This window comes from Stegastes partitus, unplaced genomic scaffold (assembly GCF_000690725.1).
Source record: "Stegastes partitus isolate 25-593 unplaced genomic scaffold, Stegastes_partitus-1.0.2 Scaffold24, whole genome shotgun sequence".
NCBI classification, from domain to species: domain Eukaryota; kingdom Metazoa; phylum Chordata; class Actinopteri; family Pomacentridae; genus Stegastes; species Stegastes partitus.
In genome coordinates, this window is record NW_007577755.1 from 488,355 (window position 1) to 632,533 (window position 144,179).

Genomic DNA, 144,179 nt, shown 5'->3' on the forward strand with positions numbered 1-144,179 from the left:
TTCCAAGGGATCATAGTCATTATTGTGTAAACTATGTTTACATAGGGCCATTCCCTGTAAAAACATTTGCATGCTCAAATGACCATCGCCTAGGTTCAAGACATTTGCAAGCCCAGGAGCACTGGGCTATTTCAGGTTTAACCTTATTTTCTACATAATGAACTTTGGATGTGGCAGAGTACGTGCACAGAGGGCAGGAGTAGAGGCTCTACAACATTTTTTCTTTTTAACTTTGTGACCACAGGAACAGGTTAATCTGGTTCCAAATGACAAAAAGCTATTTTTTGGGGGGGAATGAATAAAACAGACAAACAAAAAAGTGCTGACAATTATTCAGACACTGATTAAGTCTTACTCTAAAAACAAAGTCACCTCTTAATCTCACAGGTAGATTCTAAAAAACAATTTAATGCCAGCAAACAGTGACTATTAATATGTTTATAAGGATATTGTAGAAGACTCCTGTGTGTCCTGTGCGTTACAGTTTGCATAGTGACAAAATGCTCCTGCAGTGTACAGTGAATGCAACTATTTTTCACTAGAGGTCGCCATTTCTGCAGACAATGTTTGAGCATTATCAAACCAAGCCTTTTTATGCAAAGCAAGCCATGTGCTTCCCATGACTCCCATCAGTGTGGGCTGAACTCACTAACACACAGGCTCCATGTCATTCCCTCAGCGGGTCAATGGACGGGCTTGTTCCTGTGCTTGGTAAGCCGCCAGATTCAGCTGCACTTGGTTCCATCCCTCAAGTTGCCCATCTTCCCTTCAGCACACCGAACAGCCAGACGGGAAGATTTGGCTTCTTGCAGAAAGGCAAGGTTCTCATTTTAACAGAGCACATCTCGAAGGAATAAGAGTGGCTTTGTTCTCCACCTTGCAATAGTTGACTAGGCTGCCTGGGGGGGGAGGGGCTGCAGCTCCATTGTACAGTCCCTGCGTAGAGGAATGCTACTCCACAGATCAGATTGTTTGGTTTCCTGAGTGAATCTGGGAATCAAGTAATACACAAGCAAGACCTAATAAACACAGGACGTTTCTGATGACCCCGAGGCACATTTGAAAGTGGCTAAGTTGTAGATTTGAAAGGTTGCAAGGCTTTTTATAAACCACTGAAACTTGTTCATCAGCTCTGTATTTTTGAGTGTGATGAGATGACACCTTTATTGTTGATGCAGGCTTGCAAACCTGTTAGACTGGTTGCACCACACCAACAGCTAAACACAAGGGTTATCAAATACTCAGCATGACTTTCTGATCTGGTTCTCCCATCTCTTGCCAGCAGTTTCCGTCTACTGTGACAGGGCAGAAATGCTTAACGCTACACAACAGGTTTGCAAAAGAAAGAAAAACTAAAACTTCACGCTGACTGAAGGGAATCACAGTTTCTGGTGTTTAGTTTGAATTGCATTCCTGCAGGTCAATGGCAGTGAGGGGTAAAGATATTTCTGCTGCAACACATGACCAGCAGTCATGGGTTTGCTATGACCCAGTGTCTCATCACATGCACAAAATTAATCAATACAATATGACTCGGTGCGATATACAGGCCGTACTCTAATTAGTTTACAGAAGATCATATGATTGAAAGATTCATTTTCTTTTTTGGCCAAGTCTCTCGAAACTATGATGAGCAGGATCACAAGCTCATACCTCAGCTATTTCAAACCTGAGTCTGAGAAATGAGACTGGAGAGCAGAGACATAAATTAAAACTGAATCGAATAAACTGTTTACGAGGGATTTCCAGTCACTAATTATTTGTCACAACGATGTTTTTTGCCTCAGTCTTTGTTTTTTTCTTTTTCCAAAGTTATTCTATTACAAACACAGGACGGTGTGCACAGGATTTAAGTTCATCGATTGTGAGGAGATTCCACTGGTGAAGAGATTCAGCGTGATTTAATCTCTTGTTTGAGCTTCTCCCTGACAAAATGACTTTGGATAAAATTGTTGGTACCCCTCGGTTAATGAAAGAAAAACCCACAATGGTCACAGAAATAACTTGAATCTGTAATAATAATAATAAATAAAAATTCTATGAAAATTAACCAGTGTTAATCAGACATTGCTTTTGACCAGTGGTTTAACAGAATTATTTCAAAAAAATAAACTCATGAAACAGGCCTGGACAAAAATGATGGTACCCTTAACTTAATATTTTGTTGCACAACCTTTGAGAAAATCACTGCAATCAAACGATTTCTGTAACTGTCAGTGAGACTTCTGCACCTCTCAGCAGGTATTCTGGTCCACTCCTCATGAGCAGACTGCTCCAGTTGTGTCAGGTTTGAAGGGTGCCTTCTCCAGATGGCATGTTTCAGCTCCTTCCACAGATGTTCAGTAGGATTTAGATCAGGGCTCATAGAAGGCCACTTCAGAATAGTCCAATGTTTTCCTCTTAGCCATTCTTGGGTGTTTGTAGCTGTGTGTTTTGGGTCATTGTTCTGTTGCAAGACCCATGACCTGCGACTGAGACCAAGCTTTCTGACACTGGGCAGCACATTTCTCTCTAGAACACCTTGATAGTCTTGAGATTTCATTGTACCCTGCACAGATTGAAGACACCCTGTGCCAGATGCAGCAAAGCAGCCCCAGAACATAACAGAGCCTCCTCCATGTTTGACAGTAGGGACAGTGTTCTTTTCTTGATATGCTTCATTTTTGCATCTGTGAACATAGAGCTGATGTGCCTTGCCATAAAGTTCCAGTTTTGTCTCGTCTGTACATAGGACATTCTTCCAGAAGCTTTGTGGCTTGTCAACATGCAGTTTGGCAAATTCCAGTCTGACTTTTTTATGATTAGTTTTCAACAATGGTGTCCTCCTTGGTCGTCTCCCATGAAGTCCACTTTGGCTCAGACAATGACGGATGGTACGATCTGACACTGATGTACCTTGACCTTGGAGTTCACCTTTAATGTCTGTAGAGGTTGTTCTGGGCTCTTTTGTTACCATTCGTATTAACCGTCTCTTCCATTTGTCATCAATTTTCCTCCTGAGGCCACGTTCAGGGAGGTTGGCTACAGTCCTATGGATCTTACATTTCTGGATAATATGTTCAACTGTAGTCACAGGAACATCAAGCTGCTTGGAGATGGTCTTACAGCCTTTACCTTTAACATGCTTGTCTATCGTTTTCTTTCTAATCTCCTGAGAAAACTCTCTCCTTCGCTTCCTCTGGTCCATGTTCAGTGTGGTACACACCATGTCACCAAACAGCACAGTGACGACTTGTAATCCTATAAATAGGCCGACTGACTGATTACAAGTTTGTAGACACCTGTGATGCTAATTAGAGGACACACCTTGATTGAGCGTGTCCTTATGGTCACATTATTTTCAGTCTTTTCCAGGGGTACCATCATTTTTGTCCAGGCCTGTTTCATGAGTTTATTTTTTGCTTGGGTCAGTTCAAAAGCAATGTATGATTTTCATTGCTTAATTTTCAGATTTTTAAAAATTTATTATTGCTTTTGTCAGATTCAAGTTATTTCTGTGACCGTTGTGAGTTTTTTTTTTTTTTTTCATTAACCGAGGAGTGCCAGCAATTTTGTCCATGTGTGTATACCGGTGAAGAAATGGCAGTTTCACACAAGACATGGTACATGATATACATGTATGGATTGTTATTGCACAGATTCAAAGGAAACAAAAATTTAAAAATGTATATCATTGTATAATTGCCATGCCTCTGAATTCAGGGCATACATGCTGTTGTAGGGAAATCTGCCACTTTTTTTTTTTATTTGCGAAGGCAAATATTGTTTCCAATCATATTCAACCTGGTGAATTGTGTGCTTGGATATGCAGAATTCAATATAAGTGGAATAAATTTCATTATTTCACAAAACCTACAAATCACACACATCAAACAACAAAAAGCAAAAATGCCTGATTCCTTTTCTTGTCAACTCACAATTCATTTTTAATGATAGAACCAATTTATTATAAAGCAAAAAAAGAAAACCTAATATGTTTAAAGCTATGTTTAATTGTGACTAAACACTGAATAAAAATGCAAATGTTCCTTTTTTAGATTAACTTCTGTCTGGATGGAGTTGCATGATAGTATTGCACAACCTACCTTGACAGCCTTTGACAGCTAATTATGCAGCTCTTCTGTTGGCCCCGCCTCTAAATAATCGAACCAATCATAAAAGAGGATAGGCGGACCAGCCAATCAGAGCGCCCCTCTTTGAGTGGAGCGTTACGACCTGCAGACACAATTTCTGTGGCCGATTTTATTACACTGTATCATGTTGGCTAAAGGAGTTGCACCGCGAATAATTGCTGCTAAACACACCCGGTAAATTGTATAATTGCGATTTTTTTTCTCCCTCCTGTTTTTGATTTTTATTTTCGCTGCTGCGCGGTGAAACAGTCGGAGATTTGAGGAGGCTCCGTGTTTTTAAAGCCCGAAATAGTCGCTGTCAGGAGGACTAGTGTTTTGTTGATGTCATCCGCGGCAGAGCGGTAGCGACCTTCAATTTGTAGGCAAGACCGGGATAAACAAAGACTCGCTTTTTGTGTGTGTGTGTCTTTTGTTTTTGTGTTGTCAGTCAGTGACACCAGCGGCGAGGATGGGACTTTTGCTGCGCGGTATCCTGCTGTTATCGGCTTGCACTTTCACAGCCGGCTCGGATTTTCAGCTGGGATCCAAACCCTCCGGACAGTCGGTGTTCGTCAGGCAGTCAAACAGTGAGGAGAGAGCGGCGAAAATCGCGAAGAGGTCCCTCCTGCCTGCGTGGCTGGCTCCATCACCGAACCACAAGATAAAACGGAGAAGCGCCGAGCAGGGCGACTCGTGCCAGGTTCTGCAAGGATATAACACCAAGTTAGCAGACAACACCCACGGTGTAAGTTACCGACTGAGCTCCTGTTACACTTAGCACGTCTGACAATCACACGAACCCGGAGAAGATGATGCGCAGGTGCTAACCAGGTGACCGAATAGGCCCGATGAGCTATTCAGTGTTACCAGAAACCTCCTGATGGGCTGATTCCATTCACCTGTAAGCCCTCAAGTCCAGGTTAGCTGCTAGATGGAGGATATCACATAAAATACCTTCATGCATTGTCACAGAAATACATTTTTTTTTGCCATGATTTCTTTTGGTGCAAGTACATTTTGGTGCAGTGAAGTACAATGCAGCCATTTACTTCTCCATAGGTTGCACTAATGGCTATGACCTATATTTCATTCCTCTCAAGCATGCAGCTGTGTTCTGCATTTAACTCTCATACTTCTCTCTGCCTCGCCCGGAGTGGATCTGCCTGGATGTTGATAGGAAAATTGGCCCAGGGGAATCCATGTGACTGGCTGTGTGGTAGCTATTTTGTAATTAAAAGTTGTGTTTGTGTGGCAGTGAAGCCAAGTTAGCGAGCAGGAAGTCAGAGAGGAAACAAGCGCCACAGTAGTTTGTTGTTTCACTCAAGGAAGCACCTGAATTAACGCAGATCATAAAATGTCTGCGTAACTGCATAATGCTCTCCACAGAACAAGCAGAAAACTGACTTCAACAGAGTCCTGCACTGCTTATTTGCGTACCTCCTCGCTGCCATGTGATCAACTTTGCATTGCAGTCTTTGTATACTTGGCCTCAGTAATCTGAGGTCGACAAAATTCCTAGAGGCTCAGCCCGCTTGTTCCTCTGAGGTTACTGGTGCAGGTCCCACTGGTGCTGTAGCTGCTTACAGGATGAGCTGCTAAAAGTGATCTGCCTTCAACAGTTTGTGTGAACAATCATGGGGCACTGAATGTTCCTTGACGTGACGCAGTCAGAGTCTCTGACAGTGAAAGTAAAAGTGTTTCTGTTGAAGCCACTCTGCTAAATTGACTTGTTCTGCACAAAATTACATTCTGAAAATCAAATTAGTCAACTTGGGATGTTCAGTAGTTGCATTCAGATGTCTCCTGGGTTGAGGCCCGGTGTTTGCTGAACTGCTTGTCTGTTGTGATAAGTAGTGCCTCACTTCGCACACTTTGTTAGCTATGCTTGAGCACACGATAAAGGGCGACACGCTGCCAGCCAAAGCAAAAAAATACGCCGTCTGGAGGCAAAATTCACAGATAGGATTTGATTACAGTTAAGAATTGTGTCATTAGTTTGTCCCTTTTTGTCAGATAGGCTTAACTCATTCACACAGTTGTGCAGACACACTCCTTCTCAGAGGTTTTAATGTGTTTATTGAATGTTTTACATAAATTAACAGGATTTTTTTTTTATTCCTCAGTTTACATTCAATGACCTGAGCGGCTCGGTGTCGCTGGCCTGGGTTGGAGATGGCACAGGGGTGAGTGTTATACTTGCGGTCTTGTTCCTCCTCTCTCGAACAAACTTGGCTGGAATATTCAGTGAACTGATTGTAAATGACAGCGTAGTCTGTCTTCATAGATTACATATCAAAATCCTTCGTATCAGGCGCTCATTCACATTATTAAGAGATACATCCTCAAGCCGAACCTTTACTCTTTGCAGGTCATCCTGGCTTTGACGACTTTTCAGGTGCCCTTCTTCATGATAAGACTCGGACAGTCCAAACTGTACCGAAGGTAAGCCTCAGGATCTCGCCTGTTAGAAAAAAGTTCATAGTTGGAATTTGATTTCCTGTTAATTTGACTAAAACTACTTCCCTGCCAGTGAGAACTACGGGAAGTCATTTCAAGATGTGACCAACCTCATCAACAACACCTTCATCAGATCGGAGTATGGTATTGCAATCGGCCCCGAGAACTCAGGGAGGGTAAGACATGTTCCTGATCAAGTTCTCGCCACATTTACTTCAAGCAGTCACCTAGATTTCTGCAGCACTTCTATGATGTTTGCTGGTTGTAAAGAACCTTTGCGGACTTTGGCTTGCAGGTGATTCTGACAGGTGAAGTGTCCGGAGGTCACGATTCTCGGATATTTGTCTCTGATGACTTCGGAAAGAGTTTCACCAGCCGGGACTTGCCTTTCGTCCCCTTGATGCAGATGGTGTACAACCCTGAGAGTTCCAATGTGCTGGTAGTCCTCAGCGCCAGCGTAAGTAGTGAATGTTAAAGATTGAAGATTGTGTTGAAAAGATGTTTTGAATTGTGCATACACATATCACATCAGTATATCAGGTAATTACTTTAAGTGGGCGAGCAACCCGAGTAGTGTTTAGTGTTTGTGAGCAGGTTTAGTATGTCACACCCAGTGTGACCCATGTAAACAGTGGGGTCATTGCAGGTGAACTGTGAGTTAATATTTAATATTTTTCCCACTCTCAGAATGAACTGTGGCTGTCTGAGGACTTTGGCACCAACTGGAAAAAGATCCACACCATGGTGTGTCTGGTGAAATGGTAAGAGACAACACAAACTCAGAGGCTCAGATATTCTTATTCATAAGATATTCATTCAGATATCTCTTATTCAGTATTCCCACGTCTTCAACAAGATTAGGGAGTTATGAATAACCTCATTCCCCTAATGGTCTGGCATGTAGCAAAGAAATGATAGTCGAGAGGTGATACACGATCTGTCCTTTTTTCAAACGTATGACTTGATAAAAATTTGGCTAACTTGTTCTCCTCTGTTGATACTTAAGTTCAGCAAAGAAGAGCAAAGTAGGGTGCAGGATTTTAGCTTACAAGACAAAATTGTTTCAAGTTTTTCTCCAAGACTTGTTGTTGCTGCCCCTTTGCCAAACAGGCAGTAAATGTGGATTGCAGTCAATGACTGTTTAACTCGCTGTGTTGTGGCTAAGCCCTCTCGACACTCCTGTTTTTTTTTTTTTTTTGCATGCACTTCCTTGTATGTGTCACGTTTCAACCGTTGCACCTGTAAATAGCTTTTACTTTGTGTTTTAAGGCCATGTTGTCAAGGTCACAGTGTCTAAGAGAAACCTATGTACAAAAACAGTAGTCCTTAATCATTACCTTTTATTACCATCCCAAAAGACGCTGATTCGAACAGGCTGCAGGAAAATGGGTCATATTAAACTAGGGCAGGAGTTTTCTGAAGACAAAACACAACACTCAAAAGAAAGTACATATTTAGGAAGGGCTGGGTGTATTTGATAAGCCATGTCATGTGACTTTCACAGGGAAGCAAAGCCCACAGTATTACAGGAATAGATTATAAATGTATAAAAAACTCCTGGATGAGACCTGATTTCCTCCTTGATGTAGGAATGCTCCTCAGCATTTCCCCACCCTGCTTTTGTTGTTTGCTCAGACATAAGCACACTATCACATCCTTATCAACAAAGCCGTCTACATCTGTTTTCCTCACATATGCTCGATTCTGTGCAATTTCTCCATACTGTCCTCTCTGCTTCTAGGGGAAGGAAAAATACCATCTTCTTTACTGCCAGCATCAACGGATCGTGCAGTAAGTGATCCTTTTTCTGTGCAAAACTGAAATGAAGCCACGCACCAAATCAACACAGATGCACTTTTACCTCTTTGAGGAGTAGTATATGAAGCATAATATATATTTTAATTCTGTTAGCGCATTTTACAAGATTGCAATTTAAACGCATAGAAAAAAAGATTAAAATGAAAATTGGCCTCAATATAAAAGACAATCCTCACCAGATGAAGCAAAGTATTAATATTGTGTACTTTATTTTTGTGATTTAGTCTTTGCGCCTCTTAAATACTCATGCAACTATTAGTTATGCACAATTTGGGATTTTCTTCCAGGTGATCGGGGAATGTTGGAACTGAGGAGGACGACTGACTATGGTAACACTATCAAGACTGTCGCCAGTAAGATCTACTCCTTTGGCCTCGGTGGACGCTTCCTCTTTGCCTCTGTAATGACGGGCAAGGTCAGTACGTAGGAGATTCAAATCGAGCGGATCTAGAGACAAGAATAGGCAAATTATTGATTGTTTAGACCTTCGTGTTTGTAAGAAATGTCAGTTTGTAGTGTTAGTATATTTACAATGGATATTCTGTGTAACACTGTGAGCGGTGTGAAAGAGAACATTAGAATGGCACATCATGAAAAGCATGTTCCTTTTTCCTCCTCTGTACGGGCCTTATTTACTGAATTCGCCAGCCTTCATATTTGAATAGCTTGGTAAATGGTAAACCCCTGGCTAGCTTCTGTAGACATGATTATACTGACAACAGTGGTGGCTGGTGAAAATGTTTGCTGGGAGGGCGCAGTCTGCAAATGACCTTTTATTTTTAATTAGACTATGAGTAACAATAGGCACAACTGTTTACAGGAATGCAAATGGTTTACCTTTGGAGGATGTTCTAATCATAATCTAATTTAACTTTATCAAGACTTACCAGAACTAAATTTCAAAACCATTCATCAAACTTTCGTCAATGTTTACAGGATCTGTACAAATTCAAAACACACAACATATTTAATGAAAATAACATTATTCAGGGCTCCAGACGAACTTTTTCACTGGTAGCACCGGTATGACCCACTTTCTCTTTGTGTCGGACCTCCCACCTTGTCAAAGGCAAAACATATGATTGGCTGAACATTTTCTTAGATGCTACAATTTACTGATGCTCCCTGAACGTCCCACATAGCAGGCTGTAGATGCTGCTGTGGTGTGCTCAGACAGATGTGCGACCAAAAATGACTTTAAAAATAATAAACTAGGGCGTTCTAATGTCAGATTTGTCTGAGATGAAACTGAGTTATATATATATATATATATATGTACAATCAAGGTAATTTGCACAAGGTGATACGACTCCAAACTGGGCCAACCTGTTCTCATTTCTGTTTTTCTGTCTTTTTCTTCCCTCCCTGCCCTTCTCTCTGCAGGGCACCCTGAGGATGATCCATGTGTCAGTGGATCAGGGAGAGAGTTGGAACATGGCCCAGCTGCCTCCCGTCGGTCACGAGCAGTTCTACTCGATCCTTGCGGCGAATGACGAAATGGTCTTCATGCATGTCGATGAACCAGGAGGTCAGTCCACGCAGCAACTCCATCCCTTTATTTACCGTTATTGTATAAAGAAATAAAATAAAATTTAACAGGTGCAGACAGACACTGTCGTGGACTATTGAATACAAAGGCGGTTAATTACTGGTGTTGTCAGGTTATGTAAATGAAACTTTGGGACTTGCAGTACAGGCTGTACGTATGTAAAACTTGAAAAACCTGAACCAAACATATGCCGAGCCAAAGATGTAAACGTAGTCAGGGATATTTTGTTAAACTTAATTCTTTTAAAATAGAAAATAAGTATTTGTTGTTCAAACACACAACTCTACAAAACAATGGATGTCATGCAACAGCCACGTTTGTACTGTATTGGAAGTAATAATGGGCAGATGGAGAGTGGGGTCATAGGCCAGAAATCACACGTCAGTAATGAGTCACACATCTGCGACTTACAGTTAATGAGGTTGTCAATGCTGGCTTGACAAACTTGGTGGAAATTTTAGGGGACAGGACACGTCCACTCAGAGCTGTCTGAAACAATTTCTTTGACAACAAATGGTGGAGTTGTGGACATTCAAGTGCCTGACTGTGGCGCTAACTAACATGCCAGCATCCAGCCAGTTCTCTTCTTTCTTTTGTCATCTGTGGCATTGTGTTGTTTGAACGACGCTGCATTTTAAGGTGTCGTTTTATAGCCACTGCTCAAAGACGCGTCTGTGTGCTGATCACACCATCTGATCATAGTCTTTTAAAGGCACACCTGACTAAGGTGTGGATTAACCTGAGCGGTGGTTGAGAATTTGTCACCAGTTGTGCAGCACCTTCGAACACTTATTTAACTCGAACCAGAACAACAGAAGTGAGCTTTATAACTTTTTCTCTATGTCCGAAAAGGAGAACATTTGCGTGCTGCATTTATACTTCTGTTCAGTGTAAATTAGATTAGATTCACAAGCTTTTCATGTGTTCATTTTGCAACTTTTTACACATCAAAAAGAGGAACTGTACTTGCCATCGATGTAGAAAGGAAGGACTATGGAGCTCACAACTGTATATGCAATTAGAGGACGATTACCAAACATTTGTGGCTGACCTCAATAATGCTCTTTTGCCTGAGGGGGAGTTTCGTCTCAAATATTTGTGTGTCCACATACTTTTGGCAAAATTGTGAAATCAGTCACAAGCGCTGAATTTTATTTACAATATGTCTCATCCTATTCTCCCCCCGCCCCCACAGATACAGGATTTGGTACAATTTATGCATCAGATGACCGAGGCACCGTGTACTCAAAGTCACTGGAGCGCCACCTTTATACCACCACGGGGGGTGACACAGACTTCACCAACGTCACATCCCTGCGAGGAGTGTTCATCACCAGCGTCCTGGCTGAAGGTAGCTCTATTCATGTGTCTGCGCTCAGACAAAAGAGTAACAACACATGACTGTACTCAAATTCCCACAGAAACGCACACACGTACATATTACTTCTCCATTACATACCAGAGGGAGGGTGTTAGGTAAATATTTAATTAGCTGTTCAGTGTTAGATGTGATGTCTGTCTGAAGGGACTGACTGAATCATAAATGTCTCATATCACTAGCTAAACCTTGCACACAGTATAGATGGTTTCGAAGGTTTCCAGACACACGCTTAGACTAAATTCCAGCTGCCTGTAAATGTCGTGTTCTTGTCTTGTTGTTGTTGCAGATAGCTCTGTGCAGACTGTGGTGTCCTTTGATCAGGGAGGGGAATGGGTTCCTTTGCGTAAACCCGACAACAGCAAGTGCGATGCTACATCCAGGGACCCAGATAAGGTAAAAAAAAAACAAAAAAACAGAGGAACTGGTGTGTCTGGAGAGAAAACGAAGGTAATCTGTCTTAATGAAAACTGTGCGCATCTGCAAGTCACTGTCATGTTGAGTTTGATCTGCAGTCAGTGACAACCAGATGCTAAATCCTGCTTGTGTCTGCGCCTACAGTGCAGTCTCCACATCCACGCCGCCTACAGCACCGCTATGAGGCTCAACGTCCCCATGCTTCCTCTGAGTGAGCCAAACGCTGTCGGTCTCATCTTAGCTCACGGTAATTCCTAAATTAGAGCTTACATACCAATAATATTTTCTAACAATGTTTTTTTGGGGGTAAACGAGAAGTTGCTCATTCTGGATAAACAACAGGTTGTTTTGTGCTCTCTGAACGTTTCTTTCATCAGGAAGTGTCGGCGATGCCATCTCAGTGATGAAGCCTGATGTGTATGTGTCTGATGATGGGGGCTATACCTGGATAAAGGCCCTTGATGGACCCCACCACTATGCTATTCTGGACTCTGGGGGGCTGCTGGTGGCTGTAGAGCATAGCCCAACCCAACCTATCAACCAGCTCAAGTGAGTTGCAGTTAGAGGTACCAAGGAGTTGGGTTTGATGAGTATTTACTTCTTCTGCGGCAGAGAGCTCAGGTTTATCATTTTGTCTACTCGAATATGCGTGTGCATTCCCTGGTGGAAATGCACACGCATATTCTAGTTTCATACCGGACAACCCTGCAGCACGTTTTTTTCACTTTCAGGCTGAAACACTCAGTTTTCGCAGCCTTTATAAGGCCCCTATCTTGCAAAGCTCTGCTCTGATGCTACCCATCTTAACCTCAGATCTTCAAGTATAAGCACAGAGACTAACAGAAGTAGCAGCTGCAAGGAAGCTGCTCCTTCTTTGTTTTAGGGTGTGTCAAACTAGCTGCCGTGCAAGTGTTACGCAAATGTTTGTCGTGGTGATGTAAATAATTAACATAAGAAAATCCTGGGCTTAAAACGAGGCTTTTCAGTAAGGTAAGGAGCAGGGATTTCTGTGGACTTTGTCACTTTGCACACTTTTTCACATGCACAAAACCGCTAAACAACAGGAAAGAAAACAACCCAAAAATGGGCTCTTTAAATGAAAGTCCACTTTGTTCAGCTAGATGTTTTGAGTTATCATAGTAGCAAAAACACAGGTGGTACTAATAACATGAATGATAGTTCAGTTCTGTCCCAGTAAATCATGATAATGTAGCAGTGAGTCAGCCTGAACAATACCAGAGCCTTAAGCCAAAGAAGCTAAATGAAACTTGTCCTTTGTCACTTTATCGCACTGAAAAAAAAAAAAAGAGCAAGTTGTCACTTCAGGAGACGACAGTTAAGTCTGCTGGATTTTTCTTAAGCACTTTTTTAAAGAATTATACACTCCATGAAAACCTTTCCGTTCCTTTTTTTAATAACAGCGTGGCTCCCCTGTTTGTCTTTGTGTCCTGACAGATTTTCTACTGATGAAGGACAGTGCTGGCGTGTGTACAACTTCTCCCAAGAACCCATCTACTTCACCGGGCTGGCATCAGAGCCGGGAGCTCGCTCCATGAATGTCAGTATCTGGGGCTACAGAGAGTCCCTCCTCAGCCAGTACTGGATCTCCGTCACCATCGACTTCAGGGATCTTCTTACCAGAGATTGTGAGTAAATACGATAAAAACCCAACTTCAGAGTGAATTTCCAGATGTTTTGTTTATAGCTTGCACTTTGTTTGACACTATATGCAAACTTCCATCACTTTCAGGTCAAGACGAAGACTATGTGCCGTGGCTGGCCCACTCTGATGACATCAGTGACCCACAGGATGGTTGCATGCTGGGCTACAAAGAGAAGTTCTTGCGCCTCAAAAAGGATTCTGTCTGCTGGAATGGACGCGATTACGAAGTCGACACCGTGCCAACCCCATGTCCGTGCACCCTGGATGACTTCCTGTGGTAAGACTTTTACAATCTAATGACTCCGTGTCATTAAATTGCATGTTGTTAAATAATGTTAAACTTGTTTTTGGTGACGAAGAACAACTCCTTAGGCTTCAGTTGTGGGTGGAGACCAAAGTTTCTGACTGCAATTAGCAAAATTACTACATTTTGATCAAAATCCGTTACAGCAGCTCATGCAAAAATATTAACTATGTATTGGATGCACTCTAAAAAGGAAAATATGGAAATTTGAGGATTGAACATGCCAAACTGCAGTGTAAGAAAATCCTGGAGTGGATTTTTCTTTTATGTAAAAATAAATCGGGGCTTCAAACTCAACTCAAATGTGCTAAAAACTGACCCAAACAACCTGTCATTTACAAGTACAACAAGGAATGCAGATGATTTCTTCCGCACTTTCTTACCATACTTACCACCGTCTGACTCTTTGCAGCGACTTCGGATACTATCGTCAAGAGAACAGCTCAGTGTGTGTGGAGCAGCCGGATCTGCAAGGCACAGTGTTGGAGTTCTGTCTGCACGGCAAAGAGGAGCAACTGCAGACCAGTGGGTAAGGCTCCAACTTCAGCCTCTAAATCCAAGAGATTCCTGCTGGTTATTAAAGTTGGTAAATTATTCAGGTAACATTTACTGGGCTGCTCCTCTCCTTGGATCACCCATGCCACATAACTTGTCTTAACCTGTTTGTAATTATGTATCTGTCTAATAATTATCTTTATTGTGTAGTGTCTTAAGCGGTTTAAGGTTAATTCTTATGCAAAGACTGAGTCATTTTCATTTTCCTGTAGTCCAATTAATTGTTTGCAATATTTAAACGGATATCACTGAATATAGGAATAGGAACGAGACACATTTTGTACAAGGCCGTCACCACTGCTTGATTTATGGTAGAGAGATTAACAGAGGCTCGCCCTCAGTGTTTGTCAGAGAGACTGAGGAAGTCTTTGTCACGCTGAGAGCAGTTAGAGGAAGCAGAAGACGTGAGAGTGAGTCTCATGTTGTGGATGAGTAAGAGTGAATGTTGGCTGAAAGTAAAACCAAAATTTTGTTCTTCTCTTACTGCAGACGCACTAAATGGACAGAAAACTAATAATTGTTACACTAGTTTAGCTATTATTAAGAAAGAAGGTTTGTTGTGACGATGTGTAACTCAAAACAACTATAACATTACAATAAGTATAAAATACCTACTGTGATTTTAGCATTTATCAGAGCCAAAGTAAGCAATCCAAAATGCAAACATTTTATATAGGATATTTTGGCCCCCAAAAAAGTCCATTATTTCCCTGTTTGATCTGAATCTGTATATCAGTCAAGCCAATGCACAAACCTCCAGCTGACAGTCTCTTGTTTCTAGGATCTTAAACTCATCTGTGTGTGCGTTTGATCCACAGCTACAGGAAAATCCCTGGAGACAAATGTGAGGGAGGAACGATGCCTGAGCGTAAAGAGATTGACCTCAGTCAGAGGTGTGTGAGCGACCTGTTGGGCCCAATAATGGTGAGCATCTCTTAACACTCCCTGACGATGTTATAAATGTAAATGTATTCGTGCAAGCATACCTGTTCTTATACTGCCATTTGCTTACTTTTTTGTCTGCTCTTATTTTTACAGATAGACAAGCGCCCCTCCAAGTCTGTGCCCATCGTGATCACAGTCATCATTGTCATGCTGCTGAGTATTGCAGCTGGAGTCGTCTTCGTCAAGAAATACGTCTGTGGTGGCAGGTCAGAGCACACATAATAACTCATCAGTTCACAACCTCATCCAGGAAACACTGTCCAGAGAACACACTTTATTATGTGTGAGGCCCCGTTTACACGTAGCAAAAACTGTGATATTTCAATGCGTCTGGGCCTTTGGTTTACACATAAACGAAGCTACAAGTCACCAGAAACGATCGTATCTGAAAACTCCAGCCACAGTGGAGATTTGGAAGAACTCCGTCTTTACGTTTGCATGTAGACAGGATGAGACGGAGTTTGACGTCACTGTATGCGACAAAAGCGTCATATGTGTGCGACCCACGTTAACAGTTTGGCTACTGTGATAGAAAGTCAATATTTTCAAGTATTTGTACTCTAACACCACATTTAGGAGTAGCTCCACATCTCTGTCCGAACAAACGAACCCTGTGCAATTGTCGTTGAAGTTTTTTTTTTTTTTCCAGGATTTTGATTGGCTAGCATGGCTTTATGCTTCTCGTTACACTGCCCCCTATAGGTGTGGCATGCTCATAGCAGCGCTTAACGACACGTTCATGCGGGTTTGCGTAAACAAAGATTTTTTTGAAAACAATCTGGTGTGAACAATGTTGTTTTTGAAAACGTAGATCCGTTTTTGTAAATACCCGGCTATGTGTAAACGTGGCCTAAGATTAAATCATCATCTCTTAAAGGTGTTGTGTTTGTGTTGGACACTTTTGAAAAGATTTTGAGTGATCTGACATTGTTCTGAATGCGTCCTGCAGGTTCTTGGTTCACAGGTACTCTGTGCTGCAGCAGCATGTGGAGGACAATGCAGCCGATGGGATGGACGAGCCGCTGGAGACCAACCACTCTCACAACGGCAAAATCGAGTTTCATGACGACTCAGATGAGGTACAGTGGATATGTTTTGTTCCCCCATGCAGAAACACGAGCATCAGGTTTTCTTTAAAGACTGACCCCACGTAGCTAAAGCCAAACAACTTAGAATTCTTTCACAAAAGAAAATCATCATTACTCTTAATTCAACAGCGTTTATCTGAGAATAGATGAAAAGTTTGGAATTAAGAGGAAAATGTGGTTTGGCTCCAGCTTCTGAACATAAAAGTTAGTGTAAGGCCATATTAAACAATAGGAGTCCTACATAAAATCCTAAAACAAAGACTAATTAAAGCCTTGACCTTGCTGACCGTAGAAGACCTGCAGTGAGCCTACTTCCCATTTTCAATTAAGTTGTTATATATATTTTTCTACTTGCTCCCAAAACTGTTCCACACTGCCATGGTTGCAGTTTAAAGAACGAGGCTAAAATAGTCTTACACGTCATAAGAACACATCTCATCAACACATTGATTTAAACTGTGGTTGTTAGTGAAGCCAGATGACAATAAGATATCCTGGGTATTTTGAACTTACTTTGGAGTACAAGTCCCTGGTTGAAGTAAAGAAAACAGTGTCTGTTTTTGTTAACACAAAGCAGACTTCACCCAGCATCCCTCTAGCATTGTAATCTAACACCAACCCTACAAAAGTGACCTGGGAAAGCCAACATAGGTCTTAATCGTGTTCACATGGAAAAGGCATTTAATAATTTAGCCTTCTTATTGTGAACAGAATCTAGGTCAGTGGACTAACCTAGTTAGGTGTATGTATGTAAACATACCATCATGGTTTCTTGTTTGCTCACCTGTGTTCGTTTTAACCTCACTGGTATGCTCCGTTGTTATCTTTGTGCAGGATCTGCTTGAATAGCTGGCACAACCTGTCATGCAACCAAGCTACTGGTTTCCTGTCCACCCCGTGGCCGGCCGCTGCTCCTGTCACTCTTTGTCTCCAGTTACTTCTTCCTTTCACCTTCTAGTATAAACTTTGGCCTCAGCTACAGACCAAGAGTCTGTGTCACTCTGCTATCATCAGTGAAGTATAATGAATGTAAGGCGGGGCTTCCTGGGACTGACGCCTCAGTCGAGGGAGACTATGAAGGAGGTCTTGTAGTGTTGTGCTTCAGTTGTCGATTCTGTTGAGTGAGTTCGAATCTCAAGGTTATTTATTTTAAGGAATGAAGAACTGAGGCAGTAATTGAAACTGCTGACAGAGTCAGAATAATGGGGTTTGAAGAAAAGCTAGTTGTATAAATCCACCACCACTGCATTATGGGTCCTGCTTCTCCCATCACCTGGGAGTGCTCCTGGAATTACTCCTCATTTCTGTTGAAGATTTTTGTCCTTTTCCTCATGCACTTGTACATAGATCTGTTTTTCTTTGCCATTTTTGATGTGATATCAGTCTGGTAGGTTTTAAAAAAGGTTGCAGGTGGTTGCTGGCTAATACCTCCCCCAGAACGATTGAGTCTTAATCCCAACTTTTAATCAAGTATTTTTGGCCCCAGATGTTCAAGAGAGTATAAGTTTAAGGTTTTTAACCTAACTGATTTGTGAAAAGTTATGTTGTAATCTGTGCTTGGAATACAAGCGTGCAGACTTTTGGTACGCCGTGGCATTGCGATCCATTGTTGAAGTAATAAAACAGAAGTGGAAATGGCAGTTTCCATTCGGTTTGATAGCAATAACATGTTTGGTTTTAGTATATTGTCCATGCACGTTAAACAATTCAATTGGCACAATATCTCCTATCGTCTTCAGTTTGATGAATGGAAATGTCATTGCGCAAAACACAGTATGCGTTAATGTCCAGGCTGGTAAAGTGTGTCTGTTTCAAGACAGGATTTGTTTAAAACCTCGTCTGCAGTAACTAACTGCCTAAAGCACAAGGTCCTTTGTATGCTAAGAGTTTGTAGTTCAACAGTTTTCCTAAACGTGACCGATTGTGATAAGACTAATAATCACTGTAGTCCTATATAGGTCGTGTTTGTAATAATTTGAGCAGTTTTTTACTAACCAGCTTTTAAAATCATGTAAAAACTGACAAATTGTGGTTGAACGATGTCCAGAAATGTCAGAAATAATTCTAGTTTGATAGCAAAAATCTACAGCCGTTTTTTTACGAGACACTCAGATAACCAAATGCGTCAGTAGAATTTGGTGTCGAAACAATAGGAGCAATGCGATAAAATATTCAGCTATGTAAATGTTGTATAGCATAATTACCACTGTAGCCTATTTGAAGACTTAGCAGACACAATTGACTCAGCTTTAGCACCACGCAAGACTGTTTGTTTTTTTTGTTTTTGTTTTTTTTTGGTGTTTAAATTTGAGATGAAGCTAATTCTAAAAGATAACAGGGTTATTGAAAGTTTCTCATTGGTGTCTTTTATAGTGAACTGCTGTTTGTTTCTAATCAATCTCAACAAATCTGTCTTATCATGTGAAGTCTTTTAATTTTTCTTTTAAACATTTGTTGCACAATTATTTGTCCGTCTTGTGTTTTAATATGTCGTTTTCATACCGGTTTAATTTATTTGTGACAAGCTGGTTCAGAGGGCAGTAAACTGGATGCGGTTATACAAGTGCCTGGTGTGAGGATCTGATGTGTGGCCAGCATCTATTTACTGATTATTCTTTATGTCAACCAACGTGTAACCAGTTTAATCCAGTATCTCGGTGACACCCTTGAGTTTGCACTTGTTGCCGAGGATGATTTGTTGAGCAGTAAATGTCTGTTTCATCTGAGCTCCCACTGAACTGCATGTTAACTCTCAGTGGTTCGTAAATTCACACAGAGCTTTGTAAAGAAAATGGCTGACGACAACCTGGTTCCTCTCCCTTCTGGCTGTGATACTTTGACAAGAGAGTCAACTCGAATAAAAAAACACAGAAAAGATACAGGGTCATGATGAAGTTTTACATTGGGAGAGACCTGGTGAGTTCTAATTTAATGACAGTTTATTGCATTACGTGCGGGTACCACATTTTTCTTACGGTTTGAATCTGCTGTATAAATTAAGTCATTGTGATGGTTCTGTAAATATACAAGGTTACACCTTTATATCTGCTACGTTTCTCTTTTTCTGTATATTTGAGGCAATTTTCTTTGGGTTTGCAAATAAATTCTTATGTTCCTCTATTTTTTGTTGCCCGATTCTTTTGTACCATCAACGCTGATGTAGAAATATGAGATTAAATAATGAGCCTTGAGAAAAGCAAAATAGGAAACTGGGTATACAAATCACTTTCACACAGTGGTTTTCGTTGCGGCTTGTCTCAAGGGATCAGTTACCAAAATACATTCTGGTTGTGGGAAAGCTGCAGCAATTATTCCTCAGGCATGAAACTCAGCACTAATTTCATCCGTCATCTGCTTTAACTCACAAAAACTGGTTTTACTGACATATTTCCACATTAAGTTGTAGGAACTGGGTTTATTCTGTACTTGTTTTTCCTCTAAAGACCCAGCTCTTCACTGAACACCTTTGCACTTGACAGCCCGAAAACAAACGGAAAAAAAAACAACAAAAAAACCCTCTCACCTCCCACACAGCCTCCTACTGGCATTAATGTCCTATAACACTTGAACTTGTTCTATGGCACTTATCAAGATTGTTTTCTCCTGACTAGATCCTTGTTTGTGTTGTATCTGCTCTCAGGTGTACGTCACTTTGGATAAAAGCATCTGCTAAATGAAAATGTAGAATTGTAAAAGTATATTTTTCTGTACATACATTTCAATATTCCTGATTCCTATAAATATGGAAATAAGTGAGTGATTAAGACATCAAGAAATAAATACAGATGGGTGGTAAATGTGAAATAAATGATTCATAAATAAAGTTTATTAAACAGCTATTGCACAAGAATAGAAAGTATTTTTACTTGTTTATAGCCTACATTGCAATAATCTGTTCAGTAGGTCACTGAGCTCATTATTAAATGCAGCCTGAACATCGCGTACATTCAGTTAGCAGCTGGACACAAACTCCTCAGACTCGATACATAAAGTTGCCCTCTGCGTCAAAGAAATCTTTCCCTACTTGCATTAGAGGAGAGGGCTTTTCCATGTCCATAAACTCTTCAAGCTCCTCCTCTGTCAGCACCTGTCCATCCCAGCCCTCTTCATCATCTTCATCATCTTCATCCTCCTCATCCTCGTCTGTCAGAGTGGTGTTAGTAGCTCTGGTGTCTTCTGCTAATCTTGTCGCTGCGACAGCTTGACTAATACCAGCAGCAAGCTGGGTGGGCACAACAGTAGCAGGGACGGGACTCTTTGCTGAAGATCCTGAGCCTTCACCTCGAATCATCCGAGTCTGCTCAGCCACTGGGACCAAAGCCCCTTCTGTACTTCCAGATGGCAGAATGGCTGGTGTGCGGCTCCCAGGCAGCTTCAGCTTGTCCTGCTGTGTCCCAGCACCTGAAGGCAGCACCTGCTGACTGAGTTCAGCCATTACGATATTATTCTGCTTGGCTTTCCTCTCAGGAGAGGGGACGAACTTGCTCCTGAGGACTCTCAGGATGACATCAGGGGTGACAGAGAAACCTTCAGCTAGACGTTGCACTGTCCACTCCTCTGGTTGCTCTTGCTTTAGATATCTGAAAACAGGGCAGTATTAGATATGTTGAGTTTCATACGCTGGAAATTAAACTTTTAATGTTTTTTTTTGTGGTTGGTAGAGGTGTAGACTTAAAGCTGTGAAGACATAAAATGCTTCTGTCATCTCACAACTAAATGACTTAGCTTTATAAGCCAGTCAGAATTTTACGGAGCTGCAACAATTCAGCTGAGGAACCAACAGTATTCTGACTCCTTCACTGCTACCCTGCAGTCTGCCTGGTTTATCTACTTATGTTTCAGTTATGAGCAAAAAACATAAATCTTCTGCTGTTGGCACTGCATTTTATTACAGCTAACTTGCCAGTAAAATGGTTCTCAAATGTCTATTTTTGTCAGACAGCAGAACAAAACAGTAAAATGCAGCCCATTAAGGCTACATGTTACCAAGCAGTCAATTCAGAGCCATTTGAAATGTGCCGCTCTGCACTGCTAAACTACAAACTCACCACACAAGTTAAAAACAACAACTGTACTTTGAATTCTACAGAGCCCTGGAAGGAGGCTACATTTACAGCTACATGTGAGGTGTGCCAGGATTGGTGTCACTAAAGATATATTTCAAACCCAAACTACAAACTTCCAGTTTTCCCCTTGAGACGATCAACCAGCACGTCTACAAAGAGATTCTGCGCCGTTTGCTTCGTTCAGTACGCGAGAAGAGGTGAGAGTTGTGGCAGGACAAGTCGTGGCTGCTTCACCATGACAACACGCCTGCTCACAATGTCCTGAGCATCCGACAGTTCCTGGCTGAGAAGAACATCGCTGTGCTGGAGGAACCTCCCTACTCACCCCACCTGGCTCCGTGGGATTTTTTCTCTTCCCCAAGCTCAAGGGGGTCATCAAGGGGACCCATTTTGAAGACGTGGACAACATCAAGATGGCTGTGACGACAGAGCTGCAGAGGATCCCAGAAGAATCCTTCCAGGAGTGCATGGCGGCGTGGCAGAGACTCCAGGGGGATTACGTCGAAGGGGAAAACTTGGAGTTTGGATTTGAAATATATCTTTTGTCACACCAGTCCTGGAACTGTTCTGACACACCTTGTACACTAAAAACAAGTAAAATGAACTTTTTTTGCAGAATTTTTAGCTAAAAATTGAAAGATGCTTTCTGAGGACATATGAGACTTTTCATCAATATGCTGAAAATGTGCACAATATGGGACATTTAATGATTATTTAAGTGAATAGCACTTTGTTTACAGTCATAATCAGTTTTATTGCAAAGTAGGTTTGACCATACAAAGAATATGACTCAGTGTGTAGCAGTAAATACTAACATGTAGAATATTTTAATAGAAATGGTTAAAAAAAGAAAGTGTAGAAAGACAGTAGACAGTAAATGATACACAGCAAGTGTAGCAAACCAAAGGAATGACAACAAACGTAATAAAAAGTACCAGAAAAATTTCCAGTGTGAAGGATTGTGCAACTTAATTGTCTGAGAATGTGCACGATGACACAGGATGTAATGTTATGTGATGTTATTCCCTCACCTGATCTGCTCAATAGCATCCCAGGTTAACATCCTCTGTGGAGCTCCTGGTGGAGTCATCTGTCTCCTCAGTATGTGAAACTTGACAGTCTTTTGCCTTTTCCTGCCTTGACTGAAACACATGAGGGGATGCTCTAGTTCATACACTTTTACATCAGATTATTTTTCTTTTTACACTGGAATAGTGTGAGTTCTGTTGAATCTTACTCGACCAGGGCCTGGAACTTGTCCTCCACATCCTCCAGGTCCAGTTCTCCATCAGCCACCTCCTTGCTGTGTCTGTTTCTGTCTCGGTTCACATGGCTCTGTCCCGGCCATGCTTTGTTCGCACCTCTGCTTGCAAATCGACAGCTGTTGACGGGAACCGAGGGGGTCGCTGACAGAGCCCCGAGCCTGGACAGGAGGGAGAGCAGAGACCGAGCCATGCTTGTTCTCCTCTTTGAATCGTCAGCTCGTAAAGCCGAGGAGGAGGAGGAGGAGGCTCGGTCTACTGTACCCGAACAAACAGAACTCGCTGTAATGCTAACTAATTTCGTTGTACTTAGCTGATAACAGAAGTGAGACCTTGACCAAATCAAAATGCTACCTCTACATCCATGCTGCAAACCTGTGAAACACTTCCGCAAACAGCAGCGAGGCTGCGCGGTGCTGCCAACTAGCGGCGCGGAGGAGAACTAACAGGTTCGCTTATGAGTAAATGACACACGTATTGGGACTTTGAGCGCCTACTAGCGCCACTTTAATTCCTGGAAATATAATAAACAGACCAACCAAGATAGACTAAATGGCGACACCTGCCGGGGCTCTAGGACTCCGCACCCTAGCCTGTCGCCGTGTCACGCAGCTGCGCACCTCCTCCCAGGCCCCGTTGTTTCATTTGCGCCATTTTGTCCGCTCACTTTGTTGATTGGGCTTTAGCGAGCTGTACTGGAGCCAATCAGAGGGAAACCGGACAGCGAAGCTACGGTAAGGGAGCCCCGATTGAAGGCATTGGTAGTTGTCAGCACGGATTGGTTTGTCATGGACCAACCAAATTACTAACCCTGCTAAATGCAAAAAACTCAAATTGCAGTTACATGTCGACCGCTGTGTCCCAGACTTGTAGGACTGCGAGTAGCTTGTTGTTTTCAATGTTGGCTGCCGTGAGGAAACATGATCTCCGCCGAGCGACAAGCCTCAGCTAACGTTAGCTAGTTAGCTGAAAAAATTCAATCTCAAACAAAGGGACCGTGGATAATACCGCCCTCCGTCCACCAGCAAACGTTGCCCAGCAAATGATCATCACCTGTAATACACAACAACGCACCCAAAGACCGACGTTCGCAGTTTTACCACATTACAATCATCCGTATGTTTTCTAGCATTTGCCACGCTTTTTAGCTAGCTCACTGGCGCTAGCTTGTTAGCTCACAGACGAGTCTGTCCCGTTGACTAAATGCCATGTTTAAGCAGTCCAGCCGCTGACCTAGCTTTATTCTCTAATGTGAGTCAACATATCACCTCTAAGGGTTAGAAATAACATTTGAAACTGGATAAGTTAGCGCTAAAATGTGAAATCGAAAGAACCACTCAAAGGCCTTATTTAAATAACGATAACAGTGAACACAGAACATGCAGGCAGTGGTTAAAATGACAAACACAATTTATTATGAATCGTAGACATGGCTGTGGACTGCATCTAAAAAGCATTTTTAATGGAAACACATCTAATGTAAGATGATACTGTATGTGTCTTTGTGATAGTAACGAGCCATGGAGCAGTACACTACTGCCACCACTACCACTGGGGAGCAGATTGTTGTGCAGACTGCCAATGGACAGATCCAACAGCAGGTGAGCTCACTCTGATTAATTATATTTTGACAAGGAAAAGTTTTCCCTCCTATCACCAATTAAACATTATGCAATAAGATCACAGGTTGCAGGCACCCACAATCAAAAAGCTCAGGGGATTCCAGCTCCACCACACTGAGACTTCCTTTTATTCTGAGACTGTGTTGTCCTGCCTTGCCTGCAGACGCAGGGCACAGTGACGGCTGTGCAGCTGCAAACAGAGGCGCCAGTGGTGACGGCCTCAGGCCAGCAGGTGCAGACACTCCAGGTAGTGGTGTCACCGCCGCCCTGTGTCAGTGCCATGACAATTTTACAGCCTACCAGTTTGCATGCCATATCCAGGGCTGTTTTTCATGACCCATCTGTGCTGTTTGGTTCATCATTTCCCCCCCAGCATGTCTCGCAACTGCCTGAACTGCATGTTCGTGAGCACAGTGTGTCAGCCTCTGGTTTTTGCTTGTGCTCTCATGGCTGTCAAAAGACTGCTGTTTTGTCTAAGTTCTGTTTGTCTTGTGTTTTTTTTTTTTTTGGTTTGTTTTATTTTTTACAAGTTTGGAAAGTCAAATATTTTTTCTTCAGAATGATACTTGTTGGAAATGTGACTTTTGTGGCTGTATTTTCAGTTAGCAGAAGAATCTGTGAGGTTCAGCTTTGACCAGCATGGACCGGCAACCATTGCTGGTTGTCTCTGCTCATCATTTAGCTGTTTCCTATTATCTTGCAATAAAATGGCAGGAGGTTTCTTCCCTGGCATTTTTCTCTACAGCTACTTCCACGGGCTTTCAGTTGTCCACTGTGGTCACTTTGTGGATTCAAGTTAAATCATCAAGTTGCATATGTGAATGCAAATTGATTTGATGGTAGCAGCTTTTCTAATTTTGTGCTTTAAGCAAATGTACCCTCTTGGTGCATCTGTGGCTTTCCTGTAAATACAAAACCTGAATTCTGAATACAAAGGTTTTGTATTTTGCGACTGTAGCTGAACTTCATGGGAAAAAAACCAACAAACAGTTGAAAATGTACTGTACATACTGGCTTCATGTTGGGTTCACTATGTCACCAGATGGTCACATAGCTGCACATTCTGAAACAGAAAGGACGACAACAAAGCATCAAATACTTAACCACAATGTGTCATCCTCAGTGTTTCTGATTTGATGCCACTTGCCTGGAGCCCAACAAGCCACCTGTAAGAGACAGTGAGATAAAACATGTCAGTGCTTTTGTAACCACTGTCTGTGTTTCTCATTAGGTCCAGGGACAACCACTGATGGTTCAGGTGAGCGGTGGACAGCTCATCACATCATCAGGGCAACCCATTATGGTGCAGGCCATGTCAGGGGGTCAGGGTCAGACCATAATGCAGGTCCCTGTATCTGGAGCTCAAGGACTACAGCAGGTAAGGGGGGAGGCTTGGTTCCTAGATTAAGATCTATATTTAGACTTTACCACATTACTATGTACAGCACCACCATTTTCTCTAGAATAATATTATCAATATAGTTTATTTGCTGTATTACTAATGTAGAATTATATTTGAAGGATATATTACTACTATAGAACTAGATCTAAAGGAAGGGTGTGCAATATGATAGTCTGGTAAGCCCTTTACACCTGAGCTTTAGTAACTCCTGCACATGTTGCTGTTGAAAAATGCTTTGAAATTGTTTACTAATGTGATCATATGTTGATGACTGTATTGTAAGGTGTACATATTTTTTTATTTTTTCTGATTTAAAGGTTCATATAAGTATGTTTTTGTTACTGTTCATTTTTTTTGGAACATTGTGAAATAATCTACTGTCCATACATAAAAACCTACTGTTGGTGTTTTTGCCTGTAGATCCAGCTGGTGCAGCCCGGTCAGATCCAGTTGCAAGGCGGTCAGACTCTCCAGCTCCAGGGCCAGCAGGGCCAGCCCCAACAGATCATCATCCAGCAGCCCCAGACAGCAATCACCGCTGGACAGAACCAGGTGTCAGATTTTGACAAGCCGAGTAGCAAATCTATTTCTTCAAATTCGTCAACATTCAGTATGATTATACAACTTATTTGTGGTATAGTAGAAGGAGGAAATGTTTGGTGATCTCGTAATTTAGTTCCGATTTTGGTGTCCTGATTTGATACAGAAATTATTTGAAGTTTATTTTTATTTAAATGTTAATGCTGGAGATCAGTTTCTCTGCAGTAGCATTAGCACTGGAGGAAGCCATGTTGTTCAAAATGCTGTATTGGCTCAGATGTTCTGAAACTAAACGGACTATGTAGAATAAGTTTGATTCACCAGAACCTATCATTTCCGCAGTGCGTTTAAAGCAGCCTTCTTCTCCCCTTCCACTATCTCCGTTTTTCCAAAATCCCCTTTTGCTATGGAAAAAAAAACCCAACAACCTCAGAGCTTGCAATGTCTGTGCTGAAAATGGCAAGCTTTGATGATTTGGATGGTGCAATATGGCAAGCCTGCTTGGTTCTTTCTTAATTCCTACCATTTTTGTGACATTGCTTTCCTCAGTGCAAATGTTTGACCAAAACCAATTCCCCACGCTGCTATTTTGCAGTGGCACCATTGTTACATCCTGGGTTTACCCAAGATGAATATTATTGATTTAAAGAAACACAAAGAAGATGGTATTTGTTTTTTTTTTTTCCCCCCTTATAGCAAAATCATAAAGGGTGCAGCCAGACCGGTCTCCAGCACTGGCACAGCACTGTGTCTGGTCATACAAGGCTAATATTAATTGATGAGTTCTTTTCCTCACTCTACCACAGTTGGTTTAAGTTTAGTCCTGCAATGCAAAATATTAAGGCGTTAATTTCAAAATGCACCCAAACATTTTCCTTGTTTGAAGATGAACTAGGCTGTAGTTGGAGGAAACATTTCAGCATGTGTGTGCTCTTCTGTCAATGTAGTACAACTATTACAGAAATAGACTTTTGGCTTTTATGAATTCACTCAGAATCGTAGCTGATAAGAAACAGCATTTTTATGTAAATATTTTTCCTTTTCTTTTTTTTACCCATCTATACCAAAGGGGCAGCAGATCAGTGTGCAGGGCCAACAGGTAGCACAAACAGCTGACGGGCAGACCATCGTCTACCAGCCTGTTAATGCAGATGGTACCGTGCTGCAGCAGGGTAAAATCAGTTTTCTTCTACCTTTTTGTGTTTGCCTTCGTCTTTGTAAACTTCATAAACGGGGGCATTGTTAAGTTGTCATTTTGAATAAGCTCTGTGATGATTATCTGTTTGCAGGAATGATCACAATTCCAGCTGCCAGCTTGGCAGGTGCCCAGATTGTACAAGCAGGGGGTGCCAACACCAACACCACCAACAGCGGCCAAGGCACTGTGACCGTCACCCTGCCCGTCTCCGGCAACATGGTCAATGCAGGTGGAATGGTCATGGTAAGACCCTGTGCAGAGGTACCCAGCATCTTATTACCTTTTTTTTTTAAATGTAGACTCACACAAGGGTGTGCGTTGTGGTGAAGATCACAGAACCTTTGACATCACCAAATATGGTTATTCATTCTTTTTCTAACATTTTCAGTCACTCATTGATGTGCACAGTTATCCTGTTCGAAAGTCTGACTTTAATGAGAGCTGAGTTTATTCAACCCATACAATGAATACAAGTGTGTTTATTTAACCGTGTTCAGGACTTTTGGGGTCTGTGGGACCCCAGGCCATTTGGTTTAGGTGACAGGTATTGTTTTCTAATGTTTGAAGATTATTTTTATATATATAAAAAGAGGGACATTTGTCGTGCATTTGGAACCAAAAATACATCAACTTCTCAGAAAATGTATGTAACATAGTATAAAAGTCTATAATGAATACCAACAAAGATTTTACTCATATTCTTTCTTGGGGTCCAGTGGATCCTGAAAGACCTTCTACGTATGGCAACATGAATAGGGTTACAGTCCTTGCATACCAGTGGTCCATTAGTACAGGTGTTGTCTTATTTTGTTGGATAAGACCTTTTCCCAGGTATCATATGTGTCACATGGAAGTATTTTATCAATGTGTATTTACTATTTGTAAACTTTATGCGAATAGCATAAATGCTAAAAACACATTAAATTGGATGCCTTACGTCAGCCAAAGACCACTCATGTAAATAGACCTAAACTTAATGAGTCCAGTGTTGTTTGTCAATACACAATAATATATTATTCATAGGACCAATTCTGTAATCATACAACTGTGTTGATGACATGAATTGGCAAAAGTTGTTAACATTCAAATCTATGGCAAGATCTGTTAACATTTAATAGCTTAGCTTGGCTGGCTACAATTACAATTGGATATAGTCAATGTAATATTGAGCTGTGAGTATGACATATCTGTATTTCATTTTTGACTGGTCAAAAAAAATTGTTGGAGGCTGGGATAGGCTCCAGCCCCCCTCAACCCCAGTGAGGATTAAACAGTGTATAGATAATGGATGGATGGGGAAAAAAAATGTTGCAGATATTGCATGCGATATTAGCACTAGTTTGAACTGTTGTGCATGATGCTGCTCATGCAAGGCTTCCCATTAGATATTGGTGTTGTAAAAGTAAGTGAAAGGGTTGTTGGTGGGTATGATTGTTAGAAAATCCCATGAAGTGCTAATCAGCAGGGAATTTGAAGAAGTTTGTTCAGTAGACTTGTGGTTGAAATTTATCAGAATTAATTGTTCCGACATGGCAGTTAAATGATTTGTCACACATGGTTACAGTTGCAGTGCCGCAGTATGTTTGAAAATCAAGCCGCCTCTGCATCCCGCTTGGCGTAGGGTGTGACGTAAATACAGATATGTGCAACGTCATTCTGCCTAGTGAAAACTGACTCGGCAGGGTTCCAGTTCAAAATATCTACACGTCAGTTTGACTAGTTGTAACTCAATTCTTAACTGATGATATCTTAAAAGGTGAATGTAGGTGTCTTGAACTGAGGGGGATTAAAAATCACTTGAATTAGAATTATGACTGGCCTGATTTAAATGATAGTAATCCAAAATAAATTACAGCAAATCATAATTCAGCTGCAGATATGTGAATGTGAATTGCAGAATGTGAATTGCATTGTGCATGAATGATAAATGTGATGACAAGAATGATTTGGTCACTGTCGGAAATGTGTTTACTAAGAACAATTGAATTTCGGATGTTTGCAATACATATCCAGTCTAGCTATTAAATGTTAAAACAGGTGGCCATACCAATCTGTCTGATCTCTGAACAATGTGTATACAGAAGGTTTTACTAGTCCATGAAATCTGGTGATGCCATGCAATTTCCAGGTAGCCGCCACCTTGTATCTGCGTGTAGTGAAGTCTAAGTAGCTAGAATGACTGAGAACATCTGCGTAGGGGTACGAGGCCTCTAACATGGTTTTTCTTATTAATACTGACTTAACCATTTGCATTCTAACTGTTTTTGTGTGCCAGTAATTTCTGTTACATGCTTTCCGTGCCACAGATTCTAAGCAGTTTGTGCCTGTTTGTGTTTCCTCTGTGTATCAGATGGTCCCTGGAGGTGGTGGAGTTCCCACAATGCAGCGTATCCCCCTGCCAGGGGCTGAAATGCTTGAGGAGGAGCCTCTGTACGTAAATGCCAAACAGTACCATCGCATCCTGAAGCGAAGACAGGCCCGGGCCAAGCTGGAGGCTGAGGGGAAGATCCCCAAAGAAAGGAGGGTATGGCATATTTGATATAATCGTAGACCACACAGGCGTATAATTTACCTGCACATGTAAACAAATACTATGAGTACTGCCATTGTGGTTGATAGCCAGGGAAACCCCTAGCCCACCAATTTAGTGATTGAAATAATTAAGTTTGGATTTTAGATGGCACAAACAGACTTTTAGTCTTTTAACATTATTTGAGGGGGGAAAAAAAAAAGCACATTTAGTAGACAGAAGAACTTTCTTTAACTTTATACACCCTGGAGTATCCAAGTTCCAATGCACCTTCTGGCACTCCCTCCTGTAAATAATGTCTTTTTGACTTCCAAATGTATTTTCTTTACCAACTACTTGTTGTTTTTTCTTCCATTTCGTTGTTGTCGTCATCTGTATATCACTATGTGTAGAAGGTGCTGGCTGGTTTGGTGAAAGCCAAACTGATGAATTGAAAACTGCATAGAGCCACAGACTGAGGTGTTAAGTGTCAATGATGCACATGCACAATCCTTTTACATTACAAGAAGTTATTTCATTTAAGGCTCATGTTAAGATACTAGTGATACTACGAAAGGAAGTGACAATGTAATAAAATTGCAAAAAAGAAATATAGTGGGTGAGGAGAGTTTTACAGCACGAAACAGCAGAGACTATGCATGATGGTGGACTAATTCCTTCGCTTTTCGTCTAGCAGAAATATTTGCACGAGTCTCGTCATCGTCATGCTATGCAGCGCAAGCGAGGAGATGGAGGACGTTTCTTTTCTCCTAAGGATAAGGAGGAAATGGCGCTGGCCTTGGCACAGGTAAGAAACTGTCTGTAGAATAAAAAATCTTAAACACTTAAAAGAAGAAAACTTTGTAGTATTTTTAAAAATTTGTATGTTGTTGGAATAGGTGAGATCTTATGCGAGCATGAAACTCCTTCTAATTTATTGTTATGGCTTCACTGATCCCTTTTCCCCTCATTCTTCAGCAGCAGCAGGACGCAGCCCAGGCGGCAGCAGATGAGACAGTGGCTCAGATGATCCGAGTCTCGTAGCGCTGTCGCCGGCATCATCACTTCTGTCTGAACTCTACCCCACCTGAGACTCTTCATCCCAGCTAACCAGCCCACAGCTTTCTCCTTTCAATTGTTCTTCCTCCGGTCCCACCATTACACACCAAACTGCACCGCTGCCACTGGACTTTTTCTGTTATCTCTTTACTCCTACACTGGTCTTCCAGGGAGCTGGCCCTGTGGACTGTTCATATCTTCTTCATCCAAGTGGAGGACATTGTCATGCTCAGCTCTTCTGGTTGAGCACTTAGGACCAGCTTTTTATTTTCATGAGGAACTGTTTGGACAATGAAACCTGAATTTCAGAGTAACCAGGGCCAGTCACACAGAGGAATTGACAGGGATGAAGCCATACTCTGTCAGACCTTGGTCTGTTAAAAATATGAATTTTTTTCACCAGTGGGGACTTTTTGCTTTTAATATTTTTTTGTAAATGGTACCTTTTTTTTTCCAGAGACACTCGTTGAGCTTTCATGCTACACTGCTGTTGTGTATCTTTTATGTGGTGCTGTTGCTTTGAAATTTAGTTTTTTTTTTTTCAACCTAAGTGACACGGGAGTGAACTCAGCATCTTAAGTTCAACCTGCATCCACTGAGCAAAAACCGAAATGTGATGATAATGTGAAGATATTGTACAGAAAGTCTTTTCTTCCCCAGTGCGTTTGGATATACTTGCTGATTTTCCCAGTTCTGTGGACATATTTTATACAGTTTGTAGTACGGACTTAGTGTTTGTAGAAAAACATTAGTTCAGTGTTGCATCACATTACACACACTATCTGTGTAATCAGTCCATCTAAGTGTTTGGTTTTTTCATTGTAGATAACTGATTTTTTTTTGTACCCATCAGATGTAGTCCTGCAATGTTTATTATTTTTTTTTTTTTTATAATGAAAAAGGTTGGACGTTGCATTCATGAAACCTATGTCAATTAAATTTTATTAAGTGACTCAACGTTATTTGTGGTCACTTTATTTTTTTTAAAATTTACTCCAGGTTTTGTTCAGTGTTCTTCAAAAAGTTCTCAGCCTCATCAGAAAACACCACGGGAGAAAGATTGCGGTATTTTTCAAATCTCCTTTAACTTTAGTGCACTTGGTCCACCAATGTTCAAGCTTCACTATCCCTTGAAGGAGGTTACATCTTGTGCCTCCACTTCTTCTTGGTGAGGCAGAGAGCTTTTTGAATTATGGTTTGAATCAAAGTTTAAGGTGGCTCTTGCAAATGGTCTTATTGTTTTAGGGCTGAAATTTGTCATTGTGACTTATCATGTTCAGATTTTTCTCCCAGTAGTACCAAAAAAAAAACTCCATCATGCAAAAGCCCAGCATTCCAAATTTAATATGGATTTTTAGTAGTAACAAGCATTGTGTAAAATAGCACTTCAACTGCACCGTATTTTATAAATTGATCACTTTGCATATTCTGCTAAGCAACGATAGCTGCCAATTTAATGAGAAGTAAAAAGTACAATTAATACCTTTCCCTGAACAGGACCTCTTGGGTTACACAGCGTGATTAGTACGCTCAGCCAATGAGAGGCTGTAGATTTTGTACAGTAAGCCGCGATCAGCCAATCAGAGCGCAGGAGGCGGGACTAGCGCTCTACCTCAGAGGACGGTTAATCCAAGACGATGGAAACTGAACATCTACGCTGCGCCAGCTGACAGTAACGCAAGTAAATACCGCACGTACTCTCCGCAGGGGTAACGAGTAACGACCCTGAGCCCGTTACTTCTCGGTTTCCCTCTCCTACCGGCGCGGACTGGTGATCACCGCCTACACACAGCCCACTGCTTACGGTGACAGGCTCAACAAACCGCCCCCCTCACCGTCCCCTCTCGGAGATGTTGCTGTCTGTGGCTGACAGCAGACCTGCGGGACCGAAACAACTGTTTGTGTTGCTCTTTTAAGAAAGTAAAGAAGCAGGGAAAGCAGGTATTTTTCTGTCGATGCGAGCTACTTTATACACTCTTCGTGCTCCGGCGTCCTCATTTTGTTTTTTGTTGTTGTAAGCTAGCCGAGAGAGCGCGAGACGGCCGAACGTTAGCTCGGAACTCAATTACCGGCGTTTTCCTTTTTTTCCTCCTCTCCTCTCCGGTGACAGCACCGCTTCGGACGCAATGACAGACTCGGTGGTGGACAGCAAGACGGAGGTGAAACAAGCCACGAAATATGTGAAGGAGACGGAAAACGTCGCGGAGAAATACTCTGCGTTGACCGTCAGCAAGAACAGCAGCGATGTGAACATGAACGTGGGGGAGATGCCGTCCGCAGCGTTCACCGCAGTGCCCACACTGAAATCCGTCAAGAAGGTAAGAAACGTGATGCTCGCCATCAGTCACTGCCATTGGGTGAAAGAGGCTGTGTTGCGCTGCAGGCAGGCACATGTGAGCAGGACACATTCACGTTGCAAATGCACTGCAGTCAAGTACTAGTGTACAGCAAAGGCTCTGCAATGTGATGATGATGTGTACATTCAATCAGGCAATATCATCATTTCTAAGCACTCCTAAATGAGGGATCCCTCCTTCCCAAGCTGGAATCATTTCACCTAGCTTTGCTCCACTGTCTCACATCAGATAGTGTCTAATCATAGCTTTTACTATGTTATTACTGAGGGAACAGCATATAATTTTCACTTTCATCAAGGCTGGATTATTGTTGAGATCTACCTGACTGTAGCCTTCCTGTTTGTTTAACTCACAATCTCTACATCATGCCAACATCCTGTAGGCAGGAAACACCTAAAAGCCACGTTGAGCTCTTAAATCTCTGATGTAAGGCCTCAGCAAAGTAGAGAAATACACGGGCTAATATACCTGAGCTTAGACAGGGGGTCTGTATGGTAAGTATGAGGTAGTTACCGAAATGCAGGCTTCATGTTGTAAAAAATTTCACTCCACCCTACCAGAATTAATATTTTAAGGTGTAGTAGCATAAAAATTAAACTGCATTTTCTGTGGCTACAATCTAATCACGCTGATATTTAGTCAGTACATCCTCTGCTGGCTTGAAGCTGTTCAGCTGTGCATGTGTGGGCATCGTCTCTGTTAGTAATGCATGATAAATATGTATTGGCAGCACAAGATGCACCTGTGAGAAAAGGCCTTGGATTTCTTGGCTGTTATTCAACAGCACAAAGCAAAAGAACATATTACGAATCCATCACTGTGTGTAACACCTGGCTACAGGCACAAGAGTCATCCTTTTCAGATGTTGAAAAGAAAACTTTGTGGACTTTTTTGTGGTATCATGGTACACACTGTCCCACAGGTGTGATGATTACACCCTCTTTTGTAAGGACGTAGCATTGTTAGCTTTGGCATCCTGACTGAGACATTTTCTATCTCTCAAGGTGACCTTTGACACCTGTGCTTCTTACTAGTGCGCTTTCATATTGTGGTGATTTTTAGAGCAAGAGCTGGATCCATACAGCAGTTAACACCAATATTAGCTTTCCATCAATTAATATTATTAAGCATATGTATTTCAGAAGATATCCAAGTTAAGATAGATATCACTACAGATGTTTAACAAGCTATGATTACTGTATCTTTGATCCTTAGTTCATTCATCTTAATGTATTGTAGCCAGGAATTCATATATATTCAGAATAGTTTCATTTACAATAAGTTTGCTGCAGGATCACCTTGACATCGCATGACACATTAAGTAATTATGCAGTGTTGGTGTTAGACGCAACTGATACCCGGCACTGACTGGTGTCACGTTTAAAATTTAAATGCAAAAGCTGGCCTCACATCTTGACCTTCTGCTTTTGATGTATTGGGTTGATCATGATTTTGTTGGGGTTGCTCGGTGGTTAGGATCGTTGCCTCCCAGCTAGAAGGTTGCCGATTCACATCTTGGTTAGGACACCCAGAATCTTTCTGCATGGAGTTTGCATGTTCTCCCCGTGCTGGGTTCTCTCCGGGTTCTCCGGCTTCCTCCCACAACGTCCAAAAGCATGTTGAGGTTAATTGGTGATTCTAAATTGTCCGTAGGTGTGAATGTGAGTGTGCTTGGTTGTCTGTCTCTAAGTGTAGCTCTGTGATAGACTGGTGACCTGTCCAGGGTGTCCCCTGCCTTCGCTTTAAGTCAGCTGGGATAGACTCCAGCCCCCCCACCACCCTAGTGAGGAATAAGCAGTGTATAGATAATGGATGGATGATTTTGTTGTCTTGTGCATTTTGGGATTTTTGTGCTTCTGTAATTTGGTTGTTGTTGTCACTCATTAGAGTGATAATAAGACTTCCATGTGGCACACCACCAACTAGTGTTCAGATTAAAATGAAATGTTTTCCTAATTGACTGTGACTTAATAATTGTTCCCTAAACTGACTCATCAATCAGCCACAAGAAATGCAGAATTATGTAATGTGGCAAGTGGAGAAGCTGCAAAAATCCCAGTGAAGGAAAACACTGACAGAGAAGAGCAGCAAGCAAAATATCACAAGTGGCAACTGAAAGACCACTTCGCTAAATAACTGCTAAACAATAATCTAAACTGCAGGCTAAAAAATTGTGATAGATTTGAATTAATGCCTGTGACAGTCTAAGCAAAAACTAAGATTGCAAGAATTGTAATATAGTGTTAAGTTATGTAAGGTGTGCTAATAATTCTTATTAGTCATTATCTTTTTTGTGTAGCTGAATTTCTGTTTTGGCTCCTCCAAAGTCTATTTTACACAAGTATGTTCACAGGAGGTGGACAAAACAATTTGAAAAGTAAAAATATATATTTTCCCAGCAGCGGGGCTCATAGACTTGGTAATATTAGCTCCGACCCCCTGTCTGACAAGGCAATAATGTGTGGACTGTGTGAGCCGCCTCAGGGAGTCTGATTGAAAACATATTGGATGGTAGGAATGTGAACTGCCCTTACGAAAACAAAGCTGTGTGTTATGAATAAATGTGAGAGCCCGGTGTCAAACTGAGCTGACTGCTTGCATGAAAAAAAAAAAAAGAATGAGTAAAATAACTACTGCAAATGATTGGAAAATAAAAATAGAACGAATATGAATTTCAGATAATGTCACGCATGAAAAAAATAGAGTTGGATGTTTGTTGAGCTTTGCTGAGCCTCGTCACGTAATCATCGAGAAGGTGCAGCGAGTAAACACAATCAAGGCTGCAAATTGAAATTAAATGTGTGGAGTGTGAGGGTGGGCGAGTCAGAGAACACCACCACTCTGCCTCCTCCTTCTTTAAATCCATCCAGCAGTTATGCAATACGCCCCCTGGGGACGGGACTCACTCACTGTGCGTTCGTTCCTGCATCATCATTTTTATCTGATCCCTATGGGCTGTTTTACATAGAGCCTGAATTGTGTTCATACCTTATTTTCACGATCTCATCTTGTTTGTCTGCCAACATTATGGCAGAGATTCATCAAGGTCAAATGCATTTTTTTTCCCCCCTCCTCTGGAGAGTTTAAATGAAGACGCGGAAGGAGACAGTACAGAAAACAGAACAGTAAACTCTTAGACAGTCAGTCAAACTTAAAGCCCCTCCAGCTTATGTACTATTTAAAAATCACTAGGATTGTCCTCGTGAGTAGAATGTGACCTGGAGACACTGAAAAAAATTCTATAAAGACACTGACAAGAGAATCATTTGAAAAATGTTGCAGTGAAAAAATATGACACATTTTTTCACTGTGAAACTTTAGGTCCAAACAGCTATATTTAGCAGCAGCACTGACAACAGTTTCTTTATAGTGTTTATTCAAAGTCGAAGTTTGCCGTAGTCCACACAACTAACATACTGTTTGGGGGGAAAAGTCACCATAAGCTGAGAAATATAGCACATCCATACTGACTGGTTTCATCATTTTCTAACTGTGTTCTCAGTCTCGCCCATGGGATCTCTCAGTATTTGTTATCAGTATTCTGGATTTACCTTCTTTTTTTTACAATTTTAAGAACAATGTGATAGTGGCAGACAACATGATTGGATTCCATTGTGTTTGTTGATGAAATATAGTTTAGTATTACCCTCGTAGTAAGTAGAAGGTATAGTTTCTGCTAAAGGTCACATAGTTGTGGAGGAAGGATTAGTATGTTTTTTCACAACACTGTGTAATCTGTCGTGCATGTGTTGACCTAAACAGGCGCCTTTACAAGACCAAAGGGGTGATTTTAAAGCCACACTTGAACTTCTTAGACTTGCTTTACCATCTATGTACCGTTAAATCTATAATAAACACTTCAGGTCACATGCGTTTGACTTGTTGATTGCGACCGTAGTGAGTAGTTGTGGGTTGCTTACATGGTGCCTTAGAGCAGTAGTGCTGTGTGTTGGCTAACTAGTTAGTGTCGTCTTATGTCAGGCCCACGCTGAGCCCTTACACCACTGACAGCCACACTACAGCTTAAGTCTGTGACCTGGCCTGCTATCTAGGAGAGAAAGGGTATTTTTAGCTGGAGCATGGAGTTGGATGGGGCGCTTATTGATGCACCAGAAGGCTAATGGATACAGGGTTTAATTCCTCCTGCCAATCCCCTTTTATTTAGTAGTCCAAATCAGGAGCGCCGGCTGAAAGTGAAAGCTGCACCAAATGTGTTTTTTGTGTGAGCGTGCATGTCTTTTTATATATTTCTCATTCGTGCATCCATACGTGTCTGCATCCGTCTGTCTTTGCAACATGCTCCTGCGTTGTGCTGTGCACTTCAAAAAAATTACCGTAAAACACAACCTACTGACTTTAGCAGCTGGTTGTCAAGGGCAGAACCAGAGAGAGTGGACACGAGAGGAAGAGAGAGAGAAAGAGAGAGGCTCCGTTAGAATTGACCTCCCCTTTCGGTCTAGGCCTCTCTCACACTCTCTTTCTCTCTCTCCAGGTTAGCCATTAGAAATCACGATAATAGGTGGGAACCTCCCCCCTAGCTCTGCCTGGGAGTGTTCTGGGATAATAGCATCAGGGACACCTAGTACCATCACACAGAGGACACACAGGCACAGGGAGGGAGGCTGGAAAACTGGAGAGACCAGGCAGTGATTGGCAGCCATGGCACACAAACATGGGCACGGGAGAGAAAGGGTGAGTTGCTACTAATGCATTACAGGCAACCTGTGGAGGACACTTGCATGTCATGCTGCTGGATATCCTGCACACAAATGAACTTGAGTAACTTTCAGCGTATTGCAAGTTCTATCTTCTTTTTACAGTCGATGGAAATTTTTGGACTTGCAACCAAAAATTCAATTGAAATGCAGTTTGAATTTGAATTTCTCCTCAGTAGGCCTAAGATATGAACAAAACTCACCATTTGAGAGAGGGTTCCCGTGGAAGAGTACAAGAAACATAATGCTGTCTTCTGTAACACTGAGTAATTCATCATTAATTAGATTAACCTCTAGTTTCCTTAATGCTGTAACCACCAGAGAAGGATTCTCTGATTCCAACGTCTGTGAACTGAGGAAGAACAGACTGTGTAAATTGTCTGCTTCATCCTCAAGAGTCCAAACTGATGCAAAGTCAACATAAAAGTGCTATTTTGCAAGCACACTCGCAGTTGTGAAAAGAGACATGCAGAGATCTCCTCAGTTTGCTCTGCCTCACAGGCTTCTTGAGTTTCTTTACACTGACACAGTAGGCTGCTGAAGCCCCAGTGTCACTGCCCATAGAAAGAGGGACAGTAAAAGATAAATATTTAGCGAAAAAGTTACTGCTGTTTAGGTATTTCTGCCATAGTTTGTCATTTTGAATAAATGGAGATCATATCTGTTATTTATGATTAATATGAATAAGTACAAGTATGGTTATGTTAAGGTGTTATCAGTACTTATCATAAGTTATGTAGCTGCCGGCTCTATGAATCCCATTCAGTGTTTGTGTGCTGACTACTAGGTTGCTAAGCCGTGTGTACCCGTTGCACCCACCGTAAACTGACAAAATATTTTTAGTGCATTTTGTACGGATTTAATGTCGTGTCGTTGCTCGTCAATGACATAATCATTAATACTAAGCTGAAGCTGTGAGACTTGACTGTAGACTAACAACTCACTGTTGTCAGTCTGGCATATATGTGTTTCCGGATTCATCCTCTGTGTGTTGTGTCAACTCTGCCGGTCTGCTTGTTAGTTTGTAGTCCAAACACATGATATGGAAATTTAACGTGGCAACAGACAACTTTTCAACTTTTTTCCCTCCTAGAGTTTCCGAATGGTATCACTGCTGGCGCCACCGCTGCCATTCCATTTTCCTCAGAACCTAGCAATTACCAAGAACACAGGACACGAAACACCACTCAGGAAATAAGAGAAAAGAAAGAAGCATGTTCACTGAAGAGGTCAAGTGAAATAGTCACCCTGATATCAGAGTGGTGATAAAGGCAGAGCAGTTGAATTAATAAGTTGGCAGGTTTTGCTGCTTACTGATTTAGCAGAAATAATGCCAACTGAATGTCGGTATTGAACTTTCTCAAGACCCAGAGTCCTCTCTGTGGAATGAAAGCCTGTCAGGGGTTCTTCTTTGCCTTCTTCTCTTTCTTTGCCTCCTCTGACAACGGGGCTCTTCTTCTTTTGCTGGGTAGAGTTTCCATAGTTACTCTGGTTGTTCTGCCATTTTAACTACCCGGGGAAAGCTACCAATACCCACCGGGGAAAACAAAAGCGCTGTTCTCTTCCTATTTTGCTTGCGCAATTGCAGATATACTTCCTTTTTGCTGTAAATCAAGCTTTCATTTTTGCCAGACGTCGTACTCAGTGACAAACAGAATTGCATCGTGTTCAGTTATCTAATCGCTGACTGTCTCGTTTTTCTATATCCGTTACATTATGCAAATCAACATTTACTTCATGACAAGTTAAAGCAAAAAACGATTCTAGTGATACTCAAAAAAGGAGAAAAGGGGAATCCCTCAGCATGGTCAATGAATTAAGATATTTGAAGAAATTGATGACTAATGGAAATGCTTAAGAAAGAGAGTGAAGCTGTGTTGATCCTCACTGACTGACTCTAGCATTCTAACATTACCATTAAAGAGAAGTCAAATGGTTGGGATTCAAAAAGTCAAAGCAACAAGAAGGTGTTTGAATTGGTTTAGTGAGCTTTGAGCGTGCTCAACCCATAAAAGCACCTGTAAAAGTTGAGGAAAACATTAAGACGTTCAGGACAGGACACAGGGAAAGGTGATTCAGGAAGAAAGTTGCAAACCTCCTGCATTTACAACAAGTATCCTAAAAGTCCACCACACGCATGACATTATTCGGTGTTGTGACATTATACAATGTTGTGAGAAAGACAAGTGGCACATCATCAAAGTGCAATCCTGTATTTTGACTCTAAGCCAGCATGATGCTGGTAGGAACTCTTGAGAGATAGCAGGTCTCTGTGCAACACCTCATCAGGGTTTTAGCAATGTTTCCGTATCATTGGTTTCAGTGTTTTTAATACTTCACCATCTTGCTAAACCTGCAGTAGTCGCTCTTTTGCCAACATCAGTCAGAACATAAAACACAATCGGGTCTAAGATTAAAGGTCGTCGTGAGGTACCTGATACGCACCTGCAGACTCTCTGTATCAGTACAATGCTGAGCAGCTCAGTTACCTGATATTCTGTTCAGAAAGCATGCATTTCTAAGAGTCCTGTTTATTTCCAGTGCCAGGTGTATAACGCGAGTTTCAAAAATCTTGTGTGATTTGGTTTTGTAACATTTTATTAAATATTAAGCTAGCAAACAGCCAGGCTAGCTGTTTGCTGATCTAATTTATGTGTGTCCTGGTCTTTGATGCCGGGTTCTTTGAAGGATTGGATTGACACAATGAATCACAGCCACCAACAATTGAATCCTGTGTATTTGAACAAAGCATAAATCACAGAGCAGGAGGGAGCATCTAAAAATAGGCACCAGCTCTCTTCTTCCTGATCCACCTGTGATTTACTGTAACAAGCTGATTTCCTTTTTGAAAGGACAATTTTAGTGGCTGAAACAGCACAGTGAGTCCAAATATAAGCTGAGTGTGAACGCATTATGTAAAGCTTATAATAGACTGTCATCACTGTGGATGTGTGGTGACGATGGTGGCTTTTGTCCCGTCTTCCCCTGATTTCATTGTTGACACTTAATCAGTCAACACAAATTGAAAAATCCAGACAGTAAATCAGTAAATGTCTGGATTTTTTATTTTTTTTAATGTTTTCACTATGAATCATTTTATGTCTCCAGATCCAGTTTGCGAACGCAGAGGACAAACAGGAATTCACTAAGTACCCGACCAAGGCAGGCCGCCGCTCCCTCTCAAGGTCCATCTCTCAGTCCTCTACAGACAGCTACAGCTCAGGTACTGCGCAGTTTTCTTCCACCTCCATGAGGTGTTAAAAATACATTGTCTGTTTTGTCAAATTAAAAAAAAAAAATTACTGATTAATTTTACGTGTACACTGCGCATCTTTTTGAAAGAATGTATATAAGTGCACCCATGTACATGAGTGTAAACGCACAAATACAAGAAAAGCACAAGCAAGCTCCAACTGTCACACAGTGCTTTTGAAGTATATATTTCATAACTGCCTCTTTTGTATGCTTTGCCACAAAAGTGACCTTTTGTGTTCTCCGTTTCCCAGCTGCATCCTACACCGACAGCTCCGATGATGAAACCTCCCCTCGGGACAAAGCCCAGGTCAACACACACGGCAGCAGCGACTTCTGTGTGAAGAACATCAAGCAGGCCGAATTTGGCCGCCGAGAAATTGAAATCGCAGAACAAGGTATATCAGACCTCACTGGCACATTGTGGGTGTTTAGAACATCACCATGGTTTTTTTTATATCTCTAAAGATGAAATAGTATATAACATGATGATAGCTGCTTTTTGATGAGGTGTGTTGGAGTTGCTTTTCTAATGCAAGGAGGCACTCAGGTAGATTTTTTATGAATTTTAAAAGTTGCTTTCACAGTTTCTCTGTGATTTCATTGTGATACAGTCAGATAATAGCCTTGCTATCGTTGCCATTTATACAAAGAGGGCTTTGAGCTACCTGTTGTGACTTTGTTCCCAGATATGTATCACATGGCATCTGTTCTGCTGCTTAGACACTATTTGATAAAGGTCTTCTCCTCCTGATTTCACAACAGTCTATGACCCAAGGCTGGGGCAGTGTCAGTGTTATTGTGGAAACATGATCAGAGTTCTCCCTCCGTTCTATTCATCATTTGTTACATATGTTCTTTTCTTCTCAACTCTCATCACAAGCATGTGGGTGTTTTGTGGACTCCCTCTTCTCTCTTCTGCCTCTCTGGCTGTTTACTGTTTCTTTGTGAGCGATAAGTAGGCGTGAGTGCTTGACAAGTGTTCTTCAGGCTTCAAGCCTGGGCGGCAGCAGCTGTTGCTGACATTTGTTGTTCAGTCAGTTTCCATTTTCCAGCCATTTACTGCATATTTACCTTTCAGAAAGGGTTTGTTTTTGTATTCAAAAGGGGTCGTCCTTCTTCTTTCTCCCAAAACAAAACTTGACCTTTAAGTTCTCTCAGTTACCTTTAACTGGTCTCGATCTGTTTCCCCCTGCAGACATGTCTGCCCTGATCTCCTTGAGGAAGAGAGCCCAGGGGGAGAAGCCGCTGGCTGGGGCGAAGATAGTCGGCTGTACACATATAACAGCTCAGACAGCAGTACGTCTTCACTGCAGCTCTCTCTGATTTTGCATTTTCTTCTTCCTGCTGCTGCCACCTTCTTATTTATCTGCACATATTATTTCTTCTCTTAGGTCCTGATTGAAACCCTGGTAGCTCTCGGGGCCCAGTGTCGCTGGACTGCCTGTAACATCTACTCCACTCAGAATGAGGTGGCCGCTGCTCTTGCTGAGACAGGTAAGAGCCTCTCCTCTCTAAGGCGAGTGTTACAAACAAACCTTTTTTTGTGTAACTTTAGTGTTTGAAACTAAATCTCATTAAAATGTCAGCATGCTTTTAATATGGACCTAAGAAGGGCACTGTTACCAACTATTAGTAATGGTTGGTCTGGTTTGTGGGTTAATGTTGGCTATAAAACGTTTATTTCTTCGATTAAGAAGCTCTATATTAATTTAGCTGTCTTTAGTACAATAGAACATGGACTTGGTTTCGTTTTTAAATACTTTGTTTCATAGTAAATTCACACGAACCCTAAAGTCAACATCTACCTATTTGCACCTATCCTTTCACTGTGTAAAGTACACTAATGGACCCATTGCTCATGCTGTCTTCACCCTTAAGTGTGTGTGTTCTGTTTCCTGCAGGGGTACCTGTGTTTGCATGGAAGGGTGAGTCAGAGGATGACTTCTGGTGGTGCATCGATCGCTGTGTCAACACTGAGGGCTGGCAGGCCAATATGGTATCAGCAGTCCTGTGATAAATTTAATGCTGACCTTAGTCTGGCCTTATTTTAGAGCTTTTCTTTCATGCTGTTCATTCTGACTTGCTCCTCTTAGATCTTGGATGATGGTGGTGACTTAACCCACTGGGTGTACAAGAAGTATCCCAGCGTCTTCAAAAAAGTCCGAGGCATTGTAGAGGAGAGCGTCACCGGGGTTCACAGGTGGGATGAAGCTTAGAGCTGATAAGTTTGGGAGGTCCCACTTGGTGAAAATCGATTTTTATTGTGATTTGTGGTTGTTATATGAAGACACTTTACTTCTGCCACTTCTCAAGTCCCACTCAAACGGACGCAGACAGCATGTTCTGTCTGAAGGGGGTGGAAACAGCCTCAGCTCATTGGTTTTGAGAGGAAAATAGCTCCTTTAGAACAGCCCTAAAACCAGGGATATACACTCACAGTGAAAGTAACCATCTTTCCAGTAATGTGAGCTGAAAAACTGAAAGACACACTGTGGGAACATGTAGACTTTGATGATTTGCTGAAAAGGACACAATGTAAGACCTTTAAAGTGTGAATTCAAGAACAAGTGTACAGCCTGTGTCTGTTTACTTTCAAGTACCATGCTCACTGCTTTGTGCATAAACTGTAGGACAAAGGGACCCATTCTGATATCAGTCAATAAAATGTGGATCCACAATTGTGACTGCTGGAAATAATTGCAAAAACTATAAAAAAAAATAAGTGTCAGGTTGTGCCCTCTTTTAACCACCAAAGCATCACATACCTGTAACACAGCTTATGGTAGCCGTAATGCCTCATAAATATTACATTATGCCAATATTTTTAAATTATTAATACTCATTACACGGTTGTAGTTATATAAGGTCCACATACAAGGTTACAAAAGATGTGCTGTGGGATACTAAATTCTTTAATTCCTACTGCTGCCAACAGGCCAACGGTCCCTTTAACGCTAAAATAAGCCAAAGCCAAAATAATGTAAACACCTTATGAATAAGGATTAAGTAGGATTTACCACTGTAAACACATTTTAATCATGTCAGTAAAAGAATTCTAAAAAAGGGTGAAGTGATGTATGCATTGTTGAAAAAAGCCAAAAAAAAAAAGGGAAAACCTTTTAAACATCATCAAAATGTATTCTAAACACAATCTGCATTGCCAGCAGCAGTACAGTGTAACAGCAGTCACAAGGTCATAGCTGGAATATGCCGAACATAATACGCTGTTAAACGGCAGGTATTTTGACCTTGACATTGCTGTTGCTCTTCTAACAATATAGTTTATCTGTGTTATATACTTTGATGATTTTTACTGTTTTCCACCGACCATATAAAATAATGTAGCAGCTATTTTGACAGATGTGTTTGGATGCAAAGTATTTGACCTACTTTCTGTTTTATTACCTACTTACAGAGATAATACAGCCAAAAAATAAATAAAAAAATCTAGGAAAGCCCACTACTGTAGCAGTTTTTAACCCAGATTAAGCTGCTTTTAACAATGCTTTCCATGAAATGTGTACATTATTTTGACCTCTAGATGGAGCTGAGCTAGAAGTAACCCAAGCTCCCAACAGAGGCGTTTTTGATGAATGACATACTGTGTCAGCAGAAACGGTATCAAATGCAGTTATATAGGTCATATAAGTATTAATACACAGCCACACTTTAGATTTAAAAGGTCAGCGGCCTGATTTGACTGGAACCCATTTGAAGGTATCGCACATCAGCTGTACATGTGCAACTCAAAGGACTTACTTAGCCGGATGCTCTGAAAAGTGTAGGGTCACACAGGATTACATCTCAGTTTGTGTAGATATGTGCTTGTGTATCTGACTGAAAATGTTTCTCATGTATCCTTTCAGATTGTACCAGTTGTCTAAGGCTGGTAAGCTGTGTGTCCCTGCCATGAATGTGAATGACTCAGTCACCAAGCAGAAATTTGACAACCTCTACTGCTGTCGTGAATCTATCCTGGATGGGTGAGGACAATCAGTAGAAGATAAATACTGTTTGCAGTCATGCTACTGTTTTTATATGTAAAATACTGGCTGTATTTGGAGCATGAAGATGCTTCAAGATGGTCACGATGTGTCATTTTATTGTTTCTGCCAGCTTGAAGAGGACCACGGATATAATGTTTGGAGGCAAACAAGTTGTTGTGTGTGGCTATGGAGAGGTGAACTATTCTTTGATTCGAAATTTATCTCACTTTTGATAGAATGGCTGGATTGTTGCGTGCAGCAGAGCTTTTTATCACACTGTTTTGTGGTCTATAGGTGGGAAAAGGCTGCTGCACTGCTCTTAAAGCTCTTGGAGCCATTGTGTGCATCACAGAGATTGACCCCATCTGTGCCCTGCAGGCATGGTGAGTCACTAACCATTAGCATTCAGCACCGCTCTACCACTAAATGTGCTCCCCTACTTTCTGTCTCTGTGTTGTTTCTTAGCTTCAGACAAAATGTTGTCATCATTTTTCATGAGCAGTTTTCTATCTGTCTTGGTTATCCTAACAAAGATCTGTACTGTTTCCATGCAGCATGGATGGTTTCCGAGTGGTCAAGCTGAGCGAAGTGATTCGGCAGATGGACGTGGTGATAACTTGCACTGGTACTGTGCCCCATGCAGTGATAATCTATTACTTCTGCTTTGATAATCACCATGTTTCCAGCATACAAATGCATGTAAATGTTCCAGTCGAGGGAGAAGATGAGGCTTTTTATCAAAATGTTTAAATGCTTTTGGGGTCTCTGTGTGTTAGATAGCAGCGATTCCAATACCAATTTACATGTAGCCGTAAATTAGCTGTTATTGCAAAAACTGTTTTTTTTAGATTCAACACTCTGCAATGACTCTCACTTCAGTGACAACACATAGCTGTTGTTTTTCTCTAAATAAAGGCAACAAGAATGTTGTTACCAGAGAACAGCTTGACCGAATGAAGAACGGCTGCATCGTCTGCAATATGGGACATTCCAACACTGAGATTGATGTGGTAAATATTCAGCATTTTACCAATTATTGTTATACTTTTAAAAACAGATTCCCAATACAATAGATTTAAATTGTTCTATCTTGACTCTGATGCAGCCGCCTCTCGATCTGTAGTCATCACTCTGTGGTCTCCCACAATGTCCCACCCACAGGACTTTCTGGTTTGTTAAATGTCAGGAGGAACAACCTGTAAACACTGAAGGATAATGTTTGACTTTTTAACGTTTAATTAAACACATGTGCAACATATATATGCAAATGTATTCCAACAAAGTTTTGTGTTGTAATTATTAAATATTTACTTCAGATTTAAACCTCAGATGTATATTGGTCCAAATGTTTGTCGATCTCATTGACAGCTATCAGTATTTGCCCTGAAAACCCCATATTGGCTGACCCCTAAAAGATGTTCATTTGCTCAATATGTGTACAAATACAGGCACTCAATGGAATTTAAAACACTGAAAAGTACTGTTGCACAAAATAATCCTGTTCTTTGTGGTGTCTAAGATCATAAATACTCCTGTAGACTTTACAAAAATGGCTTTAAGTTCCATATTTAGAAATCCAGGAGGTCTGCCTCTAATGGAGCGACTTCTCTTATCTCCCCCGCCCCCTCTCTTTAGCAAAACATTTCTACTCAATTGGAATCTATTTAAGGGAAGAGAACACATGATTCATTTCCATGAAATGTGCTGCAGCTGGACAGGCCTGTTTTATTCGCACCTTAAAGTGCATTTATGTGCCGCTGGTCTTTGTTTGAACACTCTTGATGTTCATATGTTCACATGGAACACCCACGTGGACATATTAGCACATCAATGACACTCTTGTTGTATACAATTATTCCTCTCATCTTTTACCTGTATTTCCCTCCTATGCCCGCAGGCGAGTCTGCGCAGCCCAGAGCTGACCTGGGAGAGGGTTCGCTCTCAGGTTGACCACATCATCTGGCCCGATGGAAAGAGGGTTGTCCTGCTGGCAGAGGTAATGTCCCTTCACAGTACTATATCCACACAAAACTTTAAAGTCTCCAAAGTATCACACGATTGGCTTGTGACGCCACGCTTAAACCAGCACAAAACATGACGTGTATGTGTGTGGAATCAGTTTCTACAGTGTGTTTCATACATGCATTCTGTTATTTCTTAGGGTCGCCTCTTGAATCTGAGCTGCTCCACTGTGCCTACGTTTGTGTTGTCTATCACTGCTACTACTCAGGTTGGTGGTTTTTCTTTCTACTGATCCCTTCAGGGAAAGATCAGAACAGATGCTTTTACTTTTGGGGCAGCTGGAGGACAGTTTTGCTTCTCACTGTTCTTTAAAGCTGTCTGTAGGAACATGTGATTCCAGGGGCACCGCTTATGAGACTGGTTTGTGGTTTGTGTTGTGTGTAGGCTCTGGCCCTGATTGAGCTGTTCAATGCTCCAGAAGGACGTTACAAACAGGATGTGTATCTCCTGCCCAAGAAAATGGGTAAGAGTCGACTTTGTACACCTTAATCAGTTTGTACTAGTTCATGTAAAGCTGCTCATTGTTGCCACCTCATGGCTTCAGCTAAAAATTGCATCATCAGGGGACCCAAGAATGACATGCACTTTATCCAGACTGTGTGCATTTCAATCTGTCTCTTTCTTCTAGATGAATATGTGGCCAGTCTGCACCTACCAAACTTCGATGCCCACCTCACGGAGCTGTCTGACGAGCAGGCCAAGTACATGGGCCTCAACAAGAACGGCCCCTTCAAACCTAATTATTACAGGTAGGTGTTCACCAGCTTCCAGTCCCTTGATTTTCAACAAAGTGTCTTGATGTAATTAACTGTTCAGATTTACATCTTTACAATAACGCTGTGTTTTCTTCCAGATATTAACGCCTGATCTCGACGCACGGAGACCCTGGGATAAACAGAGATATCTATTTTATTTTCTAAATTGCTACAAAAAGGAGGAATTATTTTACTTATGCTGAATGTAATTTATTAATAGCACTTCAGAGGTAGGGTTAACCATTAAAAATGAGAGTAAGATGTAGGAAAACATAATGTATAACCAAGTTAACATTTTACACGTCTTGTCATGTGTTTAAAGAAAAGCCTACTTGCATGCTTTGATGTGTATGTACGTATTTAGTTAGCCGCTGCTTATGTTACTAGATCACATAGTCGTTGATTTGTTTGTTTACCCGAATTACGCACAGTGCCAAATGATGGCCGCAAGAATGAAACACAGAAGATACCATTTATGTTTTGTCTGTCAGTGACATCAAGATTTTACGAGTACATTCCACGAGCCGGAGTTTAGGCTGAGCCAAAACAAACTCTGTATTACAGTGTACATTCTTTTAGGAAGGTTTTCTATGCTTTAAATGATCTCGCTGAATGGTATCTGCATACATGCCCTAAAAGGCAACATCCAGTCATCTTTTTTTATTACATCAGAGTCCAGTGAAATATAGCGCTTGTTAAGTAAACGGCTTGATCGAGTATTGTTTATTTTAGGAATTTTTAATAGCCTGTGAATGTTTTAGCACATTTTAAATTCCTGCCCTGTGGAGTTTCGGTCAACACTCAGAGCTTTTCCTAAATAAAGCAAAGCAGAGCTATGTTATTGTGCTAACAGCAGATTAAGATGTTCTATTAAGGCTCAGTATACAGTATGATAAAGATAACAGGCAGGATGTTTTAAAAGCTAGTTGGAGAGGTTAAGGAAAAGCATTTCTTTGCTTACTTAGATTCCAGCTGAGGTGCGTCTCCCTCAAGAGTTGTTTGACGGGATGTTGCCTTTAAGGCCATGATATGAATGTGCCTTTTAAATCATTTACAACAAGTAAATATCAGCTCTGACTGCAATTAAATCAATCATTTCTTTTTGTAAAACCACATTAATTAGTGGTACATTTACTGTCTTCCTTCCACTGCTTCTGGTTGTAATTGTAACTAATGTATGAGCTATATGTTGAGAAAATATACCACCAAAAGTAATATCTCATGTGATCAAGATGACATAAGTGTATACTATGTATGTAAATGAATGCATTAAATTAGCAATAAAGCAAGTCTTTTTAACAGAGGAAAGCAACTTTAAACAAAGTGTGTTTATACAAAGAAAAATAACACCAAGGAACAATCTAGAGAGATCTTCATACGTCACTGGTTTGGTAGTTCTATTTGTTCCATTATTTCGGTGACATTCAGAGCTGCTACATACCTGCCTGAATGTGTCTTACTGCTACATTCTCCACATTCAGTTCCTTTACAGTCAGCCCTGCTGGCTGAGCCTCAGACTTCTGTCCCGCTCTGGAATATTCACCGACCGTCTTGCACCAAGCCAGCTGCATGAGTTTCTTTCTAATATTAACAACTCAGTCACTGAGCTTGGAGGAGGAGGAGGGGCGAGGAGCTTTCTGGAACCCTGGTTGCATGTATATAAGCAACAGGCCTGACAGAGTCCAGGCATGAGTTTCAAAGGAAACACACAAAGGCAACAGCCGACACGAAGGAAACTACTCCGGGACATCCTTCTACACTTCAGAGCAACAGAGAGTTTATCACTGAATGTAAGTAATAACAATTATTTGATTTTAGATGGTTAAAAGTTTAGAACGGAAGCATCAGTACAGACTCCTTAATGCTGTAACTGGGAAGATGTGTCCTGAGGCTCTGTTTTAATGGTTTGTTCTCTAAAAGATGACATTAAAACTTAACAGCACTGATGCATTAATTCTGCTTTTTATTATCTTTATTAATGAATGAAGGTAGAAAATGTCTTTAAAATCATTTAAGCTTGTGGTTTTAGTCATTTCCATCACAGAAATGTTTTAATTAAGGGATACATAAATTAGAGGCAGTGAAGTGAAGTGAGGCTATTATATTCACTGGAGCCCTCACCAGCATGTAGCTAGCTTCATACAGCCAATATTTCCTTAATTTTAACTGTACCTGTAAGATACAGCTCTGACAATTAGATGGATCAAGCATGCAGACGGTTCATCAGCATTATTTCTATCAATAATTTTGATTTCAGCAGCAGTTGTTTCAAAATGCAATATTTCCTCAATCTGTTTAGAAACTTCAAAGCAACAAACAAGATGTCCTCAGCTAAGGGAGTATCCATTGGCATCGATCTGGGCACCACCTATTCCTGCGTTGGGGTTTTCCAGCATGGCAAAGTGGAGATAATCGCCAACGACCAGGGCAACAGGACCACTCCCAGCTATGTGGCCTTCACAGACACAGAGCGGCTCATTGGAGACGCCGCCAAGAACCAAGTCGCCATGAACCCAACCAACACAGTCTTTGACGCCAAACGGCTCATCGGAAGAAACTTCAACGACCCGGTTGTCCAGTCCGACATGAAACTCTGGCCTTTCAAGGTGATCAGTGACAATGGAAAGCCCAAAGTCCAGGTGGACTATAAGGGGGAGACCAAGGCGTTCTATCCTGAGGAGGTTTCCTCCATGGTCCTGGTTAAGATGAAAGAGATAGCTGAGGCCTACCTGGGACAGAGGGTGTCGAACGCAGTCATCACAGTGCCGGCTTACTTCAATGATTCACAAAGACAAGCCACCAAGGATGCCGGGGTGATCTCTGGACTAAATGTTCTGAGGATCATCAATGAGCCCACAGCAGCAGCCATTGCCTATGGCCTGGATAAAGGTAAAAGAGGAGAGCGCAACGTGCTCATCTTTGATCTCGGTGGCGGCACCTTTGACGTGTCCATCCTGACCATCGAGGACGGCATCTTTGAGGTGAAAGCCACCGCAGGAGACACACACCTTGGTGGGGAGGACTTTGACAACCGCATGGTCAACCACTTCGTAGAGGAATTTAAAAGAAAACACAAGAAGGACATCAGCCATAATAAGAGAGCGGTGAGGAGACTGCGCACAGCTTGTGAGAGAGCAAAGAGGACCTTGTCATCCAGCACACAGGCCAACATCGAGATCGACTCTCTGTTTGAGGGAATTGACTTTTACACTTCAATCACAAGGGCACGGTTTGAGGAGCTCAATTCGGAGCTCTTCAGGGGAACACTGGAGCCAGTTGAGAAGGCCCTGCAAGATGCCAAACTGGACAAGTCCAAGGTCCATGAAATTGTCCTGGTCGGTGGCTCCACCAGAATTCCCAAAATCCAGAAACTCTTACAGGACTTTTTCAATGGCAGAGACCTGAACAAGAGCATCAACCCAGATGAAGCCGTGGCTTACGGAGCAGCAGTCCAGGCTGCTATCCTCATGGGCGACACTTCAGAGAACGTCCAGGATCTGCTGCTGCTGGACGTGGCTCCTCTGTCTCTGGGCATCGAAACTGCAGGTGGAGTTATGACGCCTTTAATCAAGCGAAACACCACAATCCCCTCCAAGCAGACCCAGATTTTCTCCACCTACTCAGACAACCAGCCAGGTGTGCTGATCCAGGTGTACGAAGGTGAGAGAGCCATGACCAAAGACAACAACCTACTGGGCAAGTTTGAGCTCACAGGTATCCCTCCTGCTCCCAGAGGTGTGCCACAGGTGGAGGTAACGTTCGACATCGACGCCAATGGCATTCTGAACGTGTCCGCCGTCGACAAAAGCACCGGCAAAGAAAACAAGATCACCATCACCAATGACAAGGGCCGTCTGAGCAAGGAGGAGATTGAGCGAATGGTACAGGATGCTGAAAAGTACAAAGCTGAGGATGACGTGCAGAGAGACAAGATCGCAGCAAAGAACTCGCTGGAGTCGTACGCCTACCACATGAAGAGCAGCGTTGAGGACGACAACATGAAAGGAAAGATTAGCGAGGAGGACAAAAAGATGGTCATCGACAAGTGCAACCAGATGATTTCATGGCTGGAGAACAACCAGCTGGCAGAGAAGGACGAGTACGAGCATCAGCAGAAGGAACTAGAGAAAGTGTGCAAGCCGATTGTGACAAAGTTGTACCAGGGAACGGCACCGTCGGGAAGCTGCGGCAGTGAAGCAGGAGGCAACTCCCAGGGTCCCACCATCGAGGAAGTGGACTAAAACCATGGACTTCAACAGAACAAGACTTATCACAGTTGTTTAAAAATGATGTGACTTTACAGATTTTTTGACTTTCTATAATAAACAGACTCTAAAACACAATACAGCTCTCTTTCATTTGTCATCATAATGCACAACATACAATTTATTTAAAAAACTAAATAAATTGACAACATTTTCACAGCATATGTTGGCCCACTGAGGCAAAGGTTTACAATAGAAACGTGAGCAGAAGTGACTTTTTTCTTTTTCTCTGTCTAAAAAGTCAGCATCCCTGACTGTTATTTACTGATACGATCATCTAGAGAATCTGGGCAGGGAATTGCTGAAGGGAATCAATTAATATGTTTACTAAAGATGCTCGACTGGCATCTTCACCACCTGTATGGTATATAATTTTCAGGTAATTGCACTTGTATGATAATTTTTACTTACACATCCCTGCATTTCAAGTTGTCATAACACAGATAAGACTGTTATCAAGGTAAGGTGCTCATCTCAAAATGTAGCTGCAGCTGAACAAGACCAACATAGCGGTAAGTTGTATTTCAGTCAAGATTTTGAACACATCCACAGAGTTTTAAATAGTGAGACGATAACCTGTAAACATACTTTTATATGTGATGTCAGTGTAGATCCCTTCATGTAATATTTTATTGAATTTTGTACATTCTATTAAACATAGGGGAATAAGTATTTGGTGTCTTAACACATGGCATCTCTATAACAGAACCGATGTCATGAAACAACCAAGTATGCACTATGTTTAAAATGATGATGGCCAGATGTAGAGTGGAGTCAAAGACAGACACTCATCTAGGACATCACAAGTGACAACATTTCTTAGATGACAAATGTTGGCATTGTGGACACTATAGCATCTGTCTTTGACTCTAACTGATGTACCAGCATCCAGCTTTAGTCATCTATTGCCATTTGAACAAAGTTGCATTTTGACCCTATTCAGGACTTTTGGACCCCAGGCCATTTGGTTTAGGTGACAGTTCTTGTTTTAGTTTTTTTTTTTTTTTTTTGAAGATTGTATTTTTTTAATATAAAAAGAGGGACATTTGTCATGCATTTGGAACCAAAAATACATCAACTTATCAGAAAATATATTCAACATAGTATAAACATCTATAATGAATACGAACAAAGATTTTGCTATTCTTTCTTGGGGTCCAATGGACCCCGAAAGACCTTCTACATATGGCAACATGAAAGTCCTGAATAGGGTTAAGATGGTATTTTATAAACACGGGTCACCTTATTTGATCATTGACCCTTAAAGAAACACCTGACCAGACTGTGGATCAACATAATGCTAAAGAATCCATCACCCGTTGAATGGCTCAAGAACTTTTGTGCACAACTGGCTAAACTGAAACCTTTTCTAAACATAACATTTTTAACCTTGTCTCTGAGTCAGAGAGGGCGACTATTTGTATGCTGCGTTTACATTTGTAAAATTGTCCAATGCTCCACCACTACTTGTAAATATCCTCATGTGCTATTTCTCAACCACTGACCAGCTCATATATTTGTGCTCATGTAAACATGTTGTTCACTGAAGTATCCACTGGGTGGCAACCTCGGGTTATCAGTTGTGTAAACACACCTAAGGCCTAACAGCTACCTGTTGGACCAGACTGTTCAGTGTCTTAGTAATATTAGTCATATATACTGCTTGATGCTCTTGGCTAAACGCACATCTAACCTCTGTTGGAACTGAACATTAATCCTTGAATACAGTCTGAGTAAATGCCCTCATTTAAGTAGTTTGTTGGCAGTTTCTGAACAACAGTGAATATTATACTAACATATCCAACCTAAAATAGCCCAGTGCAGGAATACAAAGTAAACTATTGTTTACAGAAATGCTTAAATGATGCTGAGAGCTGTTTGCACCTGTTACCACTGGTCTCCAACCTGACTTCTTACATTTGAAGCTGTGAGTCGTTGATGCCACTGTGCAGGTCGGTGTGTTCCTGAGATGCATCAGACCTGAATATGAACAATCAACCCAACACAAAGTGAACACGCCTAATTAAACAGAGTTATTGCTCTCATACCCTCTGCCTTCTCTCGCACACCTCATCAACCCATCCTCTCTCTCTAATTAGAGGGAGTGGTTCAATCATGCGCCAGCCTTCAGCACCCAAAGAGTTAAACTGCCGAGCCTGTTGTTGAACGCACCATCCAACCGGGCTGTGTCGCTAGGGGAAGATGCAGGCTACTTGTGGAGAAGCAACAGATCCCCCCGCTGGAAAACAACCCCACATCTGGCACGCGAACTGAGCGTTTTCAACAGGAAGACATTAGTGAAATCTGTCACTGCTTGACTGAATGCGCTGCACCGCTGGACCGTTCTCTGGTTTCCTCTTCATGAGTGGAGAAGGGAAAAGTTGTGAGGAATAGTTGTGGATTTTGGCGCTGCAGAATTTGGATAAGATTTGTGGAAAAGGGGAGCGAGGAGTGTCACATTACTTCTCTGATCGACGCGTAAAACTGTGCGTAAAAAGACAATATTCTGCATTTTAGTGGCAACAACCTCGTCTTCATGGACTGGAATTAAGTGCAACATCTGCACGCATCTGTTTAAGTCACCTTGTGTAATCTATTCGACGAAAACACCTCCATCCAGTCTGACCTCCTGCGTTTTGTCGCGACACCGGACTGAGTTGTTACAGGTGGTTTTCACTGAGCGCTTCACTTTGGCGCCGTCTGGACCTTTATTGTTCGGATAAATGAGCCACACAGGTCATTCTATACGGACTTGGGTCTGAAATGAGGGCGCACTTTGCGTTCATTTTTTGATTTTTTTGTACAACAGTTTGCAAGAAAGGGGCGTAAAGCCACAAGGTCTGCTTAAATGATAAGCTCGGTGTGTGTTTCGTCTTACCGAGGGCGAAAGTCAGGCAACAAACCTCCGTCCAAATCATGTCTGAAGGAGGAGATGTCCAGAGGGGAAGAGTCGGACAAAATTATCATCAACGTGGGCGGCACTCGACATGAAACCTACAAGAGCACCCTGAGGACCCTGCCGGGGACGCGCCTGGCGTGGCTGGCGGACCCGGACCCGCAGGTCAGCTCCGACTCGGACGCTGCGCCCCCGAGCGCCACAGAGTTCTTCTTCGACAGACACCCGGGCATCTTCGCCTACGTGCTCAACTATTACCGGACCGGCAAGCTGCACTGCCCGGCCGATGTCTGCGGGCCGCTCTTCGAGGAGGAGCTGGCGTTTTGGGGGATAGACGAGACCGACGTGGAGCCGTGCTGCTGGATGACCTACCGGCAGCACCGGGACGCGGAGGAGGCCTTGGAGATATTTGAGCCGCCGGAGCCGGAGGACACCGACGACGACAGAGAGATGCCGAGACGGTTCGGCATCGAGGACTGTCCTGACAGGTCAAGGGGCTGCTGCGAAGTTTGGCAACCGAAGGTGTGGGCCCTGTTCGACGACCCCTACTCGTCTAAAGCGGCCAGGGTGAGTTCAGCAGCTGTTTTTTGCTCCGGGCCCTTTAATGGCCACATGTCAGAGTGATGCCATAAAAATCTGCAGGAGATTTTCCCTGTAGGAAAAAAAAAGGCGCACGTTGTCCAAATCAACAGGTGTCTCCAACACATTCAGCCAATCAGGCTGCAAATGCGCACAAATCAAGGAACTGTGAGTTTGTATTTGCAGCTTTTAAGTCAGTCTTTTTATCATTTATCCTCCACAATAAGGATTCCTCAGTGCCAGATGAGTGAATATCCGATTTCATTGCCACTTACTTTATTAATCTCAGTATCAGAGTCTTTCCGGCTTAATCTTATCACTGTTGGACTCAATAAAACAATTACAACAGTCTGTCAGTCATGTAGGTTTCAGTTTACTCCTAGCTGCACTGATTCTGTGTCCATTAAAGCAGTATTCCCCTGCAGTTAGTGTAGAAACCTTATTTAAATCAGAGTTATTTTAAATGTCACATGTCTATCTGCATGCTGCATGGCTCTGACTTTAAATTTCAAGTGAGCACGGCGTCTCTTTAGAGTGTGAAACAGGTTTTACAAAGTCTTTTGAGAAGCTTCCCTGAGGATTGATGTGGTTCTTTGAATGGAAAGAGTGTATTTTTAATGACACTTCTGGCCACAGTTCATATCTTCACATCTGTCTCCGGGAGTCAGAGCGGCATTAAACATTTAAACATTTTTGAACATCAGGTCAAAAGGAACGTTTTTACAAGTCTGACAGCTTCATGATTACTGGCCATCATTTATTTTCTGGTGTTTATCTCAGTCGAAGCAGACAGTTAGCGGCTTGTCGTGTGTGACTGTTACACAGAGCCAATAAAAACTAATGACTGCTGAGTAATGTGGGACAACTGGTGAAACATTAAGATGAATTGAATTGGAAATCACAGCACCAAACCAGGCAGACAACCATCAAATGTGATATATATGGACATACAGTGAAATTAATGGGATTTCTTTGTGGAAGAGCACAGTTTGAACATATTACAATTAAAAGACACGACTAAAAGTATGTGGACAACCCTGAGCTTCAACTTCATCCAACCAGCTATTTGCCTTCCAGCACCAGTGTCTGACCTTTCTAAAGATCTTGTCCGCAAAATCCCTGCAGCCACTGTTTTCCATGTTGTACTTCAAATTTCCACCACGCTACACACAGCAAAATATGGTTGTTGTACATTTATTGGACAGCTTTAGTTACTTTTTTAGAAACATTCAGAATGTAAAAAGTTCACGTCATTCACATGTGGCTTTGCACTCGTCATACAAAGTTTTGTCTTTCTGATTTAAACGATTAAGCAAATTGGTCATGTTGCTTCATGTGGTGACAACAACTGCAGAAAAACTCCTTCTTTCTGCAGCAAACATAATGTTGCATGTTCTTTCTGCAACCAAATCTTCCTGCCAGTGTTTCTCTCCTGGTTTTCGCTCATTTTGCTGTGCACATGTGCAGCAGTCGACAAGCTCTGTATCTAAGAACCTTCAACTATGTTACATCAGACCTCTTTTTTGTAGATTAATTGTGGCAAATGAGAATCATGCGAGGTTTTCTTGTTGCATGAAGCAGCAAAAAAAGTTGCAGTTGTAGTTAACCTGCCTCACCTCACATACGCACTTCTCAGTGTTGATGCTGAAACGATATATTGTCCAACCATATTTTAACCCTGTTCAGGAGTTTTGGGGTCTTTTGGACCCCAGGTCATTTGGTTTAGGTGACAGTTTTTTTTTATTTTTAATATAAAAAGAGGGACATTTGTCATGCATTTGGACCCAAAAATATGTCAACTTATCAGAAAATGTATTTAACATTGTATAAAAGTCTATAATGAATACCAGCAAATATTTTGCACATATCCACATATGGATATTTCAGAGTCTATCCAATAGACCCCGAAAGACCTTCTACGTATGGCAACAGGAAAGTCCTGAGTAGGGTTAAACATTTGTTTTTGAGTCGTGACTGAAATGAAACACAGAAACTAGCCGCCTGGAAACGTCATTTTGCAAAATTGTCCAGATTGATCCCTGAAGCAGACCAGGACTTTGCTAAAACTTTGGTAGTTTTATGTGAGAATGCCGGATATGATGATGATAACTGGGTGCGTACATTGGCTTTGTATGCTAAAAACTAATCCCCAGACAGAAATGCTATCAGATACTAAAGTTTGGGATCAATCAGACCCCAGAGCGGTCCAACTACCTGTGAAGAAATTCCAACCAGAGGAATTCAAATAGTTGGGATTTAGGAAGGATAAAGAGGCGTAAAACTCCAATCACAGATTCAGAACATATGAAAATCTATTGAGTTCTCAATCACATTTATGAATATTTATCCAAAACAATAAGCTCTGTGATGTGCTACGCTCATAAATTTATGTTAAGCGCTGAGACTTTTTGTGTTTGAGGTCTCCAGAATGCATCTTACTCCGCTCATCTGTTTTGTTGTTAATAACTATAGAACACAGCACATTTATTCCTTTATCTCCGCAGGTAATTCCATTGTTTCCCCCTATAATGCGTTTTAAGGCTGTCTTTCTCTCTGCACAACCGAATTCCAATCAATCTGAATAACCCTTTTGTTTTTTTCACCCCAGCTTTCACTTAACTATATGTTATGAAATTGTAGCAAAATGCTGAAAATAGAGAAAATGCCGTTTTATGGCAGTCATACTGAGCTGGTGAAGTGTTCCCACACAGCCTGTTCAAGGTTTGCACTCAGAGGCCCTCAAAAGATGAGTGTTTGAAAGGCTGCAGCGGCGTACATCCGTGTAGAGTAAATCACACTGTATATTATTCAGCAGAATGGACTTTAACTGCACATGTAGGCAAGAGAAGAGAAAGAATCCACAACATTAGGAAACTCTGATTGCATTCGGGCCACTTTATGCAACGATCTACATCACGCCACGGCTTATGTTCCTGATATTGTTCTACTAACTCGATGCAAAACAATCAGATCTCAGATGGACAAGAGACGCCTTTTGTTTGGAGATAAAACAAATGTTGCTGTGTTGTAAATTAAAATTTAATTTGCTCTCATTGCTTTTCACGAGGGATATCATCCCACTGTGAGCATTTGAAAGTACGCGATGCCTAATGGCTCGGCAACAAAAGCAGCAGAGTGCTCATTGAAGCGAGTATCGAGTGTCACTAGCAGGAGTTGTCAGGCAAAGCGCCAGCAGCTTTCACCGGTTAAAAAGAAAAATACGTTCAGTTCAGAGACAGCGAGAGAGGCTCGTGCTCGCTCTAATTCCTGTTTGTTTGTGGAGCTGAATGGTCTATTCAGACACTCATCAGTGTTGCAGAAGTATAATGTTCTTGCCGCACGCCAGCCGCACTACAAATAGTGTTTATTTTAGCTTCTCGTCCAGGTGGCATTTGGAGGCTGTCGAACAGCCGACGTCTCTGAGTCACAGCTGCCACTGCGTCGGTGTCGTCTGAAGATGACCCTCGCTGTGGCTGCCAGTTAATCACGTCTGTCTCTCACCACCCAATATTTGTAAATGAATCAGTTAGGATTTGCGAAGTTCTGCGAAAACACCAGCGCGGACGTGAATCTTATTCGGAACGAGCGAAGGCAGAAACAATATTGACGCGCCTGTAATGTTCCTTTTGTCCATTTCCTTGCCAACCGGTTTGTGTACGTATGTTTACTCTGTGTGCGTCCTGAGAGCACGCTTTCTGAAAGGATGCACGAGTGCATTTTGAGGGACTCGCATTACCTTTATGGCCTTTTTATTTCAGAGAGCCGCTGAGCTCCTCTCAGGTAATGTGATTCCTGAGAGCCGGAGGGGAAGTTAATCTGTCCATTATTTGAGCCACATCCTCTCCAGGATCAACCGAGACGGGAGGCGCAGCTCTGTTAAAGTCAGCATATGAAGCCTCTGTTCTGACGCTGACGTGACCGAAGACATGACAGGAGCATGTGGAGCTGAGAGAGAGTGCAGCAGCAGAACGTACAATAACAGAAGGAATCAGATCAAAAAGGATTCTTTACCCCAACACGTTAGATTTAAAATAAAATGATGTGGAGGTGTTTCCATTCATGTTAGATGAACATTGTATTAACTAGGGCTGAATGATTTAGGGGGAAATAACCAATTCTGATTTACGATATCATTTTCTAAAGTCAGGCTTCAGTTTTTACTCACCGTGGGCTCATTTAAAGTCCTTCACCTCTATTCAAACAGCACAACCCTGGATGGAAATAGTGAGAACTCATACATGTCCTCTGTGCAGTGTGACAAAGTTATGATTACATAATTTAGAAAAAGACATAATCTTTAAGTTTATTTCTTTGAATATTCATTTTATAAAAACTTTCAAAACTGGAATCAATATTTCTCTCCGGGTTCATCCCACAGTTCACAAACATGCTGAGGTTAATTGGTGATTCTAAATTGTCCGTAGGTGTGAATGTGAGTGTGCTTGGTTGTCTGTCTCTAAGTGTAGCCCTGTGATAGACTGGTGACCCTCGTGAGGATTAAGTGGTGTGTAGATAATTGTTAGACCCGGTTCTTTTGTTGGAACAGCTCCAAGAAATGGTCGAAGAAAAGTTCAGATCTCAGATTAAACAGGTTATTCAGGTCACATGGAAAGTTTTGCGGCGCTGGATTCAGAGAGATGGAGAGGAATCTCATGTCCAGCTGAACTGAGTTTTTCCAGTTTCAGGTTACAGATATCTTCTTGGTCTGGGACTGCCCCGATCATAGGTAAGACTTGTACGATGCTGAGTTTAATTGGCCAGTTACCAATGACGTGGACAGGCGTACCTGTGTGGATGTTGTTGGTACGGCGTATAGCTAAAGTAACAATCCTATCTGATAGGAAAGAGGAGTTTCTGCTGTCTCCAGGTGTGTGAACCAGTTCTCATCGGCCATATTGTCTTCAGGGACGTATACTGTGCTCAGTAGAAAAATACAAAACAGAACCATAGGCTCAGGGGAAAAATACAAATTCAGAATACATAGTAGCTTGAAACATACTTAATTATAACACAATGGATAGAAACATGTCCAACATTTATCCAACAGGTTTTACTAATGCTGGAAGAAATGGTGTCTTAACTCCAAGTAGTTTCTGGGTGTTTTTTTGCTCCAGTCACATGTTTCATCACTCTGGATTCAGTTTTCACTGCAATATGAAGTCCTGCACCTCTATGGAAACAACCATATAGTGAGAAGTCAGAAATGTCTCCTGTGCAGTGTGATGCTGTCATGGCAGGTCTGGGAACCCATGTGCAGACACAGGTGCAGGCAGGTGAGGTGTTCAAAGGAATTTATTCAGTTATAGACTTAAACAGAAACCAATACGACATGGGGAAACTAAACAGAATAGAGAAAACCAGACTTAGTTCAGAAAAGGGGCAAAACTACACAAACCTAAGAAAACCTCTTAATCAACACCAAGGGGGGAAATGTAAGGAAAGTAATGTGAACAAACTAAAGCTAGACCAACAAAACGGGGATACTCACGGGGCTGGGGACCAAACTAGAGGGGAAGGCTAGCTCAGGGAATGCAGGCTGGAAACAGGTTGGGGTCCAGTGGCAGGAGAAGGCTGGCTGGGGAAGGATCCAGGTGGAGAGAGGAAAGCTGATGCAGGGGGGTTCAGGTCGCAGTGGCTCGAAGACGGCAGGCAGGAGACAGAACAGGGGACTGGCAAAAACACAGGATGAAGGTCTATGGTCTGGCAGGGTGTGGTGGGATGAACAGGGCTCTATGGAGTGAGATGATTGTGAGCAGGTGTGCCGATCCCCACAGCCTCCAGGAGAGAGAGGAAACCAGGCAGGGGCAGGGATCCTGACAGATACAGTTAGAATGCCATCAATGATGTATATCTATGAAAGAAAATTAAATTACTTTGATTGTTTATTGTACAAAAATGAAAACACCTGCATTCAACATGTACAACATTTGATCAAGACTGGAATAAAACATTTGCTGTAGGTACCATAGGAATTTTAGTGCTTATACATTTTTGATTGCTGCTCTGTGTTAAGCACAGCCTGCAGTTCAGCCTTAAAGTCCCTGAATCTGTCACCAGACTGTTGGTCTCAGCTGGATCATTAATGGCTTGACAGTTGTGCAGACAAGTGCAGATTTTTTAGGTTTCTACAGAATGTGGGTGTTGGTAAGGGTTAATTTTTGGTGAATTCTTAAATGCGACATACTGTAATTTTGGTGAAATATGATTTTAACATTAGATTTGGTTGATTTTCACAGTGGAACAGCAGGTCACTGATGAGTAGTTCAAGGACTGTCCGAATGTTGAAAATGCAAAGATTCTTTTTTTTTCTCTCTCTTTACAGTTTCTGGCTGTGACATTGCAATTTTGTCCATTTTATGTAATGTGCATTTCAATCCCACTCTCATTTGCTGTGTAATAGATTGAAAACATGCTATGGATTTTACCAAATGAGATGCGATGCAAAAAAAACCAAACAAACGTGTGACTAATAAATAATGAGACTGAGCTCATGTCAGTCGAACCACAGTTTGCACGTCTGAACCAGGTAGTAAACATCGATCAGCGGAACAGCACAAACAAGCCCTGCAATTTTCATTCTGCTTTAATTAAATACAACTTAATGACAGTATTAGTCTCATTTTTAATAGCTACACCTCAGATGTAATACATTTCAGTGTTTGTGATCTGCTAATTGCACGGTTTCAAATTGTGTTATTGCTTTGGAATTGATTAATCGTTCGGCTCTAGAATGAATTACAGGGCGGACGGCTGTGTGGGTTTGCTGGTTGGTTCCTCGTATAGATCCAGATCTAGATTGTACACAGTGGTTTACTTCAGGGGAGAATAAAAATAACTTTTATTGTGTATTAAGGCGTCATAATTCATATTTAGGATCCAGGATCTTCTGCATGTATTGTCATAAATTTGGGAGGCACAGAGTCTTTCCTTTAACCAAATATAGACAGAAACACAAGTCCAACATTAACCTCATGGGGATGTTCTGTACTCTCATACTATGGAAATATGTGACACATATAAAATATATATACATATATATAAAACAATCCACCAAAACCATCTCACCAACATGTACTCAGTGAGTGCACTAACTATTCATTGCACTGTAATTACTGTTTACTACTATTACAGATTATGCAACGGTCTGTTTAATGTCCACGGCACTGTTTTATTGTCAACCGCACATATGCATTTGTAAATATACACCATGCCACATATTCACGTAAATACCATAGTTTATATATACAGTCGTCCTCAAATGTATTCATACCCTCTCATTAAACAAGGAAGAAACAGCTGTCACTGAAAAAAGCTGAAATTAATAAAAATAATAATAAATAAAAATGTAATGAAAATCATGACATTGCTTTTGAATTGTGGCTCAACAGAAATATTACAAAAAAACAAACAAAAACAAGTATGATGGGACCCGTTAACTAATATTTTGTTGAACAACCCTTTGAGCCAATCACTGCATCAAGTGTTTTCTGTAACTCTCAGTCAGACTTCTGCACCTGTTGGCAGGTATTTTGATTTCATTGCTCGTCAGCAAAGTGCTCTCATTTGTCTGGGACAGTTTATTTATTTATTTATTTATTTTTTAAAAATTATTCTTTTCAACCACAATTCAAAAGCATTGTCTTATTTCACTAAATTATAATTTAGCAAATTTTTATTTATTAGAACTTTTTTCCAGTTTCTAGTTATTTGAGTAAATATTGTGAATTTTGCCGATTCTTTAATGCAAGGATATGAATACATTTGAGGACAACTACATATATATGCATATATATATTTTAACAATGTATTTCTGCACTTTATACTCTGCACTATTGCTCTTCTGGTTAGATGCTATCTGCATTTTGATGCTTTGTACTTGTACGTATGAAATGACAATACAGTTAAATCTAATCTAATCTATAAAAAACACAGTGTTAATTAAAATGAATATCTGTCAGTATTCCAGTTTAAACACCTGCAGAGCTTCGTGGCAGTGATACAGCTCTGAGCTTTGTAACTTCACTTCTTTTTTTCTTTTTTTTTTTACATGTGACAATTAAGCTGGACGTTAGCATTGAGCTCAGACCAGATAACTCTGCACTTTCCTCCCTAATGCAATATTTCATTAGTGCCTTAATCCTGCTGCCTGTAATTAATCACCCCTGTGGTAATTGGCTTCAACTTTTTTCTTTTTTCTTTTATCAGTGATGAGCAATTAAGACAGTCTTTCCCACAGAAAGGAGCAACACATTTTCTCTCACACAGAGGAAGAAATCAATTTATCTTTGTTATGAGACCAGGGGATCAGCTGATGTGGGATTCTTGAGGTCTGATTAAATCTCTAAGAAGCAGTCTATTTGGCAGCATTAAATTCTTTTTCTTTTCGTTTGCTTCCAGTCTTGCGGATACATAGTTCGCTCACTGACATTAAGTTTCATACACGATTTAGTAACAGGATTACACAATTCAGCACAACGTTTTAACTCATCAGCTTTTGTTTTTGGTCAGATTAGGTATGATGGTCATAGGGTGCTTAGCAGAGAGAATTCAGATATGTCTTTTGTGCAGTATGTTACAGTCATAGTGCCATAAATTATAAAAAGACAAAACAAAACAAAAAGATTTGATTGATTTTTTTTCCCAAAAATTTTTATAAAACTGGAATCCATGTGTACAGCAACTTCAACAGGTGTTACTAACACAGGAAGGTGTCTCTACATACGACTTCATTAATTGCATGTATAATTTGTTCCCATACTCTGTTCTGTGTGAACGCAGCTTGCTGTTCAGCCCAGTTAAGCCAGAAAGTCCTTAAGTTTGTCACATGACTGTGGGTTGCACAAGAATCACTAGTGGCCTCATAATTTATTCTTTCTTTCTTTCTTTCTTTCTTTCCGCGCTGGTGAACTGATTTCAACAAAGGCAAATTTTTAAATGTGACATGAAGAATAAAGTGATTTTGATTAAATCCTACAATTATAAGGTCAGATTTGGTTGCGTTTCCAGACAGAACAAAAAGTGAAAAATCTGGCTACTATTTCTGTTTTTACAGTTTCTAGCTCTGCTAAATGATGTACACCCTATTCAGGACTTTATTTATTTGATTGTTTGTCTGATGTGGACATCACAATCACATTGGACAAACCAGATGAATTGTTTGAGTGTTTTCAGCACGTGTCCTAATTCGCAGCACTTGTCCACAGGAGGCTTTTGAAATGATAAAAATAGTAAAAGTAATAGCAGAGGAAAAAAGAGAGAGAAGAGAAGAAGAAAAAAAGAAATACGGTGCACAATAACGTTACAACAGTAAAAGAGAGGCAGTTTATCAGATTACATATATATGTGAGCGACAAAGCAAAGGCAACACGGTCAGGCAATCAACCAGTTAACACTATTCATGTGAGCACTGTTGTTTTGATTTTAGCCGTTGTTTAAATCATTTGAGCATTACTGTTGGTCTCTAATTTTAGATTAGTGGGTAGAGACTTCCATAGTTTTGCCCCCTTTACAGAAAGAGCAGACAGACAGAGTGACTTTTGGGGTCTTTTGGACCCCAGGCCATTTGGTTTAGGTGACAGGTATTGTTTTTTTTTGTTTTTTTTGAAGATTCTTTTAAATATAAAAAGAGGGACATTTGTTGTGCAACCAAAAATACATCAACTTATCAGAAAATGTATTTAACATAGTATAAAAGTCTATAATGAATACCAACAAATGTTTTGCACATATTCTTTTGTGGGGTCCAATGGACCCGGAAAGACCTTCTACGTATGGCAACATGAAAGTCCTGAATAGGGTTGAAGATTTTTTTTTTTTAATATAAAAAGTGGGACATTTGTCATGCATTTGGAACCAAAAATATGTCAATTTATCAGGAAATGTATTAATAAAAGTCTATAATGAATACCAACAAATATTTTGGACCTGAAAGACCTTCTATGGCAACATGGAAGTCCTGAATAGGGTTAAGAAAGCATGCCTTTCAAGAATGGTTCAGTTACACAGACTTAATTTAGATCTTATGAGTTAGATTTTTAGTGATATTGATATTTTGTACAGTATTAGTATTGGGTGACATGTCTCACCCTAATAAGAACTAAATATTGACATCTCACCTTTAATCATCACATGTTTATGGGAATAAATTCACTTCTGAAGTGCTGATAGCAGCCCCACATTTTTATGAAAACATCGTTTTGTGATGGCCCAGCTGAAACAATCTTCAACGAACAATTTAAAAATGGAAGCACTGGCCACTATTAATGACTTGCTTTCTCCCTTACTTCTTATGAAACGCAGAGTGCCACCCAGGTGATAAAGCAACAACGTGGTGTTTTGAGCGCGTTCGTCTTTCACAGCGCCGACACCTCTGTGCGCTGCTCTGTGAATGGAACACAGGATCGGAGTTTTCACACATCATCAAAGCAGCTCAGCCTTGTTAAGGAGACTTTTCTAACACTGACTTCCCAGTGAAGGAGGCTTGTAATCCTACGTGATTATGTTGCTTGTTTATTCTGCTCCCTTCTAAGCTGTTTGCTGAAAATAGTTCAGCATCCTAAAGTCTGCACACAGTTGCAGACTTTGTTTTGCAGACAAAAAAAAAAAAGAATAAAAATCAATAAAATATCATCTTTCTTTCACGTAAACCAAAAAGCAGTTGTCAGTGACATGGACTGCTGGTATTGTTTAATGTGATTTTCTCTTTTGAAAGGCCATATGAATTAAAAAAAGAAAATGCTCAGATGCTTCCTTGGTAGAAGAAATCATTTGAAACAGAAGCATTCAAGTGAAATAACAACTAAAACAAAGTGGTGTATTTATCAGGGTAAGAGTGGCCCAGCAGATAAAGGACTGAAACAAGTATTTAGACAACAAAGAGCTCTGTGTTCCCTTCTTTTAACTTAACAACAGCTGCACATTGTATTTTTTTACTGGCTGCTATTCGAGAACTTCTGAAAGGGTTTGATCAATGACTAGCACAGAATATTCAACTATTATTTTTCTACATAGTGAGATTTTCCTGTAGTTTTCTTTGAGATTCTTGTAAGACAATCCTGCACCACCAGACATGTATGCTGTTTTAACATTGCCTTCTAGCCTTTTTTCAGAGCTTTTGAGGCACATCTAACACTCTGTTTTAGGATGGAGATGTTGGAAAGATGGAACTTAGGACATGTGATAGCTGAAGGTTGTGTCTTGTTGTGACAAGCTGTTCATAAAATGATGTTTGGCACCAGATGTGAATGGACGGGCTTCTACTGACTCCTTATCGTTGACCTTTGACTTCTTCTCGGTTTATACTTTGACTGGTTTTGGTCTGGTTTTTGCTAGTCTGACTCACCAGATGTAGACTGTGGGTATAAGCCTGCATTAAGCCATGAATTTTACGTGACTGTCTCCTTCCATTCTGCTATCTATCTGCTGTATGCGTACTGCTTTCAAAACCCCCTTTACTGAAACAACAACCTGCAACATCCTAACAAACTACAAATCTTAGGTCTTGATTAGGATTGTGACTGTGCACCATCTTTTTTGGGGGGTAAATCTACTATTGTAGTGGCAGTTGTTGCCATCCTGCATGCACATGTTCCACTTACACTGTTTCTCCATCAGTATTTTGACGGGACATCATTGCTGCATCCTTGACTTACCTCCACCCAAGACAATTGGTTTAAATAATACAAGCATTTTTGTCCTCTACAGCAAAAAGACAGGGAGGTGCAGTCAGAGTATGTCAGACTGGATTTAGCTGTCGCAGGTGTTTACTGGTCAGGTTCATTCAACACTCCAGTTTTCCTCTTGGGGGTCTTTTTTTTCAGAGCACCAACAGAGATCTAAAGGTGCTGCATGGTTTGTAGTAGATGCAGACCTCTTTTGACTTAAAAAAAGAGTCCCACTGGGATGTTTTTGGTTGTACAAGATGATGTAGGAATTTTAGCCTTAAGTCTCTTATCATACACTTGTTATTCGTGTCCGTCCACCTCCTCATGAATGCCAAGCTTTGCTCTGTGGTGGAGGCTCCTCTCACCTGATTTTGTTCAGTCCTGACCCTGTTACTATACACTGACTAGAGAGGAAGTTTGATTTAAACCTGAAAATGACATAATGCCCCAAAATAGCAGAGAATATTTATATAGAACTGTTTCTTAGACCGAGTTGCAGGGTGGTTTGGTGGTTAGCACCATTGCCTGGCAGCTAGAAGATCCCCAGTTCACGTCCTGGTGAGGACACCTGGGATCTTTCTGTGTGGAGTTTGCATGTTCTCCCCGTGCAGTGTGAGTTCTCTCCAGGTTCCAAAAACATGTTGAGGTTAATTGGTGATTCTAAATTGTCCAAATGTGTGAATGTGAGTGTGCTTGGTTGTCTGTCTCTAAGTGTAGCCCTGTGATAGACTGGTGACCTGTCCAGGGTGTCCCCTGCCTTCACCCTGAGTCAGCTGGGATAGACTCCAGCCCCCCATGACCCTAGTGAGGATTAAGTGGTGTACAGATAATGGATGGATGTTTCTTAGACCTTCTCCAGTGTTGTTTATATAACATAAAAAACCTCTAAAATGCATTTTTTCTGATATTTGTGGTTTTATGAATGACTGTGACTTCAGTCACATACCCAGGAGAAACACAGCTGACAGGCTGGATAGTGGAGATTAATCCTCTGTCCTCAGGTGGAACGTCTCACACGTGAATCAGTGTGACATGAATTCTAAGAAAACATCATCAGGTGCTTCTTTCATTGGCTTTGCAGCTGCTGACTGTTCAGAAGGCTCGTTGTCGTGGTTCTCTCATGTCCGTTTTAATAACAGAGCGTGATGCTCAACAGCTGGAGGATATGACGGTGATGGGACTCCCCAGCTGCTGCACACTGATACACAGCCTACTGCTTGCTGTACGTCCTGCTTCGCTCCCTCCTGCTCTGGTTCTTCCAGCTGGGACCAGACTGCTGTCGCCTCCAGGGACCTCTGCTCTGTTTGCACACTGACACCTGATGACCTTGGGTTGATGTCTGTTTGGCACCAGCTAGTATTACATACAGTATAAACAGAAGTGAGGGCACCCTGTGAAGCATCATTTAAATGTAGCTTTGAATGATTCAAAAAGTCATTATTTTTAAGTTGAACACTAGGGTATTTGCTTTCATGTAAAACTAAAAAATCAATCATTCTTCAGAGTCCAATTTTCCCTGCTGCTCTTTGCTGAAGCGGTTGTGTTGCTCTGCCTTTCTCCTTAAAATACCTCAAAGGTGTTTTATTGGACTCAAGTGAGGCGACATACTTTGCCAGGTCATAGTTTTCATTTTTCTCTTCTTTACGAATTCTTTTTGTGGATTTTTGGCAGAGTGCTTTGGATCGTTATCATGCTGGAATATTCCTCTTCTGCAAAGCTTCTGCAGAATAGAAGTCATCTTGTCAGCCAATATTTTAGTTTATCCACAGGTATTTGTGGTGCATCTATCAGTGTCATCTCCCCAACACATTTTGCACACATGCAGCCGCATATCATCACACTCCCACCTGCGTGCTTCACTGTCAGGACTATGCGTTAACTGGTAGTCCTGACGAGGTTCATGCCAAACATACTGGTTCCATGTGAGCTGAACAAATTGATCTTGAGCTCACTGATCAGACAGTGCACTCCCAATATTTATCAGACTTCTTTTCATTTTCTTTACCAACGTTTCATTTTGCAGTTTTGTGATTAATAGGAAGAAACAATGTGAAGCATTTGCATCAGTTTTAAACCCTTTAAACTTCAGAGGGAGCTGAATTTGATCGCAAAATCTGCAAGATTCAAGTAATCTGATAGGTTTAAAGATTAAAAACCAAAACTGTCAGCAGTCCTGTTGCATTATGAACAATATAGATGCCGGGTTTGACAAGGGAGAAGAATTCATGCAATAAAAAAGACATGTCTGTGGTTTTGCTGCTCTGATTCTGATACCTATCTTAAAGTGATGTCCATTATGAGTCAGAAGATGTCATAAGAGCACAATGCTAAACCTGTGGACTCCTTTAAACCAGAAGTAGCAAGTCCTTTAAAAAAATACACATAGGAGTGCTCTTCTATTTCTGCTGATAAATAAATGTGAAGGTAGAAGTTCGACTTGCAGTTGGTAGAAGTCGAGCTTTTTATCATGAGTGTCTTCTCCCAGGGCTTTCAGTTAGATCTCATGATCTTCATGAGTAGATGAAAATGGCTCAGCTGTCATTATGACAGTCGCTGCCTCATACATCTCTGATTTGTGCAGCAATTTAAAGAGAATTTTTAAAGTGAAACCTTGTGGCAGCTCAGTCTGATCATCGGGTTAATTACGAACCGTAGCTGTCAAACCAAAATCATTAGAAAACAGAATAAAATAGACACATAAGTAAAGTACAAGAACCTCAAAATTGCACTCAAGTGATAAAAACAGACCCGAAGAAAATCTTAATTTAAGAAACTGACCATAGAGGTTGCTAAGAATAGGACAAAGATATCTAGAAAACATAATAATAAAATAATATAAAGGTTTAAATGTTGCTATATGTACGGTGTTTGTTTCAGCTTTGCTCCTTACCAAGAGTGTAGCAGCTACATTTACATACCAGAAAATGAAAAATAAAAAGCTCTGTGTTGCCATTTACTTGACTTCATAATGATTCTGGCTTGTGTAACATCAGCAGGCTCGGCAGACCGATATGGAAACACTCCTGGCAAAGAGACAGTCAGTGTGGCAATCATTCCAACACTGTGGCTGTGTTTAGAGTTTCCACCACCGAGCTGTGAATGTGATATTGTACTTTCCCGTTTTGTCAGTCCTTAAATAAGCCATACAGACACATTTAAATGCTGCAAGATGATTTGACCGGGACAAAGGGTCACGGAAGCACACCGATAATGAAAATACAAAACAGCCGCTGCACCACACAGGAGAGGTGGAAGTCATGCAGGTAGCTGCAGATGCTCAGGTGTGAGATCAGGCTGTGATGTGTTAGTGTTGGACGTTCAGGTTGAGTCTTTTATGAGTCGAGCAAATCGTCCTTGTGTGTCGCGGCACCTTCCCTGCAGAGGTACCCCCGTGCAGATACCCGGCTCTGTTTAGTTCTGGGATAAACCGTTTGGCGTTTCCGTAAACTGAACGCTGTGAGGGCCAGTGAGGCTCATCACGAGCTTCTGAACAGTATCAGTTTGTGTTTAATGGCTGCAGGTTTGTTGTTTTAGCAGAACTCTGCATAGAAGGAAGCTCTTGGTGGTGTGGTTTTGTCGAAAAGGTGTGATAATTTGCTCAGCTGCAAGAAGATGTTTATTTATACTGAGCAGAATGTTTAATATAACTTGGAATGAACAGACTATAGGTAGGTGCCTGAGCCAATACAGAAAACAGAAGCCCTCTTTCCGGCCTGCACTTCTTTGCTTTTACATTCCCGTTTCACTGTCAACCTGGCACAAGCCTGGACTGCCCCCAGTCATTGGGTGATCAAGTGATGGGGCTTTCAGTTTTCAGCATTTTGGCACCAACATTGTTCCAAAACATCACAGAGACACAGCTTTTGTGCCAAAACTGCTTTCTCATTCACTTTGCTTTGTAATTTCAAATCTATTAAGCTACAAACTGAAATGAAATCCATAATAATGAAATTATGCTGCAATAAAAAAGAGGCACTAACAGCTTAGATGAATAGTATTCACCAATAATGAATGTAATCTGGGTTTTATTTCCCACAAGATGCTAACAGGAGCTGAAGTTCCGTTTGTTGCCTCCAGCTGCTTGCAGGACCTTTTCCTCGAAGTTTGTTAAATACCTGCAGCAACGGACCGCAGCAGCTGTAGGATCTCCAAATGTAAGAGAGTTGTGCAAATGATCCCCAATGGATTTGATGAAGCCAGCATTGTTGTGCAGCCCATGTTTGAAAGAGGCTATAATTATATTCATTTTAAACCTCTGCAAAATGTCAAGAAAAAGATGTGAAAGGATTGAACTGCAGGTTGTGCTTATACAAAGCAGAGAGGAGACAAGCATGGAAACAAATGAAAATGTAAGTGGTTACATATCCATAGTATGTAGGGCAACCATTTTCCCTCCCAGTTCTGGTAACACCTGTGGGCACTTGCAAAAATGTTGGACATGTCGAGTCCAGGTTTTTTTGTTGTTGTAGTTTTTTGGTCAAACAAATAATCAAAGAAATCCAGCTTTTCTTATCTCATTTGTATGCATTTTGGCTTTATAACTGTGTCATACTCCACCCAACAACATTAATTTTATAGTTCCCTCCACTTCTAGCCATGGTTGAGATGTTTCCATAGAGGTGAAGGACTTGCAATAGGAGGAAAAAAACACAGGGCATATATACAGTAGGTAATGGTGAGGGAATTATGAAGTAATGAGGAACTACTTAGTAACTACTCAGTAGATAGATTAGATTAGATAGAACTTTATTGATTGTATTTTACAGTTACATCCCGTCCAGAGGAAGAAGCTGTCGGGTCAGTCAGAGTGAGCAGCGCCCCAGTATGATGTATCCCTACTTGTTAAGTAACAAATGCTGAAGTAATCAATAATGAATAAATAGTTCACTGTTGTTTCCACTCAAAGTTTGCACCAGAGTCTCATCAAGAGATTTTTAGATCAGATTTTGTTTTATATTGTGGATTTTTTTAGTTCAGACAAACACATACATTTTAAGAGGTTATTGAACTCGTATGGAACCATTGGACACTACATGTTATTCAAAGTAGAGTATTTACTTGTATCTTCCAACACATCTGGAAGTAATCTTTAACTTCTCCACTGTTCTTCTCTATTGTAATATGATCCTGGTCATACCCCCCCCTTTATTCAGTGCTAAAATCCCCTTTGGTTTTAGAGGTTGGCGTCAGAGTTTAGTTTAATTGAACTTTTGCGGCACGGAAGAGTGGAAAATCTAGTCCATTATGGCTCACCCAGCTGCTGGAGAGAGTGCAGCTTCTCTCCCCATTAGAAATAATGACCTTCTGCGCTTTACCAGATTACACTCACAATGTGTGATTAAAGGTTTCCTGAAATGAGGAAGTATTGGATGTTGAGGATGGATGAATGGGTGAGAGGAAAAAAGGGGGATGAACGTGGGAGGAGAAGGCTCAGGTGTTGTTTCACCTGAGCCGATTATAGGCCCCAGACAGGACGTGGAAAAGGAGAGATGGACCAGGTTGGACAAGAAGGGATGGAAACAAGGACAAGGGGATGAATTGATGTGAATAGGAAGGGAAGAGCTCAGAGGTAAATGGATGAAAGGGAGAAAACAAATGACTGAATGGGTTTATCAGGAGACTTGACAGCGGATTATGTGTTTGAAAGTGCGTTTACTTATTCTTTGATTGGATATATGCAATCTTGCTAACTTTTTGCTGAGTTCTCATGCATCCGTTTGTGTTAAAACATTAAAACTACTGTCAGGTGAAGTAAATAGCGTTGATGATCTTGTTACAGTGCTGCTGATTCAGCATTCTGAAACCTTGGATCCTGCAGACCAAGCACATACTTTGCAAAATAAAAAATGCTCAGGAACAGCTCGAGGAACGCGACAAAGAACCCAATGTGTTGACTTGGACTCCAGCCTTCACAGATCCGAGGGGTGCAGTGAAACAAACCTGATCCATGGAGGTCCCACAGGACCCAAACAATCTACTACTGACATTCTGGTGCCAGACACCACAGAACAGCGCCACCTCTGTATCCATGCCTAAACGTTAGAGCTGTTTTTGCGGCAATGGGAAACTACCATATTAGTCAAGTGGGTTTATGGTGTGGCTGATCGACAAAGCATCCAAACGGTGCAGTAGTTGGGTCTCAACCCAACCACAGAGGCTTGCTGGAGGTAACTCTGGTTTAATTGTGTGTTCCTTCAAACACAAATGAGTTTTGTTCACAGGTGGAAAGCAGACAGTTTAACTTTCTGGTTGGTTGCAGGGTGAGGTGTGGAACTGGGAGGATAGCACAAACACCCCACATGTTACATCCTCTAGATGTAGCTTTCTGCTGGAAGATATATAGAAGTGTTTGTGTCACAGAGATAGCACATGCCTACACTCTTCCCAACAAATCTAGCAGTGGAAATGGGAAAATCTGCAAAGTTATGTATTAATTTTGCCACTTTGAGCTCCATGAAATGTGTGAAAAGTTGGATATTTTTCACCCATCGAAGTTAGTGTTGGTATCAGTACATACTGGCAGCAGTATCAGAAGTTTTTGCCTCTTTTTATTCATGAACTTGCATTGACACATTGATTACTGACTAGTAATCAGCTCCTGCAAGAGCTTTTCTCTGATGTTTACACCGAGCTCAGTTCAGGTTAATATTCAGGATATACTGTGCAGCATGTGCAGAACGTACACTGGGACTTCAAAGCCTGGAGGGGTTCGATAAAATACTGGGGTTATTTTTATTAATTGACTTTGGAAATTGAGGAGCTGCTGGTGAGGCCAGACGGTGTCATTTGGTGGAGACCACCTTAATTATCTGCCACTGACTCTGTGTCTGGTCATTCGTCTGGATCGCTCTGCAATAGGAAATCATGGAAGAGAGGACACTGTCAAAACATGTTTTGTACCTGTGTGCATGTGTGCATGTCCTGGATACTGTCAATGCATGTAAATTAGTGCTTGATTATTATTCTGTAAACAAAAGTTTTAAGCGACACATGGAATTAAAGATACTAGCAGATGCGTTTTCTAGCCCGAGGTCCACGTGTGAAAAATCTTGATTTTGTTGATGATCAAAGAAATTTTAAAAATACATTGACATTAATTACAGTCCTCTACGACCGAAATGTACTAAGTCAAATTCTAATCCATGTGCTTCAGTTCGGTATCTATCTGATCTGTGGCAGCTGAGACTCAAATGGAAGAGTGAATGGGTTGGTGTGCAGGGTTGGTGGTTTGATCCTCGGCACCGCTACAAGCTTAAGCAAACCATTGGTGGTGGAGCGGTCGTCCTCTGATCGCAAGGCTGGCAGTTCGATCACCTGCCCCTCCAAAATTGAAGTATCCTTGGGCAGGAAACTGAACCTGAAATTGCCCCCAATGGCACGCCTTGCATGGCAGCTCTGTCACCATTGGTGTATAAACGGGTGAATGAGAAAACATTCTAAAATGCTTTGAGTACCACAAAGGTGGAAAAGCGCTATATAGGTGCAGACCTTTTACCATATGTGTGAATTTGTGCAAGAAAAAGCACTTTAACCCTCCTATTATCTCTTGGTTCAATTTGACCCCATTCAATGTTTAACGTCTCTAAATAAGTTATTGACATCATTTTCTCAGTTTTATTTAAAGGGTTGTTTACACATAAATTTGTGTAACAGTTTTAATTATGATAACTTTCTGGAGGTTTAAATTGCTGAGGTCAAATTGACCCCAAAGATAAAAGAAGTCAGTACATTTGAAGGCAATAGAAGGGTTAAGTACAGTTGAGGTAGAAATCAATCATCCAGGTCATGGTAATCCCAAGAGTTTCGCAAAAAAGCGACCGAACTTTTGTTTTTGGTTCTTGTAGACGTTTCACTGATGGGAGTCCTAGATTTATAATGTCACCCACAACTATCATGACCAATGGACCATTAATGACCCAAGACTCACAGCCTCGAGGTGTTAATAGTTGTGAAACTGCCAGACGCCTCAAGACTGAATTATCAGTACCTGATAAATGGCGTTGTAGACCATGTCCTCTGTTTAGAGATGGCTGCCCCAGTTTAACACAGATGGCTTCTTTCACAATTCTCTCAAACCATCTGTCTTCTCTGTCCAGAATGTGGATGTCGCTCTACTTTATCTTTATTAGTGTACTTTATCTTCTAAGTGTTGTCCTGTGGAGCTGATTCTTCAGTGTGTTTGTGTAGCAATTGTTTAGTCTTGTCATTCGCCGCTTTAGGGGTTGCTTAAATAAGTTGGGCTGACAGTATATATCTGGGACTTTCCATTAGTCACTTACAACAGAAGAGGCCTCTTAGATTAGAGGGGAAACACCTTCAAGGACCAAAAAGAGAAGTCCAGTTTCCTTCGTCTGAAGCTCTTAGGATTGCTATATACAAGGGTGCTTCAAAACGTTCTCAGTCTCAACCGGAAACAAGGGGTATCACTTTAACTTTGGGACATATGTGTATACTATTAAGCCTTAAATCACTGTCCACAAAAACTCAAATGTTTGAAGCATTCAAAGAAAAATGGAGAAGAAAGCTTTGAGCTGGCTGCTGTTGCTCCTGGACACACAGCACAGGTGGCAGAAACAGCCAATTGTGGCTTTGAAATGTTGCCCTTACTCACCCGACCTGCACCGCCTGACTTACATCTGTTTCCCAAACTAAAATCCTACTCGGGTGGTCGCCATTTGTAGAGTGATGATGAAGTAATGCTGTTGAGGAGTATCTGACTTCCGCAAAGGGATGGGGAAGCTTAAACATTGGTGAACCAAGTGCGTTGAAGTTAAAGGGGACAAATGTTGAGGCCAAGGACTTTTCGAAGCATCCTCATAAGTGCCTACCATTTACCATTTGTGTTGTTGTGACATACCGTGCGACTCCTGTGACCCACTCACACACTGTGTACAATTAGTCTTAGTGCTGTTCAGGGAAACCGTGCACATGTAACATGGGGAATTCAGAGCTCCTCTTGGGGCGGAGTTGAGGCTCCACCATCTTCCCTCCGGTCCTCATCTTATTAAGGGATCAGAGCCTCAGAGATCTGGAGGGACGAAGCTGAAAAAGGTTGTCATGGTTCACATCTGCACATTATCTGTTGCACTACAGAGATATGAACAGACATGTCGAATATGTAAGGGTGCAGTGTCTTAGTTTTTGAACATGACTTGCATTCAGTTGTTATTTTTCTAAGCCACTGAATTCCATTGCCTGTGCAGTTTTTATATTATGTTGTTTGTTCCAATGTGAATGAGTGTCCTCTATTCAGCTTTGCATGCTTTATTAGTTTCTTTCTAATCACAGATCCAAAGACTATAAAGCTGATTCATGTTAGAGTACGAGAAAATGGCTAAGTGCATGCAAGTTACAGGTACATATTTATCCAGCTGGGAGATTAGAAAGGTTGGAGAGGCATTACAATTTGTCCAGGCTTTAGTAAACAATAAAGACAGATCATGTATGAGTAAGCACACAGCGATATCACAAACACTGGCAGGCACAACTATTGTACTGGATCAGGTGATGCAGCCGCATCGCTTAGTTTCCTCTCAGGAATTGTAAAAGTTGTTTGACTCTCTGGGCCTTTTGTTTAGGTTTTTGTGTACAATGCAAATATTAGAATAATATTAGATCATATTGCGTTTGTGTTGAAGGGAACAGTTACTACAGAAGTGATGTTGCACTCATTGAACCGCATCTGATAAACCTGAACAACAGGAAAAAATATTCTGTAGGCGAGTCAGCTCATTTGTCCAAAGTCTCGCCTCATTTTGTCTCCTTCATCAGACCATTTATTTTCTTTTCTCATATATGTCTACCCAGTGGCTCTCTGCTGGTCACCCTGTGAGCGCCCCCTGCTGTTTGTGCTGCCTGGTACTGGCTGAGTCCCATGTTAATAGAATCACGTTCTCTCTCAGCAGGATTCAGTCTCTCTCTTCATGGGAGTAATTGGTTTCAAATTGGTCTGTTTTCTCTGAGAATCCTGTCCTCGCTCTCCTGCGGACAAAGTGCTTTTTAAAAATATTAAATAAAAAACTTGTCTCACTTATCTTTAAACTAGAGCGGTAGTGGACAATCTGAATGATTAATTATTTCCTGGCATGTCATGTCAGGAGACACAGTGGTGGCAGAATAAGTGGGTTATGTTTAATGTATATAAGGTTAGTTTTTTTACACACTGTTATTATATTTAGAGTCATCCAAATGCGTTGTCTTCCCTTTCCCTGTGTGATGTCATTCTTCAACATGCAAACTGACTTTGCAGGCACAGTCACTCACAAAAAACTTAAATCCTTACCCTGAGATCATATTTCTTTGTGCCTGAGCTCATTTTTCTTCTATCAGCGTGTTTATGTGATAATTTTAGTGTTTGTTTATTGTCAGTCACCTGACAGTCACCGCCTCCTCGTGAAAAAAAATCCCTCTAAACATGCCACTTTAAAGAGCTGATTGGCATATCCATGTCTGTTTACTGGTGGTTCTGTTAGGTCTGAAGACAAAAGAAGTCTTATAATTCTAAACTGTATGGCTTGGGGTGAAAACTGCAGGAGGAACACGTCATGCAGGCGAAGGTTTTAAAAAGAGCTTTTGCACCATGTTATGAAAATGTGGTAAACTTGGTGCTGACTGCTTATGAAATGTTGGAAGACACGATATTGTATTGATGAATTATGATTTTCTGTTTCATCCAGGGAGTTGCACTGGCCTCTCTCTTCTTCATCCTGGTGTCCATCACCACCTTCTGCCTGGAGACCCACGAAGCCTTCAACGAACTGCAAAGCTGGACAGAGCTGGTCGTCACGGACAACGTCACACGCGAGGTGGAGAGGACGGAGATGGTGACCAAACCAATCCTCACGCTGGTGGAGGGCATCTGTGTCGTCTGGTTCACGTTTGAATTCCTGGTGCGAATCATCTGCTGCGCGGACAAAATCGTCTTCATCAAGAACACCCTCAACATCATTGACTTTGTGGCCATTCTGCCGTTCTACCTGGAGATGGGCCTAAAAGGACTTTCATCCAAAGCTGCCAGTGACGTGCTGGGCTTCCTCCGCGTGGTGAGGTTTGTTCGAATCCTCCGGATCTTCAAGTTGACCCGACACTTCGTTGGCCTTCGTGTTCTGGGTCACACGCTGAGGGCCAGTGTCAACGAATTCCTCCTCCTCATCATCTTCTTGGCTTTGGGTGTTCTTATCTTCGCCACCATGATTTACTACGCTGAGCGAATCGGAGCCAAACCCGACGACCCCACTGGCTCCAACCACACACACTTCAAGAACATCCCCATCAGCTTCTGGTGGGCCGTGGTCACCATGACGACGCTGGGCTACGGTGACATGTATCCGCAGACGTGGCTGGGAATGATGGTGGGGGCCTTGTGCGCGCTGGCCGGCGTGCTGACCATCGCCATGCCGGTTCCCGTCATCGTCAATAACTTTGGGATGTACTATTCGCTGGCGATGGCCAAACAGAAGCTGCCAAAAAAGAAGAAGAAGCACAACCCGAACCCAGACGTTCCGACTGACTCGATCTCGTTCGGGAAGTCCGAAACAAACTCACACAGAGACAGCACGCAGAGCGACACGTTTCCCCTGGCTGCTGAGGAGAGCATCGGCAGGAACCGCTCAGGTATCAACAATTATGGGTCACTTTAGCCGCATTGCATCGTGTTTCATTTGATCAGCTTCTCTGCTTCTAGCCCAAAACAGTGGAGGTAAATGGAGGTTTATTGTCACAAAAAATAAGAGTTCCCTCTAAAAACATGTGCTCTGCTATTTCGAAAATAACATTGATTCTGGAAAGAGATTTTTACATTCTGGAAAAAATTGTTTTTATTATTGTTATTTTATTTTAACCAAAACTTTAAAATTATTCATCTACTTCCACTGTGTTAGAGGAAATCATCAGTTGCATCGATAAATGCCATCATGTACGCATTAGAATTTATTTATTTATTTTTAAATTTGGGGAACTGAGTCTTTAAGCTGTTGTTGCTGATAAATATATTATTCATTAGGTTTTTAATTTAAAAACAATACACTGTTTATCCTGTTCTAATGTGATCATTCATCCTTTTAAAGCCCATATGATAAATATTTGAGTGGTTTGGAGCCTAATAATAACACAAGGAGCCACTGGGTTTCCAGTCTTGTACTTTCTGAGGCGTTCGTCAGAGTTTGCCTGATAGATCAACTGTGCTGAGTCATAAAGACAGTAACGCACAGGGATCAAATTACTCTTCATAACATCTCAGTCAAATTGGATTTCGTCACAGAAAAATACCGATTTTATGCAATATACCTCTGCCTTTTCCTGGGCCCTCGGGGGAGTCTCAGTAAAAGCTTTGGCATTTACGTGGCCGTGTGGTTTTGTCTTCCTGTCAGACTCCAAACAGAACGGAGATGCAAATGTGGCCCTTTCAGAGGAGGAAGGCTGCAGCCTGACCCAGCCGCTGTCCCCCAGTGAAAAGTGGTCCTTGCGGTGCTCTAGAGGGCGAGACAAGAATAAGAAAGAGGGCACCTGCTTCCTGCTAACCTCCGGAGACCCCAACGTCCACACTGGTAAGCTGCTGCATCTTAGCCAGCACATGAAATATGAGGGAGATCTCAGACAACCTTGTGTTTATCTGGCTAATAGTCCGCGACTTGTCACTTTTATGCATTGCATTTTCAAAATGAATTAACCGTCTGAACCACAAAAGATGCTGGTGAGTTTGAAAGGTATGTGATTTTTACAAATTGCAAAAATTACAACATTTGTCAGAGCCATCCATCCATCCATTTTCTATACACCGCTTAATCCTCATTAGGGTCGCAGGGGGGCTGGAGTCTATCCCAGCTGACTTAGGGCGAAGGCAGGGGACACCCTGGACAGGTCACCAGTCTATCACAGGGCTACACTTAGAGACAGACAACCAAGCACACTCACATTCACACCTACGGACAATTTAGAATCACCAGTTAACCTAACATGTTTTTGGACTGTGTGGGAGGAAGCCGGAGAACCCGGAGAGAACCCACGCTGCACGGGGAGAACATGCAAACTCAGCGCAGAAAGACTTAACTTAACTTTCTGACAGCCCTTGAACTGCTTGTGTCATTCCATCAGAAAACTTAACCAAATCTAAGCTTAATATGTTGATATTTTATCAAAATTACATTATTCTGTATGTGTAATGTAAACATTTGCTGGACATTTATCAGATTCTGTGAAAAAGAAAAAAAATCAGTGCATCTCAGCACAACTGTAAAACATGACAGACTCAGCTGCAACCAACAGTCACATGACAAAAATGCTGAGATTTTTGTTGGCTGAACTGCAGGAAGTGTTTACACAAAGCAGACAGGAGGTAAGTATGGAAATAAAGTAAAAATGTAAGTAGTAAAATATTCACAGTATGTAGAGCCACAGTGACAGCCTTGGTAACACCTGTAGGCACTTGGAGGAATGTTACTCATGTCCATGCTTTTTTTCAAATTTTGCAAAATAAATCTTTTTTTTAGTGATTTATGGTGTTAAAACACTTTGGAGTTTTGTTCTGCTCTTAGTCATGGTTGTGCTGTTTCCATAAATTTGCAGGACTTCATAGTGCAGTAAAAAAAGGGCCCACAGTGAGTAAAAGGTGACAGTTCAGAATAAACAAGATATGACTTGTTACTGCAGTGAGCTTTAAAAGGGATTTTTGGTGGAAGTTACCTCTGCACAAAGCCCAAGTTGTTTTATCTCACTGTCTCCAATCTCTGTGATAAGCCAGGCATCAAAAAAACTAACAAACAAAAAACAAAACAGTATTTAAATAAATAAGTAATTTAAGGGCTGTTGTAAAGTTCAGAATTTCTTTATTTTATATGGTTCGAATAAAAATGCTCATTTTGGTGATTTTGGAGATAATGCAAAGCTTTGAAACCCCCCAATGTTTTTGTTGTTGTTGTTGTTTTTTTGTTTTTTTTGTTTCAGAAGCTTCGAGTTAACAGCATGCTGCTTTGAAACAATCTTGCCAGTAAAGAGAACTTACTGACAAAACTCACAGCTTATACAGGAAACTTAGCTAATACAAGAAATACGCAATTATTTTTACAGGAACAAAAACGGTCACTACTGACATGCGAGAAAGTATTTTTTAAATTAACCAAGCAGAAATAGGTGATCTTTGCAAATACAGCTGTTTACAGATCATCTAACACATTCACCATTTCTATCAGATCCACTCTGCTGCAGCTTAAACATCAGGTGAAACTGCAGTCGGATAGCGTCAGTAACATGGAGGCCCTAAGACACAGACACTTTATAAAGTCAGAATCTACACACTAAAATACAAGCCAACTATGAAACAAACCCACCCAATCTTTGATAAGGTGTATCTCTGCACATGTGCAGCTTTCTTCTCTCAGTACAAGCTGAGCGTATTCTTTAAAAGTGTTTTAAGAGACCATGAATTTGTGTGGAAAGGACAACACTGTGTGATCATATAATCACAACACAAACAGACCAAACTTAACAGTCATCTGAAGAAGAAACAGACACACTTACACATCTGTATTCTAAATATCTCCACACATCGGATTTCAGTTTGCCATTCATGTCATAGTTTTCCCTGTTTAACCATTTTTGTCCAGAGACACAACACCAACGTCTGACCAGTGTTGGTTGGGAAACTTCTCATCTCTCCTGCCACCTACAAGTGACTAAAAGCAGTTTTTAGTCATTATTTACTGCTCGGATCAATAGGAAATCAATGGAGGAGCTTTGTAGCACTAATTGCATTATCCATCTGTCTGTGTGTGCTTAGTGAAAAAGGGTTCCTTTGCAAAGTGCTGCCGGATGAAGGTTAGTAGTAATAGAGAACAACCTCTTGCATTTAAATATGAAAGTTAAAGCCCCATATAGTGAAGGTCAGGTTCAAGTACAAAGTGTAAGTTGGGTTCATTCATCTTGTGACAGACAGGATTATGAAACTGAGCTGCAGATGTTTAGCATGCAGTAGCAATATTCTGTTATTATGACCAACATGGGCACAAAGGAGAAGACAGTTCTCCTGCAGTTCTCTCAAATTGGTATCCGCCATCATCCTCCCATCTCTGTCTCTGCTTGAATGGCCGCTGGATCCCACATCTGAGCTTCCCAAAGTACCCAAAAGCCCCTTTGCGAGAAGAGGCTCTATATTTGGCAGCCGTGGATTCATTCCTGACATCCTGGAGCACAAATCCCACCCAGTCTACATCCTGGCTCTCGTCTGCAAACAGCTCAGCGACACTGAAGGTGTTTTCCTGCAAAACTGCACTTTCGCCCCAGAAGCGTTTCACTAGCAGAGCTCATTAGCACATCACCATCGAGGAAAAAACAACACATAAATGGGGCACTTACTGTAGCTTGGCTCCTGTAAGACCATATACCCCCATGTTTTTTTCCCTTTCTTTCAACAACCCATTACAAGGAAATTGTATTTGAGCATATTTCCTGAAAGCCTCGTCAGGCCTTAAATGTGACGTAAATTGGTGCACGTTAATGGCATGTTGTCGCATGCACAACACTCACTGAGTTATATCTGTCAGATAAATGAGAAGAAGAGATGTGTTGTTGTACTCTGGGGAAGACAAAATCTGTCGCTGCAAAATTTACACCCTCACAACGAGAAAGCCACAAATAAAGAGAAACCGTCTTACACGCTGAGTTTTCTAATAATACTAAACGATCTGCTCGGCTCATGAGATCGCCATGCGAGCTTTACTCTGATCGCAGAGACAAAATCGATGGAGAGCTGAGCAAAGCCAGAACACCTCAAAACTAATCTTTGAGGCAGGGAGGAGGGAGGGAGTAATTCAATCCTGAGCTCTGTATCTGGTGAGCATGTGCATAACAACATCCCGGACTATTAGAGGGGAATATCACACATACACAACACATTTTAGCCGCACATTATCCGCAAAAAGGGTTCAAGTGGACTTTCAATGTTTCCTAACAATTCAAAAAAATCAAAAGCTCCTTGTTTTTTTGCACAGCATGCAAAAAGCTGCCTCTGTGATTCCTGCCATTTTGATCCAGCTGGATAGAAATAGATTATGACTCAGTGGCTCTGCTCTTTAGAGATCTGCCCATAGGGGATGGTGTTGGCTAATTCCAGGGTTACAGGGTAGAAGGTACGAGCGATGTTTCACCACTGCAGGAAACAGATAAAAAGGACAGAGGTGTTTGAAGTGCCTGGTATTTTTAAAAACTCACCAAAATTACACAATTTATCAGAGCCAGAATTTGTATAAACAAAAAAAAAATCCAACAGTCCTTAATAGGGATGCACGATATATCGGCGACCACATCCATATCGGCCGATATTAATGTTTTTTCTGATATATCGGTATCGGTCCAATGAACAAATTTAGCCGATGTGAAAAATCGATGATTGTGTCTAACATTAGTGCCCTCGTCTCTACATTTGATATTGCTGCTATTTCACAGATGTTTTACTTAAATGGTCCTGGATTTAAATATGTTTAAATATGTTTTACTTTTGTTACGTAATAAAGAAGACTACGTGGTCTAATTTGGTATGGCCTTCTTTAGTATAATTTTCACGTTCTCACAGTGGTTATACTCATTTTTCAGTGTGAACAAAAATGGAATATCGACATCGGTTATATCGGTTATCGGCGATATCAGAAATATTAATATAGGATATCGGTATCGGCCACAAATTTTAATATCGTGCATCCTAGTGCTTAAATTACTCATGTCTGAAAAAAAATCGTAACCAAAACTAAGCTTAAACATATTACATTTCATCAAAATGACTATTCAGTATGTATTATTTGAAAGTTTGCCAGGCATTTAGCAAACTCTGGTAAAAAAAACAAAAAAAACATACATTTTTGGTTCTCAGCATTTTTGGTTCTCAACACAACTTTAAAACCAGCTGCGACCACCAGTCACATGACAAAGATTGAGGAATTCTGTTTTGGCAGAACTGGGCTGAACTGCAGACTGTGTTTATATAAAGCAAAAGACGTACGGAAAACAAATTTAAAATGTAAGTAGCAAAATATCTATAGTATGCATACCCACCTTTTTCCAGAAATCACTGTAGGTACTTGGGAGAATGTTACACATGTTTTTTCAACTTTTGTCTTCTTTATGTGCAGTGCAGTACGGCAGCAAACAGAGAAAAAGCACACATGGATTTAAAAGGCTGGTTATTTTTTTCAATTTGCCAAAATTACACCATTTATCAGAGCCACAATTTGCAAAAACAGAAAAATCCTGAAAGTCCTTCAACTACTCGTGTCATTCCATTGGAGCACTTAACCAAATCTAAGCATAAATCAGGATGTTTTATCCAAATCATTCTTCTGTATGTATCATTTTAAAAATTGTCAGGCATTTATCAGATTCTGTGAAAAAAACAACAGTAAAACCAGCTGGAACCAACAGTCGCATGACAAAGACCGAGGGATTTTATTTTATTTTTTTGCAGGACTGGGTTGAACTGCAGGCTGTGTTTAAACAGAGCAGATAGAAGAAAAGTGTGGAAACAAGTTAAAAATGTAAGAAATAAAACATCTCTAGCATCAGGGCCACCTCGTCATCCACTGTAGGCACTTGGAAGAATGTTGTATCTTTACATCTTTTTAAAATAAACTAAATAAAATACATTTTTTTTCCATGTGCAGTGTCGTATGTCAGGAAACAGAGAAAAGGGACAGATGGATGCAGGTCTGATCAGATGGTTATCAGTGGCAGGAAATGGTCGCCCGCCTTGTTGAAGTGATTAAAGTCGCAGCAGGGAGCCTGTGATAGTGTTAGCACTTGCTGTTGTGATTTACACACACAGAAATAAACGCTGTCAAAGTCGCGCCGTGTCTGCAATGTGACAACCACCGGCTCTTTTTAGTGTAATGTGCATAATAGTGCGGCAAACAGTTCAAATGCTGCAATAGGAAGCGTCAGGCGGAAACGCAGACGAGTGGAGGAAAAAGGTTTCCAATGAGCCTCCATATTCCCCGATGACTTCTTCAGATGATTGCCACTAATAGGTTTCCATTAACAACGTAGACGGTCAAAGCGAAGCCTCCTGCTGGTTGCTGAAGTTCAAAATCTCTGGGATTTTAGTTGTCATTATAAACAACATTTTTTTAGAATCATTCAGCCCTTCTGCTTCTCAAGGATTAACAGTTAACTTGAGTACATTCAGCGCCGCAGCCGAAGGCCTGAACAGTACGTTCCTCTGCTTCAAAAGGTTTCACACTCCAGGTCTTTTCTGGTGCTCACATAATTATTTGTTTCATTGCGTCTGTGTCTTTTGTGTTTCCTAACAGAGAGCTGCAAAGACATCCTCGCCGCCACTGGGAGCTACGCTCAGCCGGAGGTCACCACTCTGACCAGATGCTGATCGGCTGTGAAAAGGAGAAGGAGCACCAAGAGTTTCACGGCAGCATTTCATTTTTTTCCTTCCTGAACGAACTGCAGACCGGTTTCTTTTGAAATCAGGATGAGATTTTCTTTTGTCGCCTCGTACATCCAAAAAAACCCAAACCCTCTTGCATAGCGGACTCATCGTATGTGTATACTCATTTACATGTTCAAAGCATTTCTGCATGTATTGCATGATCAAGGACTGTGTGACGTACTACTAAAAACTGGCTGCCGTTCTTATCATTTAGTGGACATGTTGTCGATTGTCTCAAAGGCCCTTAAGGCACCTTATGTTATGTTCATTTAATCACTCTTCTATAATAGAAATTGTGGATTTTTCTCCTTTTTTTATTTTTTTTGAAGGGGCGGGGCTTAGTTTGGAACACATGATGTCACACACTTCAGTGCATCAGTCAGGTTTTAGCAACATGTGACTCAGATCTTTGTTCCTAGTCAATTAAATCTAATTGAACCACCTCTGCTCAGCGCTCATGACGCATATAAGCAGAGTTGTGGGGTCTTAAACTCTCAATAAAGATGTCAACTTTGAGCAGATGTGAATGTTACAGAACAAGACTTCAGATTTAGTCAGAGGTGAGTCATCATTTTTGCTCATAAGATTTGTTGTGAGATTCTTGTCCTTTTTTTTTTTTTTTCTTTTTTGAACTCAAACACACATCATTTGGATTAATGTCTACAGTAAATGCCCCCCGAAGCCACAAACTTGTGAATATGGGTTTATACAGCAACTGTGAAATAGGATGAAATAGATGAAAACTTGAATTCATTGTTTCATCATCCGGTCTCTCTCTTTCGCCTTCTGTCGTGTCACTGCTTTTTAAAACACTGACCACGGGGGGAAAACGTACAGACATTTTGTCGAGACACAGCGTGATGTAAATTCTGCTCAGGCAACGTTGTTTGTAAATCCTTGTACAATAAGAGAGTTTAACAAAAGAAGAAAGGAAAAAAAAAATCAATGGAGCAGTATTGTCTGTCTTATTACATTAGCTGTATACAACCGATGCATCATTACTGGTTGAGTCAGGACCAAATGTAGGCTCTATTAGATTACATGGTGGATTTTCAGTACGCGTTAGTAAAAATACATACAGTACAATGCCATCAGTTCCACTTGTGCCTCATGTTGAGTAATGGAGTTTAAATGTGTGCAGTAATGTAATTGGATTTGTTCCTCGACACTTCTGTTGGAGCGGAGGGAAGAAGCGGGAGGAGTGTGGTTTCTTTTTGCTCGTAGAATATATTCCTCACGGTCTGCCATAGTGGCCTTATGTTGAATAAACGAAGGGGAGGTTCATTTTAACGTCATTAGAACTATTTCTGTAGAAGCACAGCTGTATGTATGTAGCACAGTACAATATCGTAGATCCCTGAACTCCTTTTTTTTCTGTATATGACACGTGTATGCACCCAGAAATAGCTGTTAATCGACTACGGAAGACTTTTATTTTGATATTTCACCTTTATAGCCTCATTTCTTGTTTCCCCCTCGTTGTATATACTCAAATGTGACGGACAAGCACACGGTAAATCAGTTTAATATTCCCCCATTATGGATTGTATAGATGGATTTTAACTGTCAGATGTTACGTGAGTGTGTGTGAGTGAGTGTGTGTGTGTGATGTTGTATCATATAGGCATGTGTTTCTATGCAGAAAGACGAATAAAATCCATTTCTTCCCCTCCCCCTCTCCCCGGTGTTGAAGATAAGTTGATTCAAGTCATTTAAGTACACTCTGCCTTTTATCATCATTCACAGATTGCATTGTGGAATCTGCAGGTTTTCTTTTTTTTTTCTTTGCAGCTACTGTACAGCTATTTATAAACCAACCAGCAGACTGCACTTGTGTAGTCTGCTGGTTCAAAGCGGTGCAACGGCAGTCGCAGCTGCTCCTCCTGCGCCTCCGTGATTATGTACCGAAGGTGTAGATGACATACAGAACACATCTCCATGGAGATTTGGGATGACAGGCAACACTAATTACTGCTGAGCTGCCTCCATCTCCCCGCTCCCTCTGTTTGTCACATGCAACGACACACCGCTTTCACTCACAATCTCCACAGACGCTCAGTCACCTCGGTGCATCTTTTGCTTGATGTTTAGGGAGATCTTGTGCACTGTGGTGATGAAGGGGAAAAAAACAGGGTGGGGTGGGGATGCAAGGTGTCATCACGTGTTCATTCAAAAACACACTTTGTTTGAGCAGAGTTCAGACAAGATGAAGAAGATGCTTTTATTCTGTGTTTCTGTAATGTTTGAGTGAGGATGCACGGATAGAAACGTTCAGCTCATCTCCCACAAATTGGCAACTCATATAATTCATAAGCATAACTTGAGATGTTTACAGGTGTACTTCTGTGCATGTGTCAAGATCTCAAGAATGAATGTGACTGAAATACATCTTCATGCATTAATCATGTGTTTTGCAGCTGAATTTTACTTAAACCTTCGTAATAAATGGCATGTATTTCCTCTGGAGGAATCTAGTTTCACATACAGTTTGGAATTTTGTTCTCGAGGTTTTGAACAATTACCTTCAAGCACTAATATTATTATTAATGCTAAACTTATTGTTTAATGTACTGTTACAAATGAGAGATGACCTTTCTGTGGCTGTTTGTGCATCATGTATGATTGCTGTGTCTCTTGTTCAAATTGTGTTGAATCAAAAAGCACAAAATAAAGTTCTTAAAAGTGTTTTTTTTTCAGTGCATCTCTTTCCATAATAAGCAGAATATTTAATTAAAGGTAGTTTGACGGTGCTGCTTCTTCAGTCGAAAGTCACTGTCGGCTGTTGCTTTGAAAGATTCATGGGAGGTTTTGTTGCCTGTTTTTTTTGTTCCTATGTCTGTATTTTATAACCTGTCACTGCTCTAATGCCATTTTTTATTCGTTTTCCAGCATGCGAGAAGACATTTAAATACAAAAGCTATCAAGGTTTAGAAAAAGAAAAGCAGCTAATTAGTCTTTAGTGGCTTACAATCATTCTTTTCCTCTTTGCAACACATTTGCATTAATTCCACCTTAATTCGTGCAGCCGCTGTAGGAACAAAGCTCGTGGCGAGCATTTCCATTTCCAACGTTTAAATGAAGCCTTCGGTGCATTTTTAAGTAAGATGCTGCTGAGAGGTTTGTCATGCTGTGGACGGATGAAGCGCTCGTGGTGATGGATGAACGTGTATCCAGATAAAGTGTCCTTTAATGTTGGTCATTTTTGCCTCAGTCTGATGTAAATGTCATGTTCATACATCACAGGAATCCTCGTAATCACGGCTGAGGGCACCTCACCGGTGCAGCAGCCGCGCAGGAGATAACATACAACCCGAATTATCTCTGCACCTCCTCTGGGAAATACCAGCCCAACAGTCCTCTCTAAATCTACGTTGCATGTGTCTGCGCTGAGAGGTGATAATTGCCCAGCTGGATCCTGCGAATTTGGCTGAATGCCATATTTTGATGACTCCATCAACACAAATCAGCAATCTTTGCTAGTAGATGATAGTTTTCCACACCTGAAAAAGAAAAAAAAAAAAAACTCCATTAGTGAAACAACATCAACCCTCTCAGGAGGAAAGATGATTGACAGGTTTGTGAGGAGGTGATTGATGAGGAGACGGAGTCAGAGCTGGAAGTTGAGAGAGAATCTGTCAGGGCTTGTCCTATCATCCTTCATTTGCTCCCTTTCATGGTTTCCTTGTTTTATTCCCCCCCCTCCTCTGTTGAAGGTTGTCATGACAATATTGAACACAGTTTCCATGGAGCCCGAGCTATTTCACCAGTTGATTCACTGGTGCGGCACTGACGGAAAGAAACCATCTTGACTTATCCTGCCTGGTGGAATAATAAACTTTCACTTATTTATGGCTTCAGGAGGATGTAATTCAGAGGCCGATAATGTAATGTGGACGTTCCTCTATACACAATAGATATGAAGCTTACATTATATATAAATTATGCATCACTATTGGACTATTGTGTCCTGCAACTACTGAGAGCACTCGGATGCAGCAGATGTGTGCAAAGTGAGATCTGCTTATTGAACTCACCTTGTGCCAGTCAAGTTCCTTTTAGAATAAATGGCTCCATTAATGTGTTTGCGGCATTGCTTTTCTGCTATAAGAGAGAAGTTTTCAAACTCTGAGGAGAGGATTTTACTTGCCTCTTCAGTTTAAGGTTTCAAATGAAGGTTGTAATTATTGTCTGAAAGCCTTTAACAGGCAGAGCAGTCCATCAAACAGAGACAAGATCGTCTTTTAAATCAGGATTCAGAAGCATCAAACACGTCAGAATCTCACCGATCAGGACTTTTCTAAGCCCAGCTCGCAGACAGATTAAAGTAGGGAGGAAACACAAGTGGAGTGTGGTTGCTATGCAGATGGATCTTTAGGGCTCTGCTTTCTTTTTTTTTTTTCCCAGTTCAGAGGTCGTCCCCATTTAGAGAGCACCTCAATTAGCCTTCAGAACAGGAGAGCTCTCAGCTGCCGTCACAAGATCTTTTGTCATGTTGCTTTTGGACGGACTAGGAAGAAATCTCTACATTTACTAGCTCTCGGTATCAGATCTAGAAGTAAAGCATGAAATAATTTCACAAAACCCAGGTTGGCGAAGCTCCATTAAACCACTTCACTCTCCTGTGAGGCTCTTGGAAGCGATCGGCATGATTTTTTTCACACCGTCTCTCTGAGCTCCTCATCTGTGACAACGGTGACTCTCAGCTGGTGACAGATAATTTGGTCCACTGTGTTTTTTATTTTCTGCGTCTGATGCTGTCAGACCACTTTCAACTCATTCTCACTAGTCGAGAATTTCTTTCCTGTGTGGCGGCAACACGTGTAGCTCAGCTCCTGTAGTCTGAACTGGAATTCATTTGTAGAGCTAGCTATGTCTAAAAGACTCACTATTTATTCAACAAGAACACAAACAGTCCACGATGCAGTGGTCCCAACACTGGAGACACAGTCCTCGCTGCTTCATATGGTCTTATACATTATAATGATGACTTATGTTTGGGCAAATAAAGAACTTTTAGAATAGCTTCATTGAAGTCTGGTGGTTACAACCCTTAGATACTAAAGGATATGAGGTGGAATAGAAAAAAACTAAACTAACAGATTGATCAAATATATGTCAGACTAGTAATCAATTAATCTATTGCTGATTACCCGTCTCTAATCATTACATCTCATCCCTTTAGATGATGTGAATCTGTCTATATGTCTGCTTTTTTATTCAGTTTAATATTTGAGTCAGATAAAAAGGTAAGGTTTCTCCTTTTTCCTCTACTGTAAAAAAAGAAAAAAGGGTTTTAAAAAAAACCCAAAACACATCAAAATGTCAAATGACTGGCAACAATAGCTGAAAAACCAAAAATCAATCAATCAATCAAATTTTATTTATATAGTACTTTTCATGTGCAACAACAACAATCGCAAAGTGCTTTACAACATTTAAAAACAACAAAGCATTTAAAAACATTACAGCATTTAAAAACATTACAACATTTAAAAAATAAAATAAACCCGTCCCTCCCACCCTCCATGCATACACATACACATACAATAAATGTATTTGCGCACACACAGACACACTCACCACGAGACTAAAAGAGGCATGGCATGGCACTGAGGGATTGTGGGAAACGCTACCATTGGGGCCGTCCACACCAGGAGGAGCTGCAGACCATGACTACTGGGGGCGCCAGCGCCCAGACCCCCGACCCGGCAGACAGGGGGGTCCCCACAACGAGGTGAAGAGCCCCCCCAACCAGCCGGGCCAAAGGGACCCACAGACAGAACCCCCAGCAGCAGACCGCACACAGCCCCCAGTGTGGAGGACCCCCCCTAAGGAAACACTGGAAATAAAACTAAAAACTTTAAGAATAAAAGGCCTTATGTAAGATAAAATAAAAGTGAAAGAGTAAACAAAGCATTTTAAAAAATGTAAAATTCAATTCAAATGTTCAAATTCATACAAGGTGCAAAGACAATAAATTTGCAGATTTTGTTTTCACAGATTTGACCGATATTTATTTATTTTTGCTCAAACATTATCAGTGACGTGTTGACACATATATTTAAGATTGCAATGATCTGACGTGCAGAGGTTGCATTATGTTGGATACAATAAACATAAATGGTGTATTTGTACCCAGAATTACAGGGTTTAATATAAAAGTAACATAATTATAAAACAAAGAAGATTTATTCTAAAATTATTTCTGTGCCAGCTGCACTGTGCAAGTGTGCTCCTATATGTAAAGACCTACGGAGATAATTATTGTCCATGTCGTTTAAGAAAGCAGAAAAAATACTGTAAAAAATGATGGAATTTTTAATAAATCAAATAAATGTAATTTTTGCTTTTTTTTGACATGATACATGAAACAACTGTTGAGTTGTTAACTTACAGATAATGTTTGTACAATTAAAAGTTACTGTAAAAATGTTGTTTTCCTTAAAATTAGGATGATTTTTTTTTACAGGAGGGTTTAGTGATTTTTCTATGGCATCTTCTTGATTGAAAGATTTTAATGGAGCAGTTTATGTGCAGCTGTCAAAGCAGTGATGCTGCTAAAAAGAAATGTGGTTAGAAACAAGCTGTCAAATGATTATACAGAGGTAATAAAGGCTATTATCCAATATAAATATCTATGATCTATATCTTTAATCTAACATGGACATAAACAGATATTCTACACAGTGAGGAATGGGCTCCAACATTTCAGATGTTCTCATTTTCAGTTTGACCAGATTCAGACTGATGATCTGGCATCACCTGGATGCTTGGATGGAGTTTATAGCAGATGTCAGATCTCAGGAATCAAACTAGTGACAACAAAGTTAGAATTCCCTTAAATGATGGTCAGATTAATGAAAATAAGAGCAAAACAACTGTTAAAGTAATCTAACTAACCGAAGCATCTGTTTGGAACTACAGCATCATCAGGACACCAGATATCAACATGTTCCACAACAGTTCTGGCTCAGCGCTTCATCATCATCATCATCATCATCATCATCATCATCATCATCACTGTCCTCCAGTGATAAGCCAGAAGAACGAGACCCCAAATGATAGGTGAAACCAACCCAGGCCTGTGAGGGGGGATGAAGAAGTAATGATCTGTGAAGAGCAGGAGAATTGTTCCTCAGTCAACTACCCTAAAGGGAGTTTCCCCCCACCGCAGAAGCATTATGTGTTCAGCAGAAGGCCGGTCTCTGGTGGGCCACTAATGGACAGCACTCTGCTCTCCTGTGCCCATGTCTGTGTGTGTGTTTTATATGTGTGTGTGTATTTTATATGTGTGTGTGCGTAAGAGGTAGACGAAATGTCCGGCAGTGAAAAAAAGGTTGATATTGGCCTTTGAATCAGCGGCTCCATCAGTGCTGACCCTGGTGGACCATACATCACACCAACTCCCCCACTCCTGCCACTTCTCTCCTCCTCTGCGACTCTCGTGCAACGATCAGAACAACAACAACACAAACCAGGCAAACACCCAGGAATCAGGAACCGCGTTGCATTATATTTAAATTGGCGTTTGAATCCTGGCTGGAAGGCTTTCAAGTCTGGTTAAGATTCAACTTGTCTTCAGCTCAAGATGGATGTAAAGTGTGATGACTGGACGTGACCAGAGAGAGTTGATAAAGTTTTACTGTATGCAGCTTTGATAGAACACCGGGATACATGGGAAACAGCTGGGTTGGTCACTAAAAGGTTTGATGGTTGATATTTCACCACTGCTGCTCAATACACTTCCACATAAACTGCAGAAATCATGGAAATAATTCAACTGCAGATGCACAATATTAGATTTTTGCTCATATCCAACATGCAGATATTTTCCAACTGATTTTGGCCAAACATTGGTGCCTATACCAATATATACATCATCCCTTATTGTGATGGCCCACTGGCAGATACAAACATTAAAAACAATGCTTTCAAATGCACATATTTCCCAGGAAAAATACTAACTGCCTCAACTTAGATGTCAAATATGCCACATTCATTTTTATGTAACATGTTAGTCTGACTGATGTGATTATGTGGTCAAGGTTCATTTTGGGCTGACGACACTATTTCATTAAAAAGCTTTTACCAGCCAATAGCGATGACATGCTGATATCATCGTGTATCCCTTAATAAAACATGTGCATCATAAGATAAGACAAGATAAACTTTCATGATTCCTCACTGGGGAAATTCACACTACAGCAGCTTGATACAAATAAATGCAATAAAAAGCAACACAAGAAGTGCAATAAAAGTAAATATTTAATAAGGACTATACACATTTTCACACAGGGTGGGTAGAATTGTACTTAAGTTTGTACTTTATCTTTAACAGGTCGACATTTCTGATATTGTATTCGAAAAGTCACAGACAGAAAACGCCAATCATGCTCAGTAAATGAGTTTTTGTGTTATTTCTGTTTTAGGGACTGAGTGTGCACGGCTGTGGTTGTGAATAACTGGCTGTCTTCTGTTCGCTTCAGCTGTCCAGCAGACTCAGATGTTGAGCATCCACATCTTAATGAGTGATGAGCTGCAGCTTGCGAGCCAATAGAAAAGCCAGGCAGCAGAGCCGATTCATTATGAGCTCATTTGGCCTCAAATGAGGGAGGGAAATACCAGAACGTGGTGCCTGGATGTGTGATGAGAAATCAAGTTCATATACAGATATGTTTTCTGAGCACTGTTGTGTTTTTTCCCCCTCCTATTGCACAACAGCGAAAATATAATCCATATTTTATGGACTATAGTAGGATGTTTTTTCATACACTATACCAATAATAATAATTTTGCGTTCTTTCCAGCAGTTAGATGAGATTCCAGATTTAATTCTTTGTGTTTATATGTAGATGCAGCCAGTAGCCTACATGTTTAATTCACGGTTAACAAAAGGCAACAAAACCAACCACCACTACTAGAGCTTATGAAATAATTCATGACATCTTGATTTTAAAAGCACTAAATAAATAAATGAATGAATGGAAAGCTTAAATGTCACATAAACTTATTCGATGGTGTTAGATCCATATACAGTCATGGTATCAGTCTTCTAATGTAACTCTCAGCAGGAATACAAATAAACATCCATCCATTATCTATACACCGCTTAATCCTAGGGTTGCAGGGAGGCTGGAGTCTATCCCAGCTGACTTAGGGTGAAGGCAGGGGACACCCTGGACAGGTCACCAGTCTATCACAGGTCTACACTTAGAGACAGACAACCAAGAACACTCACATTCACACCTACGGACAATTTAGAATCACCAATTAACCTCAACATATTTGTGGACTTGTGAGAGAGAACCCACGCTGCACGGGGAGAACATTCAAACTAAACATTAAAAAAAAACAACACAAATATCTTTTAACTCTAAAGGATGATTAAATCTAGAATAACCTCAAACTAAATCCTGTCATGAAATCATTATTGATTAAATCAACCTTGCGCTTCAAATTTTGCATAATTGTCACAAAAGACTCTACTTAAGGAAGTACGAAGAGCACACACCAGTATTTGTGTGAACTCTACCGTTTACTGCTTAAGTTTCCTGACTATCTAATATGTTAATCATGTTTCTTTTCTGGAGGCGGGTGATGTCTCAACAATAAAGCTTCACCACATAGCCCAGCTGATTGGGTTTGTGCTAGCTGGCATATTAGAAGAAGAAAAAAAAAGAAACTCTTCTGCTCTTAATGCTTTTCTGAGAAGTCCACACCTCATACTCAGATATCTCCCAGTTGGATTGTGCATGTAAACAGTTCAACAATCATTTCCCAGAAACATTTACACATTATAAACACATTTACAAGCAATAGCTAAATGACTGATTAATTTTGGGTTTCCATTTTGGCTGCATTTATGAATCTAGAATTGATAGGAAAGTTCATGAAACTGTAAGATGAGTGTTCACTGGCCAGCTTAAAGCTCTTTGCTACTATTTAGCAAATTCATGGTACTGAGGATGAGATTCCTCTCACAGAGGACGGACGTCTTGTGTAAGAGCTGGGCCATTATGTCTAAAGACAGGCGGGAAATAACACGGCCATTAGTATGTGCATTTGCTTCTTCGCCATGCCCTCTCAAGTCTCTGAAATACTGGCTCCATTTAGATACATTCCCATTCAGTTACTTCCTGACACTTTGAAAGGAAATAATTTTTTTTTAAATGGATAACAGAAGTGAACAGTGGGAGCTCATGAATATTTATTGCTCCTATGGCATCCCTCAAAAAACACTTCTTCTTCGCATGCTCTGGTTAAACATTACATGCTCTGTCTTTACAGTAATGCCACACTGCAAACTTTCAGTCATTATTTATGCATAGTGAAGTCTTCACTTCCTTCTGGAATCGATGAGGAGTTAGAGAATGAGAACATGCAGCGGTCTAATCAGTGCCCACTGCTCTTCAGCTGTCATTGCAGACACACTGTTTCAGGGCTTCACTCCAGCAGAACGGCTGAATGGGTGCAATTATCCCTTTTGACTGGGCCAATAAATGGCTAATGCATTAGTGATGACCCCCACCCCCCACCCACCCACTCCCAGGTAGGTAGAGAATCATTAAGGCGCCGATGTTACTCATCGAGGAATTATTGTGCCACCTTCAGTTTCTCAAAATACAATGTGAAGTTGTTAAACATTGACATTGTTGTCTGTTGGCCAATCTCAGCTGTGTCAGGGAGCCTGCTCTGGTTGTGACACGTCTTCCAGATGTGTTTGAAGGAGACCCAGGAGATTTGGTAAGTGGCAGCTAACATGTTCACAATGATGACATGCTGATCTTTAGCAGGGATGACCTTTGTACTCTTGTTACATACTGCAAAAAAAGGATGTTACAAAACTTCACCTAACGATGGTGCCAGATGAAAAGTCATTACGACTTTCAAAATCGTACATTTTTGTGCCAGATTTCACAGCAATGCATGACATGAAATGAATGAAATGAAATGAAGTGAAAAATACTTTATTCATCCCAGAAGGGAAATGACATAGCTGTCAATCATATCCTCCTGAGAACCAGGTAAAAAAGTGTGTTTTGTTGCAATCTCCATTTGTCTCAGCAAGAGAACCAAGTTCCCCTCATCCCATCCAAACACATGAGATATCACATCATACAGTGGAAAGGCCAGGATATTCTCTACTGAGCACACCAGGACTTAGTAGGGCAACTCAATTGGATTAAAAGATACAGAGGACATAAGTGAATAGGCAAAGCAGTAAATATTAACATGCTGGTGATACAAGAGGATAAGTTTTTCTTAAACTTTCAGTACCACAAATGTCTACACAAATTTTTACTGCAACCGAATTTAGGATATCCATCAAGATGTTTCCATCAGGACTATAGGAGCTTCGTCAGTTACTTACAGGGACGTCCAGCCCACAGAGCTGACCTGGTTGACGAGCTTAGAGTCACTTTTCCGGGTGTTGCGTTCAGTAAAAAGTCTGCAGGCTGCTCTTCGGTTGCAGAATAACACTGAAGTAAGTCTTTTTTTCAGTTTAAAGTATAAGGCAACCACAACTTACAGTGTAAATTCTTAGAGCCACTATGGCCAAAAAAGCTTTGCCCTTGCCAGAGTTGAATGCCTGACAGCAACAATTATGGTACCTGTATATCTGAGGCCTAGATGTCAGGACTGCGACATCCTAAGTACATACAGTGAATAATAATTTAACTATGCTAGCTCCCTCATATTTGGGCCCACACGGATTCAACTGCTGGACTGAACAACCAACCAACACTGCCGTCCTTAAAGCCACATGATGAGTATATCCAAAGATCCTTTTTCCTTTAACCAGCTTTATGGTATCAAGACAGAGTTCTACCTTCGTTTGTGATTTTGAGGCATTCATTTAAGATTTTCTTTCTTTTTTAAGATTGACTCAAATACAAGTTGTTTTTTTGGGAGTATCTTAAAATCTGACCAAATGAAACCACAACCATCTGCATGGTCCTCTCAGTTCATTTGCTGCACAGACCCCATCTGTAGAAAACCAGACTGAGAGGCACAACAAACATGTCTTCTGGGAGTCAAAGGTCCCATATGGTGAAAATCCATTTTTATGCAGTTTTGTGGTTGCTGCTGTGAACATATAAAGATGTTTACCTCCACTGTTTCTCAAGGCCTTTTCTTATTGATGGCAATGTCTCCACAACAATAGGAAAATCTTTAATATTAGCACATTGTGCAGCTAACGTGGTTAACGTTAGCATTAGCTGTCAATATATTCCCACAGGCCGGAGCACTGTGGAAACTGTAATGCTGAGCGACATTCAGAGATGGTGGAAACTGTAGACCAATTTGAAACCAATAAACAAAGACTGGATGTGGGTTATTGTGTTTTCATGTCAGCGAAACATAAACTCAGATGATGTTCACATCTGTTAGCTTCTCCCCAACTCTCTGAGCTCACATAGACTGCATTTTAATACAGCTGAATTCCCCATGAATCTGGTCTCATGGCCTTTTTTTCTGTTTCTGTTACATTTTACCCAGGAGTGCTTCAGAGCCGTTTCCAAGCTGCGGCTCTGCACCACAAAAATAAAGATTTGAGCTGCATTTATAACTGCAAACTCACCACACACGAGTTAAAAGCAACGGCTTTGCTTTGAGTTTAATGATATTTCTATGCAGGATCATCACCCAGAGACAAAGTGAGAAGCGATAGTGCAGAGGGCTGTACTATGAAGCGAGATTAGTGGGTTAGCCAGGTATGTTGAGCCCTAAGCCCGAGTTATTAGTGTCACAATGGTGTCTCTCTTTTTACCTGCTAGATCTCCATGGTAACTGATGCTGTGGAGCTAGGTCTCCATGGTAACTGATGCTGTGGAGCTAGATCTCCATGGTAACTGATGCTGTGGAGCTAACTTCATTCGGAGCAGGTTGTGTTCAGAGTTTCGGATTTAAATCGGCTGGAAAGAGCATCTCCCCTTAGCCAAATTGTTTCCTGACTGTTATTTATGAGCGATACAGATTCTCAGCTGAGGGAATGTGTTTTATCTACAAACATGCTGATCTGTACGTCATTACATTAAAACAACCTGTTGACTGAAGCAGCTGAACTGGATCGTTTGATTTCGTGCAGAAGAAGAGTCATATGATGCATTAAACGCACACAGAGTCTGAAACAGAAAGCCTGAGTTAACAAAGAAAATTGATGACCACCTTTGTGATACCTGTAATCTCTGGTTTGTGTTTTTGTTTTTGTCGAGCTGGTTTACACAAAATAAAGCCTGGCTATGTCAAACTAGCTTCGTATTACACCCTCTGGTCTCACAAGCTCATCTATGTGTATGTCGACCACCATACAGTCAACTGTTTTGCTCTGCAGTGTCAATTAAAGACGCAGAGAGAGTCTTCTTCCTGAAGAGGTTAGGGTTTCATTAATTTGCTGAAAATGAACACAACATAGGATCTTGACTGTTTTTATGACAAATGCTTTTTAATGTTACCAAATTATTATTAAATTCCTAAACACAGTGTATAACAGTGGCAGAAATGGAGAGGAGTCAGTAAGCAGTAGGAATCAATGTTTGTTCCAAAAAGCAAAAGCTCACATTGTGACCTTGTAAATCACAGAAAAACCACACAAAAAAAGGAAAGACCTGAAATCTTAGCCATTAGGCCGGCTATGTAAGACTCTTATGTAGCTGTCAAGATGTTCAGATGACAAAGACATTGCTGCTAAATCTGTCTTGATACTATTAAACTCTAAGAGGAGATGCCGCGGAAGTTCACCTGCAACATCATGTCGGTTTATTAATCATCACCATCTCTGCTGTTTCCTCACAGGTGGCGGTTTTCCTCCCTTCGTTCACACCAATCTGTCTGGTGAGAGCAAAAGCTGCTGCAAAAAAGCGCCAACAATCAGATTTAGCATAGACTTGAAACCATAGCAACCAATGACGATCTCTGGTTGGAGCATCTCCAATCAATGCAATGATCGATGCAATAAATCAGCCTCATCAATGATCTGAAGACCCACAAAAGGGAAACTAGAATAGACTCCATCAATGTGGGATGACCGTCCTCCAGCTCTGGGAAAATAGATTCTGAACGGACGGCTCATTTTTATAATACAAGTCATTATTCTGGTGCGGTTTCAAATTTCTGGCAGTAAAATGTGATTTCACACATTTTGAAGATGTTCCCTGCAGGTGACTCGGGGTAAAGCTTCTTCAGGTGAGACATGCAACACATCTGCCTTTGATTTTGGTGTGAGCTGTCGCCGTCACGCCGTGTTGTATTTTCTAGTTAGGATGCCTGAATGAGATCAATATCACAATATTAACTTGCAAAACTCCTGCCAGCCACGACTGGAACACAATCTCAGAGAATCACTGATCCAAACTCATCTCTTTAGATCCGGCCTCCGGCTGCTAGATCTCTCCATCTGCTCGTAGCTCTGGCCTTTGCCATGGATGAGTCATATTGAGCAGTTTGTCACTCTGTGCCCTACAATCCCTCAGTTGAAATTTCTGGAATTTCATCCTGAAACAATTTCTAGTATTGATACTGGGGGCAATACCGGGCATGATGTGCCTCTCCATCCACAAAATAGGAAAACTTGAGTTTAATTTTGTGGAAATGTCTTCAGTGAAAAGAAGCAGACACTGAATATTAGAGAAAAAAAAAAAAAGGTCTCTTGTAAAGTGAGAGAAGTCAAAGAATTTTCTACTGGAAAAGGCAAAGAAAAAATCTATCTATCTATCTATCTATCTATCTATCTATCTATCTATCTATCTATCTATCTATCTATATATCTATGTATCTATCTATCTATCTATCTATCTATCTATCTATCTATCTAATTTAGAAACTAGTTTATTTACCACCAGTGTTGTACAACATAGACATCGACATCTCCAGCACACAAAAACACACTGGGTTTCGGTCAGAAAAACATTAAAACAAACAAACAGAAACAAACTCAAAGCTTTATTTGCTTACATTCGGGTCTGTACAAAAAGTGACAAAATCCTCATAAAGAGCTTATTATAGAAATACCTTCCCATACATACAGGTATGTACAAGTTAAAAACCACAGCGCCAGCCCAAACTTTTCATTTTAGATGGTTAAACAAAGCATCCTGTGATCTTTGAGCAGAAATCAGAATTGTAGTATAAATGTCCAGTTTCCGCAACGCCACAAAAAATGTTCCATTGATGTAACAGACTTACATAATAAGAGGTGATTAATGCAGTGTTTGTTTACACTGAATTACTTCTGATGGATCCTCTGACCTCTAAACTCTCTCTCTCTGTCTTCCTGGTGCTTTTTAAACATCTTCCTGTTTACCTGTGACCCTTCACCCTCACGCTCAGATAGCATTAATGTGAAGGTGAGTGGAAATACTTTGCATATTATTGCTACAAAAAGGCAAACAGAAAGAAAAAAAACATTTTCTACATAGTGTGCGGTAAGAAGGTTTCTACCTCCGTCCATCAGCAGCTTCTTTTATCTGCCGTTGGTAAAATGCTGTTGTTGAAAACACATTTCTGTGTCCATCAGCAGATATTTCTGGCTTTAATGCAACACAAGCTTTAGAACAAGTGAAACCTGAAAGGCCCTTTTCTTCGTAGTTCACAGTGACATTGCAGTTATTAAAGATAGCTGGTTGTCAGTGGGTGTCTGGGTCTCAAGCATCTAATTAAGACAAGATGCATCGCGGTCCGGCAGAGCTTGAGTGTGAAGATAATTACTCTGAAGCAATTGCTCCTCTGCTCTGAAGTTTCCCTGAGAGATGGTCTGTGTTGCAGCTCTTTACTTTAACCACATTACATTAACGTCACTTTAAACTCTAATGTAAAGATCTGTGTTTCTTCTTCAGCCTGTTCCCTTCCTACAGTGTCTGCTTATATTTAGGGAAAAAATATGAAAGTCAATTTGTGTTTTTCTTGAACTTGGCTTGCTTCCTGCTTCCCTTCACTCTGCGTCAGATAATTGACCTCATAGTCTCGAACGCAACTTGTTGCTCATCCAACAGGAAAAAACAAATGGAGCGGAAACAGTTGCTGCTCCTGACCTGCTCTACCTGCTTGTCTGTGTCCAAACAGTCTCCCAGCTGATTATTACTGCTGCTCATATCCTATAGTTATGGTAGTTATAGTAACATTATGAAATAACTGACCATGCTGATGTTTAAACATCAGTTTTCAGTGTTGCTGTAAAATAATTTACATTTTCAATCTCTATCAAGGCTTTGCAGTTTCCTACCTTGTGACACTAAAGCCATCAATCCTGTGATTGAATTTAATTTCCTGACTTTGCAATTACACACAGGAACAGTGTTTTCATTTCTGTTTCATTTTAAAGAATGAATTCTGCTGATTTTCCAGCTCTTGGGAACAGCTACTACGTGAAAATAGACGTATAAAAAGGCTTTTGTGGCTCTACAAGGAGCTGCACGCAATCTGAAGTGATGTCACTTGACTCGCCATCAGCTCAGTCTGAAGTGTGGAGATTAAAAAAAAAAACAACAACAAGATATATGAATGTGGAAAGAAGCACCGTTGTAGCCGCTTCTCATCTCTGCATTTACTACTTTTACTACTGGTACAGCACACATTGATAGTGTACAGAACTGTAGGTGTTGAGTTGCATTGTGGGCAGGTGTCATGTTTTGATGAGAATGATGAATGCAGGCAATAGAAAAAAAAAAGAAAAAGGTGGCATCTCAGGTCCTCCTTCTTATTTTTAAAACCTGTCCATCATGAGTAATGTTTTCATAGACAAACAAGTCCGATGGCAGAATTTTCTAAATGTGCTCAGTCAGTGTTTTTGTGTTTTCGTGGCCTAAAACCTGCTGTACCTGTCAGATAAATGTGATGGAATTACATTTACAAGATGAAAGAGGAAAAAGACAAACATACAGTGTGAGCGGATTTTTTATCCAGCGTGGAGGTATGAAAGGTAAACAGCTAAAATGATTTTAAAAAATACAAGGGATGAGTAAACATTTGAACTGATAAAACAGGCTTTTCTGGTAATTGTGCTTTTGAAGAGTTCACCATTGCGTTATAAAAACAGTTATATTAAAAAGTCAGAGAGTTTTCCAGCATTATTCTTTACATTCACATTACGTAAACAGTCACATGTCGGAGCCATTTGCAGTTTCTATTCTGAGCTGACGGTCCAAGAATTCAAACTGGCTGTTTTTTCTTTTTTCCTTGTGCACCTCTCTCTAACCTGCTGCCACCTTGTTAATGTTATAAGCACAACATGTTTTGCTGTGATCTATGTCAATGTCTTTAAAATGGAAGTAAGTGGGAAAAAAAACAAGTGGCATGAATTCACAGTGCGACTCGCTGGTCAAACGCTAATGAGCTGCTGTGGCTCTCGGGCCTCGGTCCTCTGCACAGGCCTCACACAGGACCATCTGGCGTCTGCTCTGGAAGCTGACAGCAGCTGAAGGAGCCATGTGAGAATATGACTGATGGATCTCTGCCCACGCAAACCCAATCTGCCAGGAAAACGCCGCTCAGAGTGTGAAAAATGTCCACCGACACAGTCTTTTTCTGGATCAGGTGGCGGGTCAGTGGGAAAATGGGAAGTAGCCTCTTGGCTGCGTGTGCTGCTTTTAGGTAAACATCTGTAGGTGAACGTGCAGGTGGAAATCCCATCAACCCGCGTGCATATTCACTCTCTCCGCATCATCGAGTCAGAGAGGCCTATTTGTGTAACTCGTGTGTTGCACTGGCGGTGGGAAAAGATTTGTTTACAGGATGCAGACTGGGGATCTTCAAAGTGCACCGGAGAGTCAAGGAGGGAAGTGTGACGCAACAAGGGAGACAAACAGCTTGACATTTACGCACACAACATGTGCAGCCAAAACCAACACAACACAGCAGCAGCAGCAGCAGCATCAATCCAGGCTTTATTGGGACTCAGAGTGCATGCAGTCCAATAAAAGTCCAATTAAAGTAACAAAAACTGTAGGTTCCTGAATTTTATTAAAGCCACCAATCAGCAGAAGTGAAGCTCCAATCAGACTGGACCAGAAGCCATGTGTCTGGGAATGTTTTCACACTAAACTGGGTCTCCTCCATGTAAATCTGTCTCACGTGACTGCACCCTGAGCAACTGTGAACAGCCGTAAAAGAGCGAACAGGTGATGGACCTCTCAGCTCAGAAAGGCAGATGATGTGTCCCTGTCAACAGCCCATAATAAGGCCGCGTTGCGATGGATGCACGATGTTGTTTCTCTGGCAGCAGGCCCGTCTTGTGTCAGTGCTGCCTCATTAGAGCCGGCTGAGCTGCACACGCCTCAGATCAGCTCATGGTGGTTTGGTGCGCTAATCTGCACATGTTTCAAACCGCCGCGGGGGAACATTTCCGACCGAGTGTCTGCCACAGCTGGACACCGGCCAAGAAACTTAGTCGATTTAGTTGTGGGAAAGAGTCTGAAAAGAAGCCACATGAGTAAAGTGCTCCAAAGCTGTGGAGGTTGACTGACACAATAAATACAATTCATTAAACCTGAAGAGGAACTTTAGTTGATATTGAATTATAAAAATGTTAAAATGAGAAGTGATACGGTCGCATATTTAGCTCCCAGTGCTTGTTATTTTTATAAACACTTTCTGATTGTTGAACTATTATTTGAACCAGTGGCTGTAAACTGCAGCATTATTACTAATTAAATTAATACTTTTCTGAAAACAAAACTAGTAGAAAAAAAGCTCAGTCACTCTCAGGTTGGGAACAGATTTGGGCATTGTGTTGCCTTGTAAGACATTTTAAGGATTATAACTACAAATTCTTTAGAAGCAATGTAAAGTAATTACACAAATTTATTCAAGTAACTGCTATTTAACATACTTGTAGTGTACTTTGATATAGAAAACTTTACATCACTTTCTACTTAAATTTGCACTTTTTCCTCCACTACATGTACCCTACAGCTGCAGTTACCGTACAGCAGATTAAGACTTTCAAAACCTGTAATAATATCATTAATCATATAAACACAATTGATTCTTTTACAGTAAATTAAGTCACTTGGCAGTATAATGAGATCAAATTAACTCCACCTCAGTCAGCTGCAGTGTTTCATGCATGTGAATGCAGTAATTCAAAATAAAAGCCTGACAGAACCCATTTCATTATGTTATAACCTCTTTTACATTCATTCATTAAGCGCATTTTACTGATCATACATTATTTTGTTTGAGTAAGATTTGACATGTTGGAGTTTTACTTGTGACTGAGGACTTGTAAATTGTGATGTTGCTACTTTCACTAAAGTGCAAGACTTTACTTCTACTTGTATTGTATTGCCAGTTAATCCCCATTCAGATTTGAATTTCTCAAAAATCAATATTCCCATTTATACAGATTATGTGTTGAGAAAGATTCAACTTTTCATGATCAAATAGCATCACAGGTTTGAGATTTTTCTTCACAGATCATAAAAATGCACTTCAAACATACAGGTGGAACAAAACACTTAAACCTACAGAATATCATCAGCAAAACTTCACACATTAAGAATATTCTCATAAATCACAAAAAGTGAGACACACAACATGGTCCGTTTCATAAAAGTGGCTTTAATTTGAATTTCCTGTTCCATCATGTTTGTACAGTATATCACTCTCTTCATTGAAAAAAATTAAAGTTTCTGTCTCATTGTTACAGTCAAACATTTTCTTCTTGATTGTGTTGCCAGTTTTGTGCTGGAAGAAACCAGCGCAGTTCCAGTGAGAAACACAAAGGGAAGAGATCGCTCACGTTAGTGGCCCCGGTCCACTGTAACAACAGGATTTTATCTACTGGATTAGATCAGCAGCGCACAACACTGAGAGAGGAGAAAGGAACGCACATTTAAACACCAAAAAACCTACATATACTTTTATTTCACACACACACACGCACTCACAGGCACAGTCGCGCAGCTATTTCTACTGAGAACAACCACACACCCACAAACACCAACAGACACCAAAGTAACATTACTGACGGTACAAAAATCAAAAAATATCTCAAAATATACAATTATTATTTACAGCTTAAGTATACACTCTGTCACTCTTACTATAGATACTCAGTGTGAATTTATCAGAATGTACATTGATATGTACAGATTAAATACATGGTCTTAAATACTATAAATATAACTATGGTTAGTCACATAAAGACTATTTGCACAGTTAAATAAATTCACTTTTACTCTACTTTTGTCAAGTTAATCTCAGTAAACTAATCGAGTTAACCTCTAGAAGTTGCTTTCAACACAGCTGACACATGGACAAGACAAAGAGACCCTGGAGCTTTGTTGTCAATAATCAATCAATACCTTTTTTTACCAGCGAAGTTTGGACCAATAAGAGAAGGCGATTTTTTTTTCCACTGGGAAGAGTTTCAATGCAAGATCAGCTGTGCTTTCACAACTCGTATCCTGTGATTGTGCTGTTTGTACTGGACCCAATGCGTCATCTAAACCGGTGTATTGTGCAGATCTGTGTGTAGCTACAGGTGCTTTCTCTGGTTCATGAAGATGGCAATGAAGCTTCATCCCGCAGCGACTTCTTGTCGGATGCAGCAGTCAGAGGTCAACTACAGTCATCTATAAGACTCATCACCCATACCGACTTTTAGCTCTTTGACTGGTGAAATTAATTGTTTGTATGAAGACGTTAAAAACTCCTTTGTGCTCGCGGCCCTGTGCTTTTCCAAAATGTGCTTTAACTCTAAGCTGTAGTTGTTTTACAGGCGAGTGCTTTCATATCTGGTCATGTGCCGTTTTGTATCACAAGCCGTTGAGCGTGGATGTTATCACAGAAGATCTGTATGAACATGCATGATAAAGAGGTTACAATCTCACATCTGAAGATGTTAATAGAGTTTTCATGCTCATTTTTTGACATCTTGTTTGAAATTAGCATTAACTATTAGCATTGCTACACACTAGGGATAGACCAATAATCATCCAGGCTGATAATCGCGGCCGATATTTGGCATTTTTTCCGATTGTCGACATCTGTAATTTTATTGACCAATTATTGATACATTAGCAGCCTCCTCTACTGTTTGCCATCATCCTGTGATGGCCTCAGAAATGCCTCTCAATCAGAGACCGCAAAAATTTAACAAGAAACACGAGCTGTTGCCACAAATCAGGAAATTAGCTCCTCTCCCTGTGGCAAATGCTACGCTAACGGCTAGCAGCTAATTTAGAAGGCAGCCACAAATCACCCTGAAAGAGAGTCTGTAAACAATAAATAATAATGCTTTAAAATATGGACTTTAGTAGGCAATAAAAGTGACAAGATTTTAAAAACTAAAGAACAGTAGACGTAACAGCAGGAGACAAACTGATCAATCTCAGTTGATCCCACATAATCAGAGAATATTCTAATTTAATTACTTCCATTTCTATTTTCCATTTTCAGTAACAATTACCCTCATAAATGTTAAATCACATGCTGTTAAAACATTACATTTAACATGTATCTGTTCCTAATATCAGTCATCAGCCTTTATTGATTACCAATAATCGGCATTGGCTCTAAAAAAATAACAAAAAACAAATGAAAAAACCTGTATCGGTCAACTACTACAAGAAACCAGTTAAACAACATACAAATCTATAAATACCAAGCAGAAAATAAACGATTTGCTGTAGATCTCTGGAAAATTCTACCATCGTACCACCAGCATCTACTGCACGAAACAATCTAGCACAACTACAGTAGTCACGTGATAACTCATTGTAGCCTGAAACCTGAGCTAAAGATGGAAGCACGTTGGAGGCTGCACGACCGCAAACAGTATGACCACAACATAGGGATGGCTCCGCGCTTACATTATGGAAAACCAGACATGAATTAGTAAAACCTACCCAGGCAGCGGTAGATTCAGATTTAGTGAAGCACTGGGGCTAAATTCAGCATATTAACACAGTTTCAACATCATAAGATGCCAGACGACGACCTTTTAAAATGCTAACATTTTCATCAAACGTGGTTATATATCTTCTATGAGAACATGATAAGAACCTTGAAGCTCTTGGCTTGTGATGCATTTGTGTCTTGTGCCTTTTAATGGACATTCATACCTATTTCTCTCATGAAGAAACCTAGCTGCCCCCTATTTTGCACTATTGCTGCGTATACGAGTGATTTGTAGTCTCTCTCTCTCTCTCTATATATATATATATATATATATATATATATAGAGAGAGAGATAGATATTTCTTTTCAAGCTTATTCTTAACAAACAACTCCAGGGTCTCTACCTAATTAAAGTGCTCAAGTAGACGAGATGAAACATTGGTCCAAACTCTACCTAGTAAACTCACTAAATAATCAACGATGACGACAACAACATTAAAAAAAAATGACAAAAGCATAAGGCAAAACGACAACACAGATGCTGTTCAGGCACCAAACAATGTGACTGACTGTGCTTCACACTACATCTGTTCAGTCTCAAGTATTGGTCTTGTCTCAGGGAGGGGCTACAGGACAGAGACTGTGTCCTCCGCTGGCCAGCAGAGACACCCAGTGGCGAAAACCAAATATTACCACTTATTCCACACATTTATATCACGGTACGTTTCCACATGATACCCCTAAACATACATTGTCATACAAGATTATACATTTAAAAAAAACAGAGGAAAAAAATAAAGGCTTTGTTTTCACACCTCGGTTCACGAAAAGACATCAAAGTGTAGTTTGTAGTGCTTATGGATTTATGTCTACATAGTGGTCACAATTGGAGGAATGTACAACAGTAAAACCTAAATATCATCCTCTCAGGGATGAGGTATGATTAATCCTCAGCATGTATGGCAGTGAACCTCTTATTCAATGCAACATCAGAGAGAGACACGCATGTAGGGCCTCGACGCGAAAATGTCTCGTCTCCGTCTGGCTGAACAAGCAGCTGTGCAGGTGGAGCAGACAAAGCGAGGTGTCTGCTCTCTTCTCCCTCCTTTACATCAGAAGAGGATTTGTATCTATGGCGCGTTGCCACGGCTTCCCCTGGGTAACGCGGCTCTATTTTTAAACCGGCAGGGTCACCGGCAGCTCTGGTTTTCGGTGGCAGACAACACCCCGACGCACATGCACATCTGCCGCGCGGAGACTTCCAAGCACAAGCCGCTCTGCTTGCTCCTGCTCGCGCATCGCCGCCGCTGCCCTTCTAAGGCATTCATAAAAATGGAAACGCCTGATTAAAATGATTGATTCAAATGGAAAAGCTTTGTCTAAGCCAGCTGCGACCGGAACAGCGCAGGGGACGTGGATGTGCGCAGTGCTGTTGGCAACAAGTGAAGGAGTTGTTTAAAAGAAAAAAGTGCTGCTCTGTGTTAAGGCTCAGAGATGCTCTAAACGATAGCAGGCGTCTGTGCTTCTGTGGAATGACGAGGCAAAAAAGCTGCCTCCCTTTTTGTTTTTGCAGTATTGCAGTGTATATGCGCGATTTTTTTACGGTGACATCTGAAACTATTGCACAACACATATGTACAGTATTCTACATCAGTGGGGAAACAGAGATAGAAGGAGATCCACAGCTTCATGAGGATCCTACTGTGACTGGTTATTATTGCTGATGCATGATAGGCACAGTAAACTTATATGATGTGCTTGGAACACTGCTTACACTACCACTTGTGACATACTTTTATGGTCGTATTTGCAATTGTATTCTAGATAAGAAATGTTCTCATACCGTGATATAGATCAGGATAAGATGAGTGAGTCTCCTTCCATCCCATCACCCACAAATAACAATCCTCTCCAACTGAATCAGAAGAAGCACAAACTGGTACAATGTGAAGCATTTTAGCATTGCACCCACGTCAACCTCAACCAGAGCGTATATTACCAAACAAATCCCAGATCTAAGCCCACAGCGGACCTCTCTACACTTCATCCGCCTCTTTGTTCCCGTCTGTCCCTCTCTCTCTCTCTGCCCCTGTAATGCCTCGACAGATGGGGGAAAAAAAGGTTGTCATATCAGTCGGGACTCACATTCCAGTGATCCCTTCATCCCAGCTGGGATTGACAGGCCATTTGCAGCACGGATCCTACGACACGTGAGAAGGGAACAACCACAGGTGAGGAGCGATGGAGCAGGAAAGAGGGGAATCGAGGGCTTTAGCTCTGGGGGTTAAGGTGTGATGAATGCTGCGAGTGAATTTTTCTCTCCCTCTTGACTTCCTCTCTCTCCCTCTCTTCAAGCAGGGCCAGGTCTTAATGGACGGGAAGATCAATGAGCTCAGTGGATCATAGCTCAGACTCAGGCGAGCCGATGTTCTGGTAGCCCGTCTTGGTGCTGGTGCCGTAGTTGGTGTTGGTCATCTCCTGGGTGCCGCCGGGGCCGAGGTAAGCGCGGTGGGCCGGCATGGGGGAGGGCGCCTCGCTGGGGTTCTTGCTGAGGATGAAGCGCTGCTCGTCCTGCTCCTCCAGGTTGGAGATGTCCTTCATCATGCCTTTGCGGTAGGAGACGGACAGCTTGTTGGAGCCGTCGGAGATCAAGTTGAAGTGGCGGGCGATGTAGACGAGGGGTAAAGGCAGCATGGCGACCACGATGAGGGCGTAGGCCATACCTAAAGCCCAGGGGGGGTAGCTCTGGAAACGCTCTGAGCCCTGAGAACAAAAGAGTTCAGGGGTAAGAGGATGGCGAAGAAGGCACAGATGTACGCAAAGAGGGGATAGGCGAGAAGAGGAATTGAGTAAAACTGCAAACAGGTGGATCAGAACCAAGTTTGAAAGGTCTGCTCACCTTTAAAACATGGTTGTGATTGATGACTGAATATTGATGCCAAGATGGTAAAACAGGAGTTTGCATTGAGCATTGAGCAAGTCAAGCATGTCTGATACTGCTTTCACTTTTTAAAATGTTTTTCTTTCTGAATCCTATAATCACACATAGCTAGGAGTATTAACTGAACACTGACCTCGGACTCCACCCAGGCGTTGTATCCTGCAGGACTGACGGCCATCTCGATGACAGTGGCCACGATGAGCACCACCAAGACAGCAGGCGACACGTATCTCCACATGTAGTAATAGAAGGAATACGGCCTGAAACCAAGCATGTCCTCCAGGTCCTGCATGAACCTGAGGGTAGGTAGCAGGGTAAGCACAAAGATAGAAAGAATTAAGTCTCCATAAACTATTTATAAACATCTCTATGCATATCATAGAAGGAAAACCAGAGTTGCGAAACAACAAAATCCAAGATGGCTGAATTCCATTTAGCTGTCATGCCACTGTGCATGTTGCCTCACCGACCCCTGAGACACAGAGGCGACGGCTGCATTGCGTTCCAGCTGCAACAAGGCCACAGGAGCTGATCTACATAATGTTTGGGATTCCACCAGATGCGCTGCAGCTCTTTACAGAAGCTGCTCTCCGCTCTCCTCCGCTATAAATACACTCCCAGCCTATTTTGCACTGATACTGAGTCAAACTGCACAGAGCAGATCGAGAGTCAGAAACCGGAACAGAATAGAGCATCTGGTAGCATCAGTTAACTATGTAGCGTACTAAACTACAAAAAAACCCACGAAGATTCAGAAAAAAATGGCCAAATTTAGCAAGTCAAAAACACTGGCTTTGCGAAGGATCAAACAAAACTGTGTCACGGTCACAGAAGTGCACCTAGTGGAACCCTCAGTGGAACACTTGAATGAAGCAGAGCCAGCATGAATGTTATTAGCAACACCTCTGATTTCTTACTACGGCGAGTGGAGAAGTGTGCAGTGAAATTGTCCAATTGGTTGTTGGTAACTGCTCCATAAAACAATATCTCTAAACACTTGTCTGGAAGAACATCATGGTCTCAGGGTTGTGTATACCAGAGCCAGTGTCTTTCTAATGGTGCTATTTAAACAACAGTAGATGTGCAGAATAATTTGTCTGCGCTGTTATTGTGGCGAAACTATGATTTACGTTTTGTAATATGCTTCATCTAATTTTTTCCTGTGTAAAACGGACATAATATTCTGGTTCGTGGTGAACTTTTCCTTTAGAATGAAGCCGTGATTGATATGTAAATTAGAAGACCTATTCAACAGTGAGTTCTTTTTTGAAGAGTTCTCTGTCTCAGTTCTGGGTTTTGTTTATTTCCTGTTTTCTTTTGCCATATTCTGTCCTTGTGCATCGTTTGTTGTTTTACTTCCTCCCTTTGTCTCTTTTCCCCTCCTTTTTTGATTGTCCTGATAGTCCTGCCTCTGACTTCTATCTCTGCCATTTTGTCCTGTTTAGTCTTATGTTATCCACCCTAAGATTAATCTGCCTGATTGCAACATGATTCTCCATGTCTAACTTGTCTCGGTCTAGTTTTTGTATTCCCTTTTACCTGACTGATTTGCTCCTTTTGCTCCATGTGCTCACCTGGTTAGTATTTTTTGAACATTCTTACATTTCTAGTTGTTTGGATACTGTTGTTTTGGATCAGTTCTTTGCTTATCCCTTGGACTCCTGGACATTCAGCCATCTTCTGTTTGCTCCCTTGCCTTTGTTCACTCTGTTCAGCTTTGATTAATGTTTCTTTTGTTACTTTCACCTGCCTGCCTGTGGCATTTGGGTAATGTTTCTGAATTCCCCAGTGACAGCTCTCCGTACAAATCAGACTGACCAAACAGACAAACATGTCCCGAGAACTCATTATGTGGCTTCATTATAGATATCCAGTCATTTTACCTCTTCGTGCCATAGATCCAGGCCACAGAGACGTTCTCCAGGATCACCACCACAGTGAGAGGTAAACCAGCGGAGTAGTCGTCAAACATGGTGACAAAGTAGTTCCCTGAACGTTGCACAAACAGTAGGCCTAACAGGAAGGCTATGACACAGCAAGCCACTGAGAGGGAGGAGAAGAAGAAGAAATATCTGTTCAGAATCAGAAAGATGCAGCAGGTACAAGATACAACCTGGATAACCAGAATCAAGACTTACCACACAGGATCTCTTTACGGATCTTGAAAGCGTCCAGTATGGGAGTGGTGATGCCGGTCATGGTGCCGATCATGCTGCCCAATCCCAGGTTGATCAGCATGAAGAAGAACATGACGGACCAGAAGGGGCTGGCGGGGAAGTGGGTCATGGCCTCCGTAAAGGCGATGAACGCCAAGCCAGTGCCCTGAACCGCCTGAAGGATGGAAGGAAGTCTGTCAAAGGTGGCTAATGGTGACTAATGAGCTGGAAATGAATGATACTTATATAAGAAATCACCCACTTAACATCCATTTCCAGGTTCATTAATTATAGGGCAGCCACGGATGTGATGAGCTCAAACAGACTTTAGATAGTAGATTGCACTTAATGTTTAAGCATCCTTAACACAACAGATAAAAATCAAAGCTTAAAAGACAGGCTGTAGCTTCTGGGATGAATCCAACAAGCTTATTTTCAGCCTCACATTGCTGTGGAAATCATTTGCAAAAGATCGAGCGACTGGACTTGTTCCAGACAATGAGGAATGATTTAAAACAGTGATCTCCCCGCTGGAGGTCAGGACCCCTGCTACTTAGATAAATGTAAGGGGTAAGTTATTTGACAGGAGAGGAAGATTATTCAAATAAAACAAGAAAAAGTTATTCACTGAGCTTGCAGACTTGTGCAGCTTGTTAATGGGTTACAAAAAGACACTGGTTTGATGAAAGAGAGAGATGAATGAATTGGATTTGGGAGCCACTGTTTGAAGGGTAATATTGAAAAAGCATCAATAGGTGTGTTTTTTGTTTGTTTTTGTTTTAAATTTAGATCAGGGCCCAACCAATCTCCTGCATAGTAATTTTAACAGTCCCACATTGTGCCCCTTTACAGAAAATTAACAGACGTCTCATATGTCCCCAAAACATCTTTTAATTTTCAGTTCAAATACTGTAAACATGGTTTATTTTAACATGACTGCATAACTTCTGGTTTTAGCTCTGATCAAAGCCAACAGTAATGTTGGCCACATTAGTTGCACAACATGCCAACACTTAGGATTTTTCCTATTGTTGTGGTAACAATGCCATGAAGAATAAAAAGTAATCCACTGGATCTTCAGTTCCTCAGATGTGCGGAGTGATTTAAGAGTTCTGTGTTCAATTTTGCAGCCAACAGCAGAACATTTGATGTATTTTGCCTGTAACTTAAACATTTTAGAGTTATAGCAGAAGGTGCTCTATAAAGTATGATGAATTTTCATCATACGGGACATTTCATTTATATGATGACCCACACAAAACACATTAAATGCCCATAAAGCCTCGAAAGACCACAATCAGCAAAATGAAACTGAACTATCTGCGGTACTATGACCATGACAGTTAAAAACCTATAGAAACCTCAAACTTATCTTGGTTGGAAGCTTGATCACAATTCAGAATCATCTCATGGTGAATACATACACATTTAAAATGATGGATTCTTCTGTAACGATGGTTTCACCTCCAATTTGTCACATTTCACATAGTATGGCTACTTCTCAGATTACCTAGACATAAATAACTTCCTGAAATCAAAACGATTAATCATAAACAGCTGAAACCAGAAGTTCTGACTTTGAAGAAAGTAATAAATAAATCTAAAAAAAAAAAAAAAAAAAAGATCTTTCTCATTATTGTGACATTTAGAAAACAGAAATTATTTTGGTAATCCTAACTGACCTAAAACAGGAAAAGTTTAGACTGATTTAATGTCAGACAGTGAGAAAAAAAAAGTTATATGTCTTCTTATGAAGTGTATTTTAGCTTCTGGTTTCAACTGTATTTATTTGTGTGTGTGTGTGTATATATATAACTGTATTCTCATTTCAGTGTTTGAAGTTTCTCCCACTGACCTTATTGAGTTCATCCTCCAGGACACAAGCATCGAGGCCCATTTGGCCGAAGCTGTCTTCCTTTACCGTCTTTATGACTCCGTACATTTCTGCATAGTCCTGGGCTGACAGGTGGGAGAAGTTGATATGAGGAGGGATGAGCTCTCTGCTCAGCACACCTGTGTTCAGGAAACCCAGGATCTTCTCTGCATTCCTGCGTATGGACAGTTGGAGATGTGGAGAAGAGGGACACATTAGTGAGGAAAGACAACCATGAAAACAAAAGCTAATACGAGACTGATCACATAGCATTTGCTTCAGCATGGCACACTCACTCGACGACACACTTCTCGTTCATGACATTCGCCTTGAACCCCAGAACGGCAAACACCACCAAAGTGGCCAAGATGGACGTCACAAAGTTGATGATGGAAACCAGCGCTGCATCGAAGTGACAGTTATTGTCTCGCTTGTTGTAGCTGGAGAAAGCGATGACGCCTCCGAAGCCGAGACCCAGAGCGAAGAAGACCTGCGTGGCTGCTTCTCGCCACACCTGCGGCTCCAACATCTTCTCCAGCTGCAGAGGAGACAAAATAAGTCATTAATAATGTTACTGGTTCTCTTAAAAAGATCCTGAACATTAATATTCTATATAGACTCCCTTAATGTATTTTTTTTTTTTGTTAATCAGCAAATAAGGTGTTTGGGGAGTTTTTAAGAAATAAAAAAAAGCAAACCTTAGCTGGCCATGCTACATAGGTTTGTAATAACAAACCCATTTAAGTAAGAGAGAACTTAAAAACGTCTACAGACAGTTTATCTGATGTGTTTTTATCTCTGAAATAAGGCATCTTTTAATTGAAATAATTCATCAGTAACAGCGAAAGTCACACATTTGCTGTTGTTGCAACGTCATCTGCCGTGAGATGAAACCTCAGCTTTCACACGACCTGAGGCCAACATGTAATTTTAGACAAAATGCACTAAATCCACACAACTTGTAATTTACTACCCTCCTCTGATATTTAATGGCAGTAGTAACACAGCAACAAAATTTTGCAAATTTGCATGATCATGCAGGGAAAATAATTGGAATTTTTTTCCTCAATAATCAGTCAGGCTGTTGTGATCACACACATTCACCACTAGAGGGAGACATCAACTTAGCTCATAACACAATGTGGATATTAATGACATTTTTGCTATGAGTGGAGCTGAAATCATCACCAACTCATGGATAAACAGCCTGCAAAGATAAAGTGTCACTTACAGTGTCAGGAGCACTGTGATGGGAGTGATTTGAAGACGTTCCCTGCAGCCCACTGCAATCATATTTTATACAACTGCAGCAAACTACTATTTTTACTTTGATAATGTCTCCCAATCCCACCGAGGCAGAAGATGCAATCTGTTCTACACTTTCTCCTTCCATCACTTTATTTGATTGGAAGAAAATCACCACGATTTTCGCTCACCTTTGGGGTGAACATGTGAGCGATGCCGTCCACCGCCCCCTTCATCATCAAGCCTCGTACCAGGAAGCAGAAAAGCACCACATACGGGAATAGAGAGCTGAAGTACATCACCTATGGGAGAGAGACAGTGTTGCCATGGACACGCTTTTCCAAGACCTCACACATGCAGGAAGAAGTGCAACAAAACACACTTACAAATACACACACACGCGAAGAATCAGTCCCAAAACTGCTTTGTGTTTGCTTGGCACCGAATTTGTGAAATCCTACCAAATGTGGAGTCCTTGAAGTCAAAAAAATCCCTCCTACAGCATTCAGGGAATCGTTGCAGCACTGACTGTGACAATTGGATTGCTAAGGTTAGTGTTTAAAAAACTGTGTCAGGCCTTGGCGATCAGCTCTGTTGTGTGTTTTCCTATTGAGACTGTAGGCTGTGGTACATGAGTCACTCTCTGGATCGAGATGACAGGATGTTGTTACAGTTGTTGCCAAACTGAGAATTTTCCATCTGCATCCTGAACCAGTTTATACTTGGTTCAGTTTAAGCTTATTAATGTTGCATGACTCTCTCTTCCATAATATAGATGAGATTCAAAAATAGGCAAGAGGCAACGAGAGGCTTAGCATCTTACCTTTGTCTGGAAAGCAAAGTGAATAAAACACCCACTGATAAGGATGAATGGTTGATTAAAAACTGACATTTAATTTCATTTTGCTAAGATGATTTCTTGCCTTCATACTGACTCTGTATTGTGTGGGATTAAATGCAGACTGTTAAACTCGATCATTGGCTGCCTCGTACCTTCCCAGAGGACTGGATGCCCTTGATGACTGCCAGGCAGACCATGATCCAAGCCACCAGCAGGGACAGAGTCATCTTCCAGTTCAGACCGCCAGTGTCGTCGATGCTGCTGGTGATGTTCAGAGTCTGCCGGTACCAGAAGTAGGTGGTCGCTGAGCTCTTCTCACACTCTGGCTCCACAACTGCAACAACAAGGGAGAAAGTGAAGGAAAAGGCACGAACAGTGTTTTGACAGCGGAGTCTGCACAAATACAACATATATGGATGTTTAATTTACTTGCATTACAGGAAACTTATGTTTCTTGACTTCTTTCTGTCAGATAAATGCAGTTGCAAATATCCAGTGATGCATTATTACCAATTATAATGTTACTGCTAATGCATTCATATATAAACAGTGTTTTAATGTTGTTCTCAGTCAATAAGGAAAACATTAAACTATGTACACTCTGACATTATACCAATGCCTCATGTTTTAATCATACAATGCAGAAACGGTACACATTTCAGAGTCAGATATTGCTGGTTTTGCAAACTGCAGTAAGAAATATTAACTAAAATGGCCTGCAATCATATGTCCATGTACTGACACTTATTTCTTTAAAACACTTCTAATTAGTTTATTTGTATTTGAGAAGAGTTTACATTTTCTCACGTCATGGGAAAACATTTTCCCACTCTTTAGTATCACTAATTGACAAAAAGGACATGTTAATCAGGAAGTCTGGTAGCCTAATGGTTAAGGCACATGCCACATGACTGTAATGTCATATAAATAATTAGTCAACTGACATTACTGTTTGATAATTGCAAAAATGTTGCTTCTCAGAAATGTGCTTCATGATTTTCTGAAACTTTTTAGACAGAATGATTAATTTAGAAAATAATCAGCAGATGAATCGATTATGAAAGTAATCATTAGTTGCAGTCATTAAATAGACAGTACATGTTTCATAATCATGCATGAGCAGAGTACTGGAGTAAAAGCACTTAGTTACTGCACTCTCCACCTCTGCAGAGAGCTCAGCTAAATCCTATTGGAGGCTCTGCAGCATCTCCACTGAATGTATAATCATGACCAGAGTCAACATCCTGCCCTCTCACACTAATGAAAGTTGATGCCCTTTTCTCTGCCAGAACCTGCTTGTGTCTCCACCACAGGCTACCAGCTGCCAGCTGATCGAGGTACTGACGCTGTCGGCCAGGTCAAACCATCTGACAGCCCTCGCCAACAGAGCTGCCTCGTAGCATGAGATGCAGGGCAGCTCTCAGCCATAGAGGCAGCACAAACGCCCCTCTGTTACATGCCTGCAGAGACGCTGCTGCTGGACTGCAGAGAATCTGTGAGGCTTCAATGCAAAGACGCGTTCTGCAGCTTTAAGCATCGCCCTGCGTAATGCCTTTATGTCTGCATCTGCTGAGAGCCTTTGCTGAATATGGAGCTGTGGTGCAGGAATTTGCAGTATTCATTTTTCTCCACATGATGTCGAAGGCCTTATACTAAATAAACAACATCGTATGGATACTTGTTTTTTTGCTCTGTTATACCCTGTGCTGTTGTTCAGTACATTGTGTTGTGGACTCACTGGCTTGGGTTCCATTTCTCTGGATGGGGCACTCAGCCCAAGGCAGCGGATACTGAAAGGACTGGAAGAAATAGAAGATGCTCCAGCCGATAATCACGTTATAATAGAGCCCCACGAAACCGCAAACCTGAAGAGAAACGAGAGAGAACAGCAAGACTCACCACTGCTGAAAGACAATCATGCAAATAAACAAACAGCACTGGGGACAAACAGCATGCAATGTGTTGAGCTGAACGCATATTCTTGAGTCACGTCGCAGACACTGAGCACACAGCTTAAGTCGAGTACATATGAATTATTGAGCTGTTTGCTCTCAGCAGCCAAGGCTGGGGTCCTCTATGAGGAGTATTTATAGCTGCTGAATCCACCTCTGCCATATCCGAGCTGCCACACGCCTCACTGCCCCAGGCCCGGCCTCTCCATCCCCTCTTTTGCACTAGATTGATGAAATCACTGTGGCGATGACTGACAAAACAGAAAGGCAGATGCAGTGGATCACTGAGTGACAGACTCAGCTGCTGACTGACTGTTTTAAGCTGGTGATGCTGATGGGATGGGGACAAGATGGGTCAGTACTCCTGCTGATGATGGGGACAGATTACGACAGTGATCAGCGCTGGTCTTTGTATGTCGCTGGCTTTAAAGCAACAGCAGGGAGTAATGTGAGCAGGCAGAGGGAGTCCAGCAGAGTGAATTATACAGAACGCTGGTTTTCTTTGAACCTCACATGTTTAACTCTGAACTGAGAATTTATTGTGAGTGAAATGTGACAACAACAGTCCTATAAAACGGTGCCAAACACACATTCAAAGGCTGCTATCATCACGATCCAAAATAAATGCAGTCCTACAACACTCTATGCAGTGTAATAAACTGCTACCCCTGCCTTTATTAATTGGAAACTTATAAATTATTTATGGAGCAGTGATAAACCAGTTAAAAGACAACATGTGCCGGCAGTTTGTGAACCCATAAATGGAGCCTTTGGTTAAAGTGCATCTTCTGTAACTTATTGTTTTACAATCCTGATGATTTACTGTGAGGTAGAAAAAATATGTCACAGGTTTTTCCACTAATAATAAGACATCAAAATGTTAGTAGATCCTAAATAAATCAAGGTAGGTAGTGAGAGATGACGGTGTGTTTTTTTTCCCCAAAACAATCTTAATCCATGTTAATTAAAATGGAAAGATTTCATGGTAAAAATAAATAAATAAATAAAAGATAAAAACTCAAAGACGAATCATAATCAGATTGCATTGTCTCAAAACTATCAAGAATTGCAGATGACTTTGAGAATGTAAAGAAAACTATTTTGGAGCTACTTTTTTAATCCTACAGAGGTTTGAGAGTTTGATAATTGATTATAATGTCTGTGGGTCCACCACACACTGAAACTGAAACCACTATAAACTAAATTACCAATAACTACCATGAAATATCATACAGTCATTCATTATTTCTGCACAATGTATCATAACAACTACTCTTATTTTTCTTTTACTGCCACAATCAAAAGACCATTTGTAGTTTTATTTGAAATGTTTTAACAATTATTAGATAGATTACTGTATAATTGGTCACCAGAAGATGAACTTGTGCTTTCAGTTTCTCCTTAGTGTGGTTTCAGACCAAATATCTCAGAAACTAACATTTCCATCATCCTCTGTTGTATTTTGTGTTAATTTGCAAGTGAACAGAATACACCAACACAGTAAATTATGTAACAGTTAAAATATGTTACGCATTACTCCTTACAGATCCACCAACGTGGCTGTAGACAAACAGCGACAGTTATTCAATAAAACAAAAGTGACAGCATGTAGCCTCATATAATTATGTAATATTGTAAAGTGGGATGAAGATTATGTTAATGATGCGAGACACTCACCATGAGGCTGGAGACCCCGATGCCTCCCAGCTGAGGGTAAACGTAGTTCCACACCCCGATGCTGCCACGCCTGATCCTCTGACCCACCGCCAGCTCCAGGAAGAACAGGGGGATGCCGATGAGGAGGAGGAGGATGAAGTAGGGCACCAGGTACGCACCTGAGATGGAGAAAGGGCAGTTGGGAGAAGAATTAAAGCAGATTCTACTTGTATTTGAACGATTTGTTTGCTCTGGGTTTGAAATCTTCGTGTGGTGAAGGACAACAGCTCATTGTAAAGCAGCACACTGAGGTTCTATTTTTGGAATCTATTCTCTTTATCTTCTACCGCTTTGATTTCACTGTTTCCACTCCCTCGCTCTCTTTTTTCCCCTCTCACGCTTTCTTTTGACCTGTTCTCCATGCTTTTTTTTTTTTTGACTTCCATTCATCATTTTGTCACATATTCCCCTCTATCTTTTCACAGAAGGGACAGGGGGAGCAGAGCAGCAGGCGCTAACAGGCAACAAGTCACGTCCAGTCCTGCTTACGTCAAGAAACGAAGGGGCTCCATGGTGACAAAAGCATCCAAAGCCAGAGAGGACGCGTCAGAAAAGCCAGAAATTGCAGCCTGTTTTCCAGACAAAAAAAACCCAAATGACTCTGACGTTTGACTCGATCAAAAATTGTGATAACATCGTGAGTGGCTATTAGAGGCAGGAGCAGACAAAGGAAACAAAGAGGAACACAGTGTTACGTTACATCTGGACCGTCAGAGGCAGCCGTAGTTGTTTTCAGGTCTATTTTCACTGATTTTTGATGTCTATTTTGAGCAGCAGAGACACCGAACAGAGACAAGCACAATGTGTGAGTCAGGAGAGAAACTGTCCAGGTAGCTGCTTCTCTTATTGTTTTTCTTCAGTCAAACTAGTGGAGAATACATACATGAACTACACCTGGACAGATCACCTTGTAGTTCAATTTGTGAATAACAAGAGGAGAAATAATCCTTATTATATTCATGATTAATTTTTTTCTCTATATAAAAAACAAAATACATTAAAACTGAGGAAACTTCACATGTAAGGACGTGGATCCTTAGAGTTGACAAGAGGCAATTGACAGAATAGTAACTATGGCTTAATTAAGACCCTTTGAAAAGGGAGAAAATGTGTGTGGCAGTCTGAATTTACCAGTTTGAGGAAAGATAATGTGTATTAGGATTGTGTACGTTCTATCTGACAGAACATCAGTGTGACGAGCATTATTATATTTTAAATTTTTCTGATATTGATTACGAGAGAAACAGTTTGGTAATATTCAGTTTAGAAAAATATTGAAGACAACACAACAATTTTGCCATGTTTGTCAAACTACAATTTAACTTGAAAAAAAGAAAAAGAAAAAAGAAATAAAAACCTGGTTTAAAAAAAAAAACAAACGTCAAGAAAAAAGAAAATCTGGCAGCAAGGGCACCAGAATAACATATTTTAAAACACAGTGGGACACTGTCAAGTTCAAAAACTGTTGAAATAAAACTGAAAGATAAATCTGTCAAATACCTGTAAAATAGGGATATTTTTAGCAGATTCAAAGTAACTTTATGGTCATACATTGTAAAAGGAGGAATTACTATTTAAGAAAATACAATTTTTTGATGTGGACATTTGGTACAGTGTTGGCCTGTTTTGTTATTACAGTCAACATGTAAATTATTACGGTTCTTTTTTGTTATCTTATGATTATTATCTTGTGATGGAGGTTTATCTGTCATTTAACAATACAGGGGAAGATCTGTAAAATGACAGAATGACTTACCATTTTCTAATCCTTAATATACTTTTTAAAAAAATAAAATAACACCAAACATCTGTAAAATAATGTTGTTTTGTTAAAATTTAAATACAGTGAAAAATAATAATAAAAAAATACAGTCAAACACTGTAGAAGAAGGAATTATTATTTATAAAATTACAGATTTTTGATGTGAATGTTATTTACAGTTTCTGTGATTTTGCTAGTTATTATTTATAATTTCATGAAACAGGGAAAACCTCTAAAATATCAAACAACAGTTCAAAAAATTGCAGTTAAACACAGTTCTCAAAACATGTTTTACAGCATACTTAATATCTACTAGAACGTGCTTCTTTGTTAATATGCAACAACTCATTTATGTACTCATTATTTTCTTTCTGTTGTGTTGCATTTGTTCAATGCAAAGCAATAAATGCTGCTGGTCACTTACTTTCTCTGAGGAAGATAATCTTTTGGTTTGTAATAATGAGTAGTTCATCTGTATGCTATTTGTTTGGTCCAGCAATGTGCTTAGAGTAAATTGATCGGTAGTTTCGTAAAGATAAATAAAGCTACAAGCTGTTCTAGTCATGGTTGCTTCATAATTTTGACGACTGGCTAATTTGCTTTTCTGGACACACAGGTTTCAAAGTAGACACAATCACGATCATAGAAATTAACTGTGTTAATTAGTTATTTGTAAGACAGAATAATGTTGTTGGTGAGCTATGTAGCCCTGGCATTTATCTTTATATCGAAACAGTATAAAATAAGCATTACCTTCACTAGAAACACTGCACAGGGACAGTTTGTCCATATCTCTTGGACAAGCCCAGACAAGACAATGCAGCAGCTCCCACTGAGCCAAGATTCAGCAGTTTATGAACACTCATTACTGCGCACACTTATATTCTCACACTCTGATTAAAGTGTGTGAATACATACATATTCAGCTTCGCTATCACGCATTTCAAATACCCTCTTTAAACACACCACCCACACAAGGTACCAACACAGTCTGTCTGTAATGTCTGTAATCAGTATTTACTCTTCCTCTTGCTCCGTCCTAGTCATCGCCACTGCCCTCTCATCTCATCACAATACCAGGAAATCATAATACCATGAAGATAAGACTAGGGGATCTGCAGGAAAAGCAAATAAATGTTCAACTGGAGGATCTCCCAGCATCATATCAGGCCTCTTGTGCATCTTTGTGAACAGAAATGACCTTGTCTTGCAGCTGCTGACAGCACCAGTTGTCCAAATCTAAAAAACGTTGACATTACTGCCCCTCTGACTTGCGAAGAGCAGCCTGGTTGGTGCCGAGACAAAAAACACCGTCTTAAGTTGTACTTACTGATTTTATCAGATATGACACGAGTGACCGTAACAACTATCGACCTACATTCAGGCTGTCTTGTCTGTCCCAAACCCTCGAATCAAAAGTCAGCCCACAACTGCATGGCTTCCTGGAGGATAGCATCGTCCTTCAGCCGCAGCAGTCAGACTGTAGATCTGCTCATTGCACAAATTGCTGCTGCAAATGCTGCTGTGGATCACTTGATGAAAAGCCACATTGTGTTGCGCTGGCTCAGATCATATCTGTCTGAAAGCTAAAAATCTTGCGTTCAAATCCAATTCAAAGTCCACTGATATTTACTCTGCACATAAATAATGTTTACTTCCCAGTTCAGCCCTGAAATGTCATATTTTACGCAGATGACACTTTCTTGTGTATTCACAGGCTGACCAAAAACCAGGTTATCTCCTCATTACAAGCAGCTATTGATGACCTGCAAATCTTACTGTTTAATGTAGAATTTGTTCTAAACTTCATAATGACAAAATGTGTGCAGTGCTGATGTTCTAGCATCATAAATACTTAGTGAAACAGCAGATTATCCTACAAAACTGGAGCCGAACATCTTGAAATTTAAACTGCTCAAAAGAAAAGCTTAAAAACAAAAGATTCAAACTGGATTATCGCACCAAAAAGCAGCTCATCTCACTGTCCCAAAACAACCAAACAGAAAACTCCCTGCACAATGTAACCCACCATTCTATCTACACTAGATTAAGATAAACACTGAAGAGCCACAACATTAAAACCACTTACAGGCAACATGAACAACCTTGATCACCTCATTACAATTCAACATTCTGCAAGGACTTTAGGTTCTTGAATTCATTTGGATGATACTTTGACTTTTACACAGGACAGGTGGACTTGTACAGTATGTGGCAGGTAGTTATAGTGTTGTGGCTGATGGGTGTTCTGTGTTCTCATGCTGCTGCCACTACTCTGACACCACCTTGCAATCTACGTTGCTAAAATACTGAACAACTGTCTGTGAATTCTGACCCAATCTCAAAGTCCCTTGTACAAACTGGTGAACTGGTTTCCAGAACTACACACTAATCACCAATTGTGAACATTTCCACTCAAATCACATGTGAACAAATAGTTGCCAGATGCACACGGTATCCTGGACTAGACTGTGGGGTAGCAAACAAACCCCATGTTCAAACAAAAGGATCAAACCAAAAGTACTAAATGTCATTAAGCTAACCACTGTCATCTGGCCGATCATGAGGAGCATTTTACAGAACAGCTTTTAAAAAAAATAATCCCATTAACAGCCTTGACTCAGAACAGCATTTCTCAATGTGAACATTACTCAGCACCCTGGACACGCTCTCGATGGGAGGCCCAATTAGGAGCTGACATCCGAATCCAGGAAGTGTTACCACACTTTACACACTGGTCTACGCAAGACTTTCAGCTTTTTCTCACCCAAGAACACACTGAACTGCTAAAGTCAGCCAAATTCCACCTACCTCCACCGTTTTTCTGGCACAGGTAAGGAAACCTCCAGACATTTCCAAGACCGACAGAGAAGCCCACCTGGGCCAGGATGTACTCCAGCTTGTTGTTCCACGCTGGCCGGCCGTCCTCAGCGTCTGGGTCAGGGGAAGGCAGCAGGGCCCTCCCAGGAGCAGTGGATCCTGGACTCAGACCCATACTCATCTGGCTGCTCTTATAGTCCATGGGGTGCTCCAGAGACAGCAGGTCAGCCACCGACTCGGTGACCGGCTCATTGCTGTGCTCCCGCTGGGTCACCTTGGTGTTCTTTGGCATGGCGGCGAGACAGGAGCTCCCTCAGAGGAGAAGAGGGTCGAAGCACGGAGAGGAGAGCCTGATTGGAAAGAGAAAACCTTGAAGGTGCCAGGGAAGGAAGTTTGTGCTTTTCTTAAATCTGTGAAGAGAAAGAAACAGAACCTGTAGTTGATCAGGAAAAACACTTCAAAAATCCTTTTTTTTCTGTAATTGCTTTCCATTGTAAAAATGTGGTAATCTCTATTTTAGGAAGCTAACGAAATTGGAAACTTCACACTAAATGACAGAATTTTCAAGCAGACCGATGACTATGATCCAAAAATGGTTTTAAAAGTCTTAAAGAATTAAAAGGATTCTATCTTTTTTGATCATCATGATGATCTACTCAAAATGCCAACAACTCTCTGGTTGCAGCTGCTCCATTGTTGGACTTCTCAGTCTTCTAGGGAATTAAATCGAATCTATTTCCCTTTTATTTTAAATTCATCAATTAATCTAAAAGAAATCATTCATCAACTGCAGGCCTTTATAGCATCACAGGGAAACTGCCAGGAACCAGACTTGTGGAAAGTGACTTTGACCATTTTGCTTCAGCTAATTAACTAGAACCCAAAGTAGGAAAAACAGCAGCACTTTAGAGCCAAAAGGTATTTGAGTAATCCACTTCATTACAGTGAATGAGATACACACATTGAATTACAATCCATTTCACAGCAGAGCCCATTATCCTAAAGTTAAGTCATGTGAATAGCATGAACAGCAGCCTGCCTGTGTGACTACTGGTCTCTGGAGAGCACAGTGCAGTAAAACTGAAGCCTCCGAGCACAGATTTCATCAGTTATTAGTGTCTTTTTTTCTTATCACGCACACATCGGCTTCAACATCTTGTCCACAAGTTGTTTTAACATTTTTTCCTGCTTTGATGAAGGAGCTCAATGCTGCCGTACTCCTGAATTAACTGTTTTTTTTTCCCCAAAAGAGAAAACCTGCCTGGTTTCCTGGTATGTGTTAACTTTTCAGAGGCCAGAAATCCACTAATAACTACACAATCCTGTGTGTTATGCCTCCCTCGAGGGGGAACTGGTGCAGATCACAATGCAGGATAAGAGCTGGTGTATCCAGAAGGTCTGATTCTCCTGCATAAATTAGGATTTTACAGTTATTAAATGAATAAACAAGTCCTCAAGCGATTTAGCGCTGCATTTTTCTGATGAAACACTGTCAGACTTGCAATGGACAGCTTAAAACAAAACAATACAATTCTTGCAGTACAAGCAGAGATTTTTTTTTTCTTTTTGTCTTTTCTTCTTTGCCTGGCTCCTGCATGAACCACAATGCAAGTCAACCGCTGACAGTCTGGTCAGAGACTCAGGAAATCAATCACAGTGGTTAAAATCTCCCGTAGAGATGATGCAAGAGCTTTTGTGTGCGACACCACTTGAGAAAACCAGAAACCATCAATAGTCAGGTTTTGCACAGAATCAACAAAATGTTTCACAAAACTTTTTCTGCACATGCAATTGTACTTTCCAAGACATGTAAACACTGGTGAGTAAAACGGCCGTTGTTTGCCTTTAAATTTAGGCAAAATAGCATCGCTGCTCTTTTATGATTTTAGCAGAGGTGGTGTTTGTTTCAGTGGTCCGCCTCTGCAATAGAACGCAGTGGGAAACCCAGTAAACACTGCAGATGTAGCTCTTTAAAAGGAACATTTTAATTTGTAGCTGCAAGCATGAAAATTCAAACTGACAAGATGTATGATCCTCACATACTGGTGCTTGAAAATGATATGAAAACTCTGAGAGAAAGTTAGCATTTGCTGTACATGAACTAATTACCTAAAGGTCAGCTGAACAAGGAATGATGCAGACAGCCTCGGTTAAATGCCAAGCGAGCCGCTACAGGAGTAGAAACAGACTAAAAGCAGACTTAGAAGCCCGACTCTCGTCTAGCTGTGTGGGACGGGTGAAATTTTTGACTTTTCACTCCGGCAGCTCAGTGGAAGCCCCGGAGGTGTTTGATCTGGAGACAAGGCCTCTAATCTGAAAACAGATGCAGCGGCTGGAATCAGAGCCAGGCTTGTATTCGGAGTGACTTCTTAAGAACAGTTGCCAGCCAGCTAAACTCTAAAGCCCATCCAGAGGCCGAATCAGTAGCACGCACATCAAATTCCTCAACAGTCCTGCAGTCACGACACGCAGCAGCAGCTCAGAGGCATGGACACAGATCCCAGAACAGCAGTGACCTTTCTCACGGCAGACTCCAACTGCACAATACTGAGTCATCACCGAACACACTCTGAATGAGGTGTGAAGCTACGATGGGCTTGTTTGCAAACAAGTGATTTTTTAAAAAAAGCTAAACTGCAGTTTGAGGGATTTAAAAGTGGAGAGTGAAGCTCTGACAGACCTGATGTTTTTGCCCTACTTTTCCAAAACTGAACGGAGACATTGGTATAGTTAGGAGCAAACTGACCCAGTTGCTACTTATGAGTGATGATGATGGTGACCTGCATCAACAAAAAATGGCAGATCGGACTCTGGCTCCGGCTCATTTAATCGTGTGCAAGTGAAAGTTTTCGATGTTGCCGTAGCAGCACGTTGGCAACTTTCAGAGTTCACAGTATGTGCTGGCACAGATGGCACATTACAGGGACAGCAGGACTTCACATGCAGCGCAAGACAAGTGCCACAGATTCTGACTCAGTATTCAGTCATCATGTGAGGGAATCATAGTGAAATTAAATGTTTTCGTGGCAGGATGCAGAAGGGAGTAGGATGCATGAAATTGTGGAGGAACCGGAGCATGCATGCAGAGGAAAACAAGATGCAGAAGGTGAAGCATGTAGAAATGAGAGGGGTGGGAATGGACCGGTGTGGCTACTGTGTGGGGTGGGGTGGGGTGTGCACAGCAGCCTCCCTGATCCTGCCTCATCTTCCTGAAACTCTCCACCAACAGTTTAGTATTGATGATGTAACAGCACAGGTTCCCTGCATAGATGCACTCCACTTTTATCTAGCGGTTGCTAAGCAATGGCTCTTCCTGCAAAAAAAAACCCCTCTTGAAATCCAGTCCCTGCGGCATCGGTGGTCGCCCATCTCTCCTCTGAGCATCTCAAATGGACAGACATGATAGAGCCCCTGAAGGACGGCTGCAAATAACAGGGAGCTGCTGTGACAGAGCTGGAGGAGGAGGAGGAGGGAGGAAAAGCTGGAGGTGACGGTCTGTTGTGGGATCTATTGCACTGTCAATCAGGCAGCCATCACAGACTATCTCATCTGTACATTTTAGATTTCCTGGGTAGAAAATGGTGCCATTGTAAAATAAATAAATAAAAAATCTGGTCAGCTGCCACACAGAAGCGACGAAATACTTTGATTTTAATTGATCTTGAGCAGCAAATTGGTTGTGACAGGAGCAGAGCAGCACCTGCTCGGACGCGTTCAGGCATCTTTCAGACACGACAGGCCCATATGCTTGAACTCTCTCCGCGTATATAACCTCCGATGCCTTGTCAAGGTCAAACCATTCACCTAATAATAGCAACACGGAGCCGCAAAGAGCCCCAGCACGATTGTAATAGATCCGCCGTTTCGCAGAATCTGCTCTAAATTGAGCCATATTTTGGACACACATGGCGCGTCGGAGGATTAATGAGCGACGCTCCCCGTCAATGTTGCGGCGAAATAATCGTTTGTCAGGTGATCTATCAACCCATTTCAGGTGTTTTTCTTTTTAAAAATTATGCAACCGCTTCACGACAGCACGAAACTGTTAAGTCATATCAGAGAAATATCAGAAATCTAAACTGATCGCAGGGAGAAACGGGTACAATCAGGTGAATCTTACCTTGTGCAGGTTGCGGAGCGGGTTTTAACACTGTGACAGTATTAATCCAACGTGAGTAAACGCCGTCTTCATTCAGGCACTGTCTCCGTTTGCAACATCTCTGCGCGCAAAGAGATGCGAAATCACGGAGCTTCCAGGGCGCATAGTGCGTAAAGTCTGACGCAGGAGCTCCACGCCTGCCACAAGTTTAGCCGCTACAATCACGTTAAGTTGTGCAGGTGCTGATTTATAGCGATCGTTTGTCTCACTTCGGCGCTTTCACGATGTTTGTGCGGCTCAGCCTCCCCTCCAAAAAACACCCGATCGCACCTCCGGTTTCCACGTGGTTGTGGCTCTGTTGTGGGATAAATCAGCCCCCCCATAGGACGGCCACTTACTATGGTAAAGTCACGACGAAGTCTGACGCAAGTTTGACTCATCCAGCTCGTGTTCACGTCAGCATCAAACATCTGCAGTGTTCCCAGGATGGACACAAGAGCAGCACAGGTAGCATCAGCCAGGTGCGTCCACAGAGCTGGTTGAATGAGCTGCTTGTGCTAATGTTTGGATAGTCGCAGGGCTCCCCCCTCCACCACATCTCCCTTCCTGATGGTTAGATAGTCAGTTTTCACCTCACGTCTTGGATGATAGTGGCCTTAATGATGATTAAATAGTAATGAAATCACCTTACTGGTGAAGAAGTGCATATGAGGTAAGACGATGTCATATTCTGACAGTGCGAAATAGGCATCTGTGGTTATTAATAAGAATATACACATACAAACCTTTCTTTCTCTTGACATGGAGTAAGAAGCCCCCGGTGTTCATCAATCGCTATAAGAGCTAACATAAAAGCTAACCAGATAACCAATATAATACATGTCTAAAAGGCTAACTAGCTAATTATATGTTGAGCTAATAATGTTGTAAGATAAGCTTACTATAGCACTAGCTAACTAGTTGACTGTATGTTACACTAATAATATTATATTCCTGATAAATTATGTACATCCTCATCTAATATAGTAACATAATAGCTAACCAGCGGTAAAAAAGCAATACTATCTGTCTAAAAGCCTAGCTAGCTGACTTTAGGTGAAGCTAATTATGTTGTGCAATGTTAGCTTACTGTAGCATTGGCTAACTGTATGCAAAGCTAACAATGTGGTGTTATATTAGGTTGCTGTCACACCGCCTGACTAGGTGACTATATGTAAAACTAATAATGTTATGATATATTTGCTCGGTGTAGCACTAACTTGGCTCAGATAATATTTGTTGTGATATATTAACTTGCTGTAGTATTAATTAACCAGCTGACTATGCTAAGCTAATAATAATGTGCTATAATGGCTAGCTGTCTCACTAGCTAATTGTAAGTTAACTGGCAATAAGTAAAACACTTATCATCTATGTATGTGACATTTAACATTCATGTTACAGTTAAAGTGAGAGCAACAATAGAATTAGAATTACAATAGATTTCTTCATTTAGGCATACTTCCTGTGTACACACTGTATTAATACTCAGAAATATATTTTATCAGACATTGATCTTAAACAAGCATCTTCTCCAGATTACCCTGTTATTGCATTTTACTATGACACTGGTGGAAGCCCCTCATACAGTTAACCTCGGTTGCAGAGGCGTACCTGTTAACGTCTAATGGACATGTCATTTTGCTTTTGTGCCCACAGTGATGTGAGCTATAAAAAGGTGCGAAACGATGCTATTCCTCAGTGGCCGTTTCTCAAGAGCAGATAATTTGTGGCACGCTCATTTTTCTCTCTGACACCAGCAATTTATTCTGCCCTGGGCTCCATCCACACTCCCTGTTTTTGCTCCTCTTTCATCTGGTTCCTTTTTGTGTTTGCAAAATAGACAGACATGTCTGCATGACTTGTTTTGCTATTTTTCATGGTAGTCGTTTGTCCAGATGATGACAAGGATCATTATGAAGGCGGTGTGGAGGTGTATATACTGTATGTGTCAGGTAGCTGGGAGGTGTTGTAGGGAGCAGCTTGTGGCGGCAGCGGCGGCGTCCCTCCGTCACCAGGGCGAGCTCAGAGAGTGAAATGAGGCTGTCAGAAGGTGTGAGTTAAGCAAGGACACCGATACTGTTTGATGGATTGGAAAATTTAGAAGGGAAAAGTGTTACTCGTGTGTCAGACACTGGAGCTGTGTGCAGCAGTGACATTTTGCTATTCCGCTGGTAAACCTCTTTCCAATCCTGTCTGATGTGAACGTTTTGTCAGATTTTCACAGTAAAGGTGTTTCTTAATCTGCTCCTGTTCCTACTGTACATCACGTTCCACTCTGTGATTACTCCCTTTAACCTTAGAGGACATCCTAACCCTGTGGTATGTGCTAATCTCTGCTTCCATCACAAGACATCCCCAAAACACACACCTTCCCCCTCTCTCTCTCTCTCACACACACACACACACACACACACACACACACACAAGTAGCACTGCATCAACAACCAACATGTATGCACAGTATGCTTCCTGTCTCCTTCAATTCACTCATGTGACTCACTTTCCAAGGGCTGACTGCTGGGATCAGTTGCCATGGCAACCCTGATCATATGATGGTTACTCACCCTGTGAGCATTTTTTTTTCATTTCAGTTTCCCCCCCACCCCCCTCCTCTAGAGCACCTACCGGCTCTCTCACATATGGCTGTGAATGAGCTGCTGAAGTACAACATCCCCCTTTAAAAAAAACACACACACAACTTATCGTCGCAGGGTTTGTTTTCCTGCCCGTGGATCATCGCTTCTGATGTGCGACTCGACTCGTAAACACATAGTTTATCACACCTTTAAATTATGCAACTGAGGACATGATGCCCCCTGCCTCCTGTCATGTTCAGAATGCTGGTGCAGTATTACTCACCTAAAAGCTTCATGAATAACCACAGGTCATAATTCTCGGAGTGACGGCATTGAATCACTGAGTTAAGCAAAAAAAAAGGAAGAAAAAAAAATCACATTTCATATCAGATAAATGGTTCCCTGGGAGAAATTTCTCTCCCGCTGCAACATGGCTCTCTGTTATTACATCTTGACCTTGAGTCGGGCGCTTTTATTCATATTTGTGTCTGTACAGCTGAGAGGGAAGTTTAGAGAGAAGCTGCAGCGAAGGCCTCGGATGCAGCCTTAATATTTCACATACTAAATTGGGGAACAGAATCGAGAGGTAATGAGCCGCCAGACTGGGGTGTGATTTACTGAGTCTTTTACAACCATTTATAAGGGCTTAGTGCCGTGGAGTTTGACTGCTAAACACCCTGTGAATAGAGATATATGCTGAGACTGCCAGTGTGACATATGTACATTAACAGATTATTAAAGTGCCCCATCAAATATTGATTTCATTCTGACTGTGACGATTGAACAGGTGAGAGATTTCACGTTTCCCTTCCACGCTGCTCAATGAGAGGCAGCGTTTCACATCAGCTTGAGAGAAAACTGTGAATGGAGGTGACGTTTCCAGAGCAGATAATATTATTAAAACTTGCATTCACTATCAGCTGAGCACCGGCCTGTATCTGCGACCTCAGGAGAGCCGGGTTGCCAGGTCACAAATTAAACATGATGACGAACGCCGACGGGCAGAACCTGATCCGTGTCTCGGGGGGTGTTTCTGTTGCAGCTAAACCTCGCTGGTGCTCATGGTTCAACTTTGTCTCTGTGCTTCCCCCCCTTGTTGCCTACTATTAATGGTGCAGTCCCAACTTGGCGAATGTACTGACGCCTTGCCTTCTCCCCGCTGGGTGTGAACGCGTAGTGGAAAGAGGTGGATGAAAGAGAAGGGAGGGACACGTCCCCTAGCTGACTACGTGCTGCTCCTGAGGAACAAGAAAAGAGAGGGCAGCTGTAGTCAAACTGGCTCAGGTGTAACACCAGCAGACACACTGACCTACAGCTCTCTTTTTAGGAAGAGCTTTGATGCAATTACGCCGCAATTTTGAAAGCTTGAAATATGTACACGCTGCTATTCGCAGTGTTCAAGCAGAGGTAACTCATTTGTATTCCTTTGCCGACTTCCCTTTAATCGCCCCTCCCTGTTGTTCAAGTGACAAGAGGCTCATTAGTACCCTGGTAAAGCTTCACTTCTCCTCCCAAGATAAAGAAAAATACACAAAAGTCACGACCACGAGAGGACAAGCATGAGTATTGACACCTGTGATGAATGTGCAGCGGCAAAATCAATGGCTGGGATTTGGCCTTGAGACCAAAACAGATAAACAGAAAATTAAAGTGGCAGTGCGTTGTGGGTGTGATGATTTGACAGCAGACAATTTGGGTTTGGTTGACTTTGAGGCTCTTTTTCTTTTTCATGAGTATGAATAAGTCTGACCTTTTCCCAGAAGAATAGGCAATAAAAGATACTGAGATGTTCTCCTGAAGTCGCTTTTATTAGTTCAGAGATGATACTTTTGGCATATAAAGTCACATCACAAGGCTTTCATTCATAACTTAAACCTCACATCAGTCGTTTGTTTGTCTTTACACCAACATGTGTTGTTTCAAAATAATTCTCTAGCAATGGTTATTTACGTCATGAGCGCTGCACTGCAAAGCCACTGACGCCAAATTCCTCCATTAGTGCCCTGTGGTTGCCTATATGTGTGTGGGAGTGTGGGGAAAATGAGCCGCTGAAAATAGATCAGACAACGTATCATGTCAGCAGGATTACCACATCACTGATCCTTCTCTTCTCTGGTGAATATACGATGCAAAGTGCTGTGCGGCGAGCTGCGTTTGGAGCAATCAGCAGCGCGCTATTGTTGCCTGATGGAGTAATTGTTTTTGCAAAGGGGCGGAAATGAGTCAGCAAATTGTAAAAATTAAACCGATACCTCCTATTGTTGTCTCCAACTTGGAATGCCTCCCCCAGCTGTCATGTTTAAGTACTGACTTAAGAGCTGTTTAAAAGAATAAAGTGAAGCTAAGACAGGATGAAAGTAATTCCTGCATATTTTGCTAATATGGTGCGAACACTGCTCCTCTTTGTCCTGACCTTAAATGTACCAGATGGCAGTTCAGAGCTCCGCCGTCGGAGGCCGTACACTAAAAGAAATATGCACACAGTAAAGACTTGCTGCTCGCTCGTAGATCAGTGTGCATTCATCCTTATCATGCATAATGAAAACTCACTGGGCCCTGTTGGTATTAATGGGCAAGAGCCAGTTTGCACTGATGGAAACAACAAAACTAATTAAGTCGAGGTTGTTGTTTGTCACGTTTATGCAAATCCTCGACATAACAAAATTGAACCGGTGTGGTAAATTACACAATAATAGTTACATAGCTGTGTGTTGGTTTATTATGTGTGTGGCTAAAAATAGAACCTTTAATACCTGAGCGGTGCAGCGATGTGTAGGATTGTGAGCACACAGTAAACCAAAACCACGCAGAGCCAGTCGGCGGCCTGTGAAAAGTCCATCTCAGACGATGTAACCGACACTTCTCACGGTGACTAATCCGTAGTGACTGGTGCCAGGAGGGCAACACAGCATTTAAAGAGGCAGAGCGTGTTGCACAAAAGACGGTGAACAAAATGTTTGCACCCTGGCTGTTGTGACCCTGTCTGCTGGATTCTTGTCAAAAAAATCTGCTCTCCCTGAGGGCCGATAGAGGATGTGTTGGTGTGCTGTGGGTGTATGTGTGTGTCCAGGCATGGTTGATGGTACTTTTACAGCTGCTTAACCCAAACTCTCTGTGTTTCCGTTGTCGTGTTGTGCTGGTTAACCATCCTTGACTAACACAGATGCTTTGGTACAATTAAGAATAGAAGATGCAATGAGGTTTCTTGGTTTTCCTCCAAAGCATCGCATCGACTTCACATCGTGTCTCAGGAAGTCAGATTTCCATAATCAACCCTCTTGTACTTTCACTACAGTGGATCAGTATTCTGAATGCAGCGCTGGATATCATTATCTCACAGAGCTCCCGTGTCTATAGAAAACCTATGCAGAGAGGCTTACTTATTCATGAGCACCAAATGGACCTGCACAATTTAAAAGTCACTGCTCACATGCAGACCACTAGATGATTCATGTTTCCCTCCCTGCAGTACTTCTGCCAGCAGTCTGCAGGGACCTCAGGGCTAAAGCTGAGCCGTCCTGCATGAGTAAAGGCGTCAAATTCTGCACAAAAAAATGAGACTTTTTCCGTTTCAAGGAGGATCAAAAAACCATCTGTCCTGCGATTTGACATTCATCACTAAGATCATAAAAGTCCTAGAATTTTAAAGTCGCTCCAGTTTCGTTCTCTTCACATTGTCAGCAGTGTTTTTGTTTGTCAGATTGTAACACAGCGAGTTAATTGAAAGCTGATGCAACTTCTAAGTAACATAAATGATACCACTCTGTTGTATTAGTATAGTGCACATATGATTACCATCTCCTCTGTGCATCATTTATTTACTCCTCAACTGAAAGAAAGTGATGAAATTATGATTTTGAAGAGTCACTGTGATATTGTTGTGCCCTCTACTGGTTGGAATTGTAACAACATTCTAAAATGTGAATTTTAAGATGAGCTACTTATAATCTAAATACTGAGGGCATCTTGTTTAATGCCTGTAGTGTGAAAACAAACAGTAGATGAAGAAAGGAAACCTGCACGTATTGATGCTATACATCAAACTGTTTCATTTGCAGCTGTTTGTTTAGTCTGTTGTCCTACAAGATCTGAAATGCTCAAATATTGATTAGCCTTTTTTTTTTTTTTTCCGACAGGTTTCGCACAACTGCTCTCATGTCTCCGAACGATTAGCATGGTAATCCTCCCTCCTCCCTCCGTCTCCTCTCCGGCTGTCGAGGCAGGCTGCTGAGGACCTCTGCTGTGGAGGGAGGGCTTCGCTGCCATCTGGGCTGCAGCAGGGAGTGGCAACCGAGACAACAGCACCAGATACTCGTTCAACCTTTATGTGCCACCAGTAAGACGCAGAGGAACGAGAGCCTCTTTTTCAAGTACGTGGGGCTCACAACAAACCAGATCCATCGACATATAATACGTAGTTGTCGTCATGATATAAATCAAAGGCATCACCACTGAAACTATTCATTCACAACAAGATAATAAGTTCTTAGAAGGTGCCAGGCTTTGCTGTGTACCTTGCTTCAATGCCTGCTATGAACTATTCCGGGACGGCAGCACAGGCATAAGCTTGCTGTAGGAACATCCAGAAAAAGCTATTTTTTCAGAGTGAGTCTGGAAACCTTGGATCTGCATGTTAGCGGAGAAGTAAAGTGGTAGTTTATATTCCATTTTGGACGTCTGCTTGCATGGGTAAAGATGGTCTCATTAGCAAAAGTGCATGCACATCTGTTACAGACGTGAGCCAAGGCACACAGTGGGGTTTGTGCAAAAAATAAAAACCTTTATTTCCCAAGACGGTATGTAGAAAAAATGACCAGTGTGTTGTAACTAACATACTGTAGGTCTTCGTCAGGGTCATTGTCAACAATAACTTGAAGTATATTTAGAAAAGCTCAGTCAATAAACAGGAACCGATGATGCTTTTTTTGTTAAATATGCGAAAATATAGTGGTTTGTGCTGTCAAAATCATCAAGTATGAAACCATTAGCATTGTGACCATGCAGAAAGTGAGCATTTATGTGTGCACACACCACACAAATGAATGACAACTGAACGTCTGCTTGTTTTGGGTGTTTACAGCTTTTTTCTGCTATACCTGCTCTGCTCTGCAGCCCTATTCGCTCCCCTTGTCCAGATTAATGTCTTAATCAGTAACAAGGCCAGCAGTTCACTGTGACAAATGCTGCAGTTGTTGAGACAGAACCTGGCCAGCTGCCGGCTCCATCAGTCTGCTCCTCTTTCTCTCTTCCTCCCTCTGCCGGAGACAAACGACCTCATCGCTGCCATCACACTGTGGCCGCCATCGATTATCGCCGTCTCATCCTCTCCTCGCCCTCCTCTTCCACCTCCAGCTCATTTAATTTGGTGTTTTCTTCACACCCTGTTACATTATCGATTTGGATGCGGGGTGGCAAGAGCTCGATGTCTCTTTTGCAGTCGGCTCCTTTTTTTTTTTCTTTCTGTGCAGCAGGGCCTTCCCTCAGGCTAAAAGCAAAGACAATAACTCACTTATATTTTAACCTGCCTTTTACAAGCTGTAGGTTTGACAGGATGGTTCAAATGATTAAGCAAGAGTGTCATTCCTGCTGTAAAGATGCTTAATTTTGGGGGTCAGCAGCATGTTGCCTGAGTTAAAATCAGCCATTGCAGCCTTGAAAGCTGGCAACAGTCTGCCATTAAAACCATAAACAACAGAGTAAAGGGTGAAATGACCTGGTCATAAAATCTGGCTAGTCTCTGGGTTTGATGTACACTTCTGGGCTCTATAAAAAACCGCCTTTGCTCTGAGCTCCGCGGCCATTAGTGGGAATGATTATCACCATATATTTCAACCTGTAGTCGCCTACTGAAGTTTTAGGTAATAGCAACTCCAAGGTCTTGCTTGTGACAGTAGGGAAAACAAATGATTATTATAAGAGGGTAAAGGTAATTGGCCATAATTCACAAGGGCCGCAAAAGAGTTTCTGGCTGTAATCAAAGCTGGTTTCCATACAGTAAAGGTGCCTGCTTGACAGGCCGTTTGTCTGGCCGCATGAAGTTTTTACACTCAGCTCTCGATATATGTGCCAACTTTAAGAGGAAAATGATTTTAAGTTGCATGAGTTTGATGATGTTATTTCAGCAGTTACCAAAGCGTCTGAAAGCGTATTTGTGGGCTCAGAACCTTTTACATGACCGTGTTTTACACATTTACAAGATATAGAGGTGAAATGTAGTGCTGAAGGAAATATTAACATCCTTCATTAAGTAAAAGTAATACTGAGGTATTAAAACACTCGATCAGAAAGAAAAGAGACACTTTGGAAATTTCATTTAAATAAAAGTAAATACAGTTTTGTCCGTGAAATGTACTAAATAGGAGTAATCACTGTGGAAGAAATGAGCCATGTACAGAATGAATGTTATATTTGGCAAATTTTAACCCTTTCATGTAATGTACTGTTACTGGTAGTTTCATTTGTAATTGTGCATGGTGCTATTTTATACTTTTATCGTACATTTGGCCTGTAAAATCCTTGATTGTGAAGTAATGTTTAATGAAAGCTGCCAAATCAGTGTGGAGGATTAAAATGTACAATCCAAGTATGAAGTGGTACAAAAGTTAAAAAGTCAAGTAAAGTACAGCTAACTCAGATTAACTCTAAAAAGTAATTCAAGGGATTGATTCCCACCACTGAATTAAATGGAGGGTCCAAGATAAAACATCTGATGTGTTGATTTAGACAAATCTTTTAGGTTGCAAGCAATATTTTCATGTATTAGGTTGATTCAGTCGTGTTGCTCACTGCTTCAGCCTAATATTATGTGTAATTTAAAGTCAAATAAAACTACATTTAAGTTGCGGTGTCTTAATAAAATTAGCTCAGTAACTTCATTTCATTCACCTTGAGTTCAGGACTTCAAATCCCCTCCTTTATCTTAACATGCCTGGACAATTTTCAGACTATTATTTACAAATGTTTGAGTGTAAAGAAAAAGCTAATTCCTCGAACTTAGTGTAGTTTGTTGGTTGAACATATTTTCGTTGGATGTTGTCTCAACTCTACTGATGTAAGCTGCTGTTGATCCTTAACATTATTTAGAGAGTGTTTGAGTCAATACAGTTATTTAAATTCTGGTAAAATGTTTAAAGTTAAAAAATGATCCAGTGCCAAACCAGTGCACTTACTGATAACATACCGAGCTTGATTTTCTGCCTTCATACGTGAACATGGAGGCTAAATAAATCTCAAACCGTGACTACAAGCGCAAGTATTAAATTGCGGTTGATGAATCTGTTGATCACCACTAGATGGTATCATTAGTGTCACTGTGCCTCAGGATGTGATGTAATGAAGACGACTAGCTGCCTTTAGGCCTCAAAGTTCATCCACATTAAAGTGTCAGTAAGTTGCTACTCATTTAACACAGCTCAGAGGCTGCATGTTGCACCGCTGGCCGGGGTTGTCTGGCTCCTAACCATCTCCATACACGTAACACATGTGTCAGCTTACTGTGATGCGACTCTTAAATCAATGCTCCGGCCGACTATAAAAGACACATTTAGTGTTTCATTACACAGCAAGTGGCCTAAAATCCACAGCGATATCTGATATCGATATTATCTACAAGCGGTATTCCAGCACTGAAGCCGGCCAGACAAAACACTGGTTTCTGGCTGTAACTATCGATGGCGTAAAAATTAATTTAAGCAATAGAAGTCGTATTACTCGCGTGTGCTGGAAATATATTCTGACAATATATTCCAACTTCCTAACAGCAAGAAACTGCACAAAGCAAGTGGCAAAATGTAGTGGTGAGGCAATAAAAATTAATAGTGTCTTTAATAAAATAACACTTGCTTTGTCGAAGAACACACGCAGACTTCAATAAGCACAGTTGCCTTTTTGACACACAAAGGCTGCTGCTCTTTAGTCTTTTTTGCTTTAGGGTCAAAGGTAAAGCCCTGACCTGAAACCAACATGCCCTTGTTAATAAAACAATAAACAGCAGTCTTATCTCAATAACCCCCCAGCCAGCACCCTCACCAGCAGGCCGAGCTTTTCTCAAATCCAGACTTTTTTTAAAAATGTATTCTTAACTGAAACTAACATTCAAGGAGACGTGCATCATTTTTACTCCTGCATCGTTGCTCCAACCACAAAAGGATCACAATCAAGATACTATCCTAAATCCTGTTTGCACATGAGAGCTAAAATGGAGTTTAATAAGACTTTATTTACTCTTTGCCCACCATATGTGATGTTCCTGAGTGTTTGAAATCTAAGATCAGTCACAGAGGGGGGGCCCCGTGGCTCCCAGGACACCTAATACTCTGCGTGCTCCGGGGCCGGTGAGAAGAAAAAGAGCACAATTGGATTAGATAGCAAAATAGGGTCAGTGTTTGTTTTAATCAGTCTGGTGACACAGGGAGCTCTTGAAAGAACCCAGTAAAAAAAAAAAAAAAAGCGAGAGAGAGAGAGCCTGGAGAGAGGGGAAAAGCGAGAGAAAGAGGGAGACAGATAGTGAAAGGGAAGGGGAAAAAAGGGGAGGCAGAGAGGGCAGCCGGGGTGATTGGTCCCCAGGCAACGGCTGGAGACTTAAGGCCAGAGGGGGGAAGCTGGGGTGGGGGTGCGGCTGCTGGCCTTTTTGGAGTTCATTGTCAGGTCTCCTAACCAGGGGGACACCGGTCACTTCCAGCGTCCCGGCATTCGACAAAATAGTGACAAAAGCAAAAGCGCATCCATGACACCGATGACTTATCTGCTCAAGATGATTTAGAACAACAACAGCTGCTGCCTTGTTGGCTTTGTGTTGATGAGGATTGAAGTAAAGTTGTTGCGAAAACAGTTGAAATCCGACACTGTGAAAGTCAGCTGTCTTGTTTTATCTGGACTATCTGATTTCTAAACATTTTTCTAATCTTAGGCACGCTGGATACTGAATTCAGGGAGAATGCTGCAGCTTGTGATGGAGAGAGATACACTATCAGGCAGAGAAGGGTCCAGTGTAAATACTGGACTGTGGCTTTTTTTTTTTCCATCTAGGTTGCTGCAGATCTGGTACATTGTGGTTCTTGAGGAAAGAATTGTGGTCACAGCTGAATAGACTTTCCATGGCAGGGCTTAAAATCTTTACTGGGATACACCATTGAGTCTTTTTTTTTCTGTTTCGCTTTGTATGGAGTCTGCCATTATTTCCCACAGACAGGAACAATAAGAGCAGTATTCTTGGCTGTAATCTCTGATGTCACATCCGAGCTCGGTGAAGAATGAACGCGACAAGACAGAAAGGTCAGATTGTTGATCAAACAGATGCATTTCCTGGTGCACAGCGGACTCAACGTCAGTCTCCAATTTACGGCCAGTGGAGCAGCTCCAGACTGTGGATCTAAGTGGTATTACAGAATAATGCTGTAGCTGTCTGGCTTTAGGAGTTTCTTGGTTATTTAGGTCCAAAACACCCATTGAGCCATGACAGATATAAATGCTTCAAATGAGTGCGATTTCCTCCTCAGTGCCACCCATGTACAGAGCAAGAGTTTAGTTACACGTGTGGAGGAGAACGCAAGAACAAGAGCACTTATCGCAAATTCTAATAATGTCATTATCCCCGCGTAAAAGTGCACAAAATGAGTTGTAGTCCCGTTTCTTGTAGTATAATAAGCTGTTGTGTGAGCATGTGCGTGTTTACGTGCACGCCTCTATAAATATAAAGTGTATTTGTGTTGTTGGAAGGAGGTGAAAGAACAGGACCAAGAGTCCGAACTCCTGCATATCCATCAGCCTTCTCCATGGTGTTTGGTAATAGTATCCCCTGGTCGGAAGTGCAAATCCAGCTGCTGCGAAGTGGTCATAAATTAGATTTTCTGAAACTTGGTGCAGACGTAGTCTCCAGTGTGTCGTTTGCTGGAGCGCTCAGGCACCCCTCCTCGCCCACTGCAGCTTTCATTATCATTACCTAAATCCCTTAAACTTTACTGATCCATTGTCACGTACCTAAAATGATTTCAGCTGCGTACCGGCTCCTTTGTCTTGCTGAGGAGCCACTTCGCTGCAATTTGATGCAAAAAAAAAAAAAAAAAAAGTTCATTTTGGTTTAACTTGAAACCCCCAGCAGCACAATTTATCTGTTCTAAAAATGTGGGGAACATGTTGAAAACATTACAACTCATGCTTTTGCACTCTAAGCCTAGAGGTTAGTGTGATGTGCCTGCTGAAAGCTTTTCCAAATCACTGAGAAATCAACTGAGTAAGTTCAGATTTTTGCAGCTGCTTTCTATTCCTCAATGTGCAGAGTAATTCCAAACAGTTTATTTTCTATCCAGCCACTTCAGCCCCCAAGGTCATTTGCTTTTTTCTCTTTCTAAACAGGCAGAATTCTCAGATGTCCTTTCTTGGTGGAACTCCACTCAGTCTAATTCGCCATGCTAGTCTGTTCTTCCCCCAGCAGAGTTGTGACAGTCTCATTCGCATGTGTCCCAGTTCCTTTAAATGACTAATTCATCCTTTTAATGATAATAAAGCAGGAACACTTTCACCTGCATGACGCCTGTCCCTCAGGTCACACAGTTGAAAAGTTGAAGATTTAATATGGTGATGTGTTTTTTTTTTTCGCGGATCAAAAACTGCACAAAGTAATTGTATGCATCTTTATGTCTGCTGCCTGGGCTGTACAGTGTGTGTTTGTTATGACATCGTATACATGCGGATACTGTATTTGCAGCCTCTCCTGACAGGCACGATAAAAACAAAAAAAATTCAAAGTGAAGGATGATTCAGGGCTGAAACAAAACACTGTAGCCACCACGCTAGGCTTCAGTGAGCGGTGACTGAAGGGGGGCATTATGGCCAGTGTCTGGGTGGCTGGTTTGGGGGTCGCGCTCTGTGCCTGGGCCCTCAGGGCACCAGTAGCAGGATGGGCCTGAGCATCCGCTGGGAGGTTGACCCCAGCTATCCCCGTGGAGTTTGGCTTGTACAGCTGCATCTGATTGGACAGGAACAAAGGGCTGCACTGCACCAGGGGGTTTGGCATTCAGCAGATAAGGAGTGATTCCCTCAGACAAGAATCACAACTATATTTTCACCTATAGTTTACTGAGTCATGTGTGTTTTCTACCACGAGGAAAATGTTGAAAGGAAGTGTGTAAAAAAAAAAAAAAAGTGGTTGTTTTGTGCTTTAAAAAGCCAAACACGATGAGTTGGAGAGGTGAGGACGCATGAAACGTGGACAAATTACTAAGAGGAGAGACGCTGGTTCGAATCCTGGCTGAGGAACATTTGCTTCTTTCATATTTCCCGTCTTTCTCCGCTGCCGCGAAAAAATACAGACATAAAATGCCCCGAAATAAAAAAAAAAGTTGATCCAATATTGACATGTCACCAACATTGTAAAGCGCTTTGACGACCTCTAAGGAGGAAAAGCGCTGCATAAGTGCCGACCATTTAATGCGTTATCAAGATTTTTTTAATTGATTTAATTTAATTTTGTTTTGGAATGTGCTCAGAGTGAGTCTGTCTGTCCGTCTCTCTGTCTGTCTGTCCGTCTCTCTGTCTGTCTATCTTCACTCATGGCGCGTAAAATCGGTTCTAATTGTTGCAGCCGTCCTCTCTTCCCTCAGCTGAACTCACTGATTTATTATGAGGCGCAAAGAAAAGAAAAACCGAAGAAGCCGTGTTGTTCTCCCTTCATAAGTATTTATCCAGAATACAGCTGACAGGTTTCTTCCAAAAAATGTGAGAACGCTGCTAAGCTACCGGAGACCTCCTGTGCGTCAAGAGTTTTCTCATTTGATGCGCTGGAGACGGAGGCCGCTGCCAAAGCCGCAGGTCCTGTCTGGAGCCTCCGGATTACAGACCTGTGTGTGTGTGTGTGTGTGTCTGTTTGTCTGTCACAGCGCCAGAGAAATCACACAGACTGTCACACGCACAAATGCAAAAAGCTGCGACCTTCTCCAAGAATAAGACGAGTGATTAACAGTATCTTAACAAAACTCATTTGAGAGTTCAGAAATGTTCCTCGTCTAAAGTCTGGAGTTTTACAGCAAACTGTAAATTCAGGCTTCAATTAGATAAACAGTTGTTTCTGTAAAACACAGTTGTGCATGCTCAGTCTGTGATATTGCGTAAAAGAAAAGACAGAAACATCTCTCTTCATTCTTTTTTTTTGCAGAGAGGAGGTTTTTATGTGTCGCAGTGTTTCAGCTCTTTGTGAACGCAGGGCTGGAAATATCTCGTTTATTTTGTATTTCGTTCAGCTACAGGTTCCTATTTAACTCTAATTTCTGCCACTGGCACCTGTCACCTCGTGGTAATATTAGTACCCAAAATGTTTTTTAATTGTTGAGTTTTTCACAAGCACATTTCATGTGTCGATTTTATATTTTTCACAACATCTATTGTTTTTCGTCCGTCTTGCTCCAAATCATTATTGCGCAGTGGAAGGGTGAGGCTGAAGACTGTGACATGTTTTTTGGGGG

The 144,179-nt window shown here is 41.3% G+C and overlaps 7 protein-coding genes across 19 annotated transcripts; 5 read left to right on the forward strand and 2 right to left on the reverse strand.

Moving 5' to 3' along the window:
• The first annotated feature begins 3,963 nt into the window (after positions 1-3,963).
• Positions 3,964-19,406, forward strand: sort1b (sortilin 1b). The gene is made up of 20 exons (XM_008296111.1): positions 3,964-4,857; positions 6,236-6,295; positions 6,481-6,554; positions 6,643-6,745; positions 6,865-7,026; positions 7,257-7,330; positions 8,311-8,360; positions 8,675-8,802; positions 9,771-9,915; positions 11,132-11,287; positions 11,604-11,710; positions 11,876-11,978; positions 12,109-12,280; positions 13,187-13,377; positions 13,482-13,671; positions 14,111-14,227; positions 15,072-15,177; positions 15,292-15,404; positions 16,148-16,277; positions 17,121-19,406. Exons 1-20 carry the CDS (start codon positions 4,582-4,584, stop codon positions 17,133-17,135), a joined length of 2,472 nt encoding a protein of 823 aa, XP_008294333.1. The 5' UTR covers positions 3,964-4,581; the 3' UTR covers positions 17,136-19,406.
• A 677-nt stretch (positions 19,407-20,083) lies between these two features.
• ngrn (neugrin, neurite outgrowth associated) lies at positions 20,084-22,988 on the reverse strand. Its single transcript, XM_008296122.1, has 3 exons — positions 22,590-22,988; positions 22,384-22,494; positions 20,084-20,866 (listed from the first exon to the last, which is right to left on the reverse strand). The coding sequence occupies exons 1-3, from the start codon at positions 22,805-22,807 to the stop codon at positions 20,260-20,262; spliced, it is 936 nt and encodes a 311-aa protein (XP_008294344.1). The 5' UTR covers positions 22,808-22,988; the 3' UTR covers positions 20,084-20,259.
• Positions 22,989-23,272: 284 nt separating this feature from the next.
• nfyal (nuclear transcription factor Y, alpha, like) lies at positions 23,273-31,901 on the forward strand. 11 transcript variants are annotated; one of them, XM_008296134.1, is made up of 10 exons: positions 23,273-23,348; positions 24,126-24,215; positions 24,400-24,486; positions 25,468-25,614; positions 26,059-26,190; positions 27,248-27,350; positions 27,468-27,637; positions 29,727-29,900; positions 30,580-30,693; positions 30,864-31,901. In XM_008296134.1, the coding sequence occupies exons 2-10, from the start codon at positions 24,135-24,137 to the stop codon at positions 30,927-30,929; spliced, it is 1,074 nt and encodes a 357-aa protein (XP_008294356.1). In that variant the 5' UTR covers positions 23,273-23,348; positions 24,126-24,134; the 3' UTR covers positions 30,930-31,901. The 11 variants fall into 11 exon arrangements, with proteins under 11 accessions (XP_008294356.1, XP_008294372.1, XP_008294381.1 ...); XM_008296150.1 differs by having other exon boundaries at positions 27,468-27,619; XM_008296159.1 differs by having other exon boundaries at positions 27,468-27,619; positions 30,583-30,693.
• Positions 31,902-32,702: 801 nt separating this feature from the next.
• On the forward strand, positions 32,703-49,357 carry ahcyl1 (adenosylhomocysteinase-like 1). Of its 3 annotated transcripts, XM_008296233.1 has the most exons (18): positions 32,704-32,885; positions 33,055-33,262; positions 41,125-41,239; positions 41,523-41,666; positions 42,467-42,567; positions 42,663-42,765; positions 43,173-43,267; positions 43,365-43,471; positions 45,138-45,254; positions 45,388-45,451; positions 45,552-45,640; positions 45,812-45,882; positions 46,173-46,267; positions 47,155-47,253; positions 47,419-47,487; positions 47,664-47,742; positions 47,908-48,028; positions 48,133-49,357. In XM_008296233.1, the coding sequence occupies exons 2-18, from the start codon at positions 33,071-33,073 to the stop codon at positions 48,137-48,139; spliced, it is 1,668 nt and encodes a 555-aa protein (XP_008294455.1). In that variant the 5' UTR covers positions 32,704-32,885; positions 33,055-33,070; the 3' UTR covers positions 48,140-49,357. The 3 variants fall into 3 exon arrangements, with proteins under 3 accessions (XP_008294464.1, XP_008294455.1, XP_008294446.1); XM_008296224.1 differs by having other exon boundaries at positions 32,704-33,262; XM_008296242.1 differs by lacking the exon at positions 48,133-49,357 and having other exon boundaries at positions 32,703-33,262; positions 47,908-48,032.
• Positions 49,358-49,723: 366 nt separating this feature from the next.
• On the forward strand, positions 49,724-52,377 carry hspa1b (heat shock protein family A (Hsp70) member 1B). Its single transcript, XM_008296254.1, has 2 exons — positions 49,724-49,824; positions 50,334-52,377. The coding sequence occupies exon 2, from the start codon at positions 50,356-50,358 to the stop codon at positions 52,273-52,275; it is 1,920 nt and encodes a 639-aa protein (XP_008294476.1). The 5' UTR covers positions 49,724-49,824; positions 50,334-50,355; the 3' UTR covers positions 52,276-52,377.
• A 2,270-nt stretch (positions 52,378-54,647) lies between these two features.
• kcnc4 (potassium voltage-gated channel, Shaw-related subfamily, member 4) lies at positions 54,648-88,543 on the forward strand. Its single transcript, XM_008296266.1, has 4 exons — positions 54,648-55,762; positions 78,114-79,050; positions 79,806-79,982; positions 85,728-88,543. The coding sequence occupies exons 1-4, from the start codon at positions 55,148-55,150 to the stop codon at positions 85,799-85,801; spliced, it is 1,803 nt and encodes a 600-aa protein (XP_008294488.1). The 5' UTR covers positions 54,648-55,147; the 3' UTR covers positions 85,802-88,543.
• Positions 88,544-110,098: 21,555 nt separating this feature from the next.
• Positions 110,099-125,296, reverse strand: slc6a17 (solute carrier family 6 member 17). Its single transcript, XM_008296277.1, has 11 exons — positions 124,996-125,296; positions 120,384-120,541; positions 118,493-118,619; positions 116,907-117,088; positions 116,105-116,215; positions 114,965-115,206; positions 114,651-114,843; positions 112,778-112,970; positions 112,523-112,682; positions 110,773-110,935; positions 110,099-110,461 (listed from the first exon to the last, which is right to left on the reverse strand). The coding sequence occupies exons 1-11, from the start codon at positions 125,294-125,296 to the stop codon at positions 110,099-110,101; spliced, it is 2,193 nt and encodes a 730-aa protein (XP_008294499.1).
• Positions 125,297-144,179: the final 18,883 nt, after the last annotated feature.

Coding starts and splice junctions, on each gene's coding strand:
- sort1b (XM_008296111.1), top strand. CDS start 4,582: ATGGGACTTTTGCTGCGCGGTATCCTGCTGTTATCGGCTTGCACTTTC. Junction 4,858..6,235: donor TAGCAGACAACACCCACGGT/GTAAGTTACCGA, acceptor TTTATTCCTCAG/TTTACATTCAATGACCTGAG. Junction 15,178..15,291: donor ACCTGTTGGGCCCAATAATG/GTGAGCATCTCT, acceptor TTATTTTTACAG/ATAGACAAGCGCCCCTCCAA.
- ngrn (XM_008296122.1), bottom strand. CDS start 22,807: ATGGCTCGGTCTCTGCTCTCCCTCCTGTCCAGGCTCGGGGCTCTGTCA. Junction 22,495..22,589: donor AAGTTCCAGGCCCTGGTCGA/GTAAGATTCAAC, acceptor CATGTGTTTCAG/TCAAGGCAGGAAAAGGCAAA. Junction 20,867..22,383: donor GATGCTATTGAGCAGATCAG/GTGAGGGAATAA, acceptor CCCTGTTTTCAG/ATATCTAAAGCAAGAGCAAC.
- nfyal (XM_008296134.1), top strand. CDS start 24,135: ATGGAGCAGTACACTACTGCCACCACTACCACTGGGGAGCAGATTGTT. Junction 24,487..25,467: donor AGGTGCAGACACTCCAGGTA/GTGGTGTCACCG, acceptor GTTTCTCATTAG/GTCCAGGGACAACCACTGAT. Junction 29,901..30,579: donor AGATCCCCAAAGAAAGGAGG/GTATGGCATATT, acceptor CTTTTCGTCTAG/CAGAAATATTTGCACGAGTC.
- ahcyl1 (XM_008296224.1), top strand. CDS start 33,071: ATGACAGACTCGGTGGTGGACAGCAAGACGGAGGTGAAACAAGCCACG. Junction 42,568..42,662: donor ATATAACAGCTCAGACAGCA/GTACGTCTTCAC, acceptor TTCTTCTCTTAG/GTCCTGATTGAAACCCTGGT. Junction 45,452..45,551: donor TTGTGTGTGGCTATGGAGAG/GTGAACTATTCT, acceptor TGTGGTCTATAG/GTGGGAAAAGGCTGCTGCAC.
- hspa1b (XM_008296254.1), top strand. CDS start 50,356: ATGTCCTCAGCTAAGGGAGTATCCATTGGCATCGATCTGGGCACCACC.
- kcnc4 (XM_008296266.1), top strand. CDS start 55,148: ATGATAAGCTCGGTGTGTGTTTCGTCTTACCGAGGGCGAAAGTCAGGC. Junction 79,051..79,805: donor CATCGGCAGGAACCGCTCAG/GTATCAACAATT, acceptor TCTTCCTGTCAG/ACTCCAAACAGAACGGAGAT. Junction 79,983..85,727: donor AGACCCCAACGTCCACACTG/GTAAGCTGCTGC, acceptor GTTTCCTAACAG/AGAGCTGCAAAGACATCCTC.
- slc6a17 (XM_008296277.1), bottom strand. CDS start 125,296: ATGCCAAAGAACACCAAGGTGACCCAGCGGGAGCACAGCAATGAGCCG. Junction 120,542..124,995: donor GTGCCAGAAAAACGGTGGAG/GTAGGTGGAATT, acceptor TCTCCATCTCAG/GTGCGTACCTGGTGCCCTAC. Junction 110,936..112,522: donor TGGATCTATGGCACGAAGAG/GTAAAATGACTG, acceptor ACCTACCCTCAG/GTTCATGCAGGACCTGGAGG.